Source organism: Dermacentor andersoni, chromosome 6, assembly GCF_023375885.2.
Source record: "Dermacentor andersoni chromosome 6, qqDerAnde1_hic_scaffold, whole genome shotgun sequence".
In the NCBI taxonomy this organism is placed as follows: domain Eukaryota; kingdom Metazoa; phylum Arthropoda; class Arachnida; order Ixodida; family Ixodidae; genus Dermacentor; species Dermacentor andersoni.
In genome coordinates, this window is record NC_092819.1 from 58915270 (window position 1) to 59037165 (window position 121896).

The window sequence follows — 121896 nt, forward strand, 5'->3', positions numbered from 1 at the left end:
TGACTTATCCTTTAGCTTATCCTTTAAACCCTCGCTTTAGCGCGAGGGTTTACGCGAGGGTCAGTGTACTTATAGGTAAGCGTGTCAAAACCTCGCCAAGTTCGGTTCGTTGTATTCGGCCAAGCTTGCAGACAACGCATGCGGTGTCCTCCTTTGACGCCTATCTTTTTTTTTTTTTCTTGTGCAATTTACAAGCTGCCGAGCTGATCGTGCTTCCAAACAGCGAACTGCTCCAGTGATCACCGCCAAATATGGGAGTCGCAAAGACGATCATTACGCGGGATGTCTGGGACAACTTCTTTTTTTGCCTTGAAAGCTTCTTTGCAGCTGTGTAGGCTCCTGTGTTCCTCGCTCATTAAGCGCCTACGTGGATGTGCTTTTATATCTTCGATGTTCGACGATTAGAACGCACTCTCGGCATCGCGCAGTAGTTCGCTATGTGGCTCACGTTTCCAGTCTTTAATGCTCGTTACGTTATCTTTGGCCCCGCTGATAATACCAGACCATTGATCTTGACATTTAAGATGAACTTACTACTGCGGCTATCGTACCTCTGCTTTAAGGGTGCCATTCATTGCAGCAGCGATCTTGTCAACAAGCGTCCGTAGCGACGGCGGAGATACGACTGGTTCACCCGCTCTTATCTTTATTATGAAGAAAAGAAACGGTCAAGAGAAAGTTTAGCTCTTATCGGGCACCTGAACCGCACGCCGCTGATGGAGATGACCGCTAACGTTAACGGCATAAGGTGCTCCCGGTAGGCAATAATTTGACTTCGCTCATTACTACGACCGGTGTTTGTTATCAGCTATGGCAAGCAGTCTCACTTCAGCTGCTATATATTCCCGTCGACCAAAGAATGTCTGCCAGGCGCCGCGCGCTTCGTTTTCACGTATTTACTCCCGTTTTTCCTTCGTCACCGAGTTTCAACCACTGGAGTGCAATTTTACGAGAACGCCCCGTCAAAACTCCGCTTTTTTTTTTTTTTTTTTTAGAACACATCCAGCGGCAAGGCAAACACGAAGTATATAGCGTTTCGTAAAAGGCTATCGACTTATACGACCTCTCTCCTTATCCCGATTTACGCCGACTTACATCGGCGAAAAGGAACCCTAAATGGTGCCGTTTACGTCACTTCCTGACAGAGAGCGCGGTAAGGCGTCGGGGGGACAGGAATGTCGCGGGTCAAAAGGACAGTTTCGTGCAGTTCAGCCCTCAACGTTCACGCAACGTATCTTCCGGTGCGGCACGCGAGGTCCGTGCGCCGCGGTTTCGTATCTTCTGTCCGTGCGCCGCCGCTTCGGATTAACCGATCGGACACCTTCCCGAGCAACTTTGCGGCCGTACGTCGCGGCATTATAACGCACCGTCCGAACGTGTATATATATATATATATATATATATATATATATATATATATATATATATATATATATATATATATACACACACACCCAGATACAGCAGCTGCTTCGGCCTTGCCGGTTCGTTAATGGCGAGCCTTACAAACGGCCTGTAAGGCTGATAAGTGGCGCAGGCATAAATCAGCACCATCGGGGCGCGCGCAACCGGCAAGAAGTGACCGGCAGCATCGTCGTGGACGAGCGGGGAGGGTTGGTTTGGGTGGAAACGTTTCCTCCAAGATGGCTGACGTATATATAAAACCCGCAACAACGGCGGTGGTCCGCCGCACAGCCTGCTAATACGAACCAGACCCCGCAAAACCCCCCGGCCGCCCTCCCGCCTCTCTGGCTGTGCCCGTATAGCGGAACCGTAAAAACGTTTACGAGCCCCGCTTTAATCGCCCCGCGACAGCCCAAGGAAGCAAAAAAAAAAAAAAAAGAAGAGGACGGTTTTACGAAACTGCGCTCTGTTGCTACTCGAGATGTATATGTATACCAATAAAAAGAAAATAAAAAAGTGGGGCGTCGCTTCCCCCTAGGCGGGTATAAGGAGACAGCGGGTCTGCATGTCCCAGACTCGCCGATCTCGACCGACCCTCGCGCGCGGAAAAGGACATTTGGCGACGGCTGCTCGGCGACTACCACGGCGTGGCGTTCTCCTCTCGCGGGCTATAATATGCGCGCACCCCTGGAACCCGCGGCGCGCCACAGCGCGCCCTCGAAGTTGGCGTCACGCCCGCCTAGGGACACCACCAGGGGTGCGGGATTTCGGGTCAAAGAAACGCCGCCGCAGATGTTGCGCGGGACGACAGCATCTCGTCGTCCCTCGGTGGTTGGTGGCGGGCGATGCGTCGAACGCCGAGAGCAGCGTTTACGGCGTCGCGCCGAACCGTTCACCCACACCCTTCGGCGTTTATTACGAGGCCGCGACACTGTAGGGGTCTGGAGGAGTCCCTCTTATTTTACAACAGGGCCAGCGGTTGTTTGGCCGCCAGCATATGCAAGTCCAAGCATATCTGCGACGCGAGGAAAAAAAAAAAAAAGGGCTAACTGCCTCTCTCATTTTCTTATTTTTTTCCCCTGACAAAAGCCCGGGGGGTGGGGGCGGGGGCTTCGCTGTACATGTGGGCGCGTACACGTATGTACGCACAAGCACGTGCGACATCACGTGACTTGTGAACCCAAAACAGGGGGCGCACAATGGTCCGAGCGAGAGTCCCACCGCTTTTCCCTGCAGCGGAGCGCGCGAGAAAGAGCACAACGCACACCGTTAAAATTGCGCCCCGCCAGTTTTAATAGCCGGGCTCTTAGAACTTTGCTCTCGTGACACGAGGTCGCACGTGCATTCCACAAATATATATATATATATATATATATATATATATATATATATGAACTATAAACGTCGCCGTGCCTTGATTTTACGATCCTGTTGTCGATGCCCAGTTCCTTCGAAGCGAAGGGAGCGGCGCCCCACAACGACGACGTCGAGCAATAATGGGTAATGAGCACAATTCGGAACACGGGCGGCGCGAACTTCGCGCGTTCGGCCGAGTCCTGCGGCTGCCACGTACATGCTGTGCAGTAAGTGCTGACAGCTTCATTTATTGCACACAGTATAGTAGATTGGTTTTCGAAACTACTCGTCCGTTCTAACGTTCTGCCCGCCCGTTTCGCGGTCCTCGCCATCCCTTCCGTCTTCACTGAAGCCCCTCCCCCCACCTCGCATTGCTGACGAAATGCGCCAATGCGCAACGCAGCAAAGCAGTCCGCGGTACCTGACGACGCGAGTGGTCGTCGATATTTATTGATAAGGTGCGTAAAAAAAATAGAAAAGAAAAAGTGTTCCGAGCAGGCAAGTTGGCTGCTTTACGTCAGATTATCACGCAAAGCCCTTCCTCTTCCAAGACATCGTAAAATATGCGGCGATTTCTCGCGTGCGCATCTCTTCTCTCTCGTGGTTGAACGGTCACCGACAATGCGTTGCGCTAGGTAGGACGTGAAGGACGGCGTAAACGAATGTCCTTTTTTTTTTTTTTGTTTCCCAGCCAGTCAACTTTAGGGGCTCTTAAGTGGATTGCGTGCGGACACGCACGATCTTTCAACCCGTTCGCGAGCGCCAAGCGTGCAGAAGCGCCAACCACGCATTGGTTGGCGCTTCTGTTCGATCGCCAGAATACAACTCTCCCGCCGCAAAGTCGTGAAAGGAATGACGAGACGTCACGCACGTCTATAGTACACTGCACCGAAAGTGGCGTGAGCGATCGCGTCAACGCTGACTTCGCACGGCGCTCTCCCCCCCCCCCCCCCCCTCCTTTCTTTTTTTTTTTTGTTTACTGGCGTCGCCGACGCGAGTCCTATTGATGTTTTACCTCTTGCACTCACCTCAAGGACTGTGATTTCCTTACGCGAAAGGAAAGAGCAAAGGCCGCAAGCCCGCTGTTGCAGTGATGACAGAAAAAAAAAAAGAAAAAGTTAAGTAAGCGCGAGTTTTCCGCTCGCGTTGTCTGGTTGCTTTTTTATATTTAAAAATTTTTTGTGTTTGACGGAGATATTTTTTCACCGGATTATGATTGTTATGCACTTATCGCTCGGAGCAAAAACGCGCCTGTACTGTATCCTAAATTCTCTTGACTATTGTCTCCAGTTACGAAGCGAAGGACTCGTATAATCGGACTGCGCGCGTGACCCGAGTACTCTTGTACGCGCGTTCCTCCAATTTACGCGAGCGATGGCGATTATTCAGTAATGTTCGTTTACGCGTGCCAAAATAGCCGGCAGAGCTGACCTGTGGGTGCAGATTCGATGATCGAAGATTTGTGTTCGCCGCTGTTCGTTGTGATTTGAGTGTTCCTCCCCTTTCTGGGTACACATCTTCTTTTTCTGAGTATCGGAATCCGCTTTATTGTGATGATTAGAAAGATTACAGGACGTTAATATACCGAAGGAGGTCCCGAAGTTAAAGAATGCAATGGGATCTCCTATATTTATGGGACCTCCTATAAAATGCAGTGGATATAACAGTGTATTGTTTCTCCCAACGAAAAATTAGTGGCGGCTGACATCAGTAAATATATGATAACCAGTTCTCTAATATTGTACAGTTCCCTTACTTATTCCGGTAAGCCACATGTTTCCTCTGTGAACTTGAAGCTGGTCAGTATCCATAAGGCATTTATTTAGAAGGAAGTTTGAGACACAGAGAGAGAGAGAGGTAAACACGTTTGCCCCAACCACACAAAAGTTTTACATAATTAAATTCTGGGCTATTACGCGCCATAACAACGATACTGTTACGCGGACGAAAGATTAAAAACTGGAGACTATTTACAAAGTATATTTACAAAGGATAACTGGATAACTGGGCCAGTTCAGCCGACAACTTGAGAGGAAGAGCGCGTTCGTCGTCTTCGTCGGGGCGCCCGCGTGCATTGTCCACTGGAAACACGCAATATGCATGTATCAATGCGATTATGAGACATGCCGTATAGCGCTGGAGTCGGTATTAATTTTGACTAACTGTGGTTTTTCACCAGCATTTAATTCTAAGCACACGGACGTTCTTTTGTTTTTTTTTCATTTCACCCCCATCGAAATTCGGCCGCCGTGGTCAGGAGTCGAACCTTCGACCTCGTGCTTAGCAACGCAACGCCATAGCCGCTAAGCTCAAAGGTCTCAAAGAAAGACGCAAACGCCGTGTCAGCAGGTATATGGTAGGGAATAGAAGAAAGGAAGGAGAAAGCGTCAGCGTATATACCTCTACGTTCGGGAGATAGATGTGGGCCGGGTGCTGTCGCATGCACAATACCGTAGTTTGCCAACGATATTCTGCGCCCCCCTCCACAAGCACTCATGATGGCCCACACCTGGCCCACACCATCGTGCAGGGTGGTAAGCCAGACGCCTGTTTGGTTGGCCGCCCGATATTCTCTTTCTGATTTCTCTCTCTCTCTCTCTGTCCCGCTCTCGAGAGGAGGAGCAGTTTTGAAACGTTCTATCACGAAGTGTCTGTCACGGCGTACATCGATGTTTCGCTAGTTTCGTCCTGCACTGTGAAAGAAGGGCTTTACGACAAACTTATAAGTGGACCATAGAGCATTTCACCTCAAAGATAGTTCACTTTCCCTTGACTCTCTTTAAGCCCATTGCACATTGGATAGCCTGGTAAGTAACCTGCGGCCGCAATCGCGTTCCGATACTTAAAGAGAACGATTTACAGCTCAAGAAAACTACCGTGCGGGGATCGCGATGTCGTATTCGGCGCAATGGTCCTGCACACCTTGTTAACACCCAGAGAAGCAAAGATAGGTTATTTTTCCCTAGAACAAAAAGCCGGCGGATGCCACAGCCTGTGGGAATCGATATTATATATATATATATCCTTAACCTTTTCAAAAATCGACACAGTGCCGGTACGTTGCGGTTTGGGAGTGATAAATTGCACCGAATCACATTAGAGTTTATTCAAACTCAAATCTAGGTAAGTACAGGAAGTAGGAAATAAGCTGTACTTGTCGGCCTGACTCGCCTTCGACTAACCGTTCTTAAAATCAGAAGACAGTGGTGTGTACGAGAGCCTTATAGTTTAGACGAAGATAGCAGGTAATTGCTATGATCTATATAAAAAGAATAGGTGAAAGGAGATGTTATCGAATTAAGTAGCAAAGCAATCAACGAGGACATCAATATTTTTCTTCGTGATACCGAGAAAGCGTCAATAAATTTTTTTGAACCGTGGTGTCTTTTGGTCGAGTGTTTGCGGTCAGGATTTTGTTTACTAGCGTTGGAAGAGTACAGGATAATGTTTGTTTGCTGTAGTTTGTTCGTGGGTATTGCACAGATCATTGTTCTGGGAACCGCGGCCAGCGAAATATAATTATTTTTGCTAGCGACAAATATTGTAATAGTGTTCGGTCGCTACCCGCAATGTTTTTCCACATGCGAGAAATTGCCTCAGTTCGCGCAGGTTAAATACACTTACAATTCGTCCATGTAGAAAGAAGGACTCGGTGTTTATCTGTAGGGGCACATCATCGATAGCCCTTATGGCTCCTTTTGGCAGCGGATATATTACTTTCTTGCTAGTATGCCTATCTTCACTCCCCAGATAAGGTGACAGTAATTAACGTGCTTTAAGAATAAGCAATTTCCGATTATTAGCTTTACACGCAGTGGGAACGTGTACCGAAGTTGTGACAAAGCCCCAACTGCAGGTGAGAGTTTCTCAGTTATTTTTGCCGATTGTGATTTTCCCAGGACAATGCACTAGAAAGTGTAACACCTAAGAATTTGAATTCCTTCACTACCTGAATTGTTCTGGAATCAAAGTATTGCCCTTTTAGCGTCAAATGATTTGCTCTTAATACGAAAAAAAATATATTGCCTTGGCTTTAGAGACGCCAATTGCTGATCTATGTTTCTTGGACCCTTTCTGAAGTCCCATTAGAGCTTTGTTGGCTAAAGTTACTAGGTGGGCTTCATTTGGGAAGGAAAAAAGAGTAATGTTCTGCTATCAGCGCAAATGTTTAATGTAGTCTCCAGTGCAGTGTGTACGATGTCGTTCATGTGTATGTTAAAAAGGAATTACCGAAGAATACCCGACTGAGGGATCCCTGATACGACAGATCTAGCTGACGAAGGAGCATTGTTCATTTCGACGTACTGTTTACGTTGGCCCAAGTAAAATCGCAGTAATAATAGCGTTCGCCCTCGGAAGTCATAAGCCTCTAGCTTTAGGTATAACATGTGTGAAAAGAGTCTAATGTTTTTGGGAAATCTATGAACAAACTCAAAACGATGTGCTTGCTTTTCATTCACTGTACAATTATTATTACTATTATTTTTTTGTTGGTATAGCAGTGCTAGTTTTTCGGAACTTTAAGTGATCAATCCACACTGCGCGCTACTGAAAATAAAGGCCGAAAGTCCGCACGTAATTATTTTTCCGAAACCCTTGCCCAAAGCAGGGAGTATGAACATAACGCGATAATTACCGAGGTCATTTTCATTAGCTTTTTTTTGAATATAGGAATAACTTTGGCAACCTGCATACGACATGGGAAGATTGCTTTCTCTAGGGCGAGATTAAAGATGAAAATCAGAGCAGGCGTGACAGCAAAGAGAAGAAGATGTTGTACTGCATAGCGGTTTCTGTGTATTGTAAGCATCGTGTGCGCAGCAGTTCTTGAAGTTGCTAAACACATCTATCAGTTCTTTGGTGGTAATAGGGGAAAGATAGTGCAATTAATGAGGGTCCTTGTGTATTCATAGTTATCTGAATGGTCATGTCTATAAAAAATATTGACGATAATATTCGTTAAAGGCATTCACGAGTGCAATATCAGTGATTACCTCGCTATTCTGAATTATTCTGCAAGGAATCGCACTAGATCTGCCTCAATTTGACATGTCTATAACATTATATGAACTATTAGTTTGCCCCTCACGCGAAGAGAAGTCATGGTATAGTGTACCCGCCTTCATTATTTCTTTATTTCTGAAGTTCGCTTTTGTAAGTTTCGAACTCGTGCAGTGTTCTAATGGCCCTGGCTGCAATATAATTTCTGAAAAGGCGATTCTTTTTCTGCTATTTTGCGAAGCTGTTCGTTAGTGATCCTTATGGTTTCCCGCTTTTCTGTTTCCGGTTTTCTAAGGACACGAAACATTTGCTATCTAGATGTTTGAACAGTTTCGAAAATGACTGTAGGTATTCTCGGGATCAAAACAGCATAATTTCTTTCAGGGGATCGGTATATGGCGCTAATCGTTGAATGCCTTGTTTTAATGGTAAGTGCTTCATAACCATTGGTAATTACAGGGAAGTTATCGATGAACTCTGAATTTTTACAGCGAAGCTGTATATGGCTAGGGTTTCCTGCATTTTCGTTCTCCTTCAACAAAAACTATCGTCATCAATGGCTCATACCCCCGTAAGCATTCATACTCCCGTAAGCAAGCAAAAGTGCTATGGCTCATATCCCCTTAATGCAAAGGCTACAAGCACTCAGCAAAGTGAAGCCAACAGTGCTTAAATTATTTCTAATGAGATATACAACAAACAGAACAGCATGTCGAAAAATGTCATCATTAATGGCTTATGCACCCGTGAAAAATGGCCCATACTCCCGTAAGCAAGCAAAAAATGCCATGACTCATGGTCCTGTAAGGTTCATGGCAATTCACTTCGCGTGAATTAGCTAGGTACCGAAAGGGAGTGGTTTACCCATACCGTGTTGCAGACAAATCCCTTGCAATGCCACACCGATCCGGTCTAACCGACTCCCCAGCGGCGTAATTGCATCGATTTGACATTATCAAAGAATGTGATTGCAGTTGCGAGTGAAATAATGAACACCGATCAAGGAAATGAATGAGTGTGCGTACCTTTCCTCACGATGACCTCCAATCAAGACAACAAATGAGTCCGTACCTTTGTTCAAAATTACGTGTCACCTCCATGTTGTGTGCTAAACAGCTTCGCTGGTCAACCACCTTTACAAAGCGAACATTGTTTAACTGCGCGAACAAACGAACCACAAAGACAGCATGGGACATGGACGGGCGCAGACTTGCAACTAACGTTTATTCCGCAACGATCACATATAAGTACACCTCCGACATACACCACTGCGCGTGCGCGAAAAAAAGGCAAGATAAAAGAAAAGTAAAACCTTGTATAAGCAAAACGCGACCTACCTACGCTCGTCAATAAACCTCATCTCACTGTTGTGTAAATAAACTGAGGTGTCACTGACACATTCTTGTCCCTTCTTTCTAATATGGTACGCCTCGAGTAGCTCTCTGGCTCGGCTATCTCGGCAGCGGCACAATATCTTTACTTCCTTCATGATCGGCTTGCATGTCGGGGGTGTACTTAAATGTGGTCCGTTGTGGAATAAACATTACTTGCAAGTCTGCGCCCGTCCATGTCCCATGCTGTCTTTGTGGTTCGTTTGTTCGCGCAGTTAAGCAATGTTCGCTAATATCTAGCAACTCGCCCAACAACAAGTTCTTCTAAACTACACCTTTACAAAGTGGAATGGCTCATGATTATTTTTGTCTAATATGGCGACACCGTGCCACCAGTCCTGTCTAAATAAAAGTTATCAAAGGAAGACACGTTTATAATGGTTAATTCTGAGTATACGAAGTTCTGTGAACATAACAATGTTGAAGCCAAAGTTGACGAGCGGGAACAAGTGGTCAGATATGGGTGCCTTTTCGGTAGCAGATTGAATGTATAGATGAAAACATTTCAACGCTTTGGGGTTGAATTCCTGCACAGTGGCAAGATATTCTGGCTGGTAGGACTTATTATCCACTGCGAAGCGAGGTTTCGTTGCCCTTCTTGGTAGGCATAATCAACTTCTGTACCAATTATACGAAAGTCTTCGATCGAGTTTACGTGTATAACAGGCATGCCAGTGTTCGAAACCATGAACCTGTCCCTCTTATGCCAACCAAAGTGAAAGCCTAACGTTGTGGTCCCCTCGCGAGCCGCTAATAGCAGAGCTCTTCTTCGCTTGGTAAGTTTCTCAAGAATGGAACGATCATCTTTCGCGTCTCTCAGTTCCTTTCCACCCTCAAGCAAGATTTCCCTTGTGTGTGTATTTTTGTTTCATCCTTGAAACGAATGATCACCTCTGTGATCTCATTCAGCCTAGACGGTAATCCGTGGCTTGAGGCAACGTCTCGTTCAGTCAATCCAAGAACGCTCAGAACGCCAGAAATCTCATTGCCTTTTGTAATGAGAGTTTCTTTGGGAAGTTACAGGAATATTGAAAAATTCTGAATTAATCCTAAGGTTTCGTGATTCCGGCTCATCTATTTCTTGCTGAAGTGCAGAGAGAGAGTCTTGTGTCTCAATTCTGGCTACGCGATTGTTTAGGCCATTTATATCCTCGGCATGTTGCCACTTCTTGCAGAGAAACTTAGAGCATAGAGCATAGTTTAGCAGTGGCTTCAATATTCTGCACTGTCTCTTCAGCAGATTTCAAGCTATCACTTTTTCTTTTCTTTTTATTGTGAACTCAGTTAGATGCCGAAATGTTTGAGTGTTTCTTCGGCCGGGACCTTAGATGATTCTTATGGTCATGTTGCACATTTCCCAGTCTCTGCTCATCTGACATAGTCCTGATCACCTTTGCACTAACACCACCACATTCAACACTGTGTAAAAGACAGGCAGTCGGAATAAGCGATAATTGACGCTTCCGACGTAATAGCCTTTCTACAGATATACAGCAGTGGTTTTTCTCCGTTATGGTCAAGTGGAAAATGCTCTGCACAAATAACTAAACCAGAAAATACGCCAGTGCAGCCAACGATAAGCAAGTATGTGCAGCAGCATCAGCGGACGCGGCGGAAAAGCACGGGAGAAGAAAAAAAAAAGAGCGTTTGAGGCCACCGTTTGTACTAACCTGGGAAAAACCAAAGACAGTTTCAGTGCGCTGTCCTACCAGTCCGACGCGCCGCTACCACTGCTGCCTGCTTTGTGGCGAGAGCAGAGTAAGACCGCATTTTTTGTCACCTGGAAGTTCAATGCCGATGCGCCTGCGCCGTATTGACCCTCGTAGCAGATCAGATATTCTGTCCTCGGCAGGTAGGCGTTTCAGCGGCAGTGGCGATTAACTTGTAGTGGTGACATGCGGCTCTGCCCGATGTCCGGGGTTGCCTAAAGAAAGCAATCCTGGCAGAACTTAAAGAAACAGTTTCAGTGAGCTGTCCAACCAGTCCCACCAGCCGCATCCTGCCTGCTTTTCGAGCACCGTCAGTGCGCACTATTCGAAGTGATGCCGCTGACAAGCTACCTCAGATGTTTTTAATGAATAGGCATTCTTATAAGCGACTCACCCAGGAAATTGGTCCATCTGTCTGTCTGTAGCGCGTAACAAGATGATCTCCATAAAGAAAAAAAAACAATGAGTTCGAAAGGAAAAGCATTGGCGGTGGCGAGTTTCAAACCTACGAACCCACGCCCAGAATTTGAGTGCTTTAACCTACTGGGCTTAACACCCCGCGCTTACAGAAGGTGAATATACCTGAACCCTACGAATGTGTTGAACTAGTGGTAAAAAACAAATGTCAAAAGAGAATAGTTTCTGTGAAGGCTTGTTGAAAGATTTGGTGATGGTGGAATAAAAGCCATCTTTGCAGCCTTGTAACGTCAGGAAAAGTTCGGTTTTGTCAAAATAAAATGCCAAACACGCCTCATGCGCCTTTCGTTGCGGCGTTCCTTCACACACCGAATCAGTTGATAAGGATGATAAGGTGTGATAAGGTGGGCTATATGAGTGCCATCTTGGTTGATAATGGTTCGACGCGGATGGATGATGTGCTAAAGAGCGACAAGGGCTATAATGGTCGGAGCAATCCTGATAAGGTTGATAATGCCCGATAAAGGTTTACAATGGTCGGATGATGTCCGTAAAGGACAGATAACGGTTGATAAGGATCGGGTCGATTTTGATAAGATTGATAACGACCGCTAAGGGTTCGTAATGGCCAGATCATGCCCGATAATGTTGATAAATTCAGATAACGGTTGATAAGGATCGGATCAAATTCAATAAGATTGATAACGAGCGATAAGGGTTGCCAAGGGTCCGACGACCGATGATGGTTGATAAGGGTTTATACCGGTCGGACCAAGTTTGATAAGGTTTATAATGAGACCGGGTTGCATGGAGATGAACAAGTGGCACAATGCTTACGCATACTTCGAGTAAAAATGCTCGAGGAGCAGAAGCGTGCTATGTGGAATGCTTTCGGTCAGCGTTCTAAGCAAAGTTAGAAGTAACGTTTGCAGCGAGGACTACAAACTACAGATGTGCCTCTAATCAGCGTGGTCACGAAATTGAACAGCGACACAGTGGAGCGCGCGTAATGAGACGAGTTGCTTGAACAGGAAATTTTGAAAACGAACATTCTAAAAGACGTGGTGCATGAAGTTCGCTGTTGTAGTGGTCGATCGAGACTTGCTGACTTGGCTGCAGAAGTTCACAGAGGGGAAATCGGATCATACATTTGTATCAGACATTTTCAACACGGAAACATTTTGAAAAATTCGCTGACCAAGTGCAACGCAACCTTACTCAATTGTTTTTGCTAAAAATATTTGCAGCCCATAGCTAAACAGAAATGGAACGGGGATGACGTACAATGCTACTGGTACATCTCTAAATTTCATGAAACGAGGCAGCAAAAGGTGAAGAAAAAGATCAGTTCAACGTCCCGGTAACATAAGCCAGAACTTAGAAGGAATAACAAAGCACAAATCACCGCGACAACAAAATGCAACAGGGCGTATACAGCACAATGGGAGCGGCGACGAAATGAAGGAAAAATGCAGAGAAGACAAGTCGCGAGTCAAAGCCCCCACCTCCTTCCCACTCGGGTAGGATTCACTTCGCTTTCTTTCTTTCCTTTTTCCACTTCTTACAGGCTAAGCACGTTCGCAGTGTCAGGTGTCGGGGCCGACACTACACCTGGCGTGAGTATTGGCTCAATTCGCGCATTCACACTCCCACGCGACGTGACGCGCGTAGGCGCAATGCACGCACTTGCTGAGTTCGGCACCGCTTAGAAGAAGCTCCATATTGCGTCGAGGACCTCGCAGGCGTGGATTCTGGCGAGATAGGTCGTTCAAAAGACCCGCAAAAGAGAGAGAGAGAGAGAGAGAACGGCTCAAAAAAGAAGGGCTCATTCAAACCGCACAACGCCCTGCTTTATTTCCACCCGCAGCATCTCCACTTCGCACTTCTTGCATCCTTCTTTTATTACTTTTTTTTTTTCTCAGAGGCGGATGTCGTTAGCGCTGCCGCTGAAATCCTGCTGCGTGGTGTTGGTCTGGATCCTCCTACTTTCCGCACTATAGCTTACTCGAAAAAAAAGAAAAAGAAACTCGCCCCCTTGTTCGTCCCACGCGTTTCGCGCTGGTTGCATTAGACACTTCTGGCCATTGTTTTTAATTAAATTTCTTTAATGACACCGAAATAAAGGACAAGTTATCTGAGCTCGCGCGGTCTTTGACCGTTAAGGTGCGCAAATGGTAGGTTAAGGCACATCAGACCGCAGATTGCAGTTTTCTTTTTTCTTTAGGGGGTGTCCACTTACTCTATACGAACAAAGGGATTGAGTGCTGGCGACTCTTTTAAACGAAAGTAAACGCTTATCCTATACTTGACCCCCATTTTGAGAGTTATTTTACTCTCATATGGGGCATACGTATAATCTCAGCGAACGCACTTTTTCGGATGGTGTACAAGTACTCCTGAGGCAAGCATTTACTCGCCACATGGAGGAGTCGCTAACACTCCTTCCGTTCTTCGAGCACATATACGGACTGGTATTTCCTTATGTTTTTTTTTTTTGTTATCGTTAACTGAATTTGTAAAAATCCCCCATGCCATTTAGCAAAATATAACTTCCTGATCTTGATTACACTCGGAGGTGGATATATTACTTGCACGGGACATCAAAATGAATATCTAACTAATTAACAAAGGTTCGTCAATTTATAACAAATTACCTTACAGCGCATGTTGCAATTCCCGAATTTCCGCCGGTCATTTCGAAGGTCATTTCATCTATCTAGAACGAACTTCGGGCATGGCACTAGTTTCGAGATATGCGTTTCCACAGTGTGCGATAAAACGCTTCGGTGTATCAGTAATTTTTCAGCTTCAGTGTATAACAAGGTATTCTTGATGAAGAAGTAAGCGGAGCAACAGCACATTCTTACCGAAAGTTTGACAGCGCTTATCTCAAAACTGGTACTAGTTTCAAAATTCGTTTCAACTGGACGTGCTTTGTGAGATCTTTGGCTTAAATTCGTCTATTGCAATATGTGCGGTAAAGTTATTTAAAAAGTTGTTTAGTAAAATTTAGTTAATTTTCTATCATGTTATTTGAGTTCCAGTGTAAGTAATGCCCGCCTTTTCAAGTAATCAAGCTCAATGAGTTGATTTGTGTTATATGCCAAAGGCAACACTTAACAAATTTTGTTAATGTCGAAAAAAAAAAAAACGTTGCGTTTTTCTCCATCCGTAACTAACCGTACAGTGGGTTGTCAAACAGTGTTAGGTACAGAAGTTGTCGAGCAGTGTTAAGTGCGGAGGTTGTAAAGTATTCTCATCGCAAAATCCTTCGCATCCCGAATGCATAATTGTCTGCCGGCTTCGGTATAAAAATAAATAAGAAAGGAATGGATGATAATTGCACCCATTCTGAGTCCGTGAATGAATACAAGCCCATTATAATGCATTTTCCTAAAACTGAATTCGCATAGTGAGACAGCCATTGATAATGCACATTCTGTTCCTTGCCTGCTACTCGATGACCTGGTGTCAGGGGAAATGGTCGCGGCGACGACGCCGTCCGATCTGCTCGCGAGAGGGGCCAATGGGAGATGCGCCTAGACGCCTGTGAACCCGCTTTCAAAAACGAACGCCGCGGCTTAAACTTGCCCGGTAGTACGCGAGCGCCCATTGGCCTATATTAAAGTCCAAAACTTTCGCGAGCACTCGCCTGTGTTCACTGGCCCCCGGCTTTCAGCTAAGCGTTATGCCTGTACTAATACTGTGGGAAGTAAACTCGGCTGTGTATCGCGAGTGGATCGCTGTCGCGTTTATCACAGGCCCAATTGTTTTCTCCTTGCAATGGTGCCGCAGCCTCACCTGTGACACTTGCAGGGCTTTGACAAAGAATAGCGCAGCTGCTTTGAATTAGCCTTTGTTTCAGTACCGAGAGGCAAGTTCCATGTGCGAAGCCTGAAGGGGAGGAGGGTGGGGGAGGTGGGGCGCCGTGCATTGTTAAAATCAAGATATCCGAAGAGTGGCCACAGCGGATGCCTAAGAAAAAGAAACGTACTAGCGTGCTAGATCAGTTCATGCGTTACACGCGCCTATGTGACGCGCGTTGCCTTTGATTTTAGCACACCGATTTACGTTTCTCTGCCAATTCTTTTCTGTCTTTCTTTTTTCAGATTCGTTTTGTTCTTTCCATCCGCGCAGCGAAGCAAGGTAGACCTCTTGTGGCCATCTTTCCTACCTTGACGGTTCATCTCTTCTCTCTCATAATCGCAAAAGAAGGGTGTTCCAACGACATTGCGCGTTAGGAATAAAGCTTCATCTCTGCACTGTTTTCCGTCTGCAGAAGTACAGCATTGATGGAAGTACAGCATTGACGGCAAACGAAGCGTCATGACGGGGGTCGTCGGCTCTGATCGATCCATCATTCAGAGCGCGTGGCACCCGTGTCTTATAAAGGCCCTCAATCTCATTGAGCCAATACAGCCTCTCAAGCTGCGGCTTACAGCACGGTCGTATGCCACGTGCCGCAGTTCACTGCTGTTAACAGGTTCCTAACTACTCGAAATAGAGAGAGTCACAGAGCCCGAGTCTCCTTGGCGCGACTGAACTATATATACCGGCCGTTGCTTAGTGAAGCGCTCAGCTGGAGGGCGTGACCCTATACCTGAGGACGTGGTCGCTATGCGACGAAAACCGTTATAGACTTTTCGAGGAGTAGCATTATATAGGTGAACACGCCTGTGACACCAGCCCTCATTTCTATACCCAGAGCACAGTAGCCATGCAGATGTCCTGCGGTTAATCCCCCTGTCTTTATTCTCCATTGTTTAATCTCTCCCTCTGTGAGCGCGATCTTCAGTTTACCAGTGCTCATGAGCTCCCCTCAGAATGACATCATAATCGTCAATATTATTAGTATCTAGCTTCCTCGTATTTTCTGCCTTTCTTTCTCACCTTTACGCTCAGTATAGCTCGCGTGAAGCCGATGATGAACGGTAAAATCTTACACTTCGTACCGGTGACATTTCACCTCGATCTTTCGACAAGCCCCCTTTTCGAAACGTTGGCTCGAGCTAGCTTCCTTGTTCTACTATGCATTGACATCAGTTGCCCCACACTGTACGCACAGGCTTATTCTCCTGGTCCTCCCTCATCGAGGGTTCGGGGAGAGTGAGTTATACGCCTAAGTAAAAACGCCTCTATGGAAAGCGGCTGCTGCTTTGTCGAAAAAAGCAAAGTCCCCTTGTCGAAACTTTGGCTCCAGTCACACTTCTTGTTCGACTACTGCTCATCACTTCCTTTCCATTTAGTTATTCTACTTATTAGTCAATTTATTCTTTATTCTTTCATGATGACATTTTTAGGGTGCAATGACATTACAGAAAGGAGGGGTTTGGTACACACGAAACTATGCACACAATACGTGACCAGCATCTTGTGTGAAAGTTTGGGAAACTAGGCAATATAGGGCACCCGTGAATGGGGCGAGGTGGCCCCATTCAGCGCTGGTGTTCGCGATGAAAGAGTCATGTGGAGCGTGTTTCATTTGTTTTAGTTTTCGCGCAGCCACCTAGCGGTCCCTGCAAAACCCCTCCCAAGCAACGCGTCCCTGAAAAGCCAGGCACCTGGCTGGGCCGGGGCCGCTTGCACTGACCCATGTAATTCGGTGGGTGTTCGGCGATGGAGTTGCAAACACTTGCAAGTTGCCTCACTGCCTCTCTCAACAAGTATACGTCTGTCACTTAAATAGTTAAACAACGAGAGCGACGGACGACAGATGTTTCCGGGCTGACACGTTTTGTTTTCGTGCTGTAGTTATGTGTAAAATTAATATTTCTCCGGTTTGGTGAGTTTTCTTTAGCTTTATTTTCTTCGTTACGTTCCCCACTTCGTCCCATAACAGTGCCGGTGTGCGGCGCCGGGTGCCAAATATACGGCAACTCTTATATATAGTAAGAGAGAGGAATAGTTCTCTTCTTTGTTATATCCTCTCTGCCATCCTTTCATTAGTAAGCTGTACCTTGCCATTTCCCTCACGACCTCTAAGAAGGCCTTGAGACATCATTTAAAATATATTTCCACTTGATCTGTTACAAAGCTGCCCTGAATTTATCGGGGACGGAGTTTTAACAAGTTGGCGCAACAGCAAGCGGTAGCGAAAACGGTAAAAGACGACGTCTTCCCCGCACAAAGTTTGTTTTTCTGGGTGTGACGTACACGCCCTTCGAGAGTCACTATAGGCCCAACATTTTCCGTAGCATTTACACACTGTGCACAAAACGAACAGCTACGGGCCCAAGCTATGTGGAACGAAGCGGTACAGCCTAAGAGACTAATGACATACCTCTCGCAGCTCAGCACCAAGAAAGCACGAGGGAGGAGTGCAGTACGCATATATATATATATAGAGAGAGAGCCGAGCAGCGGAAATATGGCCTTCTATAGTTCGCGTCCGCGCAACTCCGTTAACGCTTTGCGGAGCGGGCCGTCGTGAGATAAGACCTCTCTTCTCGTGGCGGCAGACAGCCACGGCTTTATAGCGCCATGGCTGAGGCGAAGTGGGGGCGAGTGGTGCACACTTCACAAACGAGCGGCACCGCCTTTTTTGCGAGGCTTCGCGCTGTATAAAGACTACAGGGCCGCTCTGTATGCGTGCGTGCGCGCAAAAGCTGTCCGCATCTCTGGCGGACTCCTCGAGCCAGGCGAGGCGCTTGGCCCCACAATAGCGCCCTTTGTGTCTCACCTGTGGCCCAATTGGTGCCGCCTCTTGGAAGGGCAGCGCCGCGGGCCGACACGCACACACACACAAGCACGCACAAACATACAAGCACGGTGAAGTGAAGAGGGTAGTCCGCGGCGGCGGCGGCGGTGGCGGCGCGCCGCAGGTGTTGGACGGGACTTCCATTAGCGGCTGTGCGCCACGCTCTGTACACCGACGCGCTAACAACCGTACAGTGTTGTGGACGCTATGTGGGAATCGGTGTCTTTCATTTCTGATATTGCTCGTGTTCTTTTCGCAGTTAGCGTGTCTCCGGAACGCTGGTCACTGACGAAACCCAACATGCCCCGTACGACTTCCGAGGATGACGATATGGCAAACTTGAGTTGTCGTTCGCCTCGGAGATTGCCAGCGAAGAACGATAAGAAGCACGCGGATGCAAGCGCCGACTCGAAAACCCGCATTTCGCTTGAAACTTGTACCGCTATGTGCTGTATACGTACCCAGATTCGGAACCCTGACATCAACGGTGCACGAAAAGGAGACGTGAAAGGATTTACGCCACGCCATCCCATTAAACCATAATATCGAGAAATTGAGTGTAATAGAGCTGGACACGTGCGGGTGTCTCACAACGAGCGCAGCAGTGCCAGGATTACAAGATACTGAAAATCGCTAGAGAACACGTCTGCTTGTCGTCCGCGTGAGCTACAACCACTACCTCCCTCCGGCCGAAGTGATTTCCACGACATCAAACCAATCACGAACCAGAAAGAATTAAGCGCGAATGGATGCGCGAACTCGTGCCCCGTTGCACGGTTAACGCCATTAACAGCTTTGACAACATTGCACGGTATTAAGTGTGGCAGGGCACGCGGCGTCCACTGCAGAGGTATACTGCGTCGGGAGAGAGGGAGAGAGAGAGAGAGAGTTAGCACGGGGGAGAGAAGGTGGCACGGACAGTGGACGCTGGATGCGAAGCCCGCTATGCATGTGTCTGCCATTGTGTGCGCTTGCCTGTGCGTGTGTGTGTACGTGTACGTGTGCCTCTGTTCCCGGGCGTTGTGCATTCGTCGGCGTGTTTCTGCGAGGAGCCATCGAAGAACAAACTCGGTTATCTCCGCGAGTCCTTAATAGGCCTAATGACGGACTGCGCGAGTGCCAAGCCGCCGATCGAGGCACGTATACTCCGCTCCGAGAGGGCTATGCACCTTCGCGCCGCTCGGCTTAAGGGGGCGCATCGGGCTGCGTAAGAGCCTCCCTCTATCCTCAGGTGGACACCGAGGCTACGCTTGAGAGATAACTTGTTTAGTGTCGCAGCTGCTACTCTCTCCTGTATATCCTGTTGAGATCCGAAAACAGATCGGGGACATAATCGCTTTTCAAGTCGGTTCTTATTACCGACTGGCATGTTACTAATGCGAAAAAAAGAAAATGCCAATACTTTGTTTGAAGTACGCCGGTTAAAAGCTGGAGGTGGCTCTTCAAGCCGTTTCAAATAAAGTTGCATTCACTTATTCATTCATTATGTTCCTTGTAGTATAAGGGATATACTGTGCCCAAATGCATAGATGAAGGTGCAACATCGTGTGGTAAGCTGGCATGTTGATGCTACGTTGTGATACTTTGTCCAACTTGCTGTATTCGAAATGCACTTCACGGGCACTTGTCGTCGCCTGGGGTGACACGACTGTCGAGATAAAATTATTGTTCATTTTCTTTTTTAGTAAAACTTACCACAAGAATTTGCTTAAACCACTTGCATACATTTCCGGATGCATGAGGCTTTATATCTGGGATGACTACCTTGCGTAACTCCTTTAGAGTCAGTTCTAAAAAAAGGATTTAAACCAATGTGCATTACAATGTACAAGGGATCGCAGAGAGAACGAAGCTACATTCGTGTTTTCGATTGTTGTGACGCAGGCTTGTTGGTACGGGCCATCTTGGATCCGCCGTGTCTGTGTGTTCACGTACCTTCTATTGTCCTCGCTAGTATTGCAAATGGCTTCGAACAATGCACAAAAAAAAAAAAGCGCGCGCAATATATGGGGCGCCAAAGAAAGATAGCGGTCATCGTCACGCGTGAAATTCACGTACTCGTCCCAAATGACGAGCACGCAGGCGCTGCAAGTTACGGCACAGGCTACGCTTCAAACTCCGCACATCCTTTGAGTGCGGCGTCGATTGATTGACATCAATCAATACGCGACGTTGATTGATTGAAGCGCCAGCAGTGAGCCAGAAAATGAAACTTCGCTTCGATGTACCGCCATGTATCGCCAGGTAAAAGGTTTTCAATGGGAGAGAATTAGGACAGACAGAGAGGTTAACCAGAAGAATGTGTTTGGTTTCCTACCCTGCGGTGGTGCAGGAGAAATAGCTCGGAAAGAGCGTAGAGAGAACTTTTTTTTTTTTAAAGCAGGAAGTGGGTTTTCAGACCCGCCATGCACGGTAGCGTACACCTATATGTAGTGACCATGACGTTGCGTTGCTGGGTTCGAGGTATCAACTTTAATGTCGGCCACGGCGGCCGCATTTAGATGCAGAATGCAGAAACGCTAGTGTACTTAGATTCGACCCCATGCACTCAGAATTAATCTGGAGTCCTCCATTACGGCGTGACTTAGTCATATCGAGGTGTCGGCATGTAAAACCCCAGAATTACATTTCTTCGGGGCGTTCTTATTAAAGGCGCTTACACAGGGTGGTGGGCGGGAAAAAAGCAAAGTAATGCTTGCACGACGTTCGGATATGACAATAAGTCCCGTAGATGCCCTACAGAGTACTCAATATGAAAAATCTTAATGAAGAAAAGTATTAATTCGAAATTATTTATACATTTATGCTTAATTTTTTTTCTTCCGGCGCTGCGAAAGCAGAGCCTTATAGTTGTTCTTGTTATCAATAGCTGACGCAGCAATCAGTATACTCCTATTCCCTTCGTCTGGATTTTTAAATTCAATATATATATGTAGTTTTGTTGCATGGTCTTACTGAAGAACACTGGCTCGCAACCTAACAAATGTGGGACAGTTTCTTACCCTTGACCTCTTGCATAATTGTCGAGTGGAGTGTCACGTTAATGGAATAAATCCCGTCGTATGCAACTTCCGTTGTTTCATCGTTTGAACAATTGGCGAGATGAAGGCATCCAGTTGCGCTCGCGTGCGACAGCATACCCGCGCGCGCATTCCTTCCGCGCCTCCTCCCACAAGGCTCTCTCCGCTAATCATGAAACGTCGCTTCAACCCCTGACGCCGAAGTAAAACATTGCACACAAACAACGCAAACGCACCTCCTCGCACTGAAGTCCACGCACACAAGCGCTTCGACTAAGCGGCAGAGAACACTGGGGAAGAGAGAGATAGAGAGAGATAATTTATTTGAAAGAAGGCAGAGAGGCCACGGTCTGAGCCAGCGCGCTCTATGTAGGCTGATAATCTGCACAGTGGCGAGGGGGAACGGGGTCGTAAAGGCGTGTTGGGGATGACGTAGACGATGATGACGTAGAAGACGGATGCGCAATGGTGAAGACAAGCTCAGCCTGCTATTGATAAACATTCGGAAATGTCACCTGTGAATCCACCACCGGGTTTCAGTTCCTTGTTGCGGTCATTGTACAGTAGTTCAAGTAAATTTTCAGGAAAACGCGCGAAGAATGAGATGGTGTGTGAGCTTCCTCCATGGTGGGCACAGCTCAGATGCCAAGAGGCTTCGCGGTATGTACTGAGCTGCGACAAGTGGCTCCAGCACACGGCGAGTACCTGCACGACGCTTTTAGCGGCTGGAAACCGTGGAAAATGGCGCGCATTGACTCTAGCAGATGCTTCAGCATTTCCTGAACGAGGCCTTTGTTCTCGTCGTATATATACCCATCTCCTTGCTTGCCTGTAGTTTCGCCTGCTTTATTCGCCCTATCATTCGTGTCTTCTCGGTGTAGATGACCACTGAAGATAGTATAGCAAGAAAGTGATCAGTAGGCGTCAAATTATTATTTCTGAATTGAAAAAAATTAAAAAGAAATTAGATCAGGTAGACTCATGTGCCAAAACCACGATCTGCTTGTGAGGCATGCTGTAGTGGGGGGCTCGGAAAACCTTAGGCCCATCTATCTTACATCACGTCTAGGAAAGGTGTTTGAAAGATTAGTGAACACTAGACTCCAACGTCATCTTGAGGAAAACAACTTGATGCCAGAGACCATGTTTGGCTTCACATCACATCTTTCGACACAGGACATACTCCTGATTTTAAAAGAGGAAGTGTTAGCCAACTTCCCCAAGTCAGGAGAACACATTGTCATGGCCTGTCAACATAAAGGTGGCCTTTGACAAGGTAAGTCACAAAGGGATACTGGATGCACTAGCAGAGACCAGCTATGGTCAAAGGACGTACCAGTACATCCGAAGCTTCCTCAACCCGAGAACAGCATTTATCAGAGCAGGAGATGATGAATTTCAAGTCATTCATCCTCCTAACAAACGAACGCCACAGGGTGCGGTAATCTCGCATACACTCTTCAAGATAGCCATGAATGGACTAACTAAAGAAATTCCTGACATCCGTCAGATTCCCCATACGCGGATGATATAACAATCTGGATAACCAAGGGCAACTTGGGAGTGAAGGAGGAGAAGCTTCAACGGGCAGCCAATACAATAGAAAAACATACCCAACAATTAGAGGAGAGGTTGGATGGCGCAACATTTTGACGAGACACACAGAAGAGAAACACACACCACAGAGCGCCCTGTGGTCTGTGTGTCTCGTCAAAATGTGGCGCAGTCCAACCTCTAATATTCTGTACCAACACTACCAGTCTGCAACCTTGGCAAGTCTCTTACCCAACAAAGAGGACTTCAATGCCCGGCGTAGAAATCAGAGCTCATTCGCCTCACAAACATAATGAACTGATTCGAGGCTTAAACTCGAAATCAGCCTGGAAGGGAAAATTATTCCTTAGAGGTCAATAGTGAGAGTGTTGGCGATGTGTCTGCAATCGAATGTCAGATGTCTCCATAGTTTAAACACGATCAGAAAAACAACGCAACAGATTAATTGGATGATAGGCCGCGTGGCTCATAATCGGACAGGAATGAAGGAAGAAGACACCCTGAGACTGGTGAAAAGCCTGGTCATTAGCAGACTAATGTACCCCCTACCTTAGCATGCCATGAATAGGGAGGAAGAAGAAAAGGATGATCAAATAATAAGGATGGCATATAAGACAGCCCTGAGGCTGCCACACAACACTTCAACTGAGAAGCTTCTAGCCCTCGGCCTCCACAATACATTTCATGAGCTGGCTGAGGCCCAACTCATAGCGCAGAGTAGTCGATTGGCGCAAACGACAGTCGGCAGAGCTCTTCGTCAAAGAGTCGGCCTTGGAAAATGCATACAAGTACAACAAAACACCAAGGGGCTACCCCGCCAGATATTTGTATGGGGTATCACCAATACCACAAAACATGGATCCGACATTACGCGCAGGAAGGAGAAAGGCTAGAGCAGAATACATAGACAAAACAACAATGTACTTGGACACTGCAAGATTCAGGGATGCGTCACCATATCGGGCCAACGCAAAGAATATGGTGGCAGTTGTCGTAAACGCTAAAGGTAAAATCACGGCTTGTGCATCGGCTTCCCGAGCAACCATTATAGAAGCCGAAGAGATAGCCATCGCATTACTATAAGAGAAGGCATACAACGCAGCTACACAGACAATAATCACAGATTCTCAGGCCGCATGTAGGAACTATGAGAGGGGACAAATCGGCGCGAAAGCACACCGCATATTTACCTAGATCAGCAGAGAACTCAATGTCAGGTACACCCAAACAATAACATGTGCCCTGGGACACGAGGGTGTTACTGGGAACCTCCATGCAGATGAGGCGGCTCGAGGTTTCACTAATTGCCGAGCTGCCGATGGCAACACCGTAGAGGACCCCACACCCATAGATCCAAGTTATTGATCAATCTTGAAATACTGCAGGGAACTGAGATGACTCTATAGTCCCAGCACCGCATAGGAACCTTTCAGCCATGGACTCTGCGACGTTACGCAGGCTCCTCACGGACACACATACAAACCTCCATAAATTGCACATATACTACCCAACAGCATACAAAAACATAATATGCCCGTGGTGTGGGAGCACACCGACACTGTACCACATCACATGGGAATGCACGGCTCACAGCGAAGAACAAGAAGAGAATAACGTGAGAGTGAGGTGAGAGGCATTGCTATCCAGCTCTGCCCACGGGGACCAACTCAGGCTGGTCCAGAGGGCAGAAAGGATGGCGAGGGCCAGCGGTGCATTGGAATAGGGGCCCGACCACACGGCGTTACCCCGTTTTAAGGGCAACGAATTCCTTTCTGGAAATAAAGTTTCGTTCTTCTTCTTCCTAGTGTTTCTTTTTCTTCTGCCCTTGAGGTTTCTGTCTTTGTTTTGCCGTGCTTCTTTTCGCGTGCAAGTTGCTCCTCCGCTTAATGTGCGGAACCATTATTCCAAAGCTCCGTATATTGGGCGCAAGGCCCACTACTGGAGATGCGGGTGCTGGAATTGTTTTGACGACTGGTTGAATTGGTTGAACCGGTACTGCTGACGCGAGTACCGGCAGCCACGGGCGCCTAGTATCGTGATTCAATCGCTGCTCACTGTTCGTTGGCCGCAAACCGCCAGCATAACAGTTGTTTTTTTCGCGGCAGGGTGGAATCATTTGTCGATAAATTCGATGCCGATCTGGCTCGATCGTCGAAAATGCACCGCGCGACAACCGTATAAATTTCGCGTATAAGATAGCATTCTCACAAGGGGAAAGGAGTCACTCCAACCCCTTTCCCCCTGTTGAACTATTTTTTTCCCTCTCTCACTAGGTCACGTGGCCTTCTTTAGCGAAGTCCGACAACGACGACACATGATCCGCATGAAGAGCTTCGCTGTAAAAGCTGCACTGTAAGCGGCTGTTTGCCATATATGTTCGACATATATGCAATATATGTCGAACATCCCGATTTACTGGAAAGTGATTTCGGCAACAGTTCCGTCGTAAGTCGTTTGTATGTGAATAAGGGCTCTTTCATTTTTTAGATACACTGTCTGCTTACGTTGAAGGCAAGAAGGGCAGGCATGTATAGCGATTTTACTAGACTCTAATGTCTGCTGCGATGCCGTGATGAACCCCGACGCACCGCCTGCCCAATTCACCAGTCGTGCAGCTAATGCCGCCGCATTCGAGAGCCGCTCTCAAGCGAAGGCAAAGCGAGAACGCGCGCGCACGCACGCACAAGCACTCGAGGTCAGATAGAAGCGCGAATCGGGCTGATCGCCACCGCGTATACGCTTCATTAAAACGAAAGTTTGACCGCGCCGTGCACGGTCGCCTTCTCCACACTCCCGTCGGGCGGCAAGTCACGAACTTCTAGACAAAGCTCGCATATAAAGAAAATCAACGAAAGAAAGAAGAAAAAGAAAGCGGAATCAACACCAACAAAAGAAACAGTCTCCTGGGTACTGAAACAGCGAACCCTGCAAATGCACTGTCGCGCGCAAGAGGCGAGCGAGCACTAATTTGTTCGTGAACTCGAGAGAGAGAGAGAGAGAGGGGAAGGCGAGATAGAGAGGGTGAGGCAGACCAGTAACGTTGAGGCAGACCGAGTGAGAAGGCGAGATAGAGGGTGAGGCAGACCGAGTCGGGACAACGCGTAGAGTGTAGACAAGACGGCGGCGCACTTTGAGCGCCCTCCGCGGGCCAATAAGATAACGCGAGCGAGGCTGTCAGGCGAAGCGCACGAAGAGGGCCTAAATCATCCGGCCTGGCCTGTATGCCTTCGAGAAAGGCGTTCGCCGGTGCCTGTAGTGCATGCTGTAGCGGAAACAGTCCTGTAAACAAACAAAGCGAAACGTATACACAGGATGGCGCAACGAGTCCCCGTCGGTGCCCAGCGTAAGCTCCGAGAGAGACTGTACGCGCGCACGCATTATTTCGGCATCGGGCGAGTTAGTTGGCACGATGTCGTGCCCGGGAAGCTAACTTCCAGCCCGTTCGCCCGGAGTGTAATTAACCGGTAACTCGGTGGTCGCGTATATATAGCGTCCTCAAGCGGACGGATCGCGCGAAGACGAATCGAAGCAATGTGTTTTGAATATCGCTTTTCTGTGGCAAAAAAAAATGATCCTGGCCTCGGCTCTATAGAGGAAGTCGGGTCTGTTGTGGAATACTCCCGTTGAATCGCTTTTGGGGAGAATTTGTGCGCAGGGTATCAATAAAGGTTGCTTCAGCTTGGTGGTGGGCACAGAATAGTAACTGCACTGTGGAAACAATGAAGGAAAGCTCCTCCTTTCTTCTGTGTTTTTTATTTCTTTTAAGACTGCCTCGGCAGTATGCTATATTTAGACAATTAAACCATCAAAACTGTCTGGCGGGGAAAGCAATGTGCAAGCACTCAAACTATAAAGGATTCGAGTATAGTGCTAAAAACAGATTAGATTAAGTAACTACGAAAGCCAATAATAGGAAAGAACAAGGCTGAATGAAATCATTGCCAGAAACAACCATATATAGACATAAAAAAAGAACAAGTTCCAAGGTACTCCTAAACATGGCCCTTAAAAATTTTATAATGAGGAGGTTTTCATCGTGTTTGTCTAGTTGGACGTCACGGACAACTGCTTGCCTTTGCGGCGCTCCAAAAACGGGTGAATTGGAATGCACCGTAACCAATCATCGACGTGCGTGGTAAAACGAAAACATCGTGGTGTTTCTTCACTGTTTTTGAATACTTTGTTTTCTTCTTGACAGGGCATCCTTTCTTGCTTTTCGGTGTAGGCTTGAACTACGGGAGCATAACTCTTTCTTTTTTTTTTGTCCCGAAGGTAATCGTAAAATATACTAAGTACTCGCTATCACAAAGGACTGACACTTAACGCCAATCTTCGCAAATGAAACTAACAAACGAAAATGCCCCTTAATGAGAGAGCGGTTCATCGGAAACTTTCCTTTAAAAAATCTGTGCTACCACTATAGTTGCCGTCAGACAGGTCCCTTGAAGCCGGGGCTCGTCTACAAGCGTCCACAAAAGGACCCAAAGAAGCCAGCGCGCGACACCGTAAACTTTGGGAAAAACTAAAACTTCTCCGCACAACCGAAGAAGGAACCGGTGCGTCCGAAAAGCACGCCGGCGCGCACCTTTCGCGACCCCCGGGGACCAATCGGAGAGGGGCGCGAGGCGCGACGTCAGCGGTCGCGCGGGCGCTGATTGATCAGCCGCGTCGCGCGGAGAGAGAGCGCGGCCGCTATGAATGAGGGAACGGGAAGGGGGGTTGGGGGGCGTCCGACCGCCGCCGCCACCACCATCACCACCACTACAGCCACCAGCCGCCTCGACCGGCGCACGCCGCGCGCACCACCGGTCTCCGGGCGCGTTATTTTTCCTGGAGCAAGCCAGCCAGACTGGATGTGTCGAGAAGTTTCGGCGTTGGCAACTATACTAACTGGTTGTCGTGGTGGTCGTCGCAGCCGACGACGTTCGACGGCTTCGTCTCCTCGTCGGCGTGCAGACGAGTCAGGAGAGCGTGCCCAAAGCTGCTGTTCTTCTTCTGGGACCGCGTAGTCGTCCATCCTTGTCGGCTGTCTCGGCAGCAGCGATCGACTCCTGTGTTTAGGACATCGAACACGTCGTCGGTCTTGTTGACCACCGAGACGGTGGCAGCAACACCCCGTGTTGCTTCATACCGGAGATAGCCAGAGAAGGATTGGACACACGCACAGAGGTACGACATACACGCACTGACACGCGCGATGAAGAGAAAAGTGACTCGTCCAAGGTCCAGGTTACCTGTCTACCTGGAATTCGGGGAGCGCCGACGGTGGTGTTGGCGGCACTGTCCCTGACTTCGACGTCTCGGAATTGACGACGACTGTGGTGCGCTCGTTTTTATTGTTTTTTTTTTTCGCGTGTTCCTGGCTTCGAAAGTGTGCGTGTGTGCTTGTGGTGCCGCTGCCGCGGCTTGTTTCATTTTGTGCTCGCGTTTGCACCGGAGGATGATGCCGCGAACCTCCTCGGCTCCGTCCCGTTGACGTGCCCCCGTTGCTTCACCTTTCGTCTGACAGTTCCTGGTTTCTCTTCGTTTTATTTTTATTTCGTTTCTGGCAACCGCTTTGTGACAGCGTCAACCGCTGACATTCACGACCCATCGCTGTCGGCTCCATCCGCACCTTCGCGAAACGGACGGAAGAGGGAATAGACCTTGCTGGAGTGTCGTACTTCATGGTTCGGGGTAAGTCTATAGATCGTGGCCAATCGGTTTCTACCTATACGAACGCGTTCTACATGGTTTGGTGTCCTTCAGTTAATTTCGAGTCAATGTTAAAAGCTTGCCGAGACCGCCAGTAAATGAACGCGCACAGATAACGTAGAAGGTTTTTTTTTTTGTGTTTAGTGCGGGATTTCTCCGAAGCATTGCATAGTGGTTTCGGGAGTAAGGCCGAGACCGCCTCATTGGTGATGATGTCTGCTTTCGAAGTTGTCAACATTATCGTGATATACTGGGCCGACATTTTGGCTCCAGTCGTCCATCTGATCGAATAGCGATTACGACTAACGTAGTACGACAGTGGTAAGTGATGTTCTTTTCCTTGTCATGTCGTTCTACACGATTGTGGAAGCGTGACGTTTTGTTCCAGGGTAGCAGAGCTACACGATGAAAGAGTTCGCAAACTAACCGACCTTGTTTATAGCGCAGGCCATGGGCTACTCACGAATGCTCCTGAGCGTCAGTACCATGGTTGGTTACTGCAATCACCGTAAGAAAAGAAAAAAAATAACAACGTATTTTTTTTAAATTATGGGGTTTTACGTGCCAAAACCACTTTGATTATGAGGCACGCCGTAGTGGGGGACTCCGGAACTTTAGACCACCTGGGGTTCTTTAAGGTGCACCTAATCCTAAGTACAGGGGTGTTTTCGCCCCCATCGAAATGCGGCCGCCGTGGCCGCGATTCGATGCAGCGACCTCGTGCTCAGCAGCCCAACACCATAGCCACTGAGCAACCACGGCGGGTGATGAACAAATTAACGAAGCTGTTGCTGCCACTCGTTCAGACAACCCCTTCTGTCAAATGTAAGCCCTACCTTTAGGCAAGTGTACACAACAGATAATAACTGGGACACGAGGTACAAAATTATTCGTTCGCTTAGCGGCTATGGTGTTGCAGCCACATTTCGATGGCAGCGAAAGGCACTAAGGCGTCCCTCATAATCAAATGGTGGTTTTGGCACGTAAAACCCCAGAATTCATTCAAAATGGTTTACTTTTTTTTTATGTCACATTAACCCTTACCACGTTGCTGGCTCGCAATTTCACAAGAGCTATCCACAAGGTAAGCTATGCTGGGCGAAAATAAAGATTTCCATCGTTCTGGTCCTCGAACCAAGCAAACGTTGTGAACTGAACATCATTGGCGTCTTTTTTTTCTGTCGAGCGAAAGGCCAATCGAAGCAGTTCGACACGTACTTGGCCCAAGTGTACGGCGAACTTTCATTTCCAAGACGCATGCGAGTTGTCAAAGTTACAAGGTCGCCCGCGGCCGATAAGCAGCGCGGGCTGCTTTGGTTTTCCTTCACTGTACCATTATGGAACTGGATTTTCTGGATACAGTCGGTGGCGCCCGCAGTGCTTCGCTTATAGTGTAGCGATCCAAAAAGTGATCGAGAACGAGAGCACTCATCGCTTACCCAGAAAGCGGCATAGATTCCCAACTGGGAGCCCTGTAGCGATGACCATTCATCACTGCAGGTTACAGCGTATACGTAAGTGTGCGCAGTCATTTGTTTTGCTTCGAATTCAAAACATGCGCGCAGGTAGGTTGGAACTGCCTATATACCCCTCAGCCGAGTCTTTCTTGCCACTCTTCTTCTTTTGTGTGTGGGTCTTGCTTTTGTACAATTGACAGCGCCATCGGCGAAAGGCGACCTCTTTTCTTCAGGAGAGATAAGATCTGGTCTTATTGATGACGCTCAGCGCTACTGTAAGAGAAAGAACCAGGAAAACAATGAAGTGTGACACTGTTGTTATCCGCGTTATATTTCATCGAAAGTACGCCGAATGCGAGTTGGGAGATGTGTGGAACAAGTCCAGAAAATCTCGTTTTTGAGGCGATAATGTAAATTTATGTTTGGGTGCGTCTTAACTCTTCGAAATTGGGGCATCTGGATGCTTAAGCCTGGTGTAACCTGAATATCTCGAATAGAAGAAAGCTATTCTAGTGGAGGGTTACTTTTGTGGTGACAACATCCAAAAATGCAAAAATTTGTTCCCATCAATTGTCTTTGTATCCTTACCTTTTCTCGATTTACGCCTTCCGACTTGAGAAAAGCAGCGACCCATTTCTTAGGGCATCCCGCGAAACCGAACATTGGAATTGGTTCACCTAGTACTTGAGGCCACATGATTTGCTTGAAGTCTTCAGCATCATAGTAAAATCGGTGTTCAAACTTTTATTTTCAAAACGAGAGTTCCTGATGCACCCTTACTTTGTTTTCAGGTAGACAGACGTGATATCAACCATTGTTTTTTTTTTTTCGCGAAAGCACCCCGTTTTGATTTATGAGCTTACAGTTGGTGTGCCACAAGATCGGGACGATCGACTACAAGTTAATAGTTAGAGCAATAGTTATGATGTTTACTACACTCTGCAGAGGTTAGACTTTGCAGACAAGGCCGTCTCTCGTAATTATTAGAGACCAGAAATCTGCGGTAATTTGACATTGGTCTTTGCCTCTCGAGTTCTAAATCCATTACCAATAACTGAAAGTTACTTTTTCAAATGTCTAGATAACCTTTTCTACTGCAAGAAACGCTCATACTTTATCACCAAGTCAGAGTGCCTGGTTTCGATAATTATGTCGTAAGGCGACTCATTTCGGCCACGGGACACCAACAAGAAACCCAGCTCAGCCAACTATACGAACTCCGATTTCGCGCTCAGCGAAAGACCAGGAGCACATCTTCTTCTTCGTTACAATATCCCCTCTGGAGAGGAGTCGAGCCATCCTGGTGACTTGTGGCGTACGTAGAATGAGTGGGTCGCAACACGGCTTAAGTCGGCTGACATGGAGACCACGTTGCGCCCGCGATGTCCCTCAGGTCGTGCGATTGTGTCAAAGGTTCGACGACTTGGTTGACAGGGTATAGCTGAGGTATATGAAGCGGCGTAGGGACCATCATGGCGCGATTGAAGTTCCGGTGAAAAGCGAGGGCATGTGAGGCGAGATCAATAGGGAGTCAATTGGAGAAGTTGCTTAATCAGGTCGCTGCAGTGTCATGCCACCGCCTTTGGCGACTCTTGAGCCGCGGTCGCAAGGGAACTAGCCAGCTGGCCACAGTATTCCGCGTGTCTGCCCGCTAAAGACACCGGCGTGCATTGGGAAGCATAGGGTCGGTATGGGAGCAAAGTGTCTAATGTATATACGTGAGGTTGCTCGTCCGTACAACAGGAAGAATGGCAAAAACCGAGTTGTAGCTTGCGTAGAAGTGTATACGTATACTAGAGGTGTACGTGGCGAACGGCAGAACGGTGTCTCAGTTAGTGTGATGCGTTGCGACGTTCATAGTCAACATTTCGGAGAGTGTGCTGTTGAACCGTGAGCGCTCCAGCCGCACACTTGGCGACATGTTCAGAACAAAGAAGGTGGTTGCATATATTTTCATTTTTTTTTTCGCAGTAGATATTTTGGGCATGCTTATCACAGTAAAAATGCGTTATTATGATGGTAGCTTCATCCCGACTGAATAGAAGTGCACTGCGATGGATACACAGAATTATCCTTCTGAAAAAAAAAAAAAAAAACTTCATGCCCATAAAATTGCTGCGATGAAGCTGCTTTTTGTCTTCACCGCGCATTGAACACAGTTTACACGGATGTGAGTACATAGAACAACATGGACGTTCAAACCGCAAGATAAGAAAGAAAAAAAAAAGAAACTTGTCACGTTTCGCAGTAACGTTGACCAGACATATAGGTATACGAATCAAAGAACGTCTTTATAATTATATTTCAGGATCAATTGGTCAGTTAACCCCATGAGCGCTGCGGAAATCCGCTCATGGGGTTAAAAGCCGTCATCAGGAGGTAATCTTATTGTGGTTTCGCGTAGATGCCAAGTTTCATTTCCCTAATTACTACTTTAGGTCTGATGAGGAGTCAGTGGTTTTGTCGTTCAGAAAAGTTTAAGCAACATCAAACTGCACTTCGCCGGTCGTGTGGAAGTGGGCGAACTATTCAATGGCAACGTGATTTTCGTTTGCCGGTGTAAAGTGTGCATAACCACGCAGAAATATAAAAAAAAATAAGTGAGAAATGTTGCCGTTAGCTGTCCTGTGGCATCCAGCTCAGACGCCACAGGGTAGCTCCAGGCACTTTCTTCTTAAGATTTGTGCTGTTTTATATCGTTAAATTTTAGGACTTTCGTTACCGATGCTGCGCGAACTGCGCGCACTACCGGAACATCCAGCTTGGCTCACCCACTAAGCAGTTGGAAATAACCACTGCATCTAAATGCAACACTTTACATCCAACGAGTACAAATTTTCTATTACGTCGCTTTGGACCTCAGCATCAAAATTTTACTGAGGACACTATAGTGCAACAAGTGGAAGTGATAAAAAGTGATGGGAACTGGGATGATGCGTAGCGAACTGAATAGTTCGAAAATAAATAGAAAAGTTCGTGATTCTGGTAAAACTGCGACTTTCATGTTCAGCTCGGGGCCGTGGGTTCGAATCCGGCGGCCGTGTCCGCATTTCGATGAGGGGCAAAATGCGACAACCTTCGTGTATTTAGATTTAGGCGCACGTTAAAGAAACCCAGGTGGTCAAAATTAACTCATAACACTACGGCATGCCTCATAATCAAATCGTAGTTTTGGCACGGAAAACCACATAATTTAGTCTTTTTTTATTATTGTCGGGTGTTCAGCAATCCGTCATTTGCAGCACAGTGTGTGTTGATGTCCTGTCATTCAATTTCAACAACGGCCGCTGCGGAACTTCATGTGATTTTGCATGCAAAAGTTTATTGACTCGAGTAAATCGACTAAGAAACGCGTATTGTGGGTAAATTTAACATTATCGCTTTATGCGCTATTTGGGCACAAAATTTCACGCTGTAAAACGAATGTGAAAACTGCGGAGCTTACCCACACTGGAGCAGCCTGCCTCTGCGACATCTTGTTTCAGTGAGTGCCTAATCATGCTTCTTTGTTTGAAAGTGAAACAGCGGATAAAATAGCGCAACGCGCTCACCGACTGGAAAGGGAAGTGCATCATTACAGAACTCAGAGGTGTTGTCAATGAGGGATTTAAATAAAAAAATAAGGGACGATTTAGTAGTAAGTGCGACAGAAATGCGCTAACATTACGTAGCATATATTTGAGGCCCCGAATCCATCATTTAATCGCGTTCACCACATTGCAAGGTGTCGCTCAGGGGCTCACTCGACACACGTCCTGCCTCTTCGAGGAGCGAAATGTAACTGACTCTGGTGCGGAGTAGTCCACCGTCAGTTGCACTCTCTGTATTCAGTGGCGTTGTTTGTAGCACGCATCCGCAACTGATAGTGTTTGATCTTGGGGTCCATGACTCGTCCTTATCAGTGTGATAGTGACAGTGAAGGATGCTTGAAATATCTTTTTTACGATGCGGGCGCGTAGTAAATTGCAGCATAACACATGCCGCTCGCCTTATGTAACGGTATACATACGCATTCCTTATCACCTGGCTTCATTTTAATTATATTTCTGCATTTTTTTCTTGCCACGTCATACACTAGTCGCCCCCAGTTTCGCATAGGCTTATATAATACTGTATTCACAGGTAACCAATAATAAAAAAAACAGTATCGATCTTCGTTTTAGGTTTATACTGTGTGATGCTGTTCCACGTTGTTAGTTATTTCTACCTTTGTACTGCTTTAGCTATTATTATAGATTATAGTGACAGAAATCTAACAAAGCCTGTAATCACGCACTTCGAAGTACGTACCGTTCCCCTCTATAATGCCTCTGGCCGTGAGATTAACAGAAATAAACAAATAAATTAAAGGGTTTACCTACTTTTTTTAAGGCAGGCCGCAATGCAGAATGCTAAACCATATATGCGTATGTCTCCACCTTATTTTGGCAATCAATTCTTTCTCAAGTGGCACACTGGTTCGCCAAGACAGAGCTGAAGAATGGTGAGAAAACAAATGATCCTCGCTTTTAATACGACGGGGGAACTTTGCTATGGTATGACATCTTCAGTTCCACTTCACTTTTTTTATAATCGCTGAACATGTTAACCTAGTCACACACCTGGAAAGCTACTCGGGGTGTCGTGGGTTACGATCAAACTTTAATCGGTGCTTTGTGTTATGTGAGCAACCGCGAGGCTATTGGTTTCATTGTCGCGCTCGCAGTTTTCCCGTACTCTTCCAGATATTGCGCAGTCAGGTGATGCGAAGTAGAACACATACTACCCGCCGCGCTTGCTCAGTGGCTATGGTGTTGGGCTGCTAAGCACGAGGTCGCGGGATCGAATCCCGGCCACGACGGCCGCATTTCGGTGGGGGCGAAATGCGAAAACACCCGTGTACTTAGATTTAGGTGCACGGTAAAGAACCCCAGGTGGTCAAAATTTCCTCATCATCATATGCCTCATAATCAGAAAGTGGTTTTGGCACGTAAAACCCCATAATTAAAAAAAATTAGAACACATACTTCCCTACCTACACTTTCAAGGTGCGTCACGTCTTTTAGGAACTAGTAGTAAATTTTTTTTACGTATTTATTCATCTAATTGGAAAATTACTCGGCAATTGCGAAGCATGCAAAGCCAATTATGCCGAATATTTGTTGCTCTTTTTACTTAGTAGTTCTTAACAGTATGGCATCCTTATTCATTTATTTCTTTCTGAAAATAGATTGCAGTGGCAGCACCACATTCAGTCCGGTTCTTCGTGCAGAATAAAAAAAAAGAAAGACAGAAAGAAAAGGAAGCACATATCGACAGAAATTACCCTCCTCTGTGTTACCAAAGTTAGCTTCTTGAGAAATAGTTTATCGGCGCAACAGCCGAATTCTCGTAGAACATCTCTCAGCACGGCTTCATCAAGATCGCGTTAGCACATCGCACGAGATCAGTGAATTTTGTAATGGCAGTATAAGATAAAAAGAGTGCGCGCCTCCCGGCGAAGCTTGGCGGCAAATTCCGATGTGGTTTTGAGCAACGACGTAAACCTTGTATTTGATGTTGGGTCGAAAAAAAGAAAATGCTGTTGTTTCTTAGCTGCAGTGTAGTCAACACGCAGCGGTGCCATGCTAAAGCGGCACCGTCTCTTATAAAGCCGTACCTCCGGTTCTGGGTTTAAATGTTATCCTGAGGGCGTAGTTTCAGAGCTCAGATACAATTCGTTGTACCGAACATTCAATATATGATGGGCGCTCCACCATGAAAGGTATTTTTGCACCCAGAACTTTGCACAATATGCAAAGTTCCAAGCTCTTGTGACGTCTTAAAATTTTAGCGTGTGACTGGTTTTCCAATGCGCGCTTTTACTTAATTCACAATGACATAAAAATTAGGGTGGGCTTAAAAATGAATTTGAAATGTAAAATGTATTACGTAAAATATATAAATATGTAAAAAACATTTTTGCCCTGCTCTCTACACCACAGTATCGCAGGACTGCACAATGACAGAAAGCTTGCGTTGGGGAATAAATAAAAATAAAAGAGTAATGCATATAAAATAATACAGTACACACAATGACATTCGTTAAAATCGTGTAAAATGAGAAGAAAACTAAAATAAAAATAAAAGTTACCCCCTTTCCCGTGCCACAACGCGCAATTTGAGTCAGAGCGTAATGAAATAACACAATTTCATCCATTTCTTATCCGAGCTGGCATCCCTCCTTTCTCTTTTCTTTGGCTTCTTTTGTTTTTGATTGCGCAATTTATCCGCCATCATGCAATGCGATCAAATTCGTCCAACTTGCCGTACTTGACAGCCTTGATGTGCACCCTTTTCCCCACGTTCTCGAGACGCGTGGACTTCACAGACCCTCTCCAATCTCCACGCGGCTAGCGAAACAACAACAACAACAACAACAACAAAACTACTGTTGCAGCTCATGCCGCGTCTCTTAATCACATCGCAGGATCTCCATCGGGCAACGGCGCACCAACGCGGGCACGGAGGCACGGCACGGCGGAAGATGTGAAACAACGCGTCATGCCGGGCGCTGCCGCCGCCGCCTCCACGGCGTCTGTGCCGTCCGCGTCGGCGATGGCCCGCGGCTGCATGGTGCTGCTCGCACTGGCCATGGCGGGCCTGCCACCCGCCGCCATGTCCCTGGGAACGTGGATGTGAGTGAACTCTTCCTGCTGTTTCTCCAGTGAGCGCGCATGTCGGACATTTTTTTCCTCATTGGCCGAAGCATTAAGGGCACGCAAATGGACGCTCCATGGGGGCCTATTCACGTATACGCAAGTGCTGCGTCGCTGTTGAAGTTATATGTATACTACGTGCTCGCATATACGGCACTCTTGTAGGCACTGCAAGCGCGACCTTTCACAGAGGCATCAGCCGTCTTTCAAGTCAAAAAGGCTGGGGTTTAGCTTAACGATATACTGCCACGCACTGCAACGCACTGCTGATGCCCACCGGCTCCTTAGTCTTCACTGGTGACTTCAACGTGCGTCACCAGCTATGGGGAGCACCAAGATTATAGCTTCAGACAGCAGAATGACGGCAGCCTAACGTATCGGCGGAGCACTTGCTTGGACTTGACTGATTTCCACGCGCTTTGCTTCGTGCACACACAGTGTTCCCTCTCTCTCGCCTTCGTCTTTCTGTTCCCCTTTTCCCTTCCCCCAATGTAGGGTAGCAAACCAGACGCTCGTCTGGTTGACCTCCCTGCCTTTCCTCTCTTTGCTCTCTCTCTCTCACACACACACAAGCGCGAATGACGACGCAAACATTGATCAAAGACGACCTGGCTGACCTGCAAGCTGCGTCAACGCTACCGTGCAAATAATTTTGAATTCATGCTTGCGTAATCCTAGACAGTATATATAGACTTCAATAAGTAAACGCCGCGCAGCCATTTGACACGAGAGGTGCGGATCTTTTCGCAAAATTCTTCGAAAAGCCGTGGCACCTGTGAACAATACAGTAGCTGGACCCCGTGTAGGGGGGGCCTCTGAAGATGTTTGGGTATATACTCCAGTTACCCCTGATGATGCCCAGATATCGCGAGAGATAGTGGCGCTTGCGTGCCTGCTATCCCGGTATCAGGCGTGCTTACGGGAACCCTGCCAAAGCGCTTTGGGACTTGTGGAAGTAGCTGAAGAAGGTTTTGACAAAGGCAATGTGTAAAAATTTCCCCCGTTGCCAATTCAGTGAGAGAGCACGTTGAGATTTGTGCTCGCTGTGGCCGTTTGATGACAGAAGGGGGTTGAAAAAGAATGCAAAAGCGGTCTCCCCGCTCTCCGCTGCGGCGAATGGATTCTGCGTGTTTCCTTTTATCTTTTTAAGGCACGAACATCATATCGAACATTACATTTTAAGTACGGCAGAGAAAGTAGTTCATTCTTTTTTGAATAACGAGGGGAAAAGATCACTTCTTCCTGCTTTCTGTAATGTGGAAATACTTTTACAAACATTTAAAAAGATGGATCGATGCCCAGGATCCACATTTTATATGCTTTCTCGCTCATGGACAACAGGCGCGTGTTCTCGCCTCATGCGCAGCGATGCATGGCGTTGTGCCGGCAGGCAGTTCCTGATTACGCTTCGGTAACTGCTGGTAAGCGTCCGCAAATTACGCATAAGAAATTAGAACACGCAAAACAAGCAACGTATGGCGCTGGATAACACTTCCAAGGCCGGATTCAGTGCCCGTAACAAACACCGAAGAAAGTGGACAGGAGGACTGCTACCACCGTAGCTCAGTCGATTTTTACGTTTGGATTGAAACCACAATTAATTTCCCCTATGCTTTGCTTTGTTTCGTTTTCTACTGGCCGTATGCGGTTGTGTCTAACAAGAATCGGGCCCCTTGAATCTCTTTCTTATCGTTCATGAACCACATAGTGTGTCAGTCTTTGCCATATTTTCTATATCGCTCTTTTTCGTTTCATCCTTCTCTTTCCGCAACTCTCAATTACACCGACGTGCACATCAATCGATGTCATATGCACAGAACGACTGCCACCCCCCCCCTCCCCCGTCCTGTAATCTCGACGCATGCTCTGATCGTCCGCAACCACATCACCAACACGCGACACTGAGCGACAGACGCCGTTCCCGAGACGACGACTTCACGGTCCAGGAGCGCTTTCGGCGCATATCTTGTTCCGGCACCTCTCAGATCTACCCGAGTCGAGCGACACCGCGCTGGCTGTCATCACCGACGTCATCATTCTCACGACGACGGCGCTTGCAAAAAGATGCTCGCACCATCCGCGCAACAAAAGACTCGCGAAACCTGCTCGAAACGGAGGTGACGGCCTCGTCGGCGGCATAGCTCTACAGAGGCAGAGCCGCGTGTCCTTTCCGTACACTCCACGTCTGCCAGCGCTCCGGTACATCTCGGCATCACACACACAAACACAGGGCATTACAGGCTTACGGCAGGAGCAGCAGCCGCGCCCCCCTGGTAGTCGACAAACGAACGCGAAAAGCCGAACGGCGCGTCCGTTTGATGTCTCCGGCCCTTAAACAGGAGGGGCAAGGCATTCCGACACGACCTTGCATGTAACGCGCACCACGCCGAGAACGCGACTACTTGGAGCTGCGTGTGCGTGTGTATGTGGATGGATGCGTGTGAGGCGGCGGCGGCGGCGGCGGCAATCCGCAAGGCGAAAAAATGGGCGGCTACCGGTATACCCTCGAGTGCGGAGTTGTGCCGCAGGAACAGGCAAGCGGGAGGAGGCTGAGGAGGAGGGAAAGAAAGAAGGAGGCGCGAAAAACAGCGCACAAAACGGTGGCGACGGCCCCGCCGGCGGCACTAGTTGGCGAGGAAGAAAGGGGAGCCTTCGTCTTCGTCGCCGCTGGCTGCTCGCTGCATGGCACCTGAGAAGAAGAAGCGGTCAGGGAGGGAAAAGTGGCCGGCATAACGAAGAAGGTGTCCGCGGAAAGATCGAAAGGCCGAGAAAGACGGAGGCTCCATGGAGCCCGCGGACACTCCGGCCGACCCCTCTCACTTTCCCGGTCGTTCCTTCTTCTAAAAGACCCCGGAGCTTTAGATCATTCCGAGTACACGCATGCGCCGTAGACGTGAAAAAAGCTTCCCCACCTTGCCGGAACGAGGCACCTTTAGGCCGTCGCTTTTGTTGCTGGTGGTTTGTGCGTCTTTTTGGAGACTTACGCTATCCCTCCCTCGGATACTCGGACGAAGGGCACTGGGGCCCGTCCGCGGTTTCCGCACTACACGACATGTTTTAAGCAGAGGACGTCTGCAAAGTTTGCATTGTGTCTGTAATTGCGGATACACATGAAACGGTGAAAGTGTTGCCTTCGCGCACGCGCGCGCGCGCGTGTGTGTGTGTGTCGACACGCGCACACGCACACACACTGAACACCGCAACTGAAGTTGGAAGTCTTGCCTGTAGCAGGGCTGACATCTTCAGCTTTGTTTAAGCCATCTCTTTCTCAGATGTGTTAAGCGTTCCTCATTCAGAGGCTTTACTTCGACATCTCCGACAGCAGGACACCGGACACCTCTCAACTAAAGACATCACAGACCTTCGAAATGTCAGACCTGCCATATGCCCCCTTTGTTGACAAACACTTGCATTTCAGTGATATCTGAAGGACGATCAAAGTACGTTTTAAAGAATACTTGTGTGCAGTTTGTGTGCTCAAGTGATCCAGTCGCCGTAAAGTGTCGCCGAAGCGTAGCGAATGTACAAGAAAAGGCAGCAGTTCACTTACCACTTCCACCTAGCCGCTCGAATGGTGGCTTAAGGTTGGGTTAATATTATTTCCCCTTAGTACGCTCTTTCATAGACGACCTTAGATAGGTCACCATGCAGACTTTAGTAATTATCCAAATAGTCATCATCATGATAAAATTAAGGTGAGGGGGCGTTGCCTGGAGATGCAACAACGTTTTATTTTATTTTTTTCATACGCCCGCATCCGCGGCGTTGCAAATCCTTGGCACTACATATACCTTTGAGGTTTCGTACCTGTAGAAGCGTTTAACGTAACACTTAAGAGAGAAAAAAATAACTTTACCGGCTTCAGTAAATTACCCTTCTGCAATACCGAAAACCCACTCTCACCGTAAGAAAATATTTGGTAAACCATACAGGGAGGGAAGATAACCGATGGTCATTAAGGGTTACGGACTGGATTCCGAGGGAAGGGAAGCGTAGCAGGGGGCGGCAGAAAGTTAGGTGGGCGGATGAGATTAAGAAGTTTGCAGGGACAACATGGCCACAATTAGCACATGACTGGGGTAGTTGGAAAAGGTGGGGAGAGGCTTTTGCCCTACAGTAGGCGTAACCAGGCTGATGATGACGACGATGAAACTATACACACACAAAAAGAAAGAATAAAGAAAGAAAAACGAGAAACGAGAAGACACGTGGCGCCGCCGCCTTGAAGTTCCTGCATCGGCACGCTGTGACGTCATGGATTTTGACGGCATCTTCTCAAACCTGATTAAGTTTCATTCATCGTCGGATATGGACTAAAATAGTCAAAGACTGCATTAATCAAGTTTCAAGAGCCTATTACAGCGAGCCAAACAACGACAGGTATAGGAGAATACATTTTGAAACGAGTGACGTCACAATGACATGTCGGCGCTGCGGCTGCGTTGGCACGAAATACGAAATATGAATGTTTGTCTTCTTTCACAATAATGAAACATCTCACCACGAAATTAGAGAACATAGAGTTATTAAAGAAATGCATTCTTGGTCTAAACTGGTGTAGAATTTTGTTTGTAGTGTCATTTTAAGAGACGGGTATGAAACGGGCGACTGAACTGCTCCTCAACAACGCTACTAGAGGTTGCTTGAAGCAAGAGGACTGCAGAATTCCAGTTGGATGCCTTATTTCCCCCCCTCGATATAGAGAGGGGGATGTCCTGCCCGGTTTATACGTGGATGGGTTCACGAGTGCGGCGTACACCATGTGGTTGCAGGCTGTAAAGCGCTCGGCAGATCCCAATATAGCAGACTTGTGGATACGTGCGGGTCTCCGAACGACTGGCGGTTCGCACCCTTTCATGTGCCACAAAGATACCCCGCTGTTGCCTCGGCTCTTCAAAAACAAACGCACCGAAGTCAGGTGCTCGCCAGACGTAAAAGGGTCATTCGGATGAGTCGCTTGCGCAAGTACGGTAGCGTCATTTTGAGAGCCCTGCACGCGATCAAGAAGAGGCGCCATCGAGCAGAAGATACGAAGTCGTGTTTCTTGCGGTAACGGTTTCTTAATGTGCACAGTGGCTTGCGCAAAACTTTCACATTTCTTTATGATTACCTGCGCATATAAAAGCATTATTTTATGTGTTTACGGAATCTCACCATAGTAGAAAGAACTTCATTGCCTAGATTCTTTATAGGAAGGAAAGAGAAAAGCAGAAGGCAGGGAGGTTAAGCAGAATAACGTCCGGTTGGCCACCTAACACCGGGGGAATGGGAAAGGGGAAAACAAAGATGACAGGGAGAGAGAGAGGAGGGAGATTCTTTATAAGAACAGCTTGCCGCCAATGCCCTGCCATATCCAGGCTCGAAACTGTTCCACTCGCGAATATACAACGCACACTAAATCATGCACTCCACATCCAGTGGAATCTAGACGATAACAATGCTTCTCCTTTCATTTTTTTTTTCTCAAGCGAGAACACGGCAGCGAATCCACACTCGTATCCGCTCCCACGTGACACTCGGGCGCCTTCGACAAACGCTCTCAGGAGCATCCCCATCCATCTTGCGGACACCACTCCGGGGCGTCGTACACAACGGACCGCGGAGCAACCCTACGCAAACTGCCACGGAGCGGGTCACGAGCTCGCGCGCCAGGAGGACTTCGGCGAGAGCATGCAAAATTGAGGAGCAGCAGCAGCAGAAGCGAACGGACAAAAGGGATCAACGCGTGCGCTCGTCGTTGAGACCACCCCTGCTCGCGCCTCTACACTACAAAAGCCTACGCTCTCGCGCAACGTTTCCTGGCAAAAGAATGCCCACGTCGCACATCACGTACGCGCGCAAACACGCACGCACGCCAGAGACACACGCCCCGGCTGCTGCTGCTGCTGCTACAGCGCCATGCATGCATGCGGGAAGAGCGCCTCCGTCGTCGCCAACACCGAGCTCGGGGCGCGATGACAAATGACGGGCTCGCGGGGCAGGTGGCATGTTGCACGCCATCGGCGGGCGAGAGACGAACATTAGGGCGCCTGCGCGCCAATCGATGCTTGTTCGGGGCGGTGCGCGGGCACGCGATGAGCTCGGGGAACACGCCGACGACTATGACGATCCGGAGGGTCATCAGTCCAACAGCGGTGGGTGGGGGAGGGGGGTCAAGGGTCCGCCAGAGCGTGCGGGCGCGCGAATATATATCCCGTAGTAAAGACTCGCCTCCTTCCTCCTAACCTGTACGCGTACCGCGCGCACACACGAACACCTTCTCGCCCGCAAACTCGTCGTCTGCACGCTCTTTCCTCCAGTTTTCTTCCAGATTTTCTTTTATCGTCTGCTTCTTCCCACATGTCGTCTTCTGCACGTATGTAGAGCACGCAGGCGTTGTGGCCCAGAACACGGTCGTTATTACACAAGCACGGCTTGGGGCAGGATCGACCTCTCTTGCTACACCCCCCCCCCCCCCCCCCCACCTCCCTTGTGTCCCCGTCTGGTTTGTCTTACCACGAGGTGCTCGTTTCTTCGCGTGCCCCTGCCGAGGTCACGTGGCGTGGAGATGAGGGACGAGTGCAAATTCAAGATAGGGCTCTAACCTCGCAAACTGGCTTGACCCTCGCGAGCTGTTCTTTTGTTTTTAGACGAGCCCCTCGGCGTCTAGAGCGGCTAATGTTGGTCGTGTTTGACCTGAAACCGAGAAGGAAAAAAGAAATATGTGGGTGTAACCCCGCTGACCCGGTGCTGTACCTAAACGCCCACTCCTACTCTCTTTCCAAAGTACTGCTTTCTTTGTCGAGAGCGAATATAGGCTTTGTGGCGTTCAACGTGCAAATTAGCACTCGTTCTGTTTCGTTCTCCTCTTTTTCGCCTGTGTAATTTCACCGCTGACCCAACTCCACAGTGTAGAGTACAGTTGACGCAGCGTTCCCATCACTTTTTATTTTCCTGTTCATTGTTTCTAAACCACTGCGTTTCGCGTGACCCGCGTGGATTGGTGTAGCTTTTACGCCCAGAAACCCGAGAGATCGTTTGGTGGGCAATAATGATTTTGTTTACGTCACTGACTATTCTGTTCTTTTTTTTTTTGTACACGATGTGCCACTCTATCTGTTGCACTGGCTGGAGCGTGTGTTTCCGCTTAATGGCCGCTGAGGGCCTGTCCTTTTGGCTACGAGAGCGCAACCCCAAAAAAAGAGAGTGCAATCGCCCAAACAAGCGATTGTGCTGATTTTCTGAGAGAAATTAAAGTTTGCAATGTTTATAGATTCAGAAACACGTATAACGATTGATCGCCCTGGTTGTTGCTGTTAACGAGACTTCCTGCGATAAAAAAAGGGGATGACTTGTTTGATGGAGTTCACTGGTGCGTTAAGAAACTGTACAGGAACCGTCAGCGCATGTGGTCGACACGTGTTCACTGAGCAGATGTAGCGCCACTTATTTATAGAATGACGTTGATCGTATGGGAAGCGACTCGTCATCGCTTTTCAAGAAGTCAGGTCCCCATTGCTGTATCTCGTTGAATTTTAGCATGTAGATAGATAGACTAAACGCATGTACACTCATAGTTATCGTGAAATTTCTCTCCATTAAACTGTCTTATACGTAAGAGAAACTTTAGAATGTCAGGGAGGCTATACTTTTCTTCTCATTAGTGCAAGTTGAAAAAATATACTCCATATCTATTTCCCAGGGCCAATTTTCAAAATGTCTTAGGTCGACTTCCCCCCAATCAGGCAGGAACGGGGGAAAGGGTTAGGCAGCCCCTCCCCCCCACTAGACCCTGCCGAAGAGCGTGTGCGCATTCCAGGTCTGAAACCTCAAGACAGGGAGACGCATACCTTCTGTCTGAGAGCCTCGGACGCAATACGCAGGCGACATACCAGGCATGCCCGTGAGGTCGTGTAGCCATTCATTCTTCTCCGACTGGCAACACGCAGGTAACCAGGTAACCATAACCGACAACAAGGCGCAACATATTTGTTTTTCACATTCTCGCTCGTTTCGCCCCGTCTCGACCTTATACCTCAACCAATCACCCCCGGAGCCCAATACGTTCCCGCCACGCACCCTCGCCCTTCGCGACGGGGTTCAAGTCGTAATTTTCTCATCAGACAGGATCGGTGATTATAATTAGGCTCGCAACTCCAAGTTCTGCTTGACGCGGCGTGTGTTCGCCACGGCTGGCGCTATACCGAGAAGTGGCCGACGCGGCCAAAGCCACAGCCGTAGCCATTGCGCCCCTGCTTCCGAAGTACACAATCTGCTTCCAGGCAATTGGAACGGCTGGCTGACTGCTGGCTGGCTTCTTGGCTGTCGGGAGGCACGGGACCGCTGCCGTTGGCCCGGCGCGCGCGCGCGCGCGCGCGCTCATGGAAAGCGTTTGCCGGTCCTACTCGCTCGCTCGAGGAGCCTGCAGGCGCATCGCACCTTCCCAAACGCGCCGCGTACCCTCCTGCCAGCCCTCGGGACGCCCTCTCCCGGGCCCCGGACCTTTTTGATTTACGACTCGAGGCACCGATGTTTGTTTATTCTCAGTGGAGGGGGTAGAGGAGCGGCCATTTAGAAGAGAACCTGCCTTCCACCAAGGGTCGTGAGCTGCTCCCGCAGCTCCTTCGGCATTCCGCGGTACAACGCCATTCAACGCTGGCTGGTTGGCTGCGTGCTGCAGGCTATCCAGCACTGCGTCATCGTCGTCGTCTGCACGCACGTTGAACGCAGCAGACGACAGGAAAAGAGAAAGAGAGATAGAGAGAAAAATAAAAGAAAGAAAACGTGAAGTTCCCAGAGGAATATATACATATGCATGCGAAGAGAGGGAAAGGTGCGAGCTAACAGTCTTCTCGCACCTTTGTATGAGACGCAGAGTGTAACGAACAGAGTGTTTATACAGGTCCTGCTTCGCTTTCTTTCTTTCCTGTTCCTTACCACCTCCTTCTGCGTTTAAATATACACACGCACGCTCGACTGATGCCGCCGGTGGGTGTGGAGACGTCGACAGTGCCCGTGTACGGTGGCGGTGGAAGTGGCATCGACGTCGTTTATACGAGCGGCGTGGTGGGGTTGAAGAACGGCGCAAATTCAATATTTCTGCGGAGGACGTTTAATGCCGTCCGAGGGGGAGGGGAAGGCGTTCGTGCTTGCTCTGTTGCTCGTTTTCAGCAGCTGCGCGAGCGGATGGACGACACATGCTCGCAGATCGGGAAAACAGAAAGAGAAAAGGAGCAATGGTACTCGCCGGAGGTCAACGGCATGGAGGCACGCATACGTGGGCACATAACACGCGTAGCCGGTGACGCGAAGCCGGAACAGCGGTACTGACTGAAGTCTACCGAACACTGTGCAGCAAGGGTCGTGAGTGCGAATGCCGGTGGACCCTAATGTCCAATCCGGCGAGAGGAGAGAGAGAATACAGATAGAAAGGCAGGTAGGTTGACCGGACATGAGGTCGGTTTGGTACCGCTTCGCGGTAGAGACAGAAAAAAAAAAAAGAAGTTATTTTATATTGGTTGGGTGGTGGTAGTCCTCGCTGGGAAGAGCCCTTAGTCCAGGACCCCTGCTAACCGCAATATGTTTCGATCCCGCCGGATGATCCGGCGTTTGCCTTCGAACCTACGCAGGAGTAAGGGAGACGAGCTATATGATATAGAATATGCTTTAGCTAGTTGGACATGCCGTGTCTCTGGACATTTAGTGGCTGTTGGAAGTTTCGCTTGCAGGCTATGGGACATCCGAACATTGTCGCACACAGCATCCCGCACGGTGGCATGCCGCCTTGCTAGTGAGACTAGGATGTTGGTGAATAAGGGAAACTATGTTAATTGGCTAGCATCACACTACCAGTTATCGCGCAAGTAATATCAGCTTGTTCAAATAATTTTTGCGGATGCGACGCAATTGCGCTATTCGGGAAAAACTGACATACACAGTAGCATGGAGACTTGAAGTGATCAAGAGTGGTCAAACAGGGAATCTCGAAAACGTTTTTAAGCGGAACGAAAGACAGTATACGAAGGAAGAAAAGAGTAAGCCAATTTGTCCTTTCGTTCCTTCGTGTACACTCTTTCGTTGCACTTAAAAGTTTTTTTTTTTTTTTAAGATTCAAATCAACCAACTACTTCTAACGACCATTTTGTTGCAAACGAGGAATGTCGCCCAAACAAAAAAATTTACGGTACATTCTTTCACATCACAAGAAGAACTCAATTGGAGAAAACAAGACTAACGAAAAAAATATATAACAGAATCCCTATAAAAAGTTTTTGTAAGGGGAGTCAGTGGAGGCCCTTGTCGAAACCTTGACTCCAGCTATACACCTCTCGTTCGACGACCGTTGGAATTTAGCTATGCTTTTGTAACGGTGTTTTTAAAATAAACCCCTTTTCGCTCATACACAAAAAGTCGCCTATAAACGGCATATACTTTGACCACGTGTTACACTCTACGCAATTAAGTCGGCAACCTTTGAGACTTCTGAGCTCGTATACATACAACAAAATCGGTCGGCCAACAACCTCGTGCGGGCAGGTTTCTCACGACCACTGCGCATGCGCTCCGCCGCGCACGACTTGAAGGAAGGCGGTGAAAGAGTACAGAACCTCGTTCGACGTATAGGACAAAGAGTATGAGTTACGACTCTTGCGCTTGCGGCTACGTACACAACGCTTCTGCGTAGCTTTTCTCGTAGCGAAATGCAAAACTAAATCAAAATATTAAACGGAGAGCGCGACCACTATAATTGCTCAGCGAGCAATAAACGAGGTCGCAGCACGAGTCCATTTTTTTCGAGTCAACACGCTTTCAGCAACGGGATCATCGCTCCGAGGCTTGTAAGCCCGTTGTAATCTCCATTCTTCATCGCGCTTGATCACTGAAGGGTCGATAGCTGGCTTCGATTAGCGTTGCCCAAGGCTCTGGTCCTGTAGAGACGGTGGAGCCGACACCGTTTTTTTGAGCATCTGGAGATGTCGCCTAAAAAGAGAAGCGGCATCGGTGTCTGACCGGGGCGACTCTGTGTTGCCAACGGTGGCCACTGGCGCTTTGATCCGAAAGATATCGCTAACGAGAGCGATGGTTTCAGATTACGGATGTCGCGGGTTTGCAGCGTACGGAGGACGCCTCGCGGCGCCAATTTTTTGGCTATACGTATACTTTCTCCGGGAACTTGGGAGGCGCGATGAAACGTGAAATCACTCGGGGCGAGCGCTCGCGCTCGTGGTTTTGCGTGCTTCGAAATTAACTGTTATCGATCGACCTATAGGCTGTCTTCGCAAGTTGTCTTCGTTGCAATGGCTGTCTTCGCTGTCTTCGTTGCAATGGTTAGATTTTCGATTGTTTCAAAATATAAATATATAAAATTGTGCTTCTTTGGCTAATCTATCAGTAAATGTTTTATTTCCCCCCACCCCCCTCACTATGCATTACCGAGCATATGTTTAGTTGAGAATCTCACTCTTGCATTCACGGAGGAGTATCAGGTTGATCTACGCAGGCGTGTACTTTTTCTTCTGAATCAATGCAAACGCAGTAGTGAAATGCCTGATTATATTTTTGTTTTTCGGGACGTCTCGAAAGAGTTCGGCCTTATACCTCGGCTCTTTTATGAACGAGAAGGCAGTACGAACGCAGAAGGGTGATATCACATTTTCCCGAGCGTCTCGAAGGAATGGGACTTCACCTCTGCTCTTACATATATCGAGAACAAACTGCACCACTGTCCTTCCATTCTGCATCTTCGCCTTCCGCTACATGACCTCTCACTAGTGCGGGGAGTAATTCGTAGATTGCAAGCTGCCTGTCCCGACGAGTTCCTTCTATTATTCAGCAGAGATTACGGAACAAACTTTCCTAGCTCGTGAGCGAGTGCTATTCGCATTATTCTTTTTGCGGGCAACTTCCAGGTCTACAGCAGAAAACCGATAAGATATGCACTCTACATAATTAAGTTGGTATGCGCCCTTTGGCGAAGCGGGAACTGAAACTGGCGACATGTGAATAATGGCCTGCACCGAGGTAGTTCAAGACAAGCCTCACATTAGAATGCAGGGCGTATTATTACCACAATTATGCTACAGAAGGGGTTCTGCTCAGGCTTATATTATGCACGACGAATATAGAGATCAAACTCAGGCCCCTAACGCGTCTGAGTTCGCCAAAAAAGCAAGTGCTTGGTCCAAGCTTCTTCCATGCTATGCTATTTTATCCGAAACAACATGTTATATTGAAATGTAGACTTGGGAGGCAAGAAAAAGGGCTATTCACAAGAAAAAGCAACTTCGTTTGCCATAGACTGTGCATTGTTCCACTGCTAAAATGTATAGCAACGACGGTAACTGCTGTAGCGTTGCTCATAGGAATTACGCTTCGCCCAAAATATAAAACAGGAGCATAGTGTTCTCCACAACAAAAATTCAAGGTCAGTCAGAGTTTGAAGGCACGGCGTTGTCGTGCCCCTTTTTCTTGATCCTCTGTTCTTGAGTTCAGTCGCAGAAACGTTTGCACCGAAGCCCCGAGCTGTCTTATTGAAACGAAACGAATACGTTGGTGAGCCCTGCCTTTTCGTTTGATTCCGTTATTTATTAACACACCGTTCTTGCTCAACTTATATTTTTACACCAATTGAACAACGTCAGAAATGTTAGTATACCCAAAACTGTTTTCTTTTGCGGTAACCACAAGAGTGGTCATGACTGGGTATCTACAAAATGGAACATAGGCACTCTGGTCAACAACAACAACAACAACGACGACGACGACGACGACGAAGGCGAGCTTCGAGCGCCGGCTAATCTGCGAGGTTAATGACACGCTCCCTTGTACCTTTATTTCACCAGGGTGGTTGCCAGCTCACTTGGGCGTGGCAGGGTCCGCGGAATGGATGCTTCTTTGGAGGAGAAGCCACGCTGTACACGGCCCTCTTTCCCGCTCGGTGGTTGCCCTTCCCTTATTCCCACTTCCTCACTTCTCTCTCTCTCCCCTCTCTTACATCAGCGTATACTAGAGGGGGTGGGTGTGCGGGTAGTCGATGACTTTTACTATCGGACACAGGGGGCAGCTGTCCGCGGATAGCGGGAGCGGCGGCGCACCGCATGGAGTTACGGCACGGAGGTGGCAGGCAGGGCGCAGATGTCCTGCTCTCCGGCGTCGGCCGCATTCGCCTCCGCAACTCGCTCGCCCGCCGCGTCGGCATCGGAAGCGTCGTATACAGGCGGGCAGCAGCGGCGGCGGGGGCGCAGAAAGGCCGAACAAAAGGCACGAACTCTCTAGGCAAACGAACGCCGACGCCTCGTTGGCCGTGCCGCAGCGTCGCGCGCGCGCGACAGCCTTCCCCGTGACACTTCGTGATGGACGGAACCACGGCATTAATACACGCGCACAGAGCTCGGGCGTAACGGCGCGCGCCGTTGCAGCGCCGGCATGTCGCCGTACACACACGCACACACGAGCGGCTGTATATACCAGCGACAATCCTGCAGGCAGCTCGCGGCCGCCAGCCTGACTGCCCCAAGTCGTGCGTGCGTGCGACGTATAGCGCAAGGGGGGTCGACGACATCGAGCCCGATTCCTCTCCCATGGGGCGCCTGTAGCTGCTTCTTCTAGTGCGCGTGTCGCTGCCGCGCTACTGCGGAAGTGAGAGCAGCGTCGTCAGTGTTGGCGCAGCGTTACACACGCTGAGGGGTATATGCGTGTACGCGTACATACTGTCATGTCTCGGCCTGCAGCCTGCGGAGGCTGCCGTGCCGGCACCGCGGCTCGCCCCGTCTCGCTGTTCAGCGGTCGTGTAAACTGTGGCCAGACAAGAGTCATTAATCCTTCGCGCAGCGCGTCGTGTACGTAGCCGACGGGAATGTTTACGAGGGAGCCAAATATGTCGGCGGCGATCCCGCCTGCGGTATGGTCTACGGGAACGTACCCGCTTGCTCCGTGGTGGAAGACCGCCTATGGAGACAAGCACGTTAAAGAAACAAAGACAGAAAGCGGCGGTATATTATAGTCAGTGTGGGAATGAGGGCGTTTTGTAGTGACTCCACGTCACACGCAAGCGACCGCATATAGGTTGAATGCATGGATGGATTACGGAGCTTCTGACACGGGCAAGGCAAACGGTAGAGTCGTCAGAATGACCTCATGTCAAATATGAAATTATATTTCACATCTGCACAGTCGGGAAAGCATTAGAACTGCGTGTTACGTCAGATGAGCACGTATTTGCACAATATGTTCTTTGATTTACAACAACATTTGACGGCATAAAAGGAAACGAAACAACAGGAGCACACGTAACAAATGAAACACTCGTTCCTGTTTCACAACAAGAATCGCTATCGAAAGGCCCTCCGCTGACCAACGTTATTCGACGAACGTCATTGCCCCCAGTAGATTCACGTCATATGATAAAACACACTTTTACTACGTGCTTCTCCGGTAGACACCGTGTGATGAACTTAGACTTAGCCTATCGCTAGCCCTCCTTTCATATTGTGCAACGAGGTCATGTTACAAAATATGTCCCTTGATATTTTACGGTATATATATATATATATATATATATACATGAGCTCCTTTGCGAACTTGGTTGCGCTGGTAGGGGCCTAACAAACAATATATTGCCTTTAGTGACTAGCTTAGACTATATTTCAGTGTTCTCAGAGAACGGGGCTGATGCTATAATTCTTGAATCCATGCGCTGCCCACACGTTTCGCACAAACGATCTTCTAGTTTATTGCAGGCTTGTAGAACACCGGGACACCGCCACACAGCGCGCAGCTCGCTTCGAGCAAAGCAAGCCGCCGACGCACGCGCGATCAGCGCGTCGAGCCAAGTGACGAAAGTCCGCCGGAGCATAAATTGGCCCACGCCAGTCTGCAGTTGCTTCGCACGTCGCAGCTGCGTGTTCCGGCGTGAATGATTAAGACGACAGGCTCATCAAGTCGCTCGAGAGCCTCTGTAAAGCAACAGAATGAGAGAGGGAGAGAGAGAGAGAGAGAGAGCAGTAGATGTCAGCATTCTTGGCCACATTAAAGAACGACGTGCCGCCGAGCACCCGCTTCTTAACGAGAGGCCCACAGGCGTGCTTGTGGTAAGTACCCCACCCGTCGCCAAAGAAAAAGCGCACATCCGCCCACTTGACCCAGCGGACGCTCGGCAAAAGCCAATCTCGTGTAACACATTGCAGGCCCGACCTCTATATCTGCGTCCTTCTCACATCGCGCCTCAAACGAAGCCGCGTAGCTCGCGCGCGCGCGCACAGGAAGACCCCTTAACCTCTCGTCTTCGTACACGAGAGGCTTGCGGGAATCTCCCCGAGCGTGCCCTTTGTCTTCGGTGCCCATGCCGCGGCTTCCAGACCCCAGCGGACGACGTCCTGCCGCCTTTATCTTGAAGGAGGCGTGTCAAGCTGGGTGTGGACACGAGCGCTTAGCTCCTATTTGTTTTTTGAAAACTTTATTTCCCGGTTCCTTCAAGCCCAATAATGTGGAGAATGGGGACAGAAGTGGGGCAGAGCCCGCCATAGAACGTGTATCTCAAGATCAGAAGCCCGCGGTTACCGCCGCTTGTGAGTCGTACTACTTCGTAGGAGAGTGCCGAGGTCTCTTCAGCTCTTGCCGCCGTGGTGATGGCGTATAGCTACAACGTCTTATTTCTTTTTCTTTTTTTTTTTGTCGTAAGTCTTGCGCGTTGTTTCGGCACGTAATACCGCGGGTTGGTAAAGCCGAGCACGCTGAAGCCTGCGCTAGTGTCCACACACGTGTACAGGCTCGCCTCATCAGGTTGCACTGAGACCCTCGTCCGCTGCGCCGAGTTGCGTGAGCTTTGAACGAGAAAAATGAATGAATGCACTTTGTTTTACACGCTAATTCCAAACGTCACGTGAGCCGCTCTCACTAAGAGGGAGTGCATTCTACTCGGCGTATATAAGAACTTATAAGCCACTCGATGCAATTCAGTTTAGCAACACGAATAAGAAAAATAAAAGAAGAAAGAATTCACCTGTGCAAACTTCTATAGAGAACTGTACATGTTAGACAGCGAATAGCATATTCTCGCACTCCTTAAATTGTGTCCAGCCTTGTGCCTGATACCTTAATAACGCCTAAATGTCATCACCGAAATCGTGGCGATCGTGTGAAGATGTTCAGACGGTTCATACGTACTGCTCCTTTATGCTGGCGCGCATACTATACCACGGTCTGCCTTGCAAACTGCGTACCTAAAAGCCTACGGCTCATAGGCAGACAACCTGTTAGCATACGCTGAAATGATTACTGAGCAATTAATTCTTCTAAGCCTAAAGCGCACGTGTGTGGACGGTTCATACGTACTGCTCCTTTATGCTGGCGCGCATACTATACCACAGTCTGCCTTGCAAACTGCGTACCTAAAAGCCTACGGCTCATAGGCAGACAACCTGTTAGCATACGCTGAAATGATTACTGAGCAATTAATTCTTCTAAGCCTAAAGCGTTCGTAAAGGTACATTTTGTTGTAGGTTGTAGCATCCCCAAACTTTACATTAAGCTATGAGGGACAGTGTAGAGGAGGGCAACGGATTAATTTCGACCACTTGCGGTTCTTCTTACGTGGCCACCATGGTACATGAGCGTTTTATTGAAGCGAAAGCGTCAAATGACCCATTGAGCGAAAAAGCCGGCGGCGTATATAGCAGAGAAACTTCCCATTGGCTGCGACACTTCGTCATGCTGCCGCGGTATTGTGTGAAGGGAGAGGGCATCACCACGACGCCACGTCATCCTCACTCTCGCTCTCGGAAGCTTGTGTTATCCGCGCGAGCTCTCGCCTGCGTTCTAACTGCGCCTCGGTTAGGCCGAATCAAAGCGCGCCAAGTGTCTCAACGTGCTCGCTTGCCCGCGATAATTCCATAATTCGAACGTGTATGAATGTATGAGTTGTGAATGCTTTCGCATTCACAACTCATACAAGTGCTTAGGTGTCCTCTGACTTTTGCGATAGTGATGGTGTGGACACTCCAAGCGAATTTTTGCCGTCGTCGTCGACATCGCCATGGAGTTCCGTATATATATATATATATATAGGTATATGCATGTTATATGTCACGCGATGCTATATGACATCCGGTATGCTCGGGCTATACACCATTCAATCACTAAATTTTATCATACCGTTTCTTACATTCTTGACAAAATTATTCCTCATGATATCGGGAACAACGATCCGCACACAAATCTCAGGAAACAAAACACAGACAGCGCACGCATGCCTTTTATCTTAAATCTTCTCAGACTTAAATATTAAAAGTGCGGAACTGTAACATAGCTCAAACCTGAAAAACTAGCTAATTTTATGGGCGCGGCTGTGCGCTATACCTCCTCGCATCCCTCCGACGCCGAGGAAAGACGAGGCGAAAAGCGTCCGACTTTCTCGCGCCCTTCTGAGAAATTCAGGGCCAAAAGCACTTTCACTTCGACCGTATATACTCGCAAACGTCATCGTGACTCGAGAAGACACGCCGGCACACGTGCGATGCACGTGCGCACGCCGAAACGTAAGCAAAACGCTCGCGAAGGCAAAAAAGTCAGGGCACGCATGCCAGGCCCTGTGCTGCTGACCTTGTCACTTGGGAACCACCGGCGTTCTCCATCACACACGCACAGGTCCACCTGTGCGGGGGCCGAACAGCCGAAACACCGCGGCCTCCCGCCGTGAGTATATATATATATATATATATATATATATATATATATATATATATATATATATATATATATATATATATATATATATATATATATATATATATATATATATATATATATGTATGTATATATATACTCCGCACGTTTAGAGGCTTTCGTTCGAGGCGCGTGATCGCGGACCGCATGCTGAGCTGGCTGACAACATGAGTTACTTTACAGTGATCTCATATAGGACTTATAACGCCAGTGTATAAGTGGCTACCACGTCCTGCCGCTGCTGAGCCTCAGGTCACAGGTTCGAGACCACATCTTGGGGCCCGCATTTGGATATGGGCGGAATGTAAAAGCGCTCACCTGCCGAACAATTGGTGCTCGTTATACGAACCGTATGCGGTGAAAGATAAGCCGGAGCCTTTCACTACGGCGCCTCTAGTATTCAATCGTGCGGCTTTGGGACTTCAAACGCATAGTCAATTCTCTGCGCATGACTTTTGCCACGTCGCCTCCAGTGTTTCGAAACGTGCAGTGGCATCTGTGAGCCTGTTTAGGGCAAGACTGAGCCGTCGCTCGCCGCTGATATTCCGTTGACGTCAGGTGAGGAAGTCCTCTGTCATTGGTCACAGGAACCTCCACCGCAGCTGGCACATGGAACTATGGCGCATTTTATGACGGACACCACACGCTAAAATAAATCTTGGTAACACGCGACGTGGATGCCCCTAATGCACTCAGGGTATCTAAATGTACTCGAAAAGAAGTAAATTTGGTTTATGGGTAATATTTAGATTTTAGCCTGGCGTGCCCAACAAAACGATAACGGGTCGGGCTGAGCCAACCCACTTTTACGAGGCAAGTTGATTCAGTCTGCTCGGCATAAGTTAGCTGTGTCGGGTCGGCTGTACTTAGTAAACAACTGGAAGCCTCAAGAAAATTTTTTCACCACCCTCTCATGTACCACTCTTTCTTTAATTTAGGTGTAGAAGCATGGGAAGGTAGGCTACGTCACAGCCGGCTATCCCAAAATATCAAATTCTTTACTCAAGAACAATAAAAAAAAGCGAAGAAAATTTCAAAAAACATGAAAACACAATACACACACTTCGTTCTCGGTAAACTCTGCAATCTCGGCCAACTGACCATGTGAGTTCCAGTTAGGAATAAGGGTAAGCGATGAGTAAAGGCTTGGACCAGGCACTCGTCAAATTAAACACCATATTTAATCCCACTTCCCCCATTCTTTTTAAGACAAAGAACAAAGAAAAAACATAGAACAGGCTTGCAGACACTGTAGGTAGTGCCTCCGACATGATTCACAAGTGCAACGGCGAAGAACCGTCTATAGTCGGCGGCTATTGTTGATTTTTTCTGTTCGACAATTACCGAGAAATCCGTTGACCACCTCACGTATACGTGCTGCACTCTGCCGGATGTGCCTCCCGGTTAAGGGCCTCGTGTCGCATATAATCCGGTGTCGGCATCATGCGTCGGAAGTCATTTCGCCAAAAATCATTCCGAACCACAACCACGCAGGCCCTCAGCGTGGGACAGAGGGGCTACTGAACTAATTGAATTCCTCAAAGTAAGATGCGTCAGAAAACAACAACATAAAGTACAACCTAAACACAAGCTAGAGACATGATAGCGTCGGATTGTAATTTGGATATACCAGAGAACATAATGCTGTTTCCCAGAAACTCAAACATAAACCCCTTTTCCAGCGTTTCTACCATTCATAGAGCGGCGCACTTCGCTCGGTTACTTGCAATGACCCCACCCAGATGGCGCTCGCCTCCGCGTATCCGTGGGCCACGGAAGGGGCGGCGTTTCTACCAGAAAGCTTGCCCGCTCGCCTTCGTGCATAGCGTTCGCCGTCAGCGTTTCCCGGTAAACATTAGGGTTACAGAAGCTGCAGTTGCCGAGAAGCGTGAGAATCAGTCGGGGATCTTTGGATGCTGTCGCGTTCCACTCTTAAAGGCGAAGCTTAAGAGTGCCCCAAATTTAAAGCAACCCATGGCACACAACACGCAATTAACTTCCTGATTTTGCTGCACGGCGTTATTCGCAAACATTCAAAGTGACAAATACCGCTTGCTTCTCCAAGAGTTCAGCGAGGATTTGCGCTCGGCGTTTCCGTTCTTTGGCGACGTGACGTCACTGCGTTCGTGACGTCACCAGTGCCGCGTTCAGTGTGACCGGAGCTCGCAAGGAGTTTGCGAGAAGCCACGTGGGAACGAATATCGCGTCGACTTGTTCGGCAAAGGACAACTCTTCGCCCTAAAATCACTGGTTGTAGTGTCACAGGTTGCAATGTCAGATTGCATGTCGAGAGGCCATTTTTGCACAACACGAAAGGAAGAATGAGAGAACATATTCGCAGAGCTGTCAAAAACTTGAAGAGGTAGAAAACGAGATATGAAACCACAGGTGGTGGTACTTCAACTGTGTCACTTGAATTACGAAGGGGAACTGTGAAATAAGGAAGATTGATAAGAATCCACGAGTGCTGGTTTTCCCAGAGTTGCGCTAGAGCTATCATTGGCAGCTTTAGCTTTATGGGCGAAAATGCGTGCCCGCGGAGCTGTTTTTTTCGCGAACATGCATATAGTTGGTCCATAGCGCAGTGATGCGAATACATCACTTTACGACAGCTCAGAATACTAGAATAAAAGAATAGAGCCAGTCTATATATGGTCTATAGGCATTTGGCAGACTATACTTTTCCTTCTTACAGACTTATATAGTTGCCTTCCTAATGCCCTATATACGACTTCTGTGATAGTATTTAGCTAGCTTATTTTATTTATTCCAGCTGCACACTGTGGTCCACAGACTTCCGAACGGCTTAGATTGCAGAAAGTCTGTATAGACATAAGCTCACACAAAGTGTAAGGCTACACGTCCCCAGACTCTCAAAAGAAAATCTGCAATGTTGAAGGAAGAAAATACCTACAGGCATTCTGTAGGCTGCCTCAATATAAATTGGAATAGTTGGACTCATTCTCATTGTGCGGCGTCTAACCGCGTCACAAGGCCGCAAAGAACCCTCGCTAAAACTAATTTGTTCACCGTCATTTTTTACACATCACGGTGGAATAGCAGTCAACTCTCCCATCGCTTGACTTCAGTAAAAAAATAATGAAACGACAGGAATAATAACTTGCTGTCATGCCGAACTTTGATGCAGGCGTAGCGTGAACAATAGCTGTTTATGATTGATGAAGCCTTCACCACACGTACTGTTGGGGGCCCGCCTGTCCCCACCTCTGACGTCCGCTCAAACGGCCTTTAAGCGCATTCCATCGTTGCTCCGATCACTGCTTCGATTGTCCATCGACGCAATAGAACGACTATAGCGACGGAAACTACTTTATCAAGTTTGTAGGACACGCGGGCGGGACTAAGCAAGCGTGGACAACTCGGTATACGCCGTTGGCAAGTATGTGTAGTTTAATGTTCAGCATCGGAGTTTCGAGGCCACCCTACACAGGTTTTACGGACTCATTTCACCGCGGATACCTTTACGATTAAGAATATTCAGTCTGAAGTGTCTTTTAGGTGCATATTCGATTTTGGCAGCATTTAGTTAGTCGATTTCTTCGTTGCTTAAATTGATGCACAGATCTGGCCTGGTGTAAGTTCTACTTCTAATTATAGTCCATTAAATTTAGTGAATGAAATAGTGCATTGAAGTAGAAGTGAGCTTCGTAGCCAGTACATTGTTTTTGTGGATCGTAGCCTTCATAAGCGCGCCGCGCGCGCAGCCACTCTTTCTTTACGAGCAAACGTTTTTGGCAATACTTAAGCGCCTCAACTGACGCTGGTTGAGGCCTTTTACTGCAAGAGCAGTGCGTTTGGTGCGGCACATCCAGAGACTGCCGATATAAAACGGTTCAGGCGCTTCATACGAGGGTGGTCGCGAGTGACTGAGTGACCACGCGAGGTTATCCGTGCTGAATAGTTATTTCAAGAGAAAAGCAATCATGTGACTCGAGGAATGAGAGCGCGAACGAAAGTCATTTATATATCTGCGTCGTTCCGTTTGAAAAAAACATCCCTCCTTGCATACCACATACGATTCTTGGCAAGTTTCTCTCAAGTTGTCGGCTCCACTTCCGTAGCGTAATTATTTGACACTTTTCCGTGCATTGCTGGGCACTTCGCCAACCATTACCTATAGGGAATGTAGCGTCACCGCGGATTTCGTGACTCACAGCCATCTCAGTGCAAAGTTCCCTCCTTCTTTACTAACTAGCGGAGGATGGACACAGCTGCGCAAGAAAAACAAGATTTGTGCAAATCCAGGCAAGAACCTTATACGGGGTCGCAAAAAGCACAAGACTTGGAAATGAATTACCAGTTAGCGAATAACTAAGGAAGCAACCAGACGAAACGTTGGCTCTGTGGATGCTGGGGCTTCTCTCGTTCACGCAGGGATTCAATCACTAAGATTTGCAGAGCCCTATCTTCTCACATTGAGCGCAAGGGCGACCTTGTCCGGGACCTTGGCAACACCGCCCATGATGCCACGTCTCCTGGAGCTTAGTTCCAGAGATGGAGACGAAGCGCTCTTTTCCTGGAACGTAAAGAAAGGAAACGTCGACGCCCACGAGGACCAGCGAGAACTGTAGCGTTAGCCAGTGAAAAGAAAACGAACGAATGAAAACGGCGCTGCAAACGCGGTTGGAGGCGTGGCCGCTCCATGCGCAGCAGCCACGGGGTCCGTTGATCATCGCCTTCGTCCTGCCTCGTCTGCACACTGAGTATATAGCAGGGTGCCACTTACGGTATATGTGTACGGGGCCGGCGGCGGGACAATCGGCGCTTGCCTGCCTTCTGCTACGCTGCCAACCGCGCGCTAAGCAGACGACTGCAAGAACCCCGCTGAAAGCCATTGTGAAGAGAGCTTTGCCGCGTGGTTCCCACACACTGTGTGTGTTTTTCTCGTTGTGCTCGTGGCCCAAGCAGCGCCCTCGGCGTCCTTACAGAGTCATTACGGTCGTTGCGATGGTGGTGGAGAATAGAAAGCCGACACTCTTAAGCCGGATGCGCGAGCACTGCCGTTTTCGACGACGACGACGAGCAATTCAGCTCATTAGGTCCCGTTTGCAGAAAACATTCTTGACGGCTGTACTGGCCCGGGGTTCCCGACTCTTTAGTAAGCTCGAAAACGAATATACACTCCCGTGCCGCAGGGGAGGCCTATTGCGGGTGCCGCCGAATCGCGCCGAATCGGGGAATTCAACCGTGTTAGCGTTTCGAGCCAATCATAGAGCGAGTATAATATAGCTGCTTCGTGAACCAGTCAGGGCTCACAAAATGTCTAATTCGGCACTATATCATAATTTTTCACTGTGCATGAATTGCATACAGAAATCTAATTGAGCGTGTCGATAAGTGCTCACGATTCAGCGAGATTACTGCGCTCATGAGAGACAGAGAAACGTTTAATAATAACAATAAAGTCAACGATGTCGGGTCCGAGGCGCATCTCTCTAGCCAGCTAATGCGCTCTGGGTCCTTCAGGCTGACCTCTCCACCTTTCTAGCATTGAACTTTCTCTCTCTCTCTCTCTGTGCTCGGGAAAGGAAAGGCGAAGGGAGAAAAAGATAAGCAAGACGAGCCACGATGACGACAGGTGCAAGAGGTGAGAAACGGACGCAACGATATGCGAGAGACAAGACATAGAGCGTCGTTGTAAATCCGACACTGTTGTCACAGGGCGCACAGCAAAGCAATGTTCCACAAGCAATAACGGGCCGAAGACGCGAAAACTGAATTATTATTATGCGAGGAGCCTACCACCTCTTCTTTTGCCGGTTCTAAACATACCTTTAATTGGTAATTTCTGGCGTAGCAGTGCTCTTGCACACATGCACGCGGTGACAACAGCCTACGGCTACTACAGTTCTTCCTGCGCGGTTCCTTTCTTTTTTTGACGCGTACCATCTTTACGCTGCCGCTATAGGGTACCGCTTGACAACAACTCAGAAGCCAACTGTAGTTAAACCCGCTCAGCTTGCTGAAGCTCTGAGACGAGACATTCCGAGCGCAGTTGATGTCAGCAAGCGTGGCCGTATGAAACATGATTCGGCTGCAAAATGCCGGTTGCGCACCCTCCGTTCGATTCTCCTCGTTTAAGTGCGGAAAGAAAAGTGTTCTGCACCACGATCTACAAGCTTGACAGCCGTCCTCTTGCGAAAAGCAGAACTCGTGGACCCTGGGCGCCCAGCTAACGTTAGCCTTAGTTTCTGTAGAAGCGCGCCACTGGATGTTCCCTCTTTCCTCAGCATCGAGACTGAATAAAAAAACCGCAGTCACTGTCCGCTGTCTTCCACGTGTTTGTGCGGGTAGTTTTCCTCCGCAACTCCTCTTCGTTTTTCCTCCTCTTCGTTTCTCCTCATCTTTTTTTACCCTATTCCCATCTGCCAGTTCAGAGTATCTAACCGGCCAGTTAATCTGGTTAACCTCTCTGCCATTCATCTCTTATTTGCCCTCTATCTGTTAGAAGTATTCCTTGCAGTTCGCACTAGCTACTCCTCTAGCATATGTTGAGGTCGGGGACGATGCACTTGGGTTACCATGTGCTAGCCGTATCTTAATTTCGTGCAACGGCGAGTGAGGGGCAAATTGCGGGCTACCATAGGAGACTCAGAGTAGTGCATCTGCAAATGTGCAAGCAAATTTCTAATTGAGAGGTAGTGCTCCGAGCTCGATCGTTTCCGCCATAGTCCCTTCCCAATGCATACCTTCCCAATGCTTCCCAATGCATACCTTGCCGCATGTTAAATGAATCTCGTAAACGGTGTCAATGCTGCAAGCAACATAAGATTGGGAATGTTTTTTTTTATACGATTTCTAGTCAGGGGATTTATTTAATCTTTAGAGGTAAACGAATACAGATTTAATATTCATGTGTTAACTTTGTTCATATATAGTAACGCCTTCAGGATTCGGCATTCTGCAAGGAGGTCCTTCTTGTACGCTAACATAGAAGACGCTGCTCACGTCACCCATTTGACTGTGTTAGTGAACACGTATTATAGAGTGAGAACGATGAGAAGTATATTTCTTGAGCGATAACCATCGTGTCGGTTGGCCGGAGAAATGTTTAGCACAGTTTGAGTTTTGTACAAACAAATCTTGCGTCATGGTTAAAAAAATACAGCGCGAAAACGGAACATCTCGCTGCTGTTTTATTTTTTTAATAACGATTGTTCCCCAGCTAACTTGCATTGGCACAAGGGATTCACAATCATCGCAGTATAGAACGTCTCAGGCCTGTTAACACGGCAATGCTTCAATGGAAGCAGATCAAAGCGCCCACGACGTGCTGTCTGCCTGACGACACTGCCGTAGTTCAGAAGAAATCCTTCGTAAAGAAAAACAGTTTTCCTAAACGGACACACAACAGGCTTTTCTGGCAGGAGCAAGCATGCTCAGCGTTAAAGAAAAACAAGAAAACCCGCTTTTCCAACGCTGCTCCTGTCGCTCAATTGTCGGCACATCCCCATCGCGTACAACAGCGAGGTCCGGCCCGGGCGAACATCTGCTCAACACGGAAGGTAACAACAGGCCGTCACACCAGTTCGTTTATTTTTCGTCTTCTTTTTTTTCCCCTGCAATGCAAGGGCCCTCCAGAGCATGTAAATGCGGCCATCGACTTCTTCTGAAGGTGCCGACCTCACGTGTAAAGACCGACCGGCTGCCCGCACCTATGGTATAACGCGCGTGTTTCTTTCCCGAGTTCGTGTGCCTTTGTTTCTCATCCTGCGTTACGAGGTAGCCAACAGCGCCGCGGCTATTTCCTTATTCTGCCAGCCAAGCGCTGCGGGCGCGTGAGAGAAGACACGACTCTCGGTGGGAGGGACCGATATTCAGGCACCGACCGATATCCCTCCCGCCGGCGGAAAGCGGCCGTCAGGGCAGAGGAGGTAGAAGGGGGATGGGGAAGAGCGTTGAGGGGATGGAGGGGGGAGGGGGGGGGGAGTGGAGACGCGTCGTGCATCGCGCTCGAGTTGAGGCCCCTGGTCACCCTCGACTGCGTAGGCATAAAAGAAGCGCACCGCCGATCGGCCCCCGTCGAATTAGGTCTTCTTTCCCGCTGTCTTCCATTCTTTCGCATGTTCTCGGGCTAACCGCAGCTGGTGACCTCTGAACCGTGAACACCCACCAGAATGCAGCAGACCTCCCCTCCCCCCCCCCAACCCCCCCATGCCAGCTTGTCCTCCCACGGCTGCTTGCGATCACGAGCGACAATGGACCGTCGTGCAAAGTGCGCGCGAAGCTCGCTGGTTCACCAGCTCCGGGAGACGACGCGAGAGGAATCCCTGCGAGCCGCGCAGCAAGCCGCGGACGCCCGCTGGGATATACCCCTAATCGTCGTCACGTAGTAGCGTGCAGTGGCGGGAAAAGGGCCCCACCGCGCCGTTCGGATTGGAAACAACCAAGAACGGGAGTGGTGGCGATGTCATTCGTCCTGCCCGCATTTTTCAATCCAGCAAACGCACTAATCCGCGTTACCGCGCTTTGAAAAGCATAACGAGTAGACGTGGCGCTGACCGCCTTCGTACCCTGTAAACCAAGTGAAAGATAAGCTCGGATACAATTAAGCAGCTCTAACCATTCCGATGCAGCGCACCGAAGAGCAGACATCGTTGATTGCGAAGGGCTGTGAAGTGGTTGATGAAATAACCGATGTGATGTCCTACCTTAGCATAGCCGGCATTCGAGCGAAGAGGCGCTAGCTACCTATCTTCAACATGGTAGTCCCCTTGTTGCCCAGGCGCGTAGGAGAGAGGCAGGGAGATACTGAGACGGCAAAGTTGAACCCTATGGGATCCTCGGTACCGGGAAAGCGTGCTCGCTATCAGTTTCATGCATGTGACTCCGCGGAACATAATAGAGAGTTTTAGATTAGGGAACGCAAGCTGCTGGCATCCCCTAATCTAAAACTCTCTTATAGGAGCAGGGTAGGACAGAGCCTCTCTGGCCGAAGTGGCGCGGTACCGCTCCCACACTGAGAAGCCAAGAGACAATGAATCGTTTGGACAATGAATCCATACGCGCACGTCTTACATGGGCGTACAATGCGAGGAGGAACGGAACGCGTTCTCTGTAGTAGTTGTAGTTTCAAATAACACGAACTCACCAGCGCCGTTGAGTGATTCTGCAGCTCAGTTCGACGCAGCGAACATTCGGATTACATGAGAAATATTCACGGTCAAAGACCGCTAAATAACGCTAGTGCTTTGAGAAACGATTCCCGCTTCTAGGAGTGCCCCAGTAGCGAAAGCCTACACATCACGCACGGTGGTCGGTCACATAAGATTACGGAACGCGCAAATTTCAAAAAAAAGAAAAAAAACATGAATTCCAGCGAGATATGCGTTTCATATGCGTTTCACTGTTGCAGCCTAGACAGCCATTTAATAAACTGGAAGCGTCGTATGGCTTCCAAATTCCCAGAACGTTCAACCTTGTCCTGGAATTCCTGTGCCGTATAGACTTTCGTGGATGACTGCACGTACAGTCATCAGCTGCACTGCACCGAACCTTGCTTCCCCTTCCCTCCCTTCACTCGGCACAGTTGCTTCTTTTTACGCTAGGCGCTGGCTTCAGCAGCACCGGCGAAGCGCTTCTCTCTAAAGAAAAAGAAAGAGAGATGATCAGTTCCGGAGGCTCACCCCGCTTGTCTAGAGCCTACGAAAGCAGTATCGGCATCGAAAGCGGCTCAGAAGGAGGTGTGGAAAGGGAGTCTCCCGCCGAGACGGGCCGTAACCAGGGGCTCCCTTCCTCGTCGGCACTTCCATTGAGGGGAGTCATGATTTTCAGAAACTTGTTGCCACAATGGCCCGTCGTCGTCCTCGTTGTCGTCGCTTGCAAGAGCGGGCTCTTGGGGCGTCCCTTTTGTGCCTTCCCGTCTACTTCTGCGGCCGTCCCATAAACGACGTATCTACTTTTTTTTCTTTCTCATACACAGTCGCGGGGCTCTATAGTTGGCTGACTTAGGGAGGATGTAAGAGAGCGTCGTGTCGCTCTCTTTCTATGCCCCGGTGGTGCTTTTGTTGCTGCTGCTGCTTCTCGCTTGGCTGCTGTGGTTGCTTCTTCTACTGCACGACAGTGCCGGTTCACGTATAGGACAAGCCAAGGGACGTCTCTATATATTGGCCAGACTGCCCTTTTCTCTTTTTTCTATACCTCAGCGGGAGCCGTGAATGCGACGAATCCGTGGCTGAAGAGGTGCGCTCCAGAAGGGAAAAAAAAATAGTAATAAAAAAAAAAGCAGATCGAATACTGGACGACGAGAAGTGCGGATGTAAGGCATACCTAATACTTTCTCAATGAAGTCGTGCAGTGGTTTGAAAGCTACGACCACAGTCGGCCAGTTATGTGGGAGCGTAGTTCCCAAAACCGAATGACGACGGTGCTGTAATTGGCCAGCCCGCCTAGGCTGAGTGTTTCGGGCTGCACGTTTGGTTCCGGCAGTATATTGGGCAGACTGTCAAACAACAACAACAACAACAACAAAGTTATCAGTCAAGTAATCTTGGTGGTTTATGGTGGATCCACACGACGGACGGCTCCGCGCAAATCTGTGCCGCGGACGCTTATGCCGCCGCCCGTCCGGCTGCGAAGCGCATCCAGACGACGTACGGACTGAGTAGACGACCGCGCCGGAAAAATAAAGATGGCGGCTACGCCCGAAGCGACTGCCGTCCGCCTCGAACCTGTCAAGTCGTCGTCGTACACTGTGTGGCCCGTAACTTTCAAACTGAGGATTGTATTTGGTTTAAATTTGTGTCCAGGAGCTTCGACAGCAATGTATTCGTGATGAGTGGACACCGTTTCCGAAAGCGATACTCAGATTCTCGGCGTGTAGGCTTAGAGTGGCTGTATTGGCTGAACATGGCCTCAAAGATGTTGCGGCAGCCCGGGCGGATCTCAGTGGCCGTAAGTTAATATAATTGCTTGTTTTTAGTCACTCTAGATGGCGCCATCGGTGTAACAAAGACTTTGTCATAGGTGTTTTCACTCTGAATAAAAATGGAGATCGAAAGGAAACGACGGCTGGCCGCAATGGCTGTTGTTTTGTCCGAATTGGACACGAATGGTGTCAGCAGCGATAAAGCTGTTTCAGAAAGATCCCACAGCCGCGTTCGTTGCCAGACTGTAGAGCATGCTAGGCTAAATCCGCAGCATTCGACCCCCAAAATCCGGATGCGAAAAATAGCTCGGCATTTTCCGTCCGTGGGGGTCGCGGACGACGCGCGGACGGCACAAATCCGTGACGCGTAGTCACGTGATGCGCAGTCCGTCGCGAAAAAGACGGATTTCGTCCGTCGTGTGGATCCACCATTAACGGCAATAACTCGTTTATGGTGATGATGGTTGGAGGCTGAGAAACACTTTCTAAGAATTGCATCCGATGTAGTAACTGGCACGCCCGCACAAAAAGAGGTTTTGACAGTGCATTGATTGTCTACATGCTCCTCTAATCTTTATATTCTCCTCCCCCAGCGTATAGGATAACGTACCTGATGCTTTTCTGGTTAACTACCCCGCCTTCTATCTTCCTTTTCTCTCTCAGACTGATTTGCCTCCCTATAGACTCGTCCTTAAGGCTATGAAAACTACATATAATCTGTCAAGCCTCGTTATAACGAAACGGGACATAACGAACTAATAAACGTAACGAAGTGAAATTCTCCTAGAAATCAGAAATAGAGGTTAATAATGCAGTACAAACAATAATTGATATAAAGAAGTAATTGATATAACGAAGTAATTGTGGCTCCCCCTTCGAATTCGTTATAACAAGGTTTTACTGCTGTTTAAGACAAAAGTATTTAATAAATGCATTTTCTTTTGTCTGCTGTGTTCCATTGGATTATGAACGGTGCCGTATATATGCACAAACTGATGAAAAGCGCAAGATCACAACTCCGGAAGCTGTCGATAGGCAAACTTGTAGACATCAATTTGTAGACAACTTAACACACTACAATTTACAGACTGCCCAAATAATTTTTGTGAGGGAGCACGCCTGTCTCATGCGCCGCGGTTACGTGCGAGTAGCCTTGTGAACATCGGCTGCCGATTGGCTGAAGCCAGCTCCAGCTTAAACGCTGCTGAGCCACTCTCCGTAGTTGTGTCTGCATGAGAGAGAGAGAGAGAGAGAGAAACCCTAATTTATCGGTCGCACGCGGCGCTTCTTTGGGACACTATAGGTGTGCGTGGCGGTGAACAACATCTTTGTGTCCGGTCGTTCATCTTGTCACCGCCCGCGTTGGAGCCTCCCTCCTGACTCACGCACATCGGGGGTGGGGGAAGGTGAGGTTGGACTACTTCTGTCGGTGCCGTTGCGCGAACACGAACACGCCGTAAATTCGCACCTCTCGGAAACGTTCGGCCGTCTGCTTCTTTGGAGCTTCACAATACCTGTTGAAAACCTATAAACCTGAGCGGCAGCGGTAGACGAAGAGACGGGCGAAACACGTGTGAAGGAACTGGGAGACCCAGATGACTTACTCACGGGAGGCAACGTGCCATAGAGTTGAAACCGGTCGGTCGTATACCGAAGACGAAGAAAACGACAAGAAAAGCCGGCTGTATATGTGATGCGAGACGACTTTCCTTTATTTTTTTGGCTATATTTGTTTATAAGGCCAAGGAACATTCTGTGGGAACAAAGCTGTTGAAGGATGGGACTTGCAACTCATGTTGACGCATGGTTTAGGAGCAGACGACGGCGGTTTACTGCCAGAGAAACAGAGCCGAAAGAGTCTAAAGAGAAATTATGCAGCCCGTCCCTGGATGTAGAACATGCAAATGCGAAGAAACAGCTGTACGAGAGCCGCCACTGCGCATTTTTGGTTGCTTTCGCTCTTTTCCTATTGTACATTGCCTCCATTTAGAAAAAGTGGGCTCGTAGAATCTGTACCGCACAGCACACAACCACGTGAGGTATGTTTGTAGAGGCAATCTGAAGACATCACACACAAAAAAAGGGAAAGATATTGTTACGTGTGGAAAGACACAGACGAGAGATGCTATTGTTACGTTTCGCCTACAACGCGCGGTAATGCCGGCGCGGATGCAACGGACGCCGGGGCTTTGTTCAAAGCGGCGGACATTTTGGCCCGTCCGACGCCGCCGCGACGCCTACCCGCCAAGCGTGTCCAGGCGTGTTTCAGTGCCACGTGTCTTCGTGTGTGCGTGTGTGTGTGTGTGCCCTCGCTTGTCAAAGCGCGGCAGCCGGGGAGCGGAGTTCCCCGAATGAGGAGCCTGGAGGTCTCTCGGCTCAACCGTTCGCGCCGTCGTGTGGGCGGTTGGCGATGCGTCACTACACTCGGTTCAGCAGGTCTCTCGGCTCAACCGCTCGCGCCGTCGTGGGCTCCTGCTGCGCCGTCCCGTGACCTTCATCCCGTGACCTTCCCTCCTTCCCTTTTGGACCGCGACGCCGAGGGTATAAGAGCAGCTGCCCCCGGACGCCAGAGGAGAGGCTCCGATTTGTGCTGTTGAGTTACGTGCTCTCCCGTCTCTCCACTTCGGTCGAACTGACCGGCCGCTCTTTTGCTATGTTAGAATAAACAAGTTGTTCTGTTACCAGTCTTCTCATGCTTTGCCGGGACCTTCGGATGCTTCCAGTGCCCCAGGCCGCCAGGCCAACGCTACCCTTGGGGCTTGCGACCCATTGGCAATAACGGGCGTCAGCACCGAGACCCCAACAACTCGTGCCAGCGGTGCGATTCCAACACTATTTACACGCTATTTACACTGGAGCCAGGCAGCCAGGCTGACACTCGCTCGTGCCGAGGGCCCCGACCAACTTCTTCGTCGTTCTCGCGGCGGCTCGTGTCTCGCGGAATCATATCGTAATATTACCCCCCGGCGGCAAAAGCACCGTCACGGTGCTGTTAAATATCCAAGGGGCATGGAGAGTTGTAGGGCTTGAGTCGGGCAACGTGGACAATGTCACTGGTTGTCACAGCGGAGGACGTCGTGGGCGTGGCTAGAACGATTTCATAGGTGACATCGGTCCCTTTGCGTATCACGCGATATGGGCCTGTGTAACAGAAAAGCAGTTTTTCACAAAGGCCGACTTTACGCGATGGTGACCAAAGCAACACGAGGGCTCCGGGCACAATATATACACAAGTATTGAAGGATACTTCTAACATGCAACCATTAATCATACGCTGGGTAAACGCTGAGCGATAGTATTGATTAATTCGTCACGCCTAAGGCACACGTAAGCGTGCAGATTCACCATAAAAGTCTGTTCTCCAGGAGGGACTGTGTTTAACCGTGGCCAGCCACGTTCCAAAAGACAAGTCTTTAACTGAGTTTTAACCGAGCGCCTCTTTCGACGCCACAATTTTACAGCGACGTTAACCAGGGGCTTTACCCGCGGCGCGGGTTAACGTCTCTATAAGAACGCGGTGCCGAAAAGGACACTCGCGACGGTTCGTCGTCGACTATAGCATTTGATCACTCCGACATGGAAGTCGATCTCGTGGAGGAGTCGCTTATCGTGGAGATTTCAACACGTTTAACGGCACGCTTAAAGGGAAGCTGAAAGCTTTTCCAGAATAAGTGAGTGAAGAGCCGTACGCCATGCTTTTCAACCCTCTGAATTCGAATATCGCATCTAAATTGAGCGAAACAAAGCGCAAACAGATTTTATTTCGACGAAAAGTGCAGCAGCAGACTCGGGGCAGCTCGCGCGCCTCGTTTCCGCCTGTGATTGGTCGGGCGCCTCGTGACGTCAACAATGGTGTTCGTCCTGGTCGACTGCTGCCGCTACACATGAAGCACGGTGCAAGGTAGTTTGGTGCTGTTTTACTGAGACGGTCATGGAAAATTTCGTGAGCTTGCGTTCCTCTGAGGAGTTCGGCGTGAAGTCGAAAACCCACGAGAGCGATTTTGAGCGTGACGGCGACGGGCGACGGTTTCAAGCGACAAAACAGTCCGTCGCTTGAATAGATCGCTCGGTGTTGTCGCTGGATCGCTCGCTTCTAGAAACCTAGAACTCGTCGCTGGTCGCCCGGAAGTGCTATGAGTGACTAGCCAATAGTGCGAAGTCGGAACTGGATGTACATAACTCAAATACTACTGTTTGTCGCACGGAACGAGCAAGCTATGCAATTTTACACGTGCAAGAATAAGAACCTAGTGCAAGACCTTCAGAAATATTTTATGCTTCTTTTTACAGTAAAATATATCAACTTAAGTAGGTAAAGCACGCGTCACGCTAGTGTAGGCGCGTATATTGCTGCCCTCATACCGGGAAGTCGTCGCTCAAAGCCGTAGCTCGCGTGGAGTTCGGCTTGTAGGCGACGAGTGAATGCGACAGCTATCGCCTCGCTTGTCGCTGTCACGTGCAAGATCGCTTGTATGGGGTTTATACTTTACTCCCTACATGTACGAGCCGATTGCGAAGAGCCGGCCACTCCAAGAAGCAAAAACTGCTGGTGCAAGTATAGCTTTCCACGCGAACAAAGGCGAAGTGTTGGCCTCTCCTTGTGTTGGAAATGTTCTCTGGCGAGTACGTTTTTTGCTAAGCCGCACTCAGCGATCCAGTGAGTACATTTCCTGGCAAACAACTGCAGTGTTATGTTCCTGTATGCCTCCTCATAGAACATACGTAAGCGATGATGCGATCTTCGGCATTCGTGCACTGCCCCAAAGCTGTCGGCAATCTACACAGACGGTTTAAACGCGGGAAAAGTTTACCGGCTGTTGTAGCACGTGTAGCGCCTTCATCAGCGCGCCATCCGCACGCTATTCGTAACCGGCGAATTCCGTCGGCTACGTGAGATGGTCGGTTTCTCTATGTGCACGAGAAAAGGGGGAGCGCAACGTCCTGACGTGAGCCGGCTTCCCCCCCAACACACGCAGACTTTACATTTGTACTGCGTTATGGTAGCTGCGTGCAGGCTCTTTCACAACACACGTGCGAATAGAAAATTCGCGGCGCTTGGCGATGAAACCTGCGTCAAGGGTGGGATCGAGATAAACATGCACCTTCCGTTCAGCGTGCTAACACGAAGGCGAACCCAAAGAACACATTATTGATAAACTCTGGTAGTAATCGTCGTCACGGAAGTGGTTAGAGCACAGCATTGTTGTTCTTGAGCGCTTGAAGTTATTTCGCTTCACAGCAGCCTCCCACTTAGCTGAAAGCTTCTTGTCTTGCGGGAACTAATGGAACATCGGAACATCGTCGCGGCCGCTGGTGTTCGTGCAACTGTAGGCTGCACAGAACGCCGGCATGATCGGCCTACAAGTTCAATTGATGATGCGCACCTAAGCTACCACTCTACATACACACAAACAAAGGAATGTAGGGTCGAGCGAAGCAGATTAGGACGGCACGCACTCAGAATTAAGCACGGTCAGGCACGGTCGCGGAGACTGCGAAGGAACGGAAGACCGGTGCTGACGTCACTACGCCGTGGTTTCCGGTCTCCGTTCGCATCATCAGCGTCAGCAGCAGCGCGCGGCGCTCGACGGGGGGCAGAGCAACAGCGCAATTTTAAACGACGATTACGTCTCTCCTAAGTGAAAAATCTCCCCCACAATTTTACCTGCATGGTTTATAAGGTTCCCGCATCCGTATATGAGCGTCTTATTGAATTCGACAGACTCTTCAGCTTCCCTTTAAGAAAACGGCTATGTTAGAAGCAGAGAAGGCACTTAACTATCAGATTACCCGTCTCGCGCATGCTATGGAGAGCGCAAAGTCCAATCCCTCGTCACTCCACGGTTGGGTTAAAACGGGAGCACTTGCCTATACAGACACTTAGCTCTCGATTCAGCATTCCGCATCTGGGCATCACAACTATAGCGTATACTACTCCGCCGAAGCCTGCGTACCACCACATTCTTTAACTCGCTTTCCCGCAAAACTCGGCACTGTACTCAAGCTATGGCGTCGTCGGTTACACACTACACCACGCGCATGCGTACAACGTCCTACGCCAATTCCTCGCCGGTGTTTGCCAACGGGGCGAGGTCGGCGCGCAAAGGCATGCGCGAGATTCGGCGAGACTTCGCGGAATGGCAGGGGAAGAGAGACCTGCAGGACCCTCGTTCGTTCTCTCGCCGCCGGCCAGCGCTCTCCGCGGTGGCGGCGGAGGCTTGCCGACGCGACATGCCGGCGTCCTCGCGTCGAACGCGCTTCGCAACCCTCAAACGTGCTCGACGTTGCACGTCCCGACGACGACCGCGGGTCCCTCGGAAGAGTGCAAGTGGAGTGGTTGAGAGGGGAAGCCGCCACCGACCCTATCGAGCGGCATCGCACGCAGCCGGGCTCGACAAACGATGGATGAGAAGCCGTCAAAGTTGTTTGCGCAGGCGCGCGCCATCGGCTTTCTTTGTGGCAGCGGCGACGGAACTGTTCGCCGTAGTCTCTCCTTGCCTGCCTGCGTTCCTACACCGAGACCGATGCTTGCATACATGAGTCGGTGGTCGCGAGGTTCGCGAACCTCCCGTCACTGGTTCGAAGCATGTGCGTGCGTGTGTGTGTGCGTGTTTGTGTACGCCCGCGCACTGCAAGAGATATGGACCCGAGGCGGCTATACTGTATGCAGGCCCGCGTCGCGTTCCTGCGACCACCGTATATACGCTGGCGAGCGAGAACAAACACCACGAGGGCGCTCGCTCACGGTTTTTTTGCATTATGAACGACGTGGTCTGGCCAAACCGCCCGGTTTGCGAGAGCGATGAGTTATTCTTGCGGCTCCGGCGATTAAGTGCCTCCGCGTTGTTGACACTGTCGTCGTGAATAGCTCAGTGAAGTCCGCGTAGACATGCGATAAGACCACGCAGAGATTCTTCTTCCGGGTTCGCCGCGGGATCGTGCAAACACGCGTCCGTGCACGATGTTGATATTCCTAGCGCCCGCGAGATTGACTTGTTTTGATATGATAATTTACCGGAAGTCGCGTCTCCATGTTGTGTTTAAGGTTGATTAAATGTGATAAATCATTTGGCCGTTTGTTCGTCGCATTCACTTTCACGACTTTATTGATGAATCAGTATGCACGCGAGAAAAACATTGGGTTCTGAAATACTTATTGATCCGCCATTGCATAAGACAATATACCATCAGGCGACATTATATACCATCAGGCGACATTAGAAACCAGATCTGATTATGAGGCACGCCGTAGTTGGGTACTTAGCAATAATTTCAACCACTTGAAATTCTTTACCGTTCACTCAATGCGCGGTAAACAAGCATTTTTGCATGATCGCACAACATAGTGCTTAGCAGCGCAACGGCCGCCCCCCCCCCCCCCTCCCCCTCGCCATCTTTTTTTTCCCGTGCAATATCAAGTTGTTCGCTGAACATCTTTAGAATGACAATGAAAACAGACAGAGAAGTGCTCTTTTGTCAACGATTGGCCTGCTCGGTATTGCGGAACGATGCCGATAGCCCCGTGTAGTATATAGCGGAGTAGTGAATGACCCTCGACACAGAGTGCTCTTCCCCCACTAACAAGGCACTTCTGTTGGGAAGTACTTGACTTGAGAGGGGTGGGCGCCCCTGCTCCAGAGCGCACGTCGTCCTCCGACGAGCACTCGCTAGAGAATGGCTTTACAAAAGCATCTCCCCCTCCCCCCTACTTTGGTTCTTTCCCAAATAACGAGTGGCCACACGACCGAGAACTTGCGTCGGCGTGCACGCGGGAACGTGACATATGTCCCTGCCGCAGCCTGTTTTGTTGGTCGCGGCGGAGAGCGATGTCCCCACTTTTCTTTATACTTTGAGCACGTGACCTGCCTCTGACCGTTGCCCCTCACTCTAGTTCTGCGGCTTTGTGAGGAAGACGACACACGTATTCTACAATTTTACGCTCGGAAACTAATAATTGCTATTTAAATAGCATCACCGGACTCTTCGTTCCGGAATTCTCTGGCAGATGCGCAAGGGCTGGCAAATATATTGATTTAAGGCAGTATGGCGAAGTCAAACGAGGCTAACTGCAGCAATTGTGCTTCATCATATAGCCATATTGGATCCCGCCATGCTCGTTGTAAAACGTTGTTGTAAGCTTATAGTTGCAGTCTTATTTGATGCATCCTTAAAGCGTCCGGATCCGACCTGTCGGAGATGTCACAGTATGGTTACCCAGAGGCTACATCATTCAGCTTGTCTGTATGCTCAGGACAAGATTTGAAGAACCAAGTTGGGCATTCAAAAAAGACAACCGCAGGTAAAGGCAACGGAGACGGAAATGGCGCTCTTTCCGTCTCCGTCGCATTTTCCTGTGGTTGTCGTTTTTGAATGCGCAACTTGGTTCTTCAAAGCAATGCACCAACTAGCCCAGCAAGAAGTTCTTCTCAACTATCAGGACAAGGTATAGCATCGGCTCAACAGCGCCAGCGTGAAGGTGGAGAGAGAGAGAGAAAAGGATGCACAGAAAGGCAGGGAGTTTAACCAGAGGCAGTTACGGTTGGCTATACCCTGCACGGGGGGAAGGGTGAAGGAGGGATAGAAAGAGAGCGTGAAGGTGAAATTTCGTTGGGATCCGAATGCGAAAGCACCCCCTGCGTTGGTACTTTATGGCGCGATGAAGAGCTTTTTTTTTTTTTTCTCACCGTGTATAACACATTATAAGCAGCTTCAAATTTGTTGCATCGCACTGATGTAGAGGTGCGATGGTTCAGGCTCGAAGTTTTACGAAAAAAGGCAAGCTTGGGATTTTCAAGACGAAGCTTCCTTTGCGAACCGTCGTCGACAGTCCTGACCGTGGCTGCTGGGTGCAGCTGCTGCCCTGCCGAATGGCTCCCGCTTAAAAAAGAAATTCAGCAGCGGGCCCGATGAACAGCGGGCCCGAGGCCCGAAAGAAGCGTCACGCGGAGCAGGAGCATCTTCGCTGTATACATACAATTATAATAATTAATTGAATTACGTACAGCCCCATAATTTAGTTAAAGTTTAATACTTCTGCCGCGACGTGATGTGCCGTGTGAGGCAATGGAAATGGTCAACCCTCTCAGAGATTGTGAACAATGACGCACAACAACGCCCCAAGCAAACACGTCTCCCTGTGGGTCCTGTGGACTATATGCCGACAAAGTGGTGCACGCAAGGTAGCGTTTAACATCAACTCACCACTCTCGTATTGGACTATAAACGCCGAAGAAATTACACATTCACCGCCAACATGGCCGCTAATGATCATCAATCAAAGCAAACAGCATACAAAGCTTCGCTTACATCGATTCCCACAGTGTGTGGGATCCCCAAACTCTTTTGAGCAGGGTGCATTTGCTGCCGCCTTGTTTCAGAATTTTCTACCTCCCCCTCCCCTCTCTCCATCGTAGGGTAGCAAACCGGATCTTCCGATCTGGTTAACCTTCCTGCCTTCCACCTTTCTACTCTCTCTGGCTAATGAATGCACATAACGTATTTTTAAACATGCTATTCATGTTTTTATTAAGCTTCCTGGATGGAGACTAGTTTCACCGTATTTCTTGCATCTTCAAGATAATTAAAAGCGTACTTCAACAGAAGATATCAAGGATTTTCCTTTCGTCAAATCGCGTTGTCAAGTTAACAGAAATGTGGACTCTACTCGAAATTTCTCTACGAGGATGTTAGGCATGAGAACATGAACTGTTTCATTCCAGCATACGTAGAAAGCACCCATTCAGCCGCATAAAATCATGTCTTGAAGCAATGGAAGAAGTAAGCCTGCTGCATGACGACATGCTGGCACCGAGAGCAAAGGCCGAGATAGTGCTACACCTTCTGCATCCATGTCATTTCACTAAAGAACATCGACGAAAGCATTCGAATTTGCAGCTGAAGTCTTATCGGCAGTGTCTTAAGATGTATGTGACATATTTAAGATCTTAATTTGAATATATTTTAAGCACGTTTTAAAGATCCTAAACACAAACATCTCAATCCTTGTGTTCGTCATGCGCTCTCATGGCATTTACACACAGCTTGAAAGGGACACACATTAACGGTATAAACCGGGGTCGAATTTGTAAGTGCTATTTTCCAGTGGCCCCGCCTTCCCAAATAATACGTTCGGCATCAGGATTGGCTGGAATTCGCTCTTATACGGTGGTGGTGGTAGTAGTGTATCAAGCGGGCAGGGTTAGCCTGGGATGCTTAGCCGACAATTGTTCCGCCTGAGCATCTCATATATTTATAGTCAAGGGTCTTGCACAAATATTCAGCGCAAAAAGCTTTCTGCGAATACGGGCCTCGACTCAGTGTCGTTCACGGCTGTCCCATCATTGGGGCGAAAAAAATATCCCCCATATGTAGTGAGTCAACACGGCCCGAAGGCTCTTACCGGTGAGCTAGAGACGGCGTGTCTCCTTATCTAACAGCAGCGGTCGCGATGACCGGTCCCGATAAGGGGCCGCGCCGGACGTATGGTTTACGTCGCTGCGACGGGCGCGAGCGTGATGATGGAGCGCTGCCGGTGGCCGCCACGGTCACCTACTCTTTCGCGCGCTCACACATGCCTGCACAGAGCCAACAGCGGCGCCCAGGCGCGTAATTGCCCGCACTTAATGGGTCTCTTCTCGCGAGCGACTCGCCTCATTAATTAGCTCGCCTTGTCTCGGGCGCCGACCATCGCACTCGATCGACTTCTGCGCGTATCTACTTCCTCGCACCGCGGCCGCGCGTGGATTCCTCGTGTCCGAGTTCAGAGCGTGCGAGCGCGCGTAAAGATATGCATGGTGCAGCTCGCTGTGTGTGTGCCCAGAATGCGTAATTACTCGGTCACCCGGACTGTATATATAAGAAGCCGAGTTCACTCGCCGCGGGAACGCACGACGGGGGCAGACGCAGACTACGCTGTAGAATGTATATATAGTTCGGTTTGTGCGAAACGTACAGGATGAGAAAGCTCCCATGGCGTGCCCTTCGGATACGGCACTGTGCTCACGGTTGAGTGGAAGGGTGTCTCTCCTTTCGCGGTGGTCAGCCAGTGGTCGAGCTAGGAATGTGTCTGGAGCCAACGTTCTTGACAAGAAAATTTGTCTTCGTCGGGGCAGGAATTGGGTCAAGTAAACAACAGTAAAGCAGTCGCAGCCCTGACGAAGATGTAGTCCGGAAAAGGTTGGCTCCATCGACATTCCGTGTTCGAGCACTGCGGATAACTACAAGCCTCCATATCTTTTGGGGCCCTGGACTAAGGGCCCCAGCCACATAAATCCTTTCACTTTATAAAGTTTCCTCTCTCTCTCTCTCTCTCTCTATCTCTCTCTCTCCAAAACTTCCTGTGAGATTTCGTCTTGTTGAGCTTCCCTTCGTGGCTGTTTTCTTGTAACACGAAGTATAATTGGCCATCCAAAAAAAGAAAAAGAAAGACAAAGGGTTCGCGCGATGGAGGCTTGAAGTTACGAAATGTGCCCGAACGAGGGAAGCCTCAGGGTGGAGCCGTCGTTCTGGCAAGGCGTCTTGTCTCCGTCCGCGGGCGAACGCGAGTGCTCCTGAGAAACGTTGACTCCAAGCTGAGGCTTGCATTGTTCGTCAGCTATTGGTGGAGGTGTTATTGGGAGGATTTCAAAACATAGGTAGGCTGAGTGAAATATGTGTACTTTACACGAAGCCGCCGAAATGGGCGTAGTTTTCTCTAGCTGGCAGACAAAAGGAGCACCTTGTGAACCGCTTGAAAAGTATTTCTGTGACTGTTTGTTTCACTCTGATCGGCAAAACCAAGGTGACCACATAAGAACTTGCGAGAGAGTTTTTAGCACAGTTTGTTCAACTATTGGAAGTTACCGTAAATTTAAGCGTCGTGACGGTGCCTTTAACGTAACTTTAACGTCTACGTTAAAGCTGAATATTGGTGGTGCATGGATGTTCTGGATGCCCGTACAAGGCATGCTTAGCCTACGTTTCCGAACATTTAGCAGAGCTTGTGTTCTTTACCTATTCGATCTGTACTGTGTTCTAACGCTTATTCCTTCTAAGATGGGAGGTGGCGGGTTCAAACACCCTGTAGTGTATATTGTGAACCGACTACCAGTGAAACCGTGATTGCGTGCACCTGTACTTGGCGTCTCATCGTGGAGCGCACAATTAGCCGCATAGCGAACTAGCCATGGATGTCATTAATTATTGTGGAGGCTGTTCGACGCGGCGTCACTTTAATTCCGGCTGCAGAGTCGAAACTCGGCAGAACAACGTTCGTAGTGTACTTTGTTCTACTTTAGTCTTTAGATTTGTCCTGTCCTTTCCTCTTTCCTCCCTTCCTTCCTATCTTCCATTTCTGTGTTGCTGTCACCTCCCTTCAGAAGAGTAGGCAGGCGTTGTGCCCCTTCCGGTGGCAGTTGCCAGCCTGCTCCTCGCTTTCCCTTTCCTGTTAACTGTGTATATGTGTTCAAAACAAATAATAATAATAATAATAATAATAATAATAATAATAATAATAATAATAATAATAATAATAATAATAATAATAATAATAACAACAATAATAATAATAACAATAATAATAATAATAACAATAATAATAATAATAACAATAATAATAATAATAATAATAATAATAACCTGTTAGCTCTTTGGTACGTTGCTCAATTTCTTCACTCCCTGAAGTGTCCCCAAACAAAACGCCAGCTTGTTTGATATGTCGACTGACTACGTAGCAAAGGCCTGCATATTATACCTTAACATCGTGCTTCAGTGGTTGGCTGCCCGCTGCGGCAGAGAGGGCAACTTCCACACTGACTGCTCCACTGGAATGGTGCAAGGCGGCTCACCGGAATCGGGGCCTCCTCTAAATCAGATGGGTCATACTGTTCGAGTGCCATGTCGCGGAGTTTTCAGTTTCAGCGTGCTCTCTGATGCGATGCGGAGCGGCAATAGTGGCCCATTCGTACATGACCGACCAGAGATGCGACTCTCAAATGCCGGTTGACACTGAGACGCGTGACCGTACGCAATCATACCGCATGCGGCTAAAAGTCGCTCGTTTGCTTCTTGTACCATCTGTAAGTGACGCGTTCACGACATTGCAATGCGTGCGATGGCTTGAATTTCGTTTTACGCATGCGTACGCGCGCGCATTGTGGCTTCAAGTGTCACTCTGAGTAAGAGCAAGAATATAGGGGAAAAACAGCGAAGTTAGGCAATGATAAAGTGTTACTACTAAATACACTTAAAGTTTACGTCGTAGTTCTGTTGAGTTACAACCTGTACGTGGACCTCGGAGGAGCGTAGTAATTGTGCTTGGCGTGCAACGAAGTCAATCTTTGCATTAAACCGAGACACCGTCCTCGGCTACAGAGTGTCTAGCAGAGGTGCAGAACAGGTGTCTATATATACCTGTTCCTGCATGTGTACTTGTGCTTGATGTGCGTGCGTTTTCGTGCGTCCCCACTGTCACCCGGTGTAGCGTGATAGCGCCACATGGCCTGGCAGGTCTCGTTCCTCCCTTTGTAATAATAGCATGCCCGCCGACTAACGGAAGCGTGTTCCTCGTCCCTCTTTCGTGCAGCAACATGGGTCTGCAAGGAATCGACGTGCTGCAGAACCCGCAGATGTACGTGCTCGGAGCGCATCTGCTGTGCGGCCAACTGCAGCTGGGTCTCTCCCGAGGCCAGACCAAGTTGTGCCACCTGTACGAGGACCACATGCCCCACGTGGGCCGTGGCGCACGGATGGGCATCGGCGAGTGCCAGCACCAGTTCAGGCACCGCCGGTGGAACTGCTCCACGGTCGCCGACACCAGCGTGTTCGGACCCGTGCTCAACATACGTGAGTTCTTTCTTTCTTTCTTCCATTTCTTTCTTCCTTTCTTTCTTTCTTTCTTTCTTTCTTTCTTTCTTTCTTTCTTTCTTTCTTTCTGTCCGTAAATCAAACAACCAAATAAGTATAAAATTATCTATAATTGAGCCAAGATCGTGCAAGAGAGAGAGAGAGAGGGATACAAGGAAGGCAGGGATGTTAACCAGTCAAGAGTCTGGTTGGCTACCCTACGCTCGGGGAAGGGAGAAGGGGAAGAAAGAGAAGGGGGAGAGAGAGAGGGTATAGAGACGTGCACAGACAGTCATTGAGTCAAAGGCGCTCGTGCAAACCAGACGTTCTCAGAAAGCACAAAAGTGCTTTCACTGCCTTCTGAGCCGATGATAAGAACGTGCAAAGTTCCAATAAAAGTACCACAAGTAACATTTCGAAGTAGACGGTAGACGTTGCCGGATATGACTACGTTTGCTTGCTTGACCTGGCCACATTGAGTGTTCTCCGCGTCCGCTTATAGTTGCATTTTCAGTTACCGGTGTTAGGATTGGGGGCTCAATCCCGCCATTCGTGACCAGTTGTCAAGATTGGAGTCGGGCATGAATTAGAAGGTAGCTGGCCCATGCCGTCGTCCAACTTATCCACGCTGAGGACGTTGATGAGGGAAGGACTGCTTCTCATCGAGAACGAGGAATATGGGTTTATTTACAGTATCTACATGCAGTTCATCAGTCTAGCATGACTGCGAGAAAAAAGTACATCAGTCTAACATGGCTGCTTGAGAAGGGTGCCCTGAGCATCCGCACAACAGCGGTTTATAAACACTCGGTCCCCGCTCGATCCCAAGGTGACGGAAACGCTCGTCCAGTCATCGTAAACAAGTCGCCTCTCTGCGGGACGGTTTACACACACACACTCACACACACACTTCCTTGCGCGAGGTTCACGGTACGGAGCCGACGTCAGACGGACTTCGTAGAACTCGGGGCTTGTGTCAGGAAAGGTGCCTTTTATTCCCCGAGCTGACCCCCGCAGCGCGGCCGGGTGCCCATTGTCTTGCGTCTTGGACGGCGAGTGGGAAGGGGCCTTCGTTGACGTTCCCGCGGCAACTCCCCGCTCATAGCAGAACAGGCCGGCGTTGGTGGGTTCGGTAACAATAGTTGGTCCGCCGAACGCATTCAGTCACAACGGCGACGAGGCTAGAGCGTAACGGTGGCGTTCCAAGAAAGTTGGCGTCGCTGTCGCAACTGGCTGGCAAAACTTGCACCTCAGCTGGGACGTTCTTAACACCGGGTGGCCACGGCCTTGCCACTCACTTTCCCTTGCATTAAGAGCGGGACCGTCTGAGTTTCACCCATTAATAGAGTGTTTTAGTTGAGCGTGTTTACGCTCCGCTAAGCAGTTAAGCGGAGCGGAAGCGCGAATGCGCATGCGCCGTCCGCTTAGCCGTCAGCGGGATAGCGGAGCGAGGAACACGGTCCGCTTAGAACCTGCCTGAGCGGAGCGTGCCGCGCAGCACTTTGGCTACCGTTGGCGTCAGAACGGATTGGATTGGATGCAGAAAGCAAGCGCGCTGGCTAACACGTGGCGTTCCCCAAGACGGCGCTTTATTTTCCATTGGATAAAATGGACCGGTAACGCATTACAAGCGCACGTCTAGATACTTCATGGAGAAATAAGTTATATATATACATATATACGTTTTACTGTATAAGAGTGATCATGAAGTGTTTTTATTTTCTTTCATTACCCTGCATTTAGCCAGGGGACGCTGCGACTTCGAAAGGTCCGCTCCGCTACGCTAAACGTATAACTAAAACGTGAAAATCGCCCGCCGCTCCGCTGTGGCTTAGCGGGGCAGCTCGGAGCGGAGCGTACCGTAAAGACGCTCAACTAAAACACTCTAATGCCTCCTGGCAGCTACAGCGATTCGAGATGTGTTATACTGCACTCCCTTCAGCGCCGGCGCACTTTCGTCCATCTAGTAACTCTTCGAAGAACTCCAAACGCGGCTGGATAGCCAGCTATACATGCAAAATGCTTCGCATAATACCGATGCGCACACATTGCATGGGATCCGCAACATTTTTCTTTTTTTGAACGGTGTTCATTTGATTGCAATTTGTTTAAGAGGTAAAAATGTAAATGGTTTATCTATTACTCAAAGAAAATTAAGGATACTACAGCTAATATTCCGACCTGAAGTTCCAGCAAAAAGGCCGCATAAATCCGTTTGGCGCCCAATTTGACGAGCACTCACGTCCTCGGCTGTCTGAAATGTATGCCCAAAGCATTTTTCCAAAAGAAAGAAAGGGACACCTTTGTATCTCGCGTTTAAAACGCACATCGTTATGGCGAAGTGCTGCCTATACACCAGCTGATGTACTGGAGGAAACGATCGCAGCCTTCACTCTGCAAATTTTTTCCCCGCAAGTCATGCAGAAAGATGAAATCAAGAGGACAAGGTCCGCGCGAGTGAAAGTGCGCGACCTGCACGAGCAGAATAATGCGCAATGAAGGCGCTGTAGCTTTCGCGCTTTGACCAATATGTGTATATATATATATATATATATATATATATATATATATATATATATATATATATATATATATATATATATATATAATATGTATAGAGTTTCGACAGACTGCATGCGTGATAGCTCTAGCACAAACAGCCTTAACGATTTTCTTGTTTCATTATTTTCCTTTTTAATTTACTCTAATCTTTTCTAGCCATTCCTCATTCCCCCAGTACGGGGCACCCAACTGGAGATATTCTCCAGTCAACCTCGCCATGTTTTCCTTTCTCTCTTCTTACTCACACTCTCCTGTCCTGTATGTCGCTGCACCCTAAAAACGATCCCTATAGCCTGCCGGTTCGCTGTTCCCCCGAAACGCCGGAGGGCAAAGGCCGCATGCCGTACGACACTTCGCCTCCTTGGAGTTCGCGCACAGCCAACAGCACAGCACGCCGTGGGCGATTAGCGTGAAACGCTCGACTGCAGCAGCCAACTGGAGGGACCGCGAAGCGCACAGTGTAATGGGCTCTCTCCTATTCAGCGATTTGCAATAGCGTAAAGCTAAACGAAAGAAAGAAAGAAAGAAAGAAGGAAAGAGAAAAGATGGTACGGCAGCAGACCGGTGTGGCTGGGAAACCCACTGGTCGAGCCGCTGACGTGGTCAGCGCTATTACCTGCCTGCCAGACCGGAAGGTGGCAGCGTCGGCCATTACAGTGGATCACGCGCATTAAACAGACACCCCCACCCGTTCTAACACGTTCCTTTTTTTTTTTTTTCGCGCCCACAAGCTCGAGTGCCGAGCTTACCCGCAGTGCGACTAACCGCGAGGGAGGAGCTATACTGTACGTAGGTAGGTGCGCGTTGCGTGGTGGCGTGCGTAGCTCGTTGCGGCCGACAGATGGCGGGGCGAACGAAATGCGCGGTTTATGCGGTTCACGCAACGTGCGTTCGCGCGCGTGCATTCACGACGAGATCAGCGCGGTTGCCGAGCGCGTTGGCACGCTGGTTCACATCAGGGGTCGTTAATTATGCACGCATTAACGAAAGGGAGGGGGGGTAGGGAGGTGCTTAACACTCCCCTGTCTCGTACTGCTCAAGCTGTCGATGGATGGTTGCGAAACGGTGGGGATTGCGGTTGCACCGCTGACATTCTCTCGAATGATCGAACAATGAGCGATGTACGGCGGGAGGAGCGGCGCGGTTGTGGTCGTGCCTCTTAGCATGGAAAGCTTGAGTAGAAATCTCGCCGCACCTTTGCAAACGCTGATGAAGCGTAATTTTTTTTTCGTTCGCCTGAGCGATATTGCGAGCTTGCATGAGCCGTGAGACTATGATCCTTTCTCAACGAGACGAGAGAAAAAAAAAAAAAAAAAACGCTTCTTCAGCCGTTGGTTTCCTTCTTACCTATGCCTATCACGGCAAAGAAAGAAAACAGAAACTGTGAATCTAAAAAAACATCGCGTCATGTGATAAGCAGACATTTGCGGTGAAAGGTTTTGAACTGCAGTCTAGAAATATATGAACCATGGCGAGTCGCCTGCAATCAGGAAACCGTCCGTTTCCTAGCGGCAGCCGTTCTCGTGGCGTCAGTCGCACTTGTCATCCTCATATCTTTATCATTAGCATTTTTCACGGCGACATCAATTAAGTGCTCCAAACAGTTGCTTCTTTCCGTCCTCTGTTCGTTCATTCCGTCACACTGACGATCGACGTCTACTGTCGTCATCGAAGTGATGGCATAAGCGCTGTCTCTGCGTATCTATTTCTTTCTACGTCCTCGTTCTGTCGCGCTTATACACTCTATCACGGATTCTAACCAACTAGCCCGCCAACGTGTTTTACCGAAGTGATCGTGTCGTCAGGTCACCTTTTCATAATCAGCTTCACGTGACGTCGCCATGGGGCGAAAAAGGAATATTTTTTTTTCTGCCAAAGCCACTACATTGCCTGCACTGCAGACAATGCAAGGCCCAGCAAATCACCCTACGTCGAACGACGTCTTGACGAACGCAGTGGTTCCAATCAGCGTGCATTGACACAGCCAGCACTCAACTGCTGTTTCAGTAAAAGTTCCCAGGCTAGCCCAAGTGCGAATGCGTCGTGATGCTGGGTATATTAGCAAATGGGGCCTGTCATTGGTAAAGAGCGCTCATATTGAAAAAAGCCTCTTGAGCCCGGCCATAGATGAATGGAAACGAAAATGTGAAAGAACTGTCCGCGCTGCCAGGCGACTCACGGCGATCACAGTCTTTCACTCAACTCCCACGGCAGAAAGAGGAGCCGACAGATTGGCTGATTAACTCCCTCAAAGGAACAAAATGGGGTGACGATGGACGCCAGTGGACGACTACGGAATGGTTTTGACCGCTCGGGACTCTTTAACATGCACCCGATGCTGGGTATACGAACGTTCTATGCGTGACTTCGCCGTAGGAATGCGTCCGCCACATCGGGGAGTCGAACACACGACCTAACGCTCAGCATCGAAATGCATAGCCAGTGAGTCACCGCGGCGGGTGAAAAACCCAGTGCCATTCCACTCTGTGAAGAAGGACAACCAGCGAAGCTGTGTACGTGGGCCCCTTAATGGGCGAACTGCACCTGCACCGCGGGTCGGCCCGGCATTGCACATCTTCGGGATCGGCACACGTATGGGGAGTTTTGTGTCTACACACGGACACGATCCTGGGGGAACGAGCAGTGAATTATAACTTCACTGTAGTTCACTGTGAAATAGGTTACATATTTGTGTTTCTTAATCAATCGTTCTTAATGAATTAATTAATTAATGACGCCGACGAACGCGAGAGCAATGGTGCGATCGCGCGGTAGCGCCGAGGGGCGCCAACGAACAAGCTGTGAGACAACGCTGGAGCCAACCGTGATGATGATAGTTTGTGCTAACACCCGGACACGATCCTTGGGAAAGTAGCCCCCAACAGCTTCGCTGTAAAAAAATGTGCAGAAACTGATGTAAGCGAATGGCCCGGACGAACGCACTAGTGAGTGAGCGAGTGAACGAAAGAGTGAACAAGAGAGCAAGAGAGCAAGAGAAGCAGCTAGAGAGAGAGAGAGAGAGAGAGAGAGAGAGAGAGTAAAAGAGAGTGAACGAATCTTTTCCTTTCCGAGACCGACCACCGACGTACCTACCTACGACCTACCACGAAAACGCCTGGAAGAGCCAAACAATCGCCCTATATGCCTGCTATAGATATATTCTGTTGTAGAAATTCTATAGTTTCGTTCACTATGTACCTCCCCCCCCCCCTCATCCTGCTTGGTCTTCGGATTGCAGTATGTGCTAAATAAATAAAACTAAATAAATATTCAACAGCAGCTGTGCCAACTCAAGGTTTTGTAGCGCCACAGACAGGCGAGCAAGCCACTTGCAGGACGACACGGCTGCTCTCGATCGAGCGAGAAGGAAGCTCGCGCAAATTAGAGGCGATTAACGTCGGCGCGCGAAAGTAGCAAACAAACAAAAAGTATGAGACCCAGAAACGTAACAAGTCTGGCTGGCGACGCCTGGCCGTGTCGCAACAAATAATTCTCCTCCCTCTTCGCGCGCTTACTCGCAAACTAAGTTCCCGGAGTTTCCATCGGCCGGAGCTGCCGCCTCGCCCCTGAAACCTATTTGATTACCTCTACGCGAGCTCAGGAGCGAGCATTAAGAAAAATATGACTGCGTAGGAACAAGACAGAACGACGAAGCAAAGAGAGGGGGGAGGGGTGCCTCGTCCTTAAACGAACTGCCCTATGCCCGCATGCGCGTCGGCCGTTAAATACGCGCGCATATCACGGTAAAAGCGTGCAGCGTTGCGGGAGCTGGTGGGACCCATGTGTCGTCGATATATGTACGTAGCCACGGTAGAGCCAGTTTGGAACCTACGTGAAGCCGATCGGAGGTTGCCGAGTCTCTCCAGGCTGTTCGCGTGTTTTTGGTGCGAATGACGACGTGTATCGCAGGCTGACAGCATGACACAAACTGGCATTCAGTCATGCTCATCATCGAGAAAACGCCCACAGATGCGCATATATACGCGCATACCTTGGCGACCGTGCGTAACCATTTAGAATTATGCGCCCACCCCGCTCCAGTCACATTCTCCCTTGCAGTTTCTCTTTCTGCCAGGTACAAATATTGATTGTACACCACTTTTGTTCTACACGAGGTTTTGTTGCGTCAGATCTACGTTACGCTACCCGGACCCGACCTTGTGTAGCGAACAACCATGCTTCCTGTTCGGCGGTCGCGCGAGGCTACACAGCGTCGCCAGCACTGCACACTTTTATCGAGGCATAGCAGAACCTCTGGCGCCTGGTATGCGGGGATACCAATGGCGTTTTAGCTTCGTGACGATTTGACTAATTACCGGCCGGAGCGCAGCAAACCGGTTTCCGAGCTATAGCTTCTCTGCGTGGCGGCGGAGCGCGGCGGCGATGCCACGCCCGCATCTCGCGCCTAGAGGACTGAGCCGCTCTTATTGAAACAATCCCATCAAAATTCTTCTCGGAACGAATTCATCACCGACCTCTGCCGGTGGCGCCGTGGTGGAGAAAAAACAAAAACGAAAAACATTCCGGCTGCTGCTGGCTTCCTCCAAATTGATTAGGCGGAGCCTGAGACGCCTTCCTCGACTTGTTTTACGGCGCGTCTTTTTTTATTTTTTTTTCGCTGTTGCGCAGCGCAACCAGGGGCAGAGTTACCCGCTTTACGATTGATGGGTTACTTGAACCTCGGCAATGTCGAACATTGTGGCCACACTGTTACTGGTTTCTTACATGTGTGTCTCACGTCAGCAAGAACCTATAAGCGACGCCAGTTCAAAGCGCGTGGCTAACCGCCTAGCAAGCCCTCTCTGATTCGTACAATGTGCCACTCCGTTCGTGTCGCTGATTCGATTGTGTGAGTTTCGAAAGAAATTTAAATGAGAGCCCTTAAACAACTTTTTTTTTTATTAAGAAAACGTTACTAAGTGACTCTGGCAAAACTATTTGACGTTTGTAGAGATAAGATTGCCTTGGCATAGACAGACAGACAGACAGACAGACAGACAGACAGACAGACAGACAGACAGAGAGAGAGAGAGAGAGATGATAAGTAAAATGCAGGGAGGTTAACCAGGACTAACACTGGTTGGCTACTTTACACTGGGGGAAAGGGAAAAGAGGAGGGAAACATTAAGAGAAGAAGAGAAAGTCCACTGTAAATACCGCCGACGAGGTAACAGTTTACCGCTCTCTATCACTGACGGTCACTCATTCCGGATCACAGACGGTCACTCAATCCGCTAGCTTTCAAAAATCACAACAGCGCTTTTGCGGCGTTTTATAACTCTGCCATATAAAATTCTCAAGCATGCACAGCATGCCGATAGGTCTGGTAGAGTTTTTGTACCGCCTTATAAAGCATTCCCCCATTTCTCTCACTTGTAGATTGTAACCAGGATATGTGTGAATTATCCCCTTCCTTCCCCCTTCCTGAAGCATGGAACCTATGAAGAGCTTCAATGTAAGCTTATATGCCCGATGCGAAACGCATGTTTTGGTTCTATGAAGAGAACGACAACGAAGACAATCAGCAGTGTGGCGAAGACGACGGCGCAGGCTTTCTAGGCTAAGCTATCCACCATGCCGGCGGCTGCTCGATACTTTGTAAATAGCTTGCAAATACATTTTCTTCCGTCTATCTACGTGTGACAGTATAGATAGCCTTAAACACTGAACCCAAAGAAGTTATACCGGATGTATTCGATGGAAGCTATGTCATATCTCGGGAACTGTGGCCATGAACTGCTTTCAATATGAACAGTGCATAGAGATAGAGAGGGAATGAAAGAAAAAAGAAAGAAGGACAAATATGTATGTATACATAAAAGAAAACAAAAGTTGCCAAGGCCGTGTGTCACGATACCGCCCCTTGTCTTTGGTGTACAACAGCTACACGTGTACGAAGGTCCCTCGCGATGCTCGCGTGCTCCGTCCTAACATCCGTCCCGGCGTGGAATATTCTCACGTCGTGTGCGGATCGTGGCGTGGCCGCTGCTGCGGCTGTCGTTTGCGGAATGTGGACGTGAGCCAGGCCGTGTCGTGTCCGACGCGAAGCGGCGACCGAGGCAACCAACAACGCCATGTTATACTACAGACTCGTTGGCCGTCGAAGTCCGCCGCCACCTCCAGTTCCTCCCCTCTTCATTGGAGGCTTCGTGATCGATACGGTCCGGTGCCCACAGCGAGGCTGGACCGCTCACGCCTTCGAGGCGCCGCCGCGGCAGGCGCGGGACACGGCGCTTAATCACGGTGGCCCGACGCATGCGCATGCCCTCCCCCCCTCCCCTCCCCCCCCCCCCCTCTTGCATTTACACCGCAGCGCCTGCGTCTCTGTCTAGGCACTGTTCGACCCCGAACACCCACCTCCCAATCAGTGGCCAGCCTATACTCCTCTGCCCCGTCTGTTAAATGCCGGCTGAAGGAAGAAAGAAAGCGAGAAATAAAGAATCGAAGATCACGCAGAAAGAAAGAAAGAAAGAAAGAAAGAAGAAGAAGAAAAGAAAGAAAGAACGAAAGACTGGGTTGTCGCGCTGGGACAAACCCGGTCGGGGGTCTTGTGCGGACGATATTATTCTCCGATAAGGGTGTCAATTCGGGCAACTTGGTTACGGTCGTGTTGAATTGGCCTTTAGCGCCAAGTGACAACAGGACAAGAACGGAAATTTTGGAGCACATGCGAAGCGGTTTAGGTGTCTTAATTCCTTTCCTTGTGTCCGTGTCTGTTGGTGTTGACCACATATTACGGAGGTATATTCTCGGTGTGCTATGTATGTGCCCGGGCTAACGTTGCTCCGAAGGCTAAAGCTGGGCTAATTCCTGCGTCGACGATATCCGAAAGGCGGTATCTGACGGTATCTGACGGTATCTCAAAAACGGTAAATCCGACGTAAATTATAGGGTCATCAGAAATGGAGCGATCGAACGCGCGCGTTACGCTGAGTAGATATCACAAACGAAGAAAGAAGAAAAAAGTAAGAAAATGCCTAAAGCGGACCACTCGAGTAAGCATATGTGTTGATAGGAGATAAATGCGCTATTGTGACTGTAACAGTGCGCATTATTCAGTATTATTCAGACTGGCGCATTCAAGGACTTGCGTTTGTCAGATCCGATGGCTTAATCGCCAAGGGCGCCGTTGAGGTTTTGCATTTACTCTGGCGAAGGCAACGCGGGATAGTAAAGTTCCTTAGCGGACCGCTAAGGACACCCACGTTGAAGCTTAGTGCATATCAGTGATCCCACGCCTGAAGATTACGGGCGAGACCTGACTAGGTGAACAGAGGCTGTGTTGCTATGAAGTGCCTGCATGTAATCAAGGGGAGGCGGCGTTATTTAGCGGATAAGCCATTAGCGAAGATTCCATAACGCGAATACGCGAAGTCAAACGTTAGAGGTGCTAAAGAGTAACGCTTAATCACTTTACACTGGTTAATTACGCTTTCATAACTATTTTCATTTATTTGCCAGAAAATGGTTGGTTATTACGCATTCAGATCGGAAAGTGAGCGACCTGGTAGGCGTTTATATTAATGTTTACACAGCACTCGCACTTGGACGAAGGACTTTACCCTTTAACTGGCAAGATAGGAGTAAGAAAGACCTTACCTAGAATGTTTTTATTGCTTTATTTCTTCTTGATGTTGTTCAAATACATGCCAAATGAAATATGAAAGGGTTTCTATGAAGACTAAGTGAAATACAGCGGGTCAAAAACATTGTTGACTAGTTGGTTAGAGCGAAATTTATGGTCCAAAACTTGTGTTTGGTACCCGCTTTGACAAAGTAAATGTGTTGCTCTCGGAATGCACCTCAATGGATAAAAAGAAAGAATATCTTTCTTAAAGGAAAACAAAACTCCCATTAGCGATAATATGACCACCATGTCCACTATAAGAGAATACCGACGTGGTCATCGATTTTTTCACCGGAACATCTGCTGCTGCCCACAGTCGCCATTTTTTTTACTACCACTGTTGAGCAGGCACATAAATTAAGGTAAATTGAAAGGAACAGACTAATATTTGGCTGTGTATAGTGCTTGCAGATGCATTTTTTAAGGTCAACAATATCGTTGAGCTGCTACTTAAAGGGTTAAGGAAAGTATATTGGATATGCACCGACTATCAACTGATTTTTATTCGGCAACGCACAATGAAAGAAAACGAACAGCACTTAGTTAAAACACGTCACAATAAAATTCGCGAAAGATTTGCAAACTTTAAAGCGTACTATCAAAAGTCATGCGTACCATGCCCTCTATCTCAGGCTGCCGCCACGTGCTGAACAAATATTCAAATTCTTTATTCCAGAGCCGTATTGATGTCTGACTCACTTAACGTTACCCTTCCCCCCCCCCCCCCATTTCTTTCTTTTCTGATATGAAAGGCTTCAGTTATTTCGCGCCCATGCTGCACTCTCGCCTCGATAGGGCAATTGTGTATCTGAAAGGGCGAGCGAACAAAAAAAAAAAATACATTTCCGGCAGTGAACCGCTACGTGAGACAACTTGTTTTCTGCTAGCCGAGCGCTTACGCTCGTTCATTCTTTTCACTTTGGCTTATGTATCTTTTTCCCGCGAGATAACGAAACCTGGTCCACGGTGCCAACTTCGTAGTCGACAAAATTAATGCACGTGCCTTTTGCCGCACCCATCTCGGGAACCTTTTCGCAGGTTGCCTTGTTTTTCGCTCACCTTGGCGCACATTGCAGCCAACTTGTTGGGCGAAAAGAAGACATCTACTCCGTAGTGCTTCGCAAAGTTCTTTTTTAAACCTCGCCGTTGCCTGCGTGCATAAGGAATAACGGCGCACCTTTTTAGCCTGCGATTGCTTTGTCCTCTCCTGTCGGCTGTTCCTTCGCCTTTGCGGACTTCATGTTACTTTTTCCTTTTTGCAGGCTTTAGAGATAGTGCAGTGAGGGAAGCCTGTTCGCTTAAGCTATTCACTTGTCCCCCGAAACACAAGAGAGAGAGAGAGAACCATATCTTGATGATCTGAGAATCAGCATAGAAGCCGATGGGGCTTCGACGGCGATTTCTGTGTCCTTATCTTTACTTATTTGCGATTACCCTTGTCATTTTCTTTGGTATATTTCTTAGTGGTATAGATAAACAAACACTTCCAATAATGTGACTGCAAAGAAAAACAAGGAAAGAAAGGTAATCAACCTGAAGGCATGACACAAGCAGACTTCTTCCCACAACGCTGGTTAATGTGGGGAAGCCACCTTTAGACATGTCGGGCTCGTACTAGCGGACACCGCTGAATTAACATTGTAGGAGTTTATAGGCTTCGTCTAACGAAATATGAACTATAAATGAACGATCTTATTGACACAGATATGCTTATATAACAAAAAGAAAAATATATACAACGAACGGATAGTAGAATTCACGAGAAATGTCGGGGGCAGAGTTTTGACCCCGCCATATTCCCTTCGAATTTTTAGGAAAATTCTTCTGCTGATAACGTATACCAGCTAAATCGACAGCAGAGAGATATTTTACATTCATAGATCGATCGAAAAGGTTGGATATCGTGGGATATCGGTTAAAGTGTGGGATATCGGTTTACACCAAGAAAGCGGAAATGTGTTGGAGAGAGCGTTAATTGTGGTCCGCAATGTTGGTTAGCTAATTAATGAATTCAATAATTTTCTCTGAAGACTGAAGCATTGCAAAGAGAGGTGTGGTTCTACCACACTAACAAAGAGCAAATTGAGCAGCAGTGTCAAACGCAAAAATCAGGAGAGAAGCACAGACAGGAGCAATTGCCTTACACAGTAATATCGGTAACAGCCATCTAGAAAGTGAATCGATGATTATATTATTGTTTAACTCTTGAACGATAACAACGGTACATTGATGCACACCAGAAATGGGTTGAATGAAAGTGTCAGGCGACATCCTCCATCATATCCGCAAAGGACCGGTCGACAGTGGTCCAAGAATGCGAGTACGTTGACGACGTTATCTACTGCTTATCGACTAGGCTCAAAACAACAACGTTTCATCATGCGTGCGACGCCGCGACGACGCACACTATCAAAAAAAAAGGTCCCCCACTCCCATTGCGCAAGTTCCCGAGATCCAGCCCCTATATCGACATTCAGCTTCATACCAATATTTCGTGCGACCCAACTCCGCGGTCAAACATTCACGTGTCACAACAGACCGCGCGCGTGGTCGTGTCATCGGGGTTTATATACTGCGTATACGTACAAAGCATACGCTCACGACGCTCGCGCTAGTCGATGTCTCGCGCGCGCATGCACGTTTGTACGCATGGCGCTTAGAGCAAGGCCGAGCTGCTGCCGCCGGTGTATATACAGCAGCTGCCGCGAAGGGTGCAGCCTCAACAACGGAGCGGGTTCCTCCTTCAAGCTCAGCAAAGGGATTAAGGCGGTTTACGCCGGGCTCGAGACGGGTGCACCGCGGGACGTCGAAGCATTCACTTTTCGCGATGCCGCGCATTCGCTAATAGAATAACGATAATAACAATAAAAAAAAAGAAAACGGATCGAGAAAACAGAATACGGGCGGCATGCATGGTTGACTTCCCCGCTCTATCGCCCGGCCACGAGCTTCTCGCGCGTATAATCCGACGTCACGAACGGTTGGCCACGCCGGTTTGCTTCCAAGGGCACGCCGTCGCCGCTGCATCACTCGATCGGGTCAGCCCTTCTCCACCTGGACGGCACGCATCCGTGCGGCGCGGGCATCACGACGATGTGCATCGGCTGTCCCTTTCGATTGGAGGGAAGGAGCGCGCAGAGGTGCACCCGGGAGGGGGGGCTCCCTCTTGGGTCCTTTTAGACGGCGGCCCCTGACGTTTTGTGAGCAGCGTGGCCGCCGCAGCCGCCCCGCCAGCCGGAACCGCGTGGCGCGTTACGGAGGCCTGACCGATCGTCCCATCGGCGATCTGTGCGCACCCTGGATGCCTGAATGATCTACGGAGGAGTAGGCTTCTCTGCATTGCGTATTTGGTCATCGTTTGGTTCAAATGAAAGTGAATTTTGCTAGCCGCACATGCCGGGGCCCGTCTCTTGCGTATGATCTCGATTAACGTTTTATAAGGTTTTTCAACGTTATAAGACAAGCAAAGTGTACTCGTGTACGCGCAGATTGCTAAAATGACTACACTTCCATTAGTTTAGGAAAGACTGCTTCGCAGAAAAGCTAGCTTTACAATTATGAGAAAAGTGATTCTGATATGTTAGGCGCGTTGATATATACCATTACTCCATCTATCTTGCCTTCGTATTGCAATGCCCGGTGGTCGAATCAGTCATACGAATAATTATTAAGGCTCAGCGGTCATGCTGTTCGGACGTTGAGCACTTGTCGTGGGTTCTATTTCCGTTATTGGTGGCTGTATTTCGTTGGGAACGCTTTCCAAAAGCACATACACCGACTTAGGTGCATACACAGAGCATGCACAGATTTAGATCTACGTTAAATATCCAGAGGTGGTCAAAATTAATCCACACTACGGCGTAATCAACGCGGGCGTTTGCTAGCTACGGTCCATACTGATATCTTCATATAAGATGCTGGTATTCCCTGAATTGAATAAACAGTAGTGTGTCACTTACACGCATGGGCGTTAAATGCATTCACCAACTCATAGTCATTCTTGATTGGAATGACCAGTACCGCGGAATGCAGTGCCTGTAATGGGGAAGGAATTGAGAACTTCTTTTAAAATTAAAATAAATTATGGTGTTGTGCATGGCAAAATAACGATCTGATTATAAGGCATGCCGCAGTGGGGAACTCCGGAAATTTGACCCACCTGGGGTTCTTTAATGTGCAGCTAAACCTAAGCACACGAGTGTTTTCACATTTCACCACGAACTTCTATTGTGCGTGGGTCCAATGTTAAGTGCATAGATATGAAAAAGAAAAAAAATATATATTACCGACGATTACAGTCCTACCTAACGCGAAATTTGAGCGCAGCTCTATACGTGTTTTCATTTCGCAATATATTGGCTGGCGTGGACAATCTGTCTCGTACGGCACGTTGCAAATGGAGCGAAATTTGGCGCGACTGCCTCGCTAATCGGGAGATGACGAGAGGCAGAGTGTGGGTGATGCGTGGGCGCGATTCACAGCAGCCGCCGCGGACAGACCTCCGCTCATGCAGCGCGTTGTTTCTATACAGACGACGCGCGCTACACTGGCGCCATCTCGTAGCCATTGTCGCCGCAAAGCCCGTCTTACGCGGCACTAAGCTTTTCGCCAAAGCTTCCTCCTCCGTGTTCCTACTCGCGCTCTCTTCGTTATCGTCGTCTTTCACCTCCCGCTGCTATCCGCGTTCGCTTTCATCCTGGGTTGTGCTCGGTCGCTCGGTTACGACGGACATCGCCGACGCCGACGCTCGCCGCAGGATGGATGGGTTGGATGAAAACTTTAATTGAGCGATTGTAAGGAACGGGCGTCTATGAGCTGTGCTCTACATATGAAAGACCTAAAATGAAAGGTTTGCCCTCCGCACCGCTCCAAACTTAGACGGGAGGCCGTTTTCTTTGGAAAAGATGATGGGACCACGGCCTCGTATATCACAGCTGCAAAATGTCACAAAAAAACAAAAAACGCTGCTGCGATTTCTGAAGGCTGCAGGACTAAGCGACCGTCTGTGATGCAGCGCTGAGATTTTTCCCTACGTCGGCGTCCTCGTCTCTAGACTTTCTTGCCTCCTCTTAACATATTCGTCATCGTTTCCCTTTCCCCAACGCAGGGTAGCCAATAGGTATCAGTCCTGTTTAACCTCCCTGCCCTTCATTTGTGTTTCTCTTTATTTCTCTCTCTCACTCTCTGTCGTATAAGATGCGTCGCAGTTAAACTCGATGCACTGTGCTCTGAAGTAATGCTGATTGCACGCGTTATTTGCGTTCCCATTTTTTTCATCCTTTTATGTATTCGCCCTTGCATTGCTTGACTACAATGATATTTGTAGCGTACGTGTATCCTTGTACATGACGACCCGTTCATGCTTGCCCGTATTCGACCGTGTTTGTGTTCCCCGCGTTACCCGTGCTTGTGTCGTGTTACCCACGCAAGAGTGACGGACTGTAACTGACGATGTGTGTGCTGTGCTATGTGCTCTCTCTCTCTCTCCTCCCCATCTTTCATCGCCCCCTCTCGCATCCTGCTCCCATGTGTAGGGTAACAAACCGGTTGAACTACACTGGTTAACCTCCATGCCTTCTCCGCCTTTCCCTTCCTTCCTTCATGCCTCGTGCGCTTGCTCCGTCTTCGCAGCGAGCCGGGAGGCGGCGTTCGCGCACGCAGTGGCGGCGGCCGGCGTGGTGCACGCGGTGTCCCGCGCCTGCCGCGACGGGCAGCTGGGCAGCTGCGGCTGCTCGGGCGAGCTGCGGCCCGACAACCTGCACCGCGACTGGATCTGGGGCGGGTGCGGCGACAACGTGGCCTACGGCTACCGCTTCACCGAGGGATTCGTCGACGTGCGGGAGCGCGAGCAGAACCACCCGCGCGGGTCGCTGGCCCAGGGCCGGAAGCTCATGAACCTGCACAACAACGAGGCCGGTCGGAGGGTACGTGCGCACACAAGAAGCTCGCGCCTAATAGTCAGCAGCAGCGTCGGCAGTTAACAGGATTGCTGACGCTGCTGCCGCGCTATAGACTGGCAGCTCGAGGCCCCTTGCGTGTATTCGCGGGCTTCTCTCAGGCTCAGGAAAAGCACTTTTGTGTAGCGTGTAGCTACAGAAAGCTGCATCGGGAGTTTTTCACGTTGCTCTGCAATTTTCTCATTGACACTCTTAATCTGATTATCATATTTGAGAAGTTTAATAATTAAGAATAGTTGTGTAATTAGGCGGAATGAAAAAAATTAATCTGAGCATCTCCGAGCGACGGCAAGCAACATTACCATGGTTCTGTCCAGCTACGTAGCATTTTCAAATTTTCAAATCTCGGTTCATGATAGTCAGGACGCCCTCATATAGTGTCAGCGAGCGCGCCTCTTTTTTTCATGCATAAATCATGACATTGTAAAGCTTGTACATATAAACAATGTATACGCTCACAGGTAGTATCGCTAAAGCACACCGATCTCTTGATGGAGCAGGCCATTATATTCAATGGCTTATTTATTTTATTGTCCTAGATTTAGCCTTTCAATATGCTACCGCGTATACGAGCATTCTTGGTCAATCCTTCAGAATGAGCATGTGCCACTGCAGGACAAGCATAGACCGGTAAAACAAACAGAACTCACTCAGACTCACTCACAAAATACATATTTTTTGCTTAGGCATCAATCGGACTCAGCCCCACCAAAATTCTACTTAGCCGGGCTCACCAGAATTCTGGTCAAGTGGGCTCACTCGTACTCATGCTCACGGGTCAGGCTGAGTCTCGGTGAGACGACTCATGAGTGAGTTTGCCGACCTATGCACAAAACGGGTATGGAATCCTTAAATGCACTTGAGCATGTGTAGTATACTGTGCCCCATACATTTCTCTACACCTTTCTTCCCTCAACAAGCACCATGCGTCGCTTTCGTCCGCGTGACGTCGCTGCGCAAACATCTCACATTCTGCGTCCACCTGATTTGGAGCTTGCATTTCGGCATCGCTTGTGAGTGGTATGGTGTGCATAAATTGCATGAGATTACGCACTGCATAATACGAAAAATGAACACAATCTCACGCGACGCATTTAGTTGTATAGCATTTAATTAAACGTTTCACTAACGCACCACTTCACATTGATTCCACCATATGCGCCGGATGTGGATATTTCTTTAAAGCGAAGCTTAATTTCTTAGCCTGTTGCTGAACTTTGGAGACAAAACTAACCGCGATCGACAGCGCATGCGCACACCGACGTCAGAACTCCGCGTTCTAGCAACACCTGAAAATCGTACCAATTGATACGTAGTTCTATATGTGTAACCCCGTTCTCCAGCACAAAAGCCCGATCCTCGAACCATCAGAAGCTACAGTCTCGCGCCTAAAACGACGGAATAAAACGCCATTACGAATTTCTTTCGTGCAGGCCAGTGCTGTGAGAAGATTTGCGCGTCCATGTCGCGCATGGGAACGATTTACTTGTCAAAAAAAAAAAAAAAAAAAAAAAAGCAGGAGGAGCGCTCGAATCTTCCATCTGCGCGATGAAGATAGAAGTTACGGGACCCGTTTTCGTAGCCGAACCTTTGCTGAGCGTCTGTCATTGAGCTGTGTACCTCTGTGGCAGGTTTGTGCAGAGTACTTCGTGTCACGTGGTTCAACACGTTTTAATGTTGAATGAACCATCCGCTTGCTCCGCAAGGTCCATCACGGTGGCTGAGGGACGCGTGATCGTCACTGAAATCTACGTCACGCCCCGGGCCTCTCGTCGTAATGCGCAGATTTTGCTTTATCCGGCTCGTGAAAGTTTCGCTTTTACCACTTCCTACAAAGCGCGGTATCATCACGCTTTCTTTTTCTCTCTGAAAGCTCACGCCTCAGCATTTAGATGACGTTTCTGATTTCTTGCTAGTCTGTTTCATTTATCGATGCGTGGTCGATCTTCCTCATGCGTATGTACAGCCATCATCAACAACAATGTTGGGAAAGGTGGCTTGCATGCCTACACGAGCTAAACTAAAGCCCCTAAAAAATGAGCTCAGCATTGGTCTGAGGAACGCCAGGAAAAGAGGGTGCGCTCCACCAGTCATTAAAACATAAATTTGATAAATTTTATTTTAGTAAAGATGTTAGCTTAATAGACCTACGATGTGAACAATATAGTTTGTTATTGTAATTGTCCTTGTGAGCTCGCTGAATTTCCTAAAACAATGTCTATTAAAGGACTCCGGATCCAGCTCGAGACACAATGAAGGATGTTGAAAGAGACATACAGGCAGTTCGAAAGTTTACCCGATTGAGCCACACGTTCTACGTAGCAAACCATCGAGGCTTCGGCGCTCTTTCATATTGTAATACATTTGGACCCAATTGTTAATCCGTGTTACTTCGACACATTTTGCTGAAACTTAACAGGCGATTGCACTTCTCTTTGTCCCTACGCATGACATCGTCACCTGCTAGTTTCTTGTCACTCAATTTCGCAACATGTCCCCGGACGTTCACCTAAATTACAGCCTGCAGTCTTCCCACCTAAAGTATACACCCCAGTTTTTCATGCATCTACATTTACGTTTCATAGGTGGCGCTCAATCGACACGTCCACGTACAGCAGGTCTGTCCTGACCTGGAAGCCTCCTGATAGTCGCTTTGTGGCCACAATGGCAGCCGTACTGGCCCCTGTTCGTTCTCCTAGCATGCCTTGCGCATTCTTTTTTTTTTTTTATTGCGATAAAGGCTTGCCCTTAAGGCATAATTCTTGGAGCGTATATGTGTATTATATGTGTGCTGTGAGGCCTGTGTTGTGTATGAATTGAAGCAGTGTTTTGTGGAATCTGTTGTCATGTATCCAGCGGTCATAGCTGGTTGTCACACTGTAGCGGAGGCCGGCTTGCAGTAGGAGACGCGAGCGTTCCGATTGTAAACCCGTACATGTCCATATTAGGTGGTATGCATCTGATTCCACCACAGGAATGGAGCAGTATGGACACGTAGCACCCAGTGGTAAATGCGACCAGTTCCACCTTGAGACAACAGCCGGTGTAAGGGCCACCCCGGCCCGAAGCCTCCTAAGCACAGCTTCCTCCGCCCTAGTAAGATGAAGGGGGAGGGAGCAGACACACGGTGGGATAAGAGCGCGTGTGTCCTGCCGGAGAACATTTTTACGGGCTCGCAGCGAGTTACGGGGTTGGGGTGGGAGGGGAATAGGTGGAGGATCAGGATTAGGAGGGCAGTGTGCCTGCTGGTCAGCAGCAATGCTGTGAGGGTTTGCTGAATGGCCTTGAATCCAGTGTACCTTGACGCAAGTAGCTGTCTTACTATTCATAGTGTGTATTCTCTCGCAGATTTCCATCGCCTTATCAACCTTCTTGAGTTCCTGAATAGCCGCTAAAGAATCAGTGAAGATATCTAGTTGCTTGATGGTAGGCAGCTTAGATGTCGCATCTTGCACAGCGTCGTGGATGGCTTGAAGTTCCATTACTAGAGCGCTGGCTTCCGTAGATAAATAGCGGTGGTGGCCGCTGATGAAATTATGCGTAGTACTCAGGAATGATGTCCTTCCGCCGTCTGGGAGAATGGCAGCATCCGTATAGACTTTGCAGGTGTTAACGCATGGTGCATCGACGTTGTTGTGTTCGTCAATAATACCTGTTGTATCGCTGCGTCGTAACTTCGTTGGCTTATTAGTTGTGATGCTGGTGAATTCCCAGGGAGGCATTGGATAGGGCTGATTGTCAATCCGAGAGCCGCGGTGAAAATGAGCATGCAACGCAGCGACAGCCGGAATAAGTTGCTTTTTTATTTCACGTGCTTTTTCACGTTGCAAAATTAGATCTGTAATTGTGTTGAGCTGGGCATGTTCCTGTAAGGTTGGTATCGGAGTGATGCGGGGCAGTGCTGTGATTGTGCGCATAGCATCGCGATTAATCGTCTCCAACTGTGCCAGCTGTGCCAAAGTCAGCCGTTGAAATTGTGCTTGATATAAAATTCGTGGCTGCAAGACTGCACGCACCAACCGTCGAGCTACGTCAGTACGAGCTCCAGCTGCTTTTGCTGCAATGCGACGAATAAGGTGAAGTGTTTTCGTCGAACTCTGTCTGGTTTTACGGAGCCAGTGTGCACCACTGCCGGATTGGTGAATATCGAGACCCAGTATGCGGACCTCAGAAGCCTCAGGGATTGTCACTGCGCCGAGTCTAAATGTGAAGGGGTGCTGCGTGATTCTTGTGCGTCCTTTCTTGTTGGCCACCACAACATAGCTTGATTTTTGGGCGGAAATGTCCAATCCTGCTTTCCGAGCGTAGTTGTTCAGCACATCAAGGGCTTCTTGAAGGTATGAATACTTTGTTTAGCGCAAAACGACAGAGACAAGAAAGACGACAGGACAAGGCGCTTTCTTGTCTCTGTCGTTTTGCGCTAAACAAAGTATTCATGGATTCGCACCAACTAGCCCGCCAACGCATTGTGCTTCTTGAAGGTGTTGAGTTTGTCTAGATATATCTTTATGCACGGACCACAAAGTGACGTCATCCGCATAGATTAAGAACCTCACATCCGGAATCCGATGTAGTTGCCAGGCTAGAGGTATTAAAGCAACGTTGAAGAGAAGAGGAGCCAGAACCGAACCTTGTGGGACTCCTCTGTTCGATGTGAAGTATCCTTCTTGCCTTCCATCTACTCTAATCGCAAATGTGAGATTCTGAAGGAATGAGTAGATGAATCTTATCACCCGCGGTGGAAGTCCCAGGTCGATGAGGTTAGATATAATGATTTCATGGTCAATATTGTCATAAGCTTTCGTTATGTCTGTTGCTACTACCGTGCGCACAGCATGACTGTGTGGAGAAACCTGTAAAACATCGTCTGATAACATAGGAAGGCCGTCTTCAGTTCCCAAGTAAGAACGGAATCCAATTTGAGCAGGATGATATTTATCGTGGCGTTCAAGCCACCAGGAAACTCGTGTGGCCAGCATCTTTTCAGCGAGTTTGCAGACAGTTGAGGTTAGTGAAATTGGGCGTAAAGACTGCAGGCTATTAGGAGACTTTCCTGGTTTCGGAATCGCGACAACAATTGAATGCTTCCAATCAGGTGGAACGTTTCCAGTCTCCCATACTTTATTAATAGCCTGAAGAAGTGCGTCGAGAGCTGCTCCTTCCATGTTCTTGAAAACCTCATAAGGAATACCATCGGGACCAGGTGTTGTTCGTTGCTTCGAAGTTTCAATCGCCGCTATTAGTTCGGCCATGCTGAAAGGGCTGGATATTTCGGATTTGGAGGTTGTGGCAGACTCATCAATGTCGGGGCAGTTTATAGGTGACGCTTGATCGTATTTCGGGAAAAACGCTCTAGCAGCGTGCTCTGCAAATTGATGTGGCGAACTCTGCATCGCTAACCTAACGCTCGCTGCAGGGTCAGGTTGCTTATGACCGCGTTCCATTGACCGGAACGTACGCCAAAGTGCTCTGTTTCCAATGCCCGATCCAAGATTCTCGCACCACTCATACCATCGTCGTCGAGAAAGTTGCTTTTCGTGCTGACGCGCCTTCGCCGCTATATGATTTGCACGTGCACGGCTACCTGGTGCATCGGGATTCCTCGACGCATACAATTCTGCCTGACGTCGCTTTGCCCAAAGTTGCAGAAGGGTGAGGTCCGGTTGAGGTTGTTCCTCGTCAACTGTGGTCACAGTGGTGTTCCTCCGTAGCAGTTCTTGCAAAGCGGGAAGAATTTCTGAGGGCTCTGAGGGTACTTCATCAACCGATGATTCCCGAAACCTATCCCAATGCCTGACTGTTACTCGTCGTCGAATTTTCTTTATGCACGTTCTGTGCAAACCAATCATTATTGGCATATGATCACTGCTCCATGTGTCTGGTTCCACCCGCCACTGCGGCATTCCAGGACCCAACCACCACGTGAGGTCTGGAGCGTTTGTTCTAGATACTGCGGGTACAGTACAGGTAGCCACAGCGTGATGGTTCAGCAGTGTAAAAGTGGCATCGCTCATGATGTTTTTAACTTGGTATCCTCTTCGGGAGTTGTACTTGTACCCCCATTCTGTATGTGGCGCATTGAAGTCTCCACCCACGAGAATAGGAATTCCCGGGTACGTAGACCGGAGATGGGCTATCCACCCCAAGTTCAAACGTGTGCGCTGCGGTCTGGCGTAGAATGACACTAGAATGACAGGAGTCTTCACTGGTCGTGTTAGGACCCCGACAACTTCTTGATTACCACTACACCATGGCTCCAGGTCAATCACTGTGTGAGCAATATGCGATGATATATAAACTGCAGCTTTTTCCCGAGCAGAAGCCATTGTAGTAGCACGTCTATCTCTAATAGATGGGTTATGATACCCATTGAAATTGGATAGGGAGCATAGCTTATTATGCTCTTGAATAAGCAGTGCCCATACATGTAGCTTATTGTATTGAAGCTTGGTTTTAATTTCTCCTAACTTGGAGTTTAGGCCCCGACAATTCCACTGTAGAATTCCATCCTGTGACAGCTGCTGCAGAGAATTAGCCATGATGCAGGCAATTCTGAATGAGCAACGTTAGTTGAGCAAGTTGATCTAAAACTGCTGTCCAAACAGCTTGGTTGACCTGTGGTGCCGGACGGGATCCAGGCGTAACGGTGGCATTCGCAGTGGTTGATGCGTCACGTGTCGGTCCTATTATCTGACGACGCAGAATTACCAATTCTCTATGTTTGCGTAGTCGCTCAATCTCTCTGGCCAGTGCGTCTATCCGAGCGTCAATGTCATCATGGTCATCATCTGACTGATGCAGAGGTTCCGGTAATTTCTGTTTCTTTGTCTGCGACTGCTTGCCACGTTTAAGAACAGAAGAATACAGTTGTGTTTCTGGGGCTTTTTCCTCTTCTGCCAAGAGCATCTCTGGCTCTTCTGCAAGAACGTCATAACGATTGTGTGTTGTTACTATAGTCGTTTTTGGTATAGCCTTTCGTATCCGCATTGTGGCCTTCTGTTTTGTCGGACAATTTGTGCTTGTCATATCGTGCTCATCAGATTTACATAAGCCACATCGATATCGTGGTTGGCCTTCTGGTGTGAGCTTTTCTGGATCAATAGTACGCTGTGGGCAAAATGCCTGCATGTGTCCATGTTGAAAGCAGCGGTAGCAGAATATTGCTCGAGGGAGGTAGGGTTTAGGTCGCAATATGCAACCATAGTAATAAAACCGTTCTGGGATACATTGAGGGCCCTGTACCGTCACTAAGCATGTACGGCTTTTGCCCATGAATCTGGCTGCGAGCACCCTGTGTGTCGTGGAGGTCAATTCACGACATATTATCTCAGGGGTGTCTTCTGGGTCAATGCCATAGACAACACACCTCTGTATATTAGGGCCCGATGCAAAGTAGCACTGCACAGGCAGGTGTTGATCTTCTGACAGCGGGATAGATGTTAAAGTGCACATTTTCTGCACATCACTGAGAGATGCCAAGTGCACAGTGATCGAGTTGGTAGATTTGTATGCTGCGAACCCTTTGTATCCGGTGGTTTCAAGAGATTGGTCGATGACCCTTTGGACATATTTTGTGGCTACTGAAGTTATGTCGTAGCATGAAAGGGGCCGTATATGAACTCGATATGATTGAGAAGGGGTGGGCGTTGGGTAAGACTGAGAGGGAGCGGGCGTAGGGGAGGCCGTGGAGGAATTGTCTGGGGTGGCCCTTACCTTTTTTGCCGGTTGCTCCGATGCAATGGCGTCTTGTTGAAGCACGTTGATAGGGGGACCTCGCTTGGCTGCATTCGTCGAACCGCCAGATGGCTGCACGTCCATAGGGTCACCAGTGTCCGTCGGCACGACTGCGGATAGGTTCACATGCACATCACGAAGAGGACTGTCTTTCGGTGTTGCATCTTGGGTATTCGAGCTATCGGTTGCACACTTCGGCTGCATAGTTGGCATGGATGTTGTCACGCGCAGCAGTCTAGTGGAAGGTACAGATGAGGAGCTCACATCTGGCACAAACACCACTTCGTCGGGCGAGCGCGGCGGCTCGGCCGCACTAAGCCTAAGCGCCAGCCGTGCTTGTTTTGAGTCTATCAGACGAGCAGGATCCGTAGGACAAGGCAAAGAAGAGTCCTCACCAGAGTCCACAGGTCCCCATAGGCTTCCGATGAGCTTCGTATCCGGATAAGGGCGAGATTTTCTTTGCTGTCGAGCAATTTCCAAGGAACACAAGGAAACCACGTCTGCGTGGAAACGTCGTCGTCTTCCTTTTCCCTTGCGCATTCGTCCCGCGGGTAGTAACGTTCACTAACAGCATCATTTTAACGCGAACAGCTTTCTTCGGCTCTTTCGCCTTGAAGCTGTAGTGGGTGCCGCACAAACCGTAAGAATATAGCCGAGTACGCACGAGTCACTGTATTCCTTTCTCGTTTCCAACACCTGACAATTCCTCTGGCTGTGCCCCCCTATTTCACCGTCTGTTCAGTTCCTCTTCTGTTCAGGCCTAACCACACGCCGCTAATTGAACGCGCCTGCAGCTACGCGTCAAGCGTCTGCGAGGCCGTGCGCACTAGTCCTAGAAAGAGCAGACGCACAGATCGCGCGCGCATCACGCAGTGCTTGATATTTTTGAGCGTCGATTTGAGCGTACACGACGGAAGCAAGGGGCAAGCCTGTGGCTGGCACGGAAACTTTCGGCGCGGATTTTGAAGCACGTTGTGGTGGTTTCGGAATGGTGCTAACGTGCCGGTAGTCCCCGCTGGTTCCCTGTCGCACTAAGGCGATCGACGCTGTCAGTAACGAAACGCTAGTCGGCTGCGTTGAGGACCGGCCTGCACTTTGGCCGGCGAAACGCAAGCACCACCTGATAAGAATAAGCACGGGAGGAGATGCTTGCGGGCCGAACTGGCTACAAATGTGCCGCCCAATGCTGCCGGAACAGGAAATTGCACAAACTTTTGTACAGGTGTCATAGGCGGGACACTTTGCATCGCGATCGAGTCCGATCGAAATCAGATTTCTCGATCGCAATTGTCTTTTTTGCGCAAGTTAGGGATAAACTATCCTCACACTCAAACAGGAACGCTTCCCTCGAAGAGGAACTATAGGAGTATATGTGCTACGCGCAATGAAGCTCTCCCTGTGCGCTCCTCGCGGCTGCTCGTTTTTCCTTTCGTCACACGCGTAAGGAGTCGGTGACGCTTACGCTCACGTTTAACGCTTACCGAGACGCCTATCCCGTGCTCCGTGTAGTCGATGCTTTAGCAGCTCGCCATCAGAGTCATCTGTACGTGCCGTGCGAGACGTGCTTTTACGTGCTCCCGTGTTCGCTGTCATAAAGCTTGTGATTGTACGTCTGGAACTGGGTATGTGTCCCGCATGCATTTTTTGACCAACCCCCGAGACTGGGTATGTATGTGTCAGTGCGACACAAGGGGTGAAGAAGCCTTACACGTATTTATACACGTGTGGCACTTTATGTGTGTACATATACATCTCGTCAACATTTTCTTTTCCCCTCGACAAGCATCAATACATTGCCTTCGTCCTCCTGACACAGACAGCTAACAGCTGCAGGTGACGAGAATGTGCTCGTGTCATCCCCGACTGCTGCTACCTCGCTAACGCAAACAAGCTTCACGTTATTCAGATTCCAATTAATGTTGTCTTGCGTCTGCGTATTTCCTTTTTGTTACTTGTCCACTTCTCCATGCGTGGTAAGAGTGCACCTGCTCGCTAACCGGTACACTGTTATTATATTGTACACCGTTACAGGCACGCTGTCATATACCTTCACATATATATAAAAGGCATACCAAGAGGAGTGGTTGGTGGAGTCACAGCTTTGGTGTCTCGTAGTTATCTCCATCTGGCTAGCCAGGCAGCCCGTCAGTTGATTGGGATAGGTATACGCGCAGAAGCAATCCTTCACCCATATTATCTATTACTTTTATTTTATTTTTTTTCGTTGCGCTTGCGCCCGTATTCACACCTCTTCTCGCATACGTCCGCCGCTCCGTATGCACACAGAACGGACAGACCCATCAATCAACCGAGTCGGATCGCCCAATCAACGTCGACCCAGAGGCGACAAAGAGGCGTGTTTAAACATTTCACGGCCACGCGGGGGTGCGTGCGTGAATCTTGACGAGTTGGCAGGAATAGAGAAAGAAAGAGAGAAACTAAAAGAAAGAAAGCGAGGCGGTGCGTATCGGCGAGTTACTTTTACATGCGGTGGAGTGTGTAGATTCGCTTGCGCCGGCCCGAGCCGCGAAATGTCTACGGTCTCTTTCCTCTCGCCTTCTTCGCTCCTCCGCCCCCCCCCCCTCCGTCCCCCCGAGAGCAGGTGACAGACCGAAGGGTATACGAGGTCTACTGTCGTCCAGGAGCGCCTGGCTCGCTCCGTAGACCCCGAACCAGGAGGCGCCGCGCCGTTTCTTCTTTGCTGCAAATGCCTCCGTCGTCGTGAGTTCAACGACTCCACGGTGCGTTGCAGCGGCAACAGGGCCCGTCTAGCGCGCGCACGCCTCCTCCTCGTCCTCCTGGGGCTAGAGCGAGTTGTACGAGAGCGAGAGGCGCACTGCGAGGAGGGACACACGGCGCGCCGTGATTCATGGTGGGACAAAAAAATGACGCTTCGGGAGGGCACACGTTAGTTGCCTGCCAGCATCTCGCCCTTACTACTGCTGCTGCTGCTGCAGCTTCTGTTGCCTTTATACACATATGCACTGCAGGCATTGCCACTACTCGGAACTGGCTTTCCTCGGTTTTAGTTTTCTCTGTTTTTGAAACTGGCAGCGTGGTATATATATATATACAACTTTGTGGCCCGCATATCTGCATAACAACGCAGCCGGAGGACAGGGCTGTCCCGGAGAGGCTTCTCGTATTCTTGCGTTTTCTTTTTCTTCACCTTTCTTTCTTTTATTTTAGCTCTTGCTCAGTATCTCGCCGCCAGCTTCGGACACTCTCGTTCCATCGTCGACGACAGTGTGTAAAACTGAAATACGACGATCTGCCTTGTTGTGGGTATAATACGGGTGCGCCTCATGAATACGCACCGATTGGGGTAATGCCTTGACCCGAGGGTCCTTCCGTCCATTCTTCTTCTTTCTTTTGGTAGATTTTTTTTGTTTGCTCGTCGTATAGCTGACGTGCCCGGATTCGAGGACGCGCATGTGCGAAGGACTCGAACTTCTCGACACGCCTCCGACGGCGTGCCTAACAAATGGCTCACCCCACGCCGAGATGAAAAGGAGGCTAAGAATCTCGTAGACATTTCCTCTTTGCCAGCATCCAATCGCTAAACGTTTAATGAAACGCAGAACCGAAACCAGTGCACCTGTCCAAGTTTTCTTCATCGTTTCCGTTTGGTTTTGTGCCTATGAACGAGTACGCAGTCTTTCGTCGGACAATGTATACGTCAAGTTCAGGCACCGCGATACCCACTTAACACAAATAATTCAAACAAGACAAAGCGATCACAAGAAGTTGTATACGAAGTGAAGTGATGAATGGTAGACGAACGAGGGAGACTCTAGACTGAAACCTACCATGAGCATAACCTACCATGAACTTACCGTGAACCTACCCACAATCCCCGATCGGCCGTATCGACTTCAGCCTGGAAACAAGATTTCCAGAAGGAGACCTGTCTTGTTCAAGGCCCTGACGAAGGCCAGTCTTCTCGTCAAATAGTTGGCATCTGGTTTAGGCACCCACCGCATGCTGGCTAAGTGGTGATGGCGTTCTGCTGCTGTCCACTAGGTAGCCGGTTGGCTTCCCCGCAGCTGATGCTGCATTTATGATGGCGAAACGCAAGATGAAAAAGAAAACGAAGGAATAGGTGCGCGTCAAAGAACCGCAGGTGACCAAAGTTAGTCCGGAGTCCTCCAGCACGTCGTCTCGCATAGCCCGAGTGTTGCTCTGGGACGTTAAACATAATCAATCAATCAATCAATCAATCAATCAATCAATCAATCAATCAATCAATCAATCAATCAATCAATCAATCAATCAATCAATCAATCAATCAATCAATCAATGAGGCTTAATTCTCTCGTTTGACCACTGCTGTTGATCACTTCAAACACTTGGGCAGCAACAAGGTCTGAAAAGGCGCGGCCTCGTGCGCCAAGTAGATCGAGCTTACGCGTAGCTTTTGACGTTTCGTGCATCCGCGGAGAGAGAACGGCGGGTATTGTCACTCGGAAATCGGTTCCAGTTTTCGTGGCAGCGGCGACGACGTTCGCGAATCGCTCCTGGCTTTCGCTCCCCTTTTTCGTTCGCCGGTCCCTCTCGACAGTCAGCACTCGAGCACGGAAATCTCCGACAGGCCACTCAGGTCCGCACCAACGGCCTGCGGGTTCTTCTGCGCTCCCTCGTCCACGGATACTTGAGCGCCCAACCAACTATGACAATTGCGCAGCGCTCTTCTCTAAACCCCTTCTCAGTCGCGATTCCCGATCCGCCATCCGCGTTCTCCGGGCTGGCGAGCATTTGCATATATAGCTCGCGCGTCGAGCACGCACTCGCGTCTGGCGTGCCGAGAACGTTTGCAGCAACGAGCGAGCACGGTAGCACTCGACGAGGCTGCCATTATTCGGGTCTCGCCACTCGCGCCTTTCTTTCTCCGTGTTTCTTTTTTCCTTTGCGCTGTTTAAAAAATGAGGGAAACGATTCTGAAAAAGAAAAAGGACGGGAGGAACCAGGGATGCCCGTCGGTGCTGCAGGAGCGTCAAGCGCACGTTCTAAAAGCTCTCGATCCGTGCTTGGCACGCTAATGAACCGTTGTCAGCAGGCCATCGCATCAGGAGTTCGGACGGGGCGCAGCGGCTCAAGAGTGCGCCGGGGTCGGGTCGAGCGGTGACGGCGGGCGCTGTTGCGCCGGTGAAAGGGCTGGACGAGCTCCCATCGCGTAACCCTCCCTTGAGCGCTGGGCCTTGGGCGACGTCGTTACGGGCGCGGCGCGCCCAGGCCGTGTGATGCAACAGAGGCGGAATCACGCGCCACTTAGAGGAACCCGTTGGCAGAGGACTGGCGTGCGTGCATGCGTATGCGGGCAAGCTGGTCTGATCGGCAGGGGCACTGTTAAAGGAGTACCAGAGGGCGTTTTCTACTTGCCCTCTCCTTTCTTTCTTTCTTTCTTTCTTTCTTTCTTTCTTTCTTTCTTTCTTTCTTTCTTTCTTTCATAAGGTTCAAGCCTCTCAAGTGATAGAAAAAATACTGGCAAACGTCAGAGCGTTCTAAATATCTTACTGTAATACTCGTGTCTAACGAATCAGTTTCGGATTCGGCAGCCAGGATGTGGATGATTCCCGACTAAGGTCAGCAGACATCTCGATTTAGGAGAGACGCGCGCCGCTTTTACCGTCGTAGTCCCGCTGACCCACGGCCTACGTGTGGGATGGGGCTTTTGTGCCGCTTTGGTTCCTCCTGACTCCGAGTCGCCCTGCAACAACCTGCCCTGTGGTACCGAATCGGCTGTTCGATTTCTCGGGTGTGGTGGCGTCACGTTCGAAAAAAACCTCGAGAGGCAGTCGGCAAAGCGCAACAGTTTCGGCAATGAGGCAGCAGCACCGGCGATTTTATAACGATTCGGAAAGTGAACCGTTATAAGATCGCACCTCTCCCGTAGAACGCATGACCACTTACGGCTCGTACGTTTTCTTGGTCCGGCATGCTATAAACTTCTCGATGCGCTAGCTAACGAACCGCAAAAGCCAAAGCGCTTCATGCGGTCTTGCTTGTCATGCATGAGGTGTTGGAAGCACGTGGAATATAATACCGAAAGGCAAGTGCAACTTTGCTGAATATCTTGGAAAAGAGTTCGCGTTGACGCAAACAAAACTTGGAACAAATAAATGTAGAATCTTCTTTCTGGCATCGCGTCTCTCACGTGAAATTGAAGCCCATTCGAAAAGAAAAAGCGATCGCACTTTCATTGTATTCACGTATTATTATGCCCAAGAGAAGGGAACTCGATGTTACCATGCGATTAAGCTTATTCCCGCCTTATCAATAGCAAATGTGGGCTCAAACAAGAGCGGACTCTTTTCATCGTAATGTGTGAACGAAATTCTTGCTTTTCTCTTTTATTTATGCACTAGGGCCCTCGATGCATAGCCCGTTGACATTATGCACGCCTATCAAGATTCGCATGGAGCCGAGTGATTTCATGCTGTCACATATGAGTCGCTAAGTGCTTAATAATCGCTTTAAATTTCTTTCTTTGAAATCTATTTCTCATTTTTAAAAATTTTTGTAAAGCATTAGCTGAAACCTCTTTCCTCCCTTGCCAACTCTCCTTTACCCCCTACGCAACAAAGAGCTGTGGGACGATGCCCTCCGCGACTGACCTCCCGAGGTCCTCCGAGCTGTGATACAACGGGCTCTAAACGTCGCCGGGATCATCTTAGGGACCCTGGACTGAGGGTTCCTCCCACACTGCTCTCGCCATTCAAATATTATTAATAAAGATGTTTTACTCTCTGCCAGGTAAACCCCGAAGCCATTATTTGCCTAACGCACCTACACTCATGTGCGACATTTACGAGACACATTTCAAAAACAAAGCTCCGATTAACATCATGCTCCAGCGCTGAAAAGAAAAAAAGAAAGTCAGACCGAAACAACGAAATTGACAAAGAAATATTTTGGCCGCAAGGCGCGCTCTTTTCTCGCTCGCGAATCAACCTGCAATCTCGCCGCAACTTTCTCGGTCGGTCCTTCAAATACTTCCGAGCGGTTAAGGTCCTTCCAAACGGCTTCCGAGCGCGCCTCGGAAACATTACTCCGAGCTCTCGTTCAGATATGACAAACTAGTCCTGCCGCGCGCGTTCGCTCTTTACTGGGCAACTCTTCGGCTGCGTCTCACGAAGCCGCCCGTGATGGTAGCGACTGATAATCGACTGCCCCGCTTGCGCTCCGCCGCCATCCATCACGCAGGCCGCCGCTGTGCGGAGGCCGGCAGCGCGCGGAAAGCTGCCGCGGCGGCGTCGGGAGCCGTGAGAAACAGCGGCCGAGCCAACGTAAATGGACTCTTCGGGAGCACGCCATTATATCGTTCGGCGTGCTCCAGAGGGCGCTCGCCACCGACGCTTTACGCGCTCCGCGCGGCTGCAGAAGGCTTCTGCTCTACAAGACGCCGGAGAGGCGGCGAACAATGCTCATCCCAGCATGTCGTTGTCGATCTGTCACGTGGACAGTTTGTCTTAGCACGCCGTTTATCGCTCTTTTTCTTTTTATTCTTTTTTTTTTCACACGTACCATTTCACAGAGAGATAGGGAGGGAGGTAGGTTGCACGGCGCGGAACGGGCCATATATAGAATTTGTGAATAGAGGCGTGAGGATATTAGCTGTTCGTGACCGTTCACTCTCGTATACGGACGGTTTTCGAGCGGCATGCAGAATTCTCCGTCTGCGAAGTACCCTGAATTGCCACTTGCTGCATGACGCATGTAGGACAACTTATGAGTATGCAACCGAGCTGGAAATGTAAATTTATGCCGATCAATTCTCATGTGGACGGCCAATGTGTTCAGATCTGGACAACGATCATCTGCTATGGCTCGCCGCCAAATGCACGCAAGGATTCAGTGGACGCCAGCTCTGACAGCACCCTATTTCCTAGAAAAAGGTCTCAGCTTGCACACTCAAAAGGGCCCGTTGATTGACCTGCGCGCATGCCAATATCGTTGAGCCCATTTCCATCGGCCGTGCAACTGTGCTTATGTTAACACCACACCTAAACATTCGTTCTCTACTGTTTCTAGTGCAAAAAATTTCAGTTAGAGTACAGAAACGGTACACATGTGTCATCCGTGATAGAAGTATACACATCGGGGCGCTACTTTTTGTACTTCAGCGTTATAGTCTGTCATGTGTTATGAAATACATGCAAGATCAGTATTCGACACTGAAGAGTGCAGGGCTAAGTCCTACTTACTTGTACGTGGCTACCCCGATGCGCCGCACGATCAATAACAGTTGTCATTAGCAGAAACCGCGAATACAAACGCACGTAGCTGTCGACTCTCTCAGAGGTCCAATTCACCACTTTTTAACACTTCCTGGCCATCATCTGACTTCCCTACCGGCACATAGAGCTCGAGCTACATTCTCGTCACTCATCAACCTTCATCGAAACTGTATACGATCAAATTATGTGCCGCATGCAAAACTTTCACCTGCCCTCAGGTGCTTTTGCCTCGAACGTATCTCACAATTCCTGGTTACCTAGATATAGGTAGTGTCGTTAAGATGATGCGACGCTATTTGAAACAGCTGACCTTGCTGTTAGATCGTCAGCCATACGGAGACCACATGCATATTTATACCGATGGCTCTACTTCTCGTTACAGCTCAGCAGCAGCTATTGTCATTCCAGTGAAAGAGGTCGCAATTAAATTCAATGTTTCACACATAGCAACACGACAGAACTCGTAGCCGTTCACTCTGCACTGAACTATGTCGCCGATCAACTGATTCTCTTGACAATGTGTCTTGTTTTCGTCTTCCGAAGTAGTTTTCAGAAACGCCAATCCGCTTTATGTCACAGAGCATACGAGCAGCTGGTGACCGTCTAGCCGTGTTATGCGCCCTCCTATATGCGCGCAGTGCTCAGCCTTTCCCTCCTTCCTCACCATAAACAAATTATATAAACAGTTAGATCAACACCTTTAAGAAAGTTGTTGATCTAACGTGTTGATGCGCTGTTTATAACTCTGCGCAAAGAACACTGCTTAAGCACTGGTGCAAAACATTGTTTAGCAGTTGGTGACTACGCACAGTGCACGCTGCGGTCGCCTCATTTTGCTGATGATATGAATACTCGGAGTCCGTCAGAGGCGAAAACCAGTGGTAAATCCGTCCCATTAGGGAAAACTGCAAGATCTCTTTAGAAGCTTTTTTTTTTTGCATGGTCGGTCTTGAAAAAGCAAAATAAAAAGCAAAAGAAAAACAAACCTCTTGCTCAAAGAAACGACTTTCAGAAAATGCTTTTAAAATATCAGTTGCTTGTAGTAGGAATCGGGCGTTTGTACTGCAAGTTCCACAGAAAGGTAGCTGCAACTTGCCAATTACTATCAGTGAGTACATTTCGAGGTTATTCGGACGTTTTCTTATAACGCTATAAAGGATGTTGAGGGTTTATCAAGAGAAACATTGCTGTGAATAAGCATATCACTATTTGTGATGGTTAGCCGTGCTGTGTGAACACAGACGACTTCCAGACACGTCGAAAATTCCAGCGCTGTCGCATTCAAGACAAGGAAGAACCATTCTTAAAGGCGGTGTCGCAACTCAAACTTTTAGACATACAGGAACCCCTATTCTCTCCTTGCCAATATGTAATTCAGTTAAAGTTGAACCACAGGCCACTGCATTAGCGTACCAATCCATTTATCGTGCATAGGAATACAACTCACGTTGAATGCAGACTAGGATAAGCGTCATTGTCACTTCACTGAATCGCAATGCAGGCGGTGATCCGTAAGATGCGCCTGACGTGCAAGTGCCACGGCGTGTCCGGGTCGTGCTCGCTAGTGACTTGCTGGAAGCAGCTGGCGCCCTTCCGCGAGGTGGGCGACCACCTCAAGGACAAGTACGACAGCGCCACCGAGGTGAAGCTGAACCGGCGCGGCAAGCTGCAGGTGCGCCATCGCAAATTCAACGTGCCCACACTCGAGGACCTCGTGTACCTGCACGAGTCGCCGGACTACTGCGTGTACAACGAGACGCTCGGTGAGTGCGGGTCTCTCCTGTCGGCACGCAAAGCTAGAAGGCGGAACATTCGTGCACGCCTATACATTATTTCTGCCGACACAGGCAGCACGTAGCATGCTACCAATATTTGGTGTTTGTTTTGACGGACCCTTGACGTTGGCCATCCAGTGGAGTAAGTGCCGACTACCAGTTCTAGATGTGTTAAGAGGCTTGCGGCGTTATACCGATTTCACCCCTTCTACTGGCAATGACATTATATTGGCAAGCTTTTGTGCCTAGTGTCCAGGCAGAATAAGTGCTATGCGAAGTGCTGTACTTTCGCGCCCCAGTAAGCAGGTAAACGTTGTTTTGTCAAACTGGACGGCTTGTCAACAATGGTTTGTACTTTGAATGCAGTGACCGACGCTCACTGTGTACAATGAGAACGCCCGACATTGAAATTTATTATTGTACGAGTGTGTGTCTAATTGTGTCTCCTAAATCGTGAATGAATGCCACGGAAAAGCCCAATGTCCATTTTCCGACAATAATTGCTAGTACAAACGCTGGATCCAAGCTCAGCTTCGGCTCTTGATCACCTCCTAAATGCACAAATTAAGTAGGAAGTCAGGCCACCAAATATCTGCCATATACTGCTAACAAAATGATGTCAATAACAATTGTGGTTACATCAGCTTTAGCTGCCATTCTCTTTCAGCTTCGCCATTGACTTTTATCACTTAAGAGCTGATTTGTGGTCGCTAGAGAGACGAGCCTTCTTTCTTACGCCACAACTTTGTCAGACACTGTGAATTCATACTTCGCAAATACAACTTGACCATCATCAAAACAATGTTTATGCAGGATCCCTGGGCACCATGGGACGGCGATGCAACAAGACCTCGTCCTTCACAGACGGCTGCGGTCTCATGTGCTGTGGCCGGGGATACAACAGCCACAAGCTGAAGCTGCGCGAACGCTGCAAGTGCAAGTTCCACTGGTGCTGCTACGTGGAGTGCAAGACCTGCGTCAGCGTCATCGACGCGCAGACCTGCAAATAGCGGGCTGCCTGTGCACCTCTGACAAGAATGCTGACGCTGGGAGTGAACCAGTGGCGCCCAGCGACTCAAACATTTCTGTGCGGGGCCAACTCACTTTCACCGAGGGTAGTGAACTGTCACCGAGGGACCGAAGCACTTCTGTAGCGTCAGCAGACACGAGGGTCACAACAAGTTGCATACATCTTGTACCTTATTTTGCTCGCTGTTAACATGAGTACACCTGGTGGTGCGTGTCTGACCAAAGCGGGTTTACACGTGAAAGTCATTTTATAGCTGTAGTGGAGACGTATCTCTACACGGAAGCGGAAGTTTCGGAGGGATGCTTCCTTTTATGGAAGGCCCCATGCTTTAAGGACACAAGCAGAAGAATTGCACGTCCTTTGATCGCTTTCTCCCGCGACATTGGACGACCCGACGTACACCTGGTGAATCGACTCAGTTGGTGTTGGCATCGCTCAGGCGGACAGATCGGTGGTCAAGCTTGCGAGGTTAAACCAACTAGGAGCAATACCGCAACCATCACTACTTTCGCCAGCAAGTGGAAATTACAAACTCATGACTCTCGCTACTTAAGGAAGGACGTTTTGGGAGCTGAAGAGAAAATACGGACAAGCAGTCATTGTGTCGCTATGTTTCTGCTGCAGAAGTGAATAGTGTCAATGAGGCTGTTTGCTTTTGTGGCATGTGGCCTTGCGCCAATGACCGATAACGTTGGTTTATCGACGCAGCCAATCACGAGCTCCTTGATCGAACCCAGGAAACGTCGCTGCGAAGATGTCGGAGAAGGCTTCAGCCGCCCGTCGAGTTCGTGAAATTATCCCTGTGAAGGATGTGTCTTTTGTACTGCGACCACTCAAATTGTCGTGCTAAGACTCACGAGTGAAGCGACGCCATTGTTTGCCAAGACTTCACCTCTTCTCGCGTCACTATGACGTGTGTCCTTTTTTTCTCCCGCAGAATGTTGTCTGCATGTTTGTCTCATGAATGACACCTTCAAAAAGATTATTATTACTAGAAGTTCAGCGCATCGGTTTTCATCGTGTTCATGTGTCGTTCCCGTGAAAATGTGATTCTGTTTCTCACTGATGAAAAAAAAGAATACGCCCTGATTCATCCGATATAATCCTGTAGATTATTTATTGTGTTTTAAACTTGCACTACACGCATCGTGTAACGTTTGTGCTGCTGTTTGTATTTTGTAGTTCTGAAGTACTACAGTGTACTTTTTTTCTTGTTTCATATGTGCTCTCAGTAATGTTAAAATGTTTACTACGGACACAGTACTCCTTGAGAAGTCGTGTTGTTGGGCGAGCTGATTCATGATACCGTCTTTTTGATTGATTTGCCTGGATGAACGCGCCAGTGGTGCATTATCACGCCTACTTACACTCTTGATAGATTACAAGAACTCGAGAACAGCCGTCGTATATACAGCAGTTCAAAGTGTCTGCAAACACTGGACCAAGATCCCTATACGGATGTGCAAGAGTCCAACTAGTCATGGGACATGCGTCTCTGACTTGTTTGAAAGGTTTTTAAAAGCGGTAAAGAGGTACTGCGCACGAATATTCATGGCCAGGGGGCAATGTCGAGGAGTCACTCTTAACGTAAAGTGAAACAAAAAGCGACTTAATATTCAAATTTGTGTTATCTGCAACATCTATGTCGAGACCAAAAAGTCATTTGGAACTTGCTGAACATTTTTGATAGCTATTTGCCATGACAGAGAAAAGCTTTGGAATGCTTGAGTTGGCTTCAAGAAGGAAATAGTCTAACTTCATTTAGGAAATTTCTAGTACGCTGCTCAGCTAGCGATGTTCACACATTTGATTCTACGTCTCCGGGGTAAAGAGCAACCACGCACAGCCAGCAGAATCATTTTTCGCTTCTGAGTAGTTAGAGGCATCCAAGTTGGCCAGCATTCGGCAACCAGCATTTGTAGTTTGTGTACAGACAAAATATAAATATTTTGCAAGAGTGTGAACAGTTTCATGCTGTTAGGAAGACTAGTGTTACTTCGTGCTTGGCACAATAACCGTTGACGCCTCCCCCCACTCCAAAAGAAGGAAGAAAATAAAAAAAAATCACCATAGCAGAACTCTTGAAGAACTGCGTATGTGCTTTTTGAGAAGTGGCCCAGTGCTAGTTATTCTGTCGCCGACACCGTAGGAAAGCTAGACGGATATGTAGTGCAATCGCACAATTTTTGACAGTGCAGTCAGCTAATCAAGCTGGGCTTGATGTACCTGCAAATGTAATTAAGTGCTTACTTCAGGAGAATCCACAGAATGCTCTTGGCAAATCCTCATTGATCCCAAACGACACCGATTCACTATTGCAGAATATACTGAGTCATCAGACGTGCCAGTCGTTTTCGTTCTGCAGGAAAAAATGCCAGGCAATGTTTGATTGACCGATTGATTAATTTCTTCGTTCATTCATTAATGGGGATTAACACCCGAAAGAAACACTGGGGCTATGACAGACCTTGCAGTGATGGGCTCCCCTTCGGATTCATTCCGACTACCTGGGGTTCTTTAACGTGTACGTAAATGTAAGTACTTGAGTTTATTATTTTTATTGTTTTTTTCATTTCGCGTCACCGAAGTGCAGTCGCCGCGGACAGGGAACGAACCGGCGACCTCGTGTTCAGCGGCAGAACGACAGCCCGATGGGTTGAGTTTTTGACGGGCCCGCCATTGCAACAGGACTGTTGCAAGGCGGCGGGAATCTTACACCTTTCTTTAGTATAGGTGGCATTGACCGTTACACATTTGGATATCGACGATTTATGTTCCTTCTAGAAATAGGTAACCCAAAAATCGAAACTGACTTCTCATCTAGATGCATTTATTTTATATGAAAACACCCCTTGACCTCCTGTCACTGAAGATCTTGATGCCTCAGTTTAGTTGAATGACCTTTTTCTGGAGTTCGGGGGTGATGTTTCCACTTGTAGCTGACGTAGCTTTTTCCACCGTCGTGAAGAAATCCATTTTATATGCTGCCTGTAAGCCTGGAAAGGTGGCGTGGATCGCCCATGGTGAAGCGTGGCCTAACGTACAGCGTATATCAAAAGTGCGAACACCACCGTCTGTCCGTGTGCGATCAGAGCCGTATCTAAGTAACTTGCTGATTGTTTCATAGCAAAACTTTTACACAGCGCGTCAAAGCGATCGACAGATTGACGAATCGTATTCCTCATACACTGGCCTCCCGGCTAAATGCCACCAAGGAAGGCAACAAAACGCCATAATTAGCCAGAAATAGCCAATATTTTACTAAACAGTGTCCAGTGAAAAAATAAAACGATCGCACAAAAAGAGCAGAAATAATCAGTCGACTGTGAATCAAACAATAAATAGCTCCTTCAGAATAGTTAAAAGAACATTGTTCAAGTTTCACAGTCAAGGTGAACCCAGCAATGCGGCTAAGAATTCTCTTAGCAGCTCTTAGAGTCAACTGTAAAGCACAAGAGTGCTTTACAGTTGACAGAATGACACAGCAATTCCGTGGCTCAGGCGCACTACTTGATGTTTTCTTTAGGTAAGTTTTGATGGTATTTTCAACGACTGCGATACCTCATTCCTCCGATACCTCCGTGGTGGCAGAAGCGTGTGCGAACCTAACATTCACCAAGAGTTTTGTACCAAGAGGCCTCAGGAATAACCTTCTTTCCGCAATGTCAAGTCAAACCTCGAAACTCCGGTGAGAACTTTCACAACAGTAGCAGAATACAAGGGAGTTATAGGACCTATAGCTCTGGTCACACGTGGGGTATCCGATACACTTTTGATGAATGCTGTACCAATTTCGGATGCAAGATCTTCGCGATGAAATTACGAGCGCACGAAATGTTCAACTTGGTGACGAATGTGCGACACTTTTACATGCAGATGACTATAAATGTAAAGCCTGTTTCTCAGAGCTCGGAAGGGCAATTCTGTGCACTTTTCTCACCGTGAACTTTCTGCCAATCGTTCCCACTCATAACGCTTTATTTTGTTTCAATTTTATGTACATTTCTTACGCAACGCATAGCACCGTATTGTATTTTGTAAATAAAGTTCATGTGGATATGTATACGCTTCATACTTGCCACAACAATCTGCACACATGGGATCACAGTTGATCGCATGTCCCTTTGGTAGACTTTATGCGTTATTTAGCCTGTCACAGTTTTTGTCGTTTGTTACTTCTTCTTTTCTTTCACAACAGCACTTAATAATTGAGAAAGGGGTCATCAAGATAAAACAGTCTACGTTAACGCCAGTGGGCAACGACGATACTACCGCAGTGGAGACAGATCAACTACGGAGTTTAGGTGGCCATATTCCCGCCGCGACGAGGCTTGCGTAAAGTTCGCTCAGACGATCGCTTGATCTCCCCAGAAGACCGGCAGGAGACGCGCATTTCGCTCGAGTTACAAGACAGATACTCAGCAAGGGTATTATATGGGTTAATGGTGGATGTGCTTTAGCAAGCTTCTCCGCAATACGCATAAATATTGCGATGAGCTTATCTAGCATCCGAAAAAAAGAAAATAAAACCGGCAAACGGAGGCTTTCGGAGAGCTTCTGAAGTTGTAATGAAGTAGGCAGCGCAGGATCTCCAGGGCACTCGAGGGGTAACGGTGGGCCCCAACAGGGGATCAAAGATAGAACCAGCTAGGGTTGGGGCCTCGGCAAGTCCCCAACCCAAGGATCAGTCTGTGTTCCAGCTTTGTTGTCCCCGTTGCTCTTTGGTGTCTTGGAGTCGCAACCAAGGTGTACAAAATAATGACACGTTTACGCTTAGTAAATTATCAGTTCCCTTGACCGCAATTACCACGCGTAATCTTCACCACGTTGCACAACTGTATTGCAGTGAAGCCATTACCGAGGTGTTCTGTAAACCGTTGGAGCTAAAACCACGCCAACTTCCCAAACGACTATCACGTGGAGGGCAAGTCCTCGTTGACAAGGCGAGAGCTGGTGCAGCCCTCGCAGAAGACTCACTCGCCAAATGGCGAACACGTGCAAGACGCCGCGGCACGCAACACAACTTGGGTACCGTCAGCACGACATGCGGGACATGAAACCAGGGTCCTACAACGAAGCATCTCATTCGCGAATGTCATGGTCTCGTGGCTGCTCGGGCACTCTACCATGTTATTCTGCCATCGTAGGGAACACTCGATTTCACCGCCGCCACAAGCCATCACTACTCCGGTCGTATCCACTCACCGTGGAAATTTCTCCCGTGAAGAAGGAATCACCACAGGTATACATACATTTACCCCTTTTTATGGTTACTCTTTCCCTAACATAATCCAGCGTGCTCTCAACTAGCATAAAAACATTTTTTTCTTACGTTCCACTTCCTCTCTCCAGCTGCGAGTCCTACCGTCTGGACAAGACGTAGCTTGCATCGCGCATCTTTGTAAGCAACAGCTTATACAGGGGGACCATGGCATTGCGCATGCCAACGTAGACCTGGACCAGGGGTCCCGCCCGCTTGTAACTATCTATTTATTTATGTAAATAAGGTTTATCCTCGGACTCCTCCTCCTTCCAAATGTCCGCCAAATCTGCCGTCGCCGTTACCGAGAGCCTGTTGCGGGACGGGATCGTCCTCCGAGTTGAAGGATGAGGAAAGTGTTTACTGAAAGATGAAAATCACGGTAGCTAGTCTTCACTAGGTGGTGAAAACCTATAGTAACATAGACATTGCACATTCAATCACGCCCGTTGTACTTCCATTGGCTACTTGGCAAGTGGTAAAACTTAATGGACACGGCTACAGCAATCTGAGCGCATTATTGAAACTTGCGCTCCACTATCAATAAAAGCTTGAACAGGCACATCAGCTACAAGAACTTCGATTAGGTTGCGTGTGCGAGCATGGATCAACACAGGTTTTAGAGTTTTGGTCTCCAATGCAGCTTTATTTGCAAGAATGCTCCGCTTACTAAATGGAACCTACGTGGAACGAATTTCCTTGAGCGCCGGCTCTTACTAAGGTTAAGATAACGTATTTACTTGTGTAAGACGGGTCTTTATTTTTTGTTTTTAGCAGGTGCGGGCTTTACAGGAGTTATTGCTGACCGCTGAAGCCTCTAACCCCACTCAGACTGCCACGCAAATAAATGCAACTACTGGCAGCCGACTATGAACACATTTACAGTACCCGATCGATTTTTCGGACACAGATTAGTGCCCCCCTTACTAGGTCGCGGGAATTGAACAGCACGCGAGTATGCGCGTGACGCTTAGTGAAACGTTATTTTCGCCTATTTTTTTCCGCTTCAAAGTAGGAGTGCGGCGTTTACACGAGGACTGGCCTTACGCAAGTAAACACAATACTTGCCACTGGTTCCTGTACGTCACTATAAGTATTGTTGAATATAATTTTCACTAAGTGGGAACATCGTACTAACTGCTCATATGTGCAGACACGTCTACTTTTTGGACGTATAAGCACGTGACCAAACACGTGAATACATCGACAAAACGGCAATTGTTACATCGTTTATTGCATAAGATTTCATAAAACTGCGCGTAAGCTTCGCTTAACCATGGTTGTCGCCACGTCTGTTAGGAGCTACAATTTTTTTTTTACTTCGATAGCAATTATATGGACACCCAGGCGCATTTTTGTCGTCGGCGTCGCCGTGATCTTCCACACAAAGTTCAAGGGCGACAACACCGTCGCCGCGCGTCGTATGCCGCATTTGCGACCGAAAGCACGCGAGGGAAGCCGACGATTGCCGCTCAATCTGGTGCGCGCGCGAAGGAAGAAAGCGGAGAGCAAACGCGCCGTCTTCCGTCGCGCCTATGGCCGTGGGGCTATGGGAGGGAGGGAGGCGGCGGCGTGGTGCTCCGGCAGCTACTGGGCATTTCGCGACCGGGCGAAGGTGAACTGACGATCGCGCCTCAATCTCGCCGGCCATGTATGGAGGAGAGCGGGAGGGAGGGGGGAGGTGGCTTCGACTCCGCCAGCAAGTGCGTACCATATGTGCGTACTTTGCACGGCCGCTCGCGGTCGCCGTATCTTGAAATGGATCTGCAGATAGCCCATACCTTAGTGCGTGTGCGCGCGTTTGCGTTGTAAATACGTGGCACGTCTTGCAACGGAATAAACAATTGTGAGTGTAGCACCTACCTTTGTGTCTTCTCTGTCATTTCACTGGTTTTTCCTTTTCTGTTATTTTCGCGCTAGAAACATAAAACTGTAAACACCAAAGCTTCCAAGAACTTATCCTGCATAAGAAGTTAGTCTTTTCTGCACGACGGAGAAGCATCGTGGTGAAAGTAACGTAAGGGGCATACAGACTGCCAACTGCGGTATAATAATAATAATAATAATAATAATAATAATAATAATAATAATAATAATAATAATAATAATAATAATAAAGGCGTGAGAACATTTGCGGAACAAGCAATGCCTACGAAACCAATTAACATTGGTAACAAGCGCTACTCGGCGCTTAGTTGCGGTGTTTGAAACAGGACCGAAGTAAAGAACAGGCCACCCCTCCTCCCTTCTAGTCCCCCATTTCTAGAGTTACCCCGACAGAGACCAGTCGCGTATGAAAGCTCTCTACAGAGGCCATAGATGATGATATAGTGCCGCCAGCTGGCGACTGCTTAGGAAACCGTCGTGCGCTTCGCGTGGCCTAACTAAAGCACGCGCGCGCGCTCTGGGGAGAGCGTGCGCGTACGCACCACACCCCAGTCCCACATGTTCAAAGGCCCCCGAGACGTTCAGCGGGGAGGAAACCTGCATTGGCTTTTAATCTTGAAGGCCGTTTACTAGGAGATGGGCGACACTGCATATCTCTGAGGCAATGTCGTTATTTCGACGCTTCCATGCCGACGCGATTTTTTTTTTTTTTTTTTGTCGGTGGAAGACAGGATGGATGGATAAATGGATGGATATTATGAGCGTCTCCTTTGGAACGGGGCGGTGGGTTGCGCCACCAAGCTCTTGCTACTGCATGGTTTCTGCATAGCGGCGCCGTCTGGCGCCACCTTGAAGAGACGTTGGCGCGTGGCGCATTATTTGAATCGGCGCGGGAGGTTACGCTGTCATGGCCTTCCGAAGAACGTAGATGTTATTTCTCTCTGCGTAAACTTCAGTGACACTGAGCCGCTCAGTTCCCATTTGCCGCGTTCAAACAACATTCGGCTAGATTGAAGAACAGCTGACCACGCATCGCATTAC

The 121896-nt window shown here is 48.8% G+C and overlaps 1 protein-coding gene across 1 annotated transcript; it reads left to right on the top strand.

The window, feature by feature from the left end:
- Positions 1-27328: 27328 nt before the first annotated feature.
- LOC126522793 (protein Wnt-5b-like) lies at positions 27329-117771 on the top strand. The gene is made up of 6 exons (XM_050171605.2): positions 27329-28225; positions 36149-36356; positions 78527-78786; positions 94607-94899; positions 112405-112666; positions 113492-117771. Exons 1-6 carry the CDS (start codon positions 28216-28218, stop codon positions 113686-113688), a joined length of 1230 nt encoding a protein of 409 aa, XP_050027562.1. The 5' UTR covers positions 27329-28215; the 3' UTR covers positions 113689-117771.
- Positions 117772-121896: the final 4125 nt, after the last annotated feature.

What these genes read in the sequence shown, in the direction of transcription:
- LOC126522793 (XM_050171605.2), top strand. An exon ending in ATGTCCCTGGGAACGTGGAT is followed by an intron (nt 36,357 to 78,526) that starts GTGAGTGAACTC and finishes TCTTTCGTGCAG; the next exon opens with CAACATGGGTCTGCAAGGAA. An exon ending in ACAACGAGGCCGGTCGGAGG is followed by an intron (nt 94,900 to 112,404) that starts GTACGTGCGCAC and finishes ATCGCAATGCAG; the next exon opens with GCGGTGATCCGTAAGATGCG.